The sequence below is a fragment of the Tachypleus tridentatus genome, chromosome 13 (genome assembly GCF_004210375.1).
Source record: "Tachypleus tridentatus isolate NWPU-2018 chromosome 13, ASM421037v1, whole genome shotgun sequence".
NCBI lineage: Eukaryota > Metazoa > Arthropoda > Merostomata > Xiphosura > Limulidae > Tachypleus > Tachypleus tridentatus.
Genome location: NC_134837.1, coordinates 127,992,081 through 128,116,154, shown reverse-complemented (window position 1 = coordinate 128,116,154; position 124,074 = coordinate 127,992,081). Strand labels below are relative to the sequence as shown.

The 124,074-nt window shown below is 33.1% G+C and overlaps 2 protein-coding genes and 1 long non-coding RNA gene across 6 annotated transcripts in view; 2 read left to right on the top strand and 1 right to left on the bottom strand.

The window, feature by feature from the left end:
• The first annotated feature begins 9,226 nt into the window (after nucleotides 1-9,226).
• On the top strand, nucleotides 9,227-17,561 carry LOC143238435 (uncharacterized). The gene is made up of 2 exons (XR_013020577.1): nucleotides 9,227-9,682; nucleotides 15,819-17,561. It is a non-coding gene; the product is annotated as an uncharacterized LOC143238435 (long non-coding RNA).
• On the bottom strand, nucleotides 16,450-66,939 carry LOC143238433 (leucine-rich repeat protein soc-2 homolog). Of its 4 annotated transcripts, none has more exons than XM_076478663.1 (15): nucleotides 66,783-66,938; nucleotides 65,758-65,999; nucleotides 45,523-45,663; nucleotides 43,714-43,782; nucleotides 40,963-41,178; nucleotides 39,992-40,087; nucleotides 38,844-38,964; nucleotides 36,615-36,723; nucleotides 34,761-34,854; nucleotides 34,324-34,428; nucleotides 33,044-33,158; nucleotides 28,999-29,211; nucleotides 26,253-26,390; nucleotides 23,595-23,764; nucleotides 16,450-21,701 (listed from the first exon to the last, which is right to left on the bottom strand). In XM_076478663.1, the coding sequence occupies exons 2-15, from the start codon at nucleotides 65,995-65,997 to the stop codon at nucleotides 21,666-21,668; spliced, it is 1,863 nt and encodes a 620-aa protein (XP_076334778.1). In that variant the 5' UTR covers nucleotides 65,998-65,999; nucleotides 66,783-66,938; the 3' UTR covers nucleotides 16,450-21,665. The 4 variants fall into 4 exon arrangements, with proteins under 4 accessions (XP_076334778.1, XP_076334779.1, XP_076334781.1 ...); XM_076478664.1 differs by lacking the exon at nucleotides 66,783-66,938 and adding an exon at nucleotides 66,309-66,588; XM_076478666.1 differs by lacking the exons at nucleotides 65,758-65,999; nucleotides 66,783-66,938 and adding an exon at nucleotides 52,966-53,695.
• A 25,502-nt stretch (nucleotides 66,940-92,441) lies between these two features.
• The window catches only part of LOC143238498 (one cut domain family member 2-like), a 62,342-nt gene continuing 30,709 nt past the window's right edge, over nucleotides 92,442-124,074 (top strand). Inside the window, exon 1 of the mRNA XM_076478785.1 lies at nucleotides 92,442-94,071. Coding sequence (XP_076334900.1) covers nucleotides 92,949-94,071 — 1,123 coding nt within the window. The 5' untranslated portion in view covers nucleotides 92,442-92,948. The remainder of the gene's footprint in view (nucleotides 94,072-124,074) is intronic.

Below are 124,074 nucleotides of genomic sequence, written 5' to 3'. Positions count from 1 at the left end.
ACCTTGGTGTTAACTGTCTGTGAACCAACAAATCTTTCAGGCTTATCTTTAAAAACTGCGTATAGTACTTTTTAAAATACTCAGGTTTGAATACATTTTTGTTAGAACATAGTGTTACCAAAACACCGTGTTAAAATGAAAAAATGTTGTAGGTCAACCAGTCAAGAAGTTCACTAAAAAATATAGAGAAATTAATATATATACTGTTGCGGATACCAGATTTCAGGCTATATAAAACATCAGTTGTTCTTATGAAAGATAACATTAAATTGTTTTCATTCAACCATAATAGAAACTCGAAGTCTTATATTACTACTGTCAGAAAGTGTATAAACTAACACATATAAGTACCGCAAAACTAGTGAATATTACAGTAAAAAACCTTAATCCTATCTACTACTCTGCTCTGTGACAAAACGCTTTGGGACGACGACCCACTACCGAAGTATTATGAAGTCATCACCAACATTGTCAAGGAACTGATTGATTGATGCTAAGGAACCACCTACGTCTACCAGAAATGTAATATTACCCATTTAACTTTTTTGTTTTTTAATTTCGCGAAAAGCTACAATCGACCTATCTGCGCTAGCTATTCCTAATTTAGCAATATAAGACTAGATGGAAGGCAGCTAGTCATCACCACCCGCCGCCGACAATTGGGCTACTCCTTTACCAACGAATAGTGGGATTGATCGAAACATTATAACGACCCCACGACTGAAAGAACGAGCATGTTTGTTGTGATGGGGATTTGATCCCGCGACCATCTCATTACGAGTCGAACACCCTCTAAAGATCCGGCATGGCCAGGTGGTTAAGGCACTCAACTCGTAATCTGCGGGTCGCGGGTTCGAATCCCTGTCACACCAAACACGTTCGCTTTTCAGCTGTGGGGCGTTATAATGTGACGGTCAACTCCACTATTCGTTGGTAAAAGAGTAGCCCAAGAGTTGACGGTGGGTGGTGATGACTAGCTGCCTTCCCTCTAGTCTTACACTGCTAAATTAGGGACGGCTAGCACAGATAGCCCTCGAGTAGCTTTGTGCGAAATTCAAAACAAACAAAAAAAAAATCTAACCGCCTGGCCACCTATTTCTGACTTGAGTACTTCTGTTTTGTATTTAGTCACTAATATTCATAAACTCAATAACCCTGATTGACCCATTGTATCCACATGTAATGTTCCAATTCAACTTGTATCCAGTTATATAGATTCCGTAATGGCTCCCGTAGTCCATTCGCTTCCAACTTATATTAAGGACACTTATCACGCCCTTAAACTCTTCAGCATTGTTGCTTTTAACCTGAAACCAGACTCAGTCCTTTTAGTTACTTTGGACATCAAATTATTAAACATTGTAATATCGCAGCATGAATGTTTAACAGCCTTAAGATGCTTTTTTGACAAACGCCATGAAATTCACTTACCCCACTAATACCTTGATCTATTCAGCAGAACTAGTTTTAAAATTCAGTGGGTTCCATTTTAACAGTGAATTGTATGAACAGGTTGGTGGCATAGTTGTGAGAACTAAAATGGGCACCGATTTTGCGAACCTTTTTGTGAGAGAACATATGTTTACACAGTATGATGGCCCCTAACCCCTACTTTATGAGGAATACATGGATGACGTCGTTACAATCTTCTTCACGGACACCTTGCCCGAGATGAAACATTTATTCATTATGTAAATAACGTCCACCCTTCATTGTCTCACACGCAGGACATTTCCAATTCATCATTACCATTCTTGGATATTCTTCTTTCTATATCTTCTGATAAAATAACAACCAGTGTTCATTGTAAACCTACAAACACCAACAATTATTTGCACTTGATTTCTAATCACACCATACATATAAAACATAATAATCCCAAAACCCTAGTTCATGATACCACGCAAACTGAGTAGTGAACCCGATAATTTCAAGGTCCTCTCAACATAATTAGAATCATTTTTCGTTTATCATAACTAACCCAAAAATATTCTGAAAAAAAGCTCTCAACTCTAAATCAAGAACACTATTTATCTTCATCTGTTGCGGAAACAAATCCTGAACTCTCCTGTACCAAGCATTCCTTATCCTCATATACCACACTTACAACAAACAAGTTAAAGACATTATTCTGAATCATTTTCACATTTTAAAGGAAGCTAATACCACCAACTCGACTCGTAATCTGAGGGTCGCGGGCTCGAATCCCCGTTACACCAAACATGCTCGCCCTTTCAACCGTGGAGACGTTATAATGTGACGGTCAATCTCACTATTCATTGGTAAAACAGTAGTCCAAGAGTTGGCAGTGGGTGATGATGACTAACTGTCTTCACTCTAGTCTTACACTACTAAATTAGGAACGACTGGTGCAGATAACCCTCGTGTAGCTTTGCGCGAAATTCGAAAACAAGCAAACCAATAAATATAGCTTACTTTTGGTGGTTTGACCTACAACATTTTTACGTCTTTCAACAACTACAACGCGTAATTTCCTACACAGTTTTATTAAAATGTGTTAATCTATTTAGTTTATGTAGTGTATATGTGTGTATAGAAGTCATATTAACGTTAGAAATAAATGACCTTAAAGCTTTTTACTGTAAGTTTTGGTTCGCGTTTTAATGAACGTTTCTGAAGAAACTATGAGGCGAAACGTTGAAAGTCTAATTAAATAAAAACATTTTGGTATCATAAATTCATTTAACTTCTAATATTAAGTTGTTAATATAACTGATTAAAAATTGATTTTTAACAGTAATTATTTATGAATACGCCACGAATATATTTCATGAATGATCTTAATTTTGATTGGCTCACAGAGGAATTTATGGGAGTTTTGTCTGCCTCGAGTACACTTTTCTACCTCTTTGTTGTTCAAGGTTTATTTCGCTAAGTTTGTATATTTCAATTAGCGATAAAATATGGGGTTAGGGTATACTATTTGTAGGGAGGTAGTGTTTAATCTGTCATTTTTGATGGTCTATAACGTTTAGTACCATATATAAAAATAAGTAACCAAATTATAATTATTTCAGCTGTTTGTATTGAGAGTTATCGAGTCTATCCATTACTGTTCAGTTAGATGCATGTTTATCTATCGGATTTGGTTTAAAAAGTTTGGAGAAACTGTCTTTACACACCAGATATATACATGTGTGATTTTATTTTAACCAACGTTTCGCCTTTGCAATTTCCTCAGAGTTAATATACACAACTGTTTATATAGATATAGTACACCCACTTTCATTTTTTATAGCTTTCCAAAGCAAGAGATACTCTAACGTAGTTGTATTTTATATGTCACGTGTAATACATCCAGGGAATTAGAAAGGCAGGATATCTTTTGGGATGAAAGGACAGTTGTTACTTTGTTGGTTGGACTTTATCATCGTAAGAACCTTGAAGAGGTGAGGCCAAGACCCATGCAAGCTAGTCAAGTCCTAACAGTATTAGAAGTAATAGAATTAAATCATTTTGTTTTAAAAATTCAGAATATAATAAAAATTATAATGTATTTTCTATCAAAGTTATAAAATAATAGTGATATGCGTTGTCAACAATGAATTACGTTGCTTAACACCAAAACGATAATGTTGTTAATCTACGAAATGAGGCTATAAAGTGAAATGTCTAGACAGCAAAATTGGAAAAGTATTGTTTTCGTAAGTTAGTATCTTCGCTGATTAAAAAAGTTTATCTGATGTGCGTTTTTACAAATTATGGGTACAGATAGCCTAACTGCTTTGTGCCATAAAACACCAAATCAACCAATCAACAAATTAGGATTGACTGAAAAGTAGATTTGATAAATTATATTTTAGGTAAATATGTTTGTTGTTGTTTAGATTGCAGCTCCTAATGATTTAAGTACTAACAAGCATTGGCCAACTCGTCAGAAACGTTACAATAAAAAAAAACAACTGTAGCTTCCGTCCTTCATCGTTTTTTTGCATTACGCAATAAGGACCAACAGTGAGTTGTAGATTAATATTTTATGTATATTTATTGACAGTATTACATACAGTGAAGTTCAGTCTTAACTAAACGACAGTGAGAAATATACCGAAGTCACAGTGGTAACTTATTTTTGTCGAATATAAACCATGCTTAATAAAGGGTTGACTAACTGTTAAGCGGTAAACAATACACGTAATAATAAATAAGGAAGTGGACAGTGGTTATGAATTAATATCGCATTAATTTTAATTAGAATTACTATGGCTAAAATCAGGGGTTTGATTCCCCTCGCTGGGCTGAGCAGATAGCCCGATGTGGCTTTGCTATAAGAAAAACACACAAACACACAGAATTACTATGAGTTAAACTGTAAATACAAGTACAAAATTATAACTGATGTTAGCATAGTGTATCTTTAGGCATCAGTAGGAAACAGTGACTAATCTTTCATTTAGATCAGTATCGGTGTTAATAACCTGGAGCCAGTTGTTTGTAAAACGTGGAATCAGCCACATTTGGGGAAAGTCAACCAAAATTAGCCTTTTAAAAATAAATTTTGTTATGTGTTTAACTAAATTTAAATAATAAACGTTACGCGGACACGGGTAGTATAACTGCACGTTTCTAAAACATAAGCCTCACGTTCACATCCAGCTTTGAAATGATAATAAATTTTAAAGCGGAGTTTGGAGTGATTTTGGTCATTTACATTTGGGTGATTCCTGGAGCCTAACTATGTGCAACATTAGGGTGGATGAACCTCTGGGTATGGAAACAACGCCAGAACAATTTAAATCCGCAGACTGAGAAGGCTGACAGATCGTTGAATATTAAAAACACCTTGCCACACTGTGTTAATAAGGGTTGAAAACAACTTGTAGGCCCCTCGTTACCAGTTATAAGTACGGCTGACTGTAATAAGGTCCTGGAACATGGAGGCTTCTCGATGGTTGGAGGGTGTCTTTATACACTATTGGCCAGTGTGCTCCCCAATTCTATTAGGCTACTGACCCGCTATCACTCGTCTGCCTTTTAAGACGGACAAGAGTTCTAAACAGCAAGAAGTTAATATATTGCCTGCAAACAATGCTACATTAAAAGATAGCACATACTTGGGTATCTGGATGAATAACAGACCTTGTGCGTTCAAATCCAAATAGCTCACCAAAGGTTGCCCACAGAAATTCAAAGCATCGATGGGTACATAAAAGGAAATACAACACATTTTACTGAATTTTAAGGTTCCTACGTAATTTGTTTGACACCACTCTCGTGCATTTTGCCATGAGACATCAGTGTGAGTCATCCCTCTTCGGTTGCAAGAGAAAATACTAATAGAAAAGGATACTTTCTACACTCTACGGTATAACGTGACCCCACGTCCACAGCTAAACACTAATCTTATCGATAGACTCCTGTAGACTTAAGTTTTTATAATTTCTGTAAACATTTTTTCTTTTATAAATTAATATAGTATTTGTTACAACGATGTTGTAATAATACGCAAGTTTAAGTGTTGTGTAATTTTTGTGAAAATTATTTTCCTTCGTAAGTTAAAGTATTTATGTGTTAAATATGATTTAACAAATATTTTACACAGTTTGTTGTGTTAAACTTCTAATAATATGTATAAACATATATATATATTTACCCGTCCAGACCGTTTTTAAACTGTTTAAAGCCAAATTATCCCAAGTTATCTGATGTTTTTTCACCATCAAGTACAAACAAGTTTACCGAGACGCAGGAAAGTATATAGAGTACAAAACAAAGAATTTACACAATTGGACACAACCAGATCCAGATTTAACACAAAGACTTGAGACCTCACTCTGAGTTGGGGTCTTAAATAAAATATAACGATAATAATAAAGGCTATAACTTTGTGAAATTATGGGTCAGGAAAGAGCACGACTGTTTTACAAACATGTTTTATTAACAAGCAACTGGATAATCGTAATCGACTAATAACACGATGTAATAAAATTTTTACTTTTACTTGTTCCTGGACAGAAAGTGTTATTTCCCAGTTGCTTATGCCTGAAGTAAATAGAAAAGACTTATTATTTTATTCAAACCTTGCTTTTGTGACCTGAGTAATGAAATTTTCAAATTTACCCATTTTCCAGAACATTCCAGATAGATTCAGTGCTGAGTAGCTGATAGACAAGTTTCTCGAACTTACAAGAATGTTTAAGAACTTTCTGGAATGTTGTAGAACTTACTAGAATTTTCTATAACTTTCCATAGTAATATATATATACAGGGACTCACCACTTCAGTTTAGTTCTAGCTGCCTAAGCGAACACATAGACCTGTCTGATTTCATCAGAGATGGCATCAAGAAGCTGCAAGCATTCTCCAGACGGATTCTGCTATGTATAAGGTCAATTTATCAAGACAAGAATGAAAAAGTACCCTGTGACAGCATCTGCTAAAATGTGTAAGGCCTACAAGGCATATTTAGGCATTTCTGTTAGGGACAATTTTTGCCTGCTTAAATAGTAAGATTTTATATTATACAAATTTAAATAAAAGTTAAATATCTTTTTTTTTATTTCCAGTAGTATAGAAAGAATATCACATATATTTTGCATGAACCTCTTACACATTAAGCTTTACTAAGGATGCTTTACCAAGTTTTCCTGTTATCGCTGCCTTTGGGACAGCAGGGACACCGCAGCGCACTACAAAAGGAAGCACTGGTCACAATGGATCGAGTTATCTGTGGGGAAGCACAATGTCAAGTGTGAGCCACTAGTGGACCTCCAGAAGGTGTTGCTCCCACCATTGCACATAAAATTTGGTATTGTGAATCAATTTGTCACAGCTCTTGATAAGGAGTCTGCAGCTTTCAAGTACCTTCAAGATTTCTTTTCTAAACTGTATGAGGCAAAGGCCATAGCTTTTGCTTGTTTGGAATTTCGTGCAAAGCTACTCGAGGGCTATCTGCGCTAGCCGTCCCTAATTTAGTTGTGTAAGACAAGAAGGAAGGCAGCTAGTTATCACCATCCACCACCAACTTTTAGGCTACTCTTTTACAAACGAACAATGGGATTGACCGTAACATTATAACACCCCCACGGCCGAAATGGCGAGCATGTTTGTTGCAACCGGGAAGGTCGTAGCTGATGTTTTCGTTGGACCACAAATAAAGAAGATCTTGGAATGCACAGAATTCCTCAAGTAGCTCAGTAGGAAGAAAAAAATAGCTTAGGGCAGTTTTGTTGCAGTGGCTCGGGGATTCTTGGGCAATCACAAGGCCGAAAATTATGTGGAGCTGGTTGAGGCTCTAGTGGAGAACTACGGAACAATGGGCTGCAGCATGTCCCTGAAAGTTCATATCCTTGACGCTAATCTTGATAAATTCAAGGAGAACATGGGAGCATACTCAGAGGAGCAAGGCGAGCGCTTCCACCAAGATAAACTGAACTTTGAATGCAGCTACCAAGGAACATATAATGAAAACTTGATGGGAGACTTATATATATATAAAAACATTGTTTGCTCCTCTACATAATGCTTTCTATACCCATACCAGCCGTTTTTCTATATATAATTTTCTCTATAAGTGGGTTTTTCACCTCGTCACAGATGATGGGAGACAATATTTGAGGGCTGATACGCAAAAGTGATTTACATTACAGTCGCAAATCTCGAAAAACTACAAACTTCTGAACATTTTTGTATAACTTTATAAATACATGTAATTTTTATTCAAATGTTGTTTCATTCAGAACTTATGTAAATGAAAATGTGCAAATTTGTCCGTTTTTACATAGAAAGTAGGTTAAATTCAAATTTCATTATCCAGGTCACAGAAGCAAAGAGTGAAGGGAATAATGGCCATTTTCTATACTTTTACAACATTAGCAATTAAGAAAAACACATACTCCAGGAACAAAATGTCTGTTACGTAATGTAATCAAGCCACGCAAAGGTTTTGTTTTACATTGTGGAGCCTCCCTTAAGGTCCCTGTCACACCAAACATGCTCGCCCTTTCAGCCGTGGGGGCGTTATAATGTTCGGCCAATTCCACTGTTCGTTGGTAAAAGAGGTTTGTTTGTTTGTTTTGGAATTTCGCACAAAGCAACTCGAGGGCTATCTGTGCTAGCCGTCCCTAATTTAGTAGTGTAAGACTACAGGGAAGGCAGCTAGTCATCACCACCCACCGCCGACTCTTGGGCTACTCTTTTACCAACGAATAGTGGGACTGACCGTCACATTATAACGCCCCCACGGCTGGGAGGGCGAGCATGTTTGGCGCGACTCGGGCGTGAACCCGCGACCCTCAGATTACGAAGCGCACGCCTTAACGCGCTAGGCCATGCCAGGCCCGGTAAAAGAGGTCTTACACTACTAGAGTAGGGATGGCTAGTGTGGATAGCCATCGTGCGGCTTTGTGCAAAATTCAAACCAAACCAAGCCTTAAGTTCTTTGGGATGTTGTTGTTTATTCCTTGTGTTTTGTTTATTGTATTATTATGATGTTACTTACCAACGTATAGGGGTTAAAAATTTACAGTTTCTTACACCGTAATATTGTATATGAAGAAAATTACCTTTTGATGCTTGGAAACTCTGTAAATTACTTTGTCAGTGCCCCCTCCCCTAGTACAGCGGTGTGTCTTCAGATTTACAACGCTAAAATCAGGTGTTCGATTCTCCCGGTGGGCTCAGCAGATAGCCCAATGAGACTTTCCTATAAACACACACATACACACTTTGCCGAAAATAAACTTGTTTTTTTTTTGAATTTCGCACAAAGCTACTCGAGGGCTATTTGTGCTAGCCGTCCCTAATTTAGCAGGGTAAGACTAGAGGGAAGGCAGCTAGTCATCACCACCCACCGCCAACTCTTGGGCTACTCTTTTACCAACGAATAGTGGGATTGACCGTAACATTATACGCCCCCACGGCTGGGAGGGCGAGCATGTTTAGCGCGAACCCGCGACCCTCGGATTACGAGCCGCACGCCTTACGCGCTTGGCCATGCCAGGCTCCCCCGAAAATAAAACGAATAACAGTTGAACTGCTAGATGCATGAAAAAAAATTATATTTGAAAAAAATGTCAATTTTTCCCTTAATGAAAGCATGTTAATTATCCAATAAAATTCCAAACCTTAAGTGATTTTGCAAAGTATTTTTATCAGACTTTTCAAAACTTTTCCCACAACTAATGTAAGACTAATTTAACTTAATGTTTAAGGATTTTCTTTGTCCACCTAGAGTTCTCCATCCACTAAGTTAAATTATTAAAAAAAATAACTCAAAGCCAGACCTTATAATTCAAATATTTATGAAACCTTCCCTTAAATTAACTGCACCCATAACATCTGAAGGTAATCCATTCCAAAGGCTAATCATCCTCTTATCAAAATAAAACTTAATTGAAGATGAGTCCTACTCTGACAAAATTTGTTTGTGTCTGTTAGTCCTATCATTCTCATATTCAGTCAACAGAAGATGATCCATGGACACTACCAATTCCTTTAAAACCTTAAACATTTTGGTGAGATCCCTAAACTCTTCCTTTTGTTTTAAACAACAAAACAAATTTCCCAAGATCTTACCCTGTTTTTAAATGAAAACCTTTCTTCCTGGCATAATTTAAATGGATCAACTTTAAAAGGAAGATTATACCTGTGCATTCTAGCTCAACACCACCACTATGTATTACGACCTCTTCATGTTTGAGATGGCTAACTGGCTTTCATTTGGGTGAGTGCAGATTGAAAATGTTTATAACTGACATGTAGCATATATCCAACTAAATACACTGACATTGAGGAAACTAGACAACCAGTTAAGGAAATTACACAAGTTCCATGTGAACATCAAAACTAGAAACTCTAATGTGTTAATGGAGGTTACTTTTATACTCTCTGTATGACAAGAAACACTATCAGAACAGATAACTATAAACAAAACACTAAGATGGAAGTTTATTCATACATTATATCTCTCATTTACATTAAGTATATATTTAAATAAATATATTTTTCCAATTTTAATTTTTCTTGTTACTGCTATAATTTGAAATCTGAGTCGGAATAATACGTGTTTATGTAATCAAAATCATTTTTAATTGTTTTATTTATTACTATATACATAGCCTTACTAAGCAACATTCTTAACTATGCTTTCTCATCTGTTTATTCCTCACACATTTCATTTAACTACTTCTATTTTAATAGTTCACATGTGCTACTCTACAGTTAGAACCTAAACAAAAGACTCCAAGCCAAAAAATTATACACTGTTTCTTACAAATAAATACATGAAAAGATAGTGTGCTTTTTTATACTTTGAAAGTACAGGTAATTAAATCTCTATTACATGGTGAGCATCACTCTCACAAAACACTACAAAAACCATTTTAACCATTCGTATGGCTACTAATTTTTAGGTTTTGTAATATATTGGATAGAAAATAAATAAAAAAATTGTGATTTTAAAAACCTTCAAACAGGGATCATAAGAATAGTCTACAAACAAGATTGGAGATACTTTATTTACTCAAACTCCAAACCCATACTTTGAATCCATGTAGTTTGAGTGAATAACATCTAGAGTATCTTCAGCCATGTTTACTGTTTTAACAATACCTGTTGAGAGATTTTTTAAATTCTAAGTTTTAGTATTTATCTTATTTAGTGACTTTTTCACAGTCAACTATAAACAAAGGATTACTTCACATGGTAGCTAGCTTTATCCACTGTAACTGTAATAAACATAGCTGGCAGTTTACAGTCATCTAATTTTCACTTACAATTGGTTAGTAATTCCAGTTTCACTGTGTACTTGCAGCCTTTAAAGGAACACCAGATACTTGTAAGAAAGATAACTTCTTCAAAGTGTAATGATAACAGAAAAATATGTTTTTTAGCTTATGTAAAATATATACAAAACAAATTGACTTTCAATATCCATACAACCTTCAGTGTACCTTATTTAATATGCTACAAAAGGTTTGGGTACAATATAACAAGATGAAACTTTGTAGAATGGACAACAACTGCCTGTTGTGGAAACACAAGTGTAGAGAATGATGAAAGAAGAAAGGCAGAAGACATTTGAAAAGTCATTTTCTACACTTGTGTCTCCACAACAGGCAGTTGTTGTCCATTCTACAAAGTTTCATTATGATTACTTATCCCTAAACAATCTATCAAAGAATATATCAAGCTGTTTTTGTTGTAGTTTGGCAAGAGAACAGTAATAATAATAACTACAAACTAGTTATTTTGAGTGAAGTTTCTTTTCCGTGTAAGTTTAACATGCATGTATTTTTATACATGTACAGTCTTATCAGTGAACAATAAAGGTTTTAAAGTTTGTTTGAACTGAATGTGTATTGTTTATGGTATGTTTTATCTGAAAGTTCTATAAGGGTTTTGAGAGCAATTTCTAATGTGAACCATTATCATAATTTATGATCAATTCAAAGACAACTAGTTTTCAGATTTAAATACTTCTGACTATTAGGGTGGCTACTAATTTTGAGACTTGGCTATGTAGTGGGTATTAATTAATTAACAACTAGTCTTCAGATTTAAATACTTCTGACTATTAGGGTGGCTACTAATTTTGCAGTCTTTGCTATTTAGTGGGTATTAATTAATTAACAACTAGTCTTCAGATTTAAATACTTCTGACTATTATGGTGGCTACTCATTTTCAGATGGCTATACAGTGGGTATTTATTATTTAACAACAACTAGTCTCCAGATTTAAATGCTTCTGACTATTAGGGTGGCTACTAATTTTGAGACCTGGCTATGTAGTGGATATTAATTAATTAACAACTGGTCTTCAGATTTAAATACTTCTGACTGTAAGGGTGGCTACTAATTTTCAGACTTTGCTATGCTGTGAGTATCAGTCATCTTCATCAAGATTTAAAAATACAACAGAATGTAGCTCAGTGTTAAATTTTTGGCAAAAGGTTTTTCAGTGGTGATATTTTCAAAATCTGTGTAAATCACACTTATAAGGATTTTTTTTTCAACATTTTCCAGTTGGAAAATTGGCACTTAAATTGCTGTTGATTGTAAGATACTGAAGGAAGGACCAATATACAGTGAATATATATATAGAGAGTATAAAGATTTTGGAGAGATATTTGAGGGATAGTAGATGTATCTATTTACACCATTTTGTCACTAACAGTGAGATATGATTACATATACAATATTTAAGGTATAATTACATTCAAACTGCAAATACAACCAATCATATAACTCAGTTTATGATACTGTCTCTCTCTATTTGTAAATATTTTCGCACTCTTCATATTTTATTAATATTATATTTTAATTCTCTGTGCTTCCAAAATTTCTCTTTTATTTGTTTTTTCTCAATATTCAGTATTTTTAATATTTTTGAAGTTAATTAACATACTGAATATAGAGAAAAATATAAAAGGAACATTCTAGAGTCACTAAAAATCAATTACAAACCTAACCTTAATACATCAGGAGTGCCATCAAGTTAATTACATCTAGAACCAGAGGGAGCAACTATAATAAACTGAATTATATGATTGATTGTATTTGCAATTTGAATGTAATCATGTCTCACTGTTAGTGACAAAATGATGTTAATAGATAAATCTATTGCCCCACATATCACTATCTTGAAACTTCACATTTTTTTCATATGTGAAGCAAATGATGATAATTTAGCTTACTGGAAACAAAAACTTAAAAGTCTTAGCCATTAGGCCAGACATTAGAAAATGACCTTCATTACTGAGAAGTATAAGGCAATACAATTTAGGTTTTCATGCTAAAATCCAGGTTTTGATACCCGTGGTCGGCAGAGCACAGATAACCCATTGTGTAGCTTTGTGCTTAACTTCAAACAAACAAACAATCTCTCTTAGAAATAATTTACTTTTGTGGTATGGGTAGTGATGTTGCCAAAAATAAAAAAAAGGAAGATTTAGACAAAGATATTGATAAAACTTTCAGTTGAGTGTTAAACTGTAGCAAAAAAAATTTTTTTACAAGATCTTGAATTTAAGAGCAAAAAGTTCAATTTAACCCTTGTAAAACATTCTTGAAGCCTTATTTATATATAGTTGTTCAATATGTTCAAAACTAAAACAGTGGGATACTGGGACAGTTCTAATACTAGTTTAAGTACATGTAATATCATAGACGTTTTACATTTCTAGAACACAAGAAGGTTAAGAAATGATTCAGATGTTAAAATATCTCAAAGGTTGTTGTATGAATGGTAAGGTGAAATTATGAACTTAAATGAGTAGCATATATGTTCTGAAACTCCAGAAACAACATCATATTAGTTTTCACTTAGAACCATCAACTCGTAGAATGGAATGGTCTGCCCAATCATCTGGTGTGTGTGATGCATAAATGTAAGGAAATGACAGTTACATATACATTTTTTAAGGTAAAAGGGTAAACTTTGTAGGCCACTTGACTTCCCACAACTTCTCATTTTGTGTATTTTCATGTTGGTTAATGTCAGTTGGGAAGTTTCAAATGGATTAGTTGTACATAACATGAATAAATATTTTAGAAATGAGGATCAATAGCTCTCAATTTTTGTAACATGTTTTTTTACTACAGAAGTTCACCTTCAGGGTAGAATATTTCAACAAAAACTTGTATATTTAGGCTCTCAGCAGGCATAAAAGTATTATACTGATTCAATGAGTGAAAGATAATTCTTCCTTAAAATGTGTTTCATTCTATATTTTCAAAACATGAACTCATTACATAATATTAAGATAAAAATACATATAGTTTGACTCCAAAAATCTAAAACAAATTTCACTATACTTCTTACTCAATCCTTAAACTATATACATAGTAACTGCATCAAGCCATCTGAAGATATCCTAAGAAGGTAGAAACATTGTTCTCTACTTTATTAGTAAAAGTATTAATAACCATACCAGCCATCCTGAGATATATTTTCCACTTCAAGTGGGTTTCTCATCATCTCCAACTACAATTGAGCCTCTCCTCACATACAAAATGTTTTGCACAACCTTGGTTGGGGTGGAACCATTCCAGTTACCCTCATGTATACACTTCTTGTGCAGATGTTGTAGGCTTTAAATAAAAGCACAACCAAAACTGCAAATATCACAAGAAAGATTTTATTACCTGGTTATTTCTAGTTACAGTATCAGTACTAACTGCTTACTGTTTCAGACCAATGCCACGGGCTCTGCTGCCCCATTTATAAATTATGCAAATGGGTGAAAGAGTAATTAAATTATTATTTTGTGAAAAGCGTTTGCACTTTAGAAATTCTTTAAGTGATTCAAAGCCGGCTGTTCAAATGAAAAAGATGTCAACTATGTAACATTTCCAGGTATGAAGTTTTATAAGGCCCAGTTGTAAAAGGTGGCTTTCAAAACATCCCATGAAAACATTGACATAATGTTTTGTTACTCACTGCAGTATCGTTAACCTGAAGCTAATGTTTGTTATTGGGAATTCTTATGAGTTAGAAAGGGCTAAGATGGACGTTAGTTTCTAGTCCTTCTCCTACATCGTATGGAATGTTAGTGTAAAGGTAAGAAACATCTATTTTGAAAAGGGTTTTAAGGTGGTAAATGTCCATTGGTATTGAATCTTCTATGATATCAAGAAAGTGAGTCATCCTTTAGGTAGGAGATGCATTTAACATTTCACAGTAGCCATATTTGTGTAAGAAATTAAGGATCGGTTAGGATTGTTTGGCTTGTGTACGTATGAATAAAATCTACCTAAACAATTTTGTTTGTGTATCAAATATTGGTAGCTTCCTTTATTAATTTCATTGTTTTGGTGGAATTCAATATAATTCTCATTCTAACTTGTGATCTTAAGTGTTTGGTTGTCGTATTTCCCACTAAGTCATCCATTTATGAAGACAAGTAGTCAACATTATCGCCCTCTTTACCAATTAATAGAGGGATTAGAAGTTACATTACATGATCGATGATGGGATTTGAACCCACAACCCACAGATTGCAAGTGATCTAACGACGGAAAAAAGTTACAGAAGAGCTAACGTTATTGCAGTATTCTTTAACCCTAAAATTGAAATTAAAGTGCAATCTTTAAAGTTAACTTAAAGTGTAAAATTTAAGTTTGTTTTAGAGAAAATCCAGTGTTTTCTAAAGATGGCTGGTTTGGGTATTAACACTTTATTTTAATTAAAATACAGAAGACATTTTTATTTCGAGCGAGTTTCTCGTCGTCAAGAATTAATTCACCATGATTGTTAGAGATATGCAAGTGTAGTGTTAAATATTTTAACTCCATTATGCCAGAACTTACCTAGATTATGCCATTGTTAACCGTGTATACACTCGTTTGATCCTAACGAAACTAAGAAACATAAATTCAAAAATTGTCAACAGAAGAAATGCTATTTTTTTAATCCAACAGTGCCGAAACGAAAAACTAATACCTAATTTTGAGAAAATAAATGTATCCAAGAACACACACTACCCATAACCCCCTTTGGTTAACCTGAAGATGACCTAAGGTGGAAATATTGTTCTGTACTTTAAAGTTTTAATACCCATACTAGCCGTTTTTGGAATACATTTTTACTTGAAGTGGGTTCTTTTATCATCTTGAAAGTCTTGTGTCCAACGCATTGAACTGTGCCCCAGATTTAAGAACTGTAAATTCGTAAACTTACCACTAATCCATTGGGAGATTTTAACTTGAGAAAAAGTGTGATATATAGATTTATTTCCATCAGCTTTAGTAACAATAGAATGTTTAAACTTTGTTAGTTCTTTTGTTTCCATACAATACGAAATTCAGAAAGTTACTAATAATGCTTAGTTATAGTTGCTTCATTTGTTTGTTATATGCAGTAGGTGATGTCTCTTTTTCCTGAGAATATTACAACCCTATCAGTGTTAAAAGGACTAGTACTGAATATTCTTGCTGCCGTATTATGACTGACCATCTATAACAGTTAATCAATGCTGTGAAGAAACAAACGTCAGGGGGTGACGATGTTTACTATCCAAAGAAAGCGAGTTTATTTGTTGAATCCTGGTGAACTTTCTTTACCCGCTTAGTTTTAAGTAAAGGAAGCTGTAGAAAGGATTGCTATTTAGTAGTTTGATATGTTTTTATTTATTTGTTTATTTATTCAAATTTTCCAACTCTTTATTTTAAAATTACAAGGATCCAATCCAGTTACCTATTACAGAACACTATTGTTTCTTGATCGAGTAGTATGCTGTTACTTGCATGTTTGCTTATCTGATACCTGTTGAGAAGCCAGTTTTTAGCTGAAAGTTACAGGAGATTCACAAAACGTTCTAAATTAAAAAATGATTAAAATTAGAAAGAAAACTTTCAAACAAGTTTATTTCCAGGACTACTTGTAAAAGATTTTTTCTTCAAGTAAGTAGGCTATGTTTTATTAGTTCTCCCTAAAATATTTAACAAAGTTGATGAAAGTTATTGTGTACAAATGAATATATTACTCTTGGATTTGATAACAATATTTATTATACCACCTACAATATTTAGTTTTCACAGATTTATACTTATTGATCTAATAATAATAATTGGTCTCTGTAGAAATCTAATGTATTCTGAAAATAAAACGGTAGAGGATATTTCAAAAGCCAACTTTAAAACTCTTCTTAATTAGATCAAAAAAGAAATTTCATTTCACATTTAATGATTGACTTTTTTGAACACATGAGTACAGGATATAATCTAGTCCTTAATCTTTCTAGTTTATTTCTCCCATGTTTTTCTGGAATAAAAAATGTGTTAAAATGCTGTCTTGAATGTAGCTTTTGTGCCTTTTGAAAATTCAAAATCCGTTGACAGATTTCTGAATAATAAAAGTCTAAACATCAGATTCACATACAATTAGTGATAAAACCTCTTTCTTTTATAGATATATTTCTCAAACAACTGAAGAGTTAAGTATATTACAGTTCCACTTTTTTTTTACTGGCATGTATTTCACGTTCTGATAGCCTCAATCCTTCATGTAATTATTACAATTCGATTGCAAGCTTTATATGTAGAACTGTCAAAATCTCACATACACAAGAAAAATAACTGCTTAGATAAAAGAGTCGACTACTGACTATTGAAACTCAATCAGATAAATTTGCTACCCCTCCAAAAATACACACACACAATGTATATATACATAAAACGTTTTTCAGGCTGTACTATCACATAATCTGTTTGAAAATACTGGGGTGAAGCTAACAGTGTCATTTTTAAAATAGACTAAATAACTTGGAAGGTTTGCTAGCAGTATATAATTCCAAGCAGCTCCAAGGTGCAGCAATGGATATACCACGTCTATTGCTGGAAAAAGGCCCCACAATCATGAGGTATGAAACCACTACACCCAGCAGTTTACCAGCCATTGTTTTCAGTGTCATGTCATTCCTACTACACAGTTAGTGTATCACTCTAAATCTTTGGGAGAAGTTTAATCTTGAGTCTTTGAAACAATTGTTAAAAATTAAAAGAAAACTAGTCCTAAGTTGAATGTTGTCTTCTTGTGCAGCCTGTACAGTTAGAAACTAAATAAGGTGATTACAAATCCAGAGAGAAATGCTTTTTTATTTTTTTATTTTTAAGCATCAGCATAAGTTCCTATGGTGGCACAGACTAATATCTCCTATTACAAAGAAACAGTAAAAACACACTAATAAAACTTGAAAAAAAAAGGATGAACTTTCTGAGATGTAAATTTGTCTTAAAGTGTAACAGTTCCACTATTCATGTGGCACAATACCACAAACAGTCCAGGAAGGCACAGGAAATGTCTCACTGTGATGTTTCAACCAGTGTAGATTTTGGTGTGTTTAAGGAAATTTAACTAATTTGTTTGAAAACTTATAAGGTAATCTCAAAAAAAGTGAGCAAGCCCAGAACTGATGAAAACCTTAAAAAAATTCTCACTCAAACATCGAGTAACCACAACACTAATAACTTTCACAAATATAAAACACCTATAACACTATTCATACAATAAGGGACCATCAGTACTAACAGCCCATTCATGCACCCTCCCTCGAAAGATAAAAAAGGTAAAATTTAAACCCACTCTTGTATTCTAAAGATGACTGGTATGGGTATTAAAACTTTAAACAAAATACAGTACAGAAGTTTACCTGAAGGTAACCCAAGAAGGTTGAAATGTCCTGTACTTTAAAAGTACAATGATGATTTAATACCCATATCAGCCATCTTTAGAATACATTTTTCCTTAAGTCTGTTTCTCATAATCATAAACCCACTCTTATTTTTCAGGAAATAATTAAATCCATTCCTGTAAGATGCTAATCTTCACTGGTGCTGATGTTTTCCATAAAACTCTTAATAGGAAAATAGCCTGTTTCTTACAAATCTTAAACTTGTGTCCTATTATCTTCAGAATATAGCACAAAGAAATCACTCTTTTATTCTACCAATTACCTAAATAATTTTATAAAATTCTATAGGACACTCTCTAACTCTTTTGCTAACACAGAAATTAACAGATCCAAACCTATATCCATAAGATAATCCTTTCTTAGATAAGGAAAGCAGGTCTGTGCACAGTATTCCAAGTGAAGTCTATTCAGTGATTTGTAAATGTGTAATTTCCTCTTTAGACTTGTAATCAAAATGTTTATAAACACACCCTAAAATGCTATTGGCTTTACCACTAGCTACAGAGCATTGTTTTAATGGCATGAGTAATTTATCCATTGCTGTGCCAAAATCTTTTCATTCAGCCATGCTTTTGAGTGGTTCTACACTAAACGTGTGATTCAACTTAATAAATAATCTAGAAAGTTGTTTAGTAATCCATCAACAACTTACTAAATAATCTAGAAGGTAGTCCCTCTACATTATCAGTACAGATAGAAGTACCCAATAGTTTAAAATTATGAACAAACTTTACTAATTATTACCCTCTCATTATCATTAACACCACTAATAACAAAGGTCCAGTTTGACTGGACTCCATTAGTAACAACCTTTTTCTTTTGTTCTCTCACCCAAGCACTCTATAATCCAATTACCTATTATTTTTCCCCATCCAACTATGATTTCTTTGGATACTCTTCATTGCAGTACTTTTTCTAAACCTTTTTTGAAAATCTAAATACCTCACTTTCTCATGCTATCATCCAGATAACAAGTATCATCTTTGAAATAAAAGACAAATTAGTACAAAAGAATTTCTCTTCAGTGAATCCACACTGGAAAACATTTCACAGCACAAAAATGAAACTAGTAGGTAAGTCATAAGAGCAGAGAGAAAGGGTTATAATATGTTAATGGTTCATATCACCTTGAAATTCATCATGAGAGATCAATCCAAAAAACAAGCTAGGAAATAAATATTTCATATGCTCATGAAAAAGTCCAAACAAACAGTTAATAACCTAAAAACGAAATATGTAAATTGCCCAGAATTAGGAGAAAAAATTGTAAGCGTAAAAGTATAATCAGTGAAAGTTTCTATAAAAGAACATATATAAGCTCTTCTAATAACAAGTATCTGTCATTTCACAACATTTGGTAGATTACTTAATTATACTACTGAAGTGCTCTTTGTTTTTAAAGGTAATTAAGATGCACAAACAATTATTTTTTTCTCCTTTAAGTTTATTGACAGCATAATGTTAAAAATGTAGTCAGCTACAACTGCATTAGTGCAGCTGGTAAGAACAGAGGGTAACAAAAGGTAAGAATGAATGGGGCTTCACAGCAACAGGCAGCAAACAAAAACACACGGGTATATTCCCAAAGAGGTATGGCAACATACGTTACTTTGTCTAACTCGCACAGTACAAACAAAACACCCATTCTAACTCGTGATATTCAATACCGCATTAAACAGACCCACTATTTACTACTGCTAATAAACCTGTCAGTTTCATCAGAACTTCACCAAACTTTAGTTATTGTTTGAGTGCAAAGTTACAGAAACGACTATCTGCATTTTGTCCAATGTGGAGAATTCAACCCCAAATTTTACATTGTAAATTTGTAAAGTTATTGCTTACCAACCAGATGACTATAATTTCCTAAAAGCCTGTGGTTGTCCTACCTCAGGAAAGGGAACTTTTAAGACTTTCATTTACTCAAAAACTCATGCAGTTAGTAAACCTAGTAAATGGTGAAAGTACAATTTCTCTATTTAAAAAGACTGTCCTAAATATTTTGAAAATGATAAGTTAAAAATACCCAACACATCATAACTTATTTTGAAATTCAATAAATTGATCTATTATTTTCTTAATGATTTTGTAAAGGTTATAAAACATGATGAAACACAGTAAGTCAGATTAAAAATAATTATTTTATAAATTCTTTATCATTAAAAAAGAATAACAAGTAGTACTGTGGTATATTATTTTTTTTTTATAATTCAAAGGTTTGTTTCGAGCACAGTATCACATTTCAGCATTTAAACCACATAAAGTTTCAAAACACATTTATAAAATGTAGCATTCAAGTCACATTTTGTAACAATGTTAAAATTACAATTATCTAATGCTTAATGAAACAGTACATAAAACTGAAGATGTACATCCAAACAGACATTATGAGCCAATCAGAAAACACATGAATAGATACAGTCCCAAACGTTTCACCACACATTACGAGTTAACTGGAAAATATATGAACATGAACATAACATCAAAGTTGGAGGAACACAAACACTGGTACAGATTCAAACTTTTTACTTTGTATATCAGATCTACTAATAAAACAAGTAAAAAGTGAAACATTACAATCTGTATAATTTCTGAAGTTAACACAAATTAAGTTACACTTACTAATTAAACCTTTCAAAATAAAAGTTAAAAAGAAAAGCTAAAACCATCTCTCTTTACTTTGTTCGTGAAAAAGTGATATAAAGGTAGAATACAAAACATTAACTGGGGCACATTTTTTGATGAAACAGAACCACAAACATACACTTTAAATAGCTTTGCTATACCCCATTGGCTGAGTGTTCCAGTTTGTGTGCTGTGTGTATTTCTACAAAAATTACTAATCAAAAGTGTATACCCATTTAGTCTACCAACCAGTGAGAAGTTCATGTCCAAGCATCAACCAATCAAATGTAATTAATACACAAATTATACAACTTTAGTCACTGACACATCATCTGTTAGGTGATTTTCATATGTGTTCAGTTTTGGTTGTAACTAATAGTAAGTGTGGACTTAGAGTTGACCTTTAAGTGTATTGTATTTAACAACTAGCAAGCAAAAAGACACTAGATTAGTTAACTATTAACCATACATTATCAAGTGACCATAATACAGTCCACACACACATTTATTATGTACATGGTCATGAAACTATCCACTGTTTAAATGCGTGTGTGTGTGTGTTAGTTGTTTACACAGAAGCACTACACAAACCACAAGTTTAATTCATGCACAGAATTAAGCAGTTGAAAACAATATGGCATGTTTTGATTGTTACTATTCCTGCAAAAGAAACTCTGTATGATTCAGCCAGCTACTAAATATTTATACAACAGCAGTAACTGCCACTCTTCCACTCTGGTCTCATTAAGGTCTGACCAGGACATCATGTAGCAATGTCTCCACCTCCAGAGGGCATCGTACGAAAACTCTACATGTGGAGATACAAGCACATACTATGTATGTGAGCTCCCAGTGAAAGGAATCAACAACAACTTTGCCCTATAGACTCTTTCATATGGTTCTGTAGGGTCCTTTCATCTTCAGATACTACATGATAGAGAACATTGAATATTTAGATCAAAATATCAGAAAACAAGAAGCTGTTTCAACTGACATATTTTAAGTACCTATAAAAATACTACCACTACATTTTAAACTATTTTCAGGGAACTGAAGGAAAGTTACAAATAACATTATGTAAGATACAACATAAAGCACAGGGATCATCAAAAATATGTTACTCTTGTGACTAGTCTAACTAGGTATGCTACACACATAATAATGCTATTTAAACAAATTTAATGAACTATTATATTGAAACTGAATTTACCACTTCATATTTGTAAACAGTTTTGCAAGAAATTGGTATTTCATTTACAATCAAAGGTAAATTAATGTTCATAGAGCTACACGAATAAAAAAAAAGCTTGACTGATATATATATACCTGCTAAGATAAGCAAACACATGCCAGAACAAAACCAACCACAAAATGGTTTGCTATTACAGAAGTACACTTCAAGATTGAACTCAATCAGATTCCTAAAGAATTAACACAGAATATTACTTTTACAAAATTTGAAAGAATATTACCTAAAATAATACAGAAACCAACTGTATATTTAAAAGAATCAACATAACACATTAATAAGTGCAGTTTTATATATTTCTGTGCCTTATACTGTTACAAGAACATACCAAATGTCTTTCATAGAGAAAACTAATACAAATTCACCTAAGAGCCAACACAAGTACACTGAGGTCATTTCTATTCTAATAGATAATTTAATTCTTAAATCCTAATGCTATTACAGTACACAAACTACAAATGTAATCTTTAAGTCTAAGACTTCTGATAGAGTCACTCTCTGAAATAAAAGTATATTTATCGAAAATTGGAGATAATGACTGATTATTCAGCTTCCTATCCTATTTCTTTCTTTCTTTTTCACCCCACTTTGCCACTTAGCACTTCTCTTACTTTCAGTCCATCTAACTCTACATATCCCACTTTTTAAGAGCTCTGATTATCAATAACTGTCAAATGACAGTCTACATTTACAGTCATGCAAAGAAAACAAAATATTTTTAATCTAATGCTAGACACACTCATTGAAATGTTTGCAAAAATTAGAACCACTCTAAAGCATTTTTATTTCATACTGAATTAGAAAACATTTTGTTAGTCACTTGACAGTTATAGGTGCTTTCTATTAGTTTAATGTGTTCAAATTCTTCAGTAATCCCATCTTGCATAATTATAAATTTATTTCATATTATGCACACAATTTTTTGTGGTAAATTGGCCTTTTTGTAAAAAAGAATTTTCCCAGTTTTAAACTTCACCACTTGTGGTTTGCTCTTAACAACAAACATGGTTTCTAGTTCTTTCTTCAACCAGTTATATCTTATTTTGTTTTTAACCAAACTTTTTAACGTTTCAAGCCCTTGTTTCATTCATGCCACTTGATAACCCTTGGCCCTTTTTAAAAATTAATTCCATCTTTAAACTAACAAACAAATTTTAAATGAAACGTTCATGCAAAATCTCCCCATCATAAACAGACCATTTGTTGAAATCAGGAAAACATATTAACAGGGTTCTACTAATGTAAACGTTGTGGTAGTTCTATGCAAAATATCACATTGTCCTACTTTTGAATGTGTTTCTAACATACTTAAATAGGTAACAAAGCATTATCCCTTGAGATATTTTCTTCCAGCTTATTAAAAACTGTTTGACATTAAAAATTCTGAAATTTGTGGAATAGAAAATTTTCATCTCCATGTTTTCTAGTTTAAAATGTCATAAAAGTTCTTGTTATATCTGAAATTAAATCATTGTTAATAAATGTCCAACCATCTTTTTCTTGCTACCTTTATATAATGCCTGTACGAAGTAAAGTTTTAACAGGACAGTGAAAATAACCTACTAACCCACCTGTATGATCAAAGATGATCCACCACTGGCTATCTCAGGTGGGATCTGAGATAGGGGGCAGCCTTCCACATTCATGATTTGAAGGTTATTACAGAGAGCCAACTCAAATGGTAGAATATGCAGATTAGGATTGTCATTCAAGTACAAAGATTCCAGATTTTCCAGAGAACCTGGAACAAGCCAAGTTCAAATCTTTACAGTTATATATATATATATCAGTGAGATAAACTATACACAGAAATACAGGTTTTTTTTTTAAGAAGTAAATATTTACATGCTAATACAGACTCACAACCAACTGGAACCAAGAATGTCATACAGCCAAATGCATGAATCTGTAGTTTTTCACACATTTAGCAAACACAGAAACAAAGCTAAAACTCAGAAGTAATACAAAACCTCACTGATAATTCTCACAGTGATACATAACACAGAAGAATGGTGGTAGATTTATGTGTCATGAGAAACATGTATAAGGCTAATGATAGTAGAAAGAAGAACACTAGGTCTAGTAATAACAGTTTAAACAAATGGAGAAGCAGTAGTTGGAAGTAAAACAATAAAAGGCAATGAAGCAAACACAGATGAAAAGTACAATATACTAGACAAGGGCATAACTATACAGGTCAGATTACAACTAAAGTAGCCAACAGGAAGAGACTCTTTGAGAATACTCCGTTATCTACTTTAAGTGTTACAGAAATACAATAGTTAACTGAGATCAACATGTCAGGCAAATACATTGCTGCATATAGAAATAAAGTAACTGAGTGAGACATGGTGCCTATAAAAGTGTTAAGTGTAAATTAAGAATGCCTAAACATATAATAGTAGTAGTAGTACACTAGGCTAACAGCATATAAAAAGTAATTGAAGTATATAAAATCAAATGCCTGTGAAGTAAAAAGTCTATACAGAGTAATATTGACTATATTAGTACATACAATGATTCTACTGCTTGTACAAAGTAATAAAAAGTAGCATACCTACACTGCAGAGACTCTAGTACACAGAATTAAAAGCAGAGCAAAAAGTTATAGATGACAGTAGTAATCTTTTGTTTCAGTTCCTGGAGAAAACTGTTAAGAAAGGTCATGCGTTGACTTCAGGTTATACAAGTCACAGTCAAGGATGCACAACTATCACACCAAATTAAAAAAAACTGATCTTTGACATGGTAAGTATTTTCTTCTGCAGTTATTGGCAAGTTCAGATTGAAGAGAAAGATAACTGAAAATCTCCTCTCATATTATCTTTAAGGAAGTGTCAGACTAATAAATTATCTACTGGTCTGTATAGTCTCTCTTCCACATTTCACAGATAAACAAATGTTCTGTTCTTAACACATCCTTTTCAGTATTCTAATACATTGTTAATTTTGATAACTAATCATCAGACGTTGATTTTAAAAGTACTATTCACATCTGCAACTGGTGAAACATATTATTAACTGTCAATCAAAAATAATTACAGGATGTGTCCTTCTTCAAACCATCTAATCTGATATGTGAACGTTTCTTCAATCTGCTGACTTTTCACTTGAGTACGCTTCCCCAATGTTCAGTACAAGTGTATTCTTAATGTTTGTTTTTAATTAAGCATAAAGCTACACAATGGGGTATCTGTGCTCACCACAGGTATCAAAACTTGGTTTCTAGTGGTGTGTGTCCACAGGCATACTGTTGAGCTACTGGGGGGGTGTATTCTTAATGAAGAAATCTTGACACGAAACATTTCATGTGTAATAGATAGACTAAAACTATCTATTTGCCAATAGTTAACCTCAATACCTCATCCGCTAATATCTTCTTTACTAATGATATAAGTTACAAGTTACAGTTCACTTTGTTTTTATACCTTAGTTAAAAAAAACGTGTTATTAATGAGGGTTGTCTACACAAGTCAAGATTAATAATGAGCTGACTGTAGAAACTGAGAAGTGGGAGGATATGATCGAGTTAACCAGTAACTGTTTTGAGTTTTGTCAGCTAAGAAGTTTTTGACCCATTAAAACAGAGTATACATGCCATCTAAGTGGCCCATCAGATACAGACAGAAGTACAGCTACATAAAATACTTTAAGATATGAGAGTGCATGTACATATTTAAAGCTAAAGTATTGAGGTCAATTTCATACATTAATGTTTCAGCTATGACATATCAGTGAGTGAAGTTATGGCAGGCTACATTTAATAAACAAGTGTTGTTTTCAGATTGTAGTACAAACAGTTTCACACATCACCTACTGCAGATACATGTGTTTTAACATCAAAATATTTCTTTCTAAATACAACTATATTGCAGTTCTCAACTAGAAAAATGACATTAATGTGTGATTTAAAATCCAAATATTATTTCTTCGTAAGCACAAATCTATTGTAGTTCTGAACCAAGGAAACTGAGATGTGTGTGTGTATGTTAACATCCACACAATTCCTAAACATAAATCTATTAAGTGCTTAACTGCAATATTAAGATTCACATGTATTTTAACATTCAAATACTTCTTTCCAAATACAAATCTGCAGCTGTACAGAATTAGAAAAAACTGAGATACATGCGTGTGTGTTAACATTTAAAAATTTCTTTTTAAATTCAAATCTACAGCAGTACTGAACTTTTTTTTCTCAATTTATTAAAAGTTCTAAAAATACTTACTAATTTCTTCTGGAATAAATGCGATGTTATTTTCAGCCACATTAAGATACGTTAGACTTGTTAAGTGACCAATAGCTCGAGGTAAATTGGTCAGTTGATTACTCTGTAGGACTAGTTTTTGGAGCTCTCGTAAAAAACCTATCAAATGAAGATATATAAGATTCACTTCTTTCAGCTTAAAACACAATAACTTCTCCTTTTATTCTCCAAGTACATTTTTTACCAATTTCTCTCAACAGAAAAATAGCACAGAAGTCAGCGTTCTGTGTTTTAATAATATCAGATAAACACTATTTTAAAATATCCTTATATGCTAACTTGCTAGAAACTTAATATAAATTTCTTTTACTTGATAATATCACCTAAACAGATAACTAACTACACACATGTACATGGCCAAGCACATTTGGTGGGGCAGGAATTTGCACCTGTAACCCACAGATAAGTTATTGGCTCTTTCTCTTAGTATGTTCATCTGTGGATGTAAATACTCAGAGGTTAATTCACATTTCTGTGAATTCAACTTGTTATATTTCCGATTTTCTTGCATCCAACCTTCACCAACCCTAGGACATGATCCTCTAGATGGGCACATGTTTAATTGTTCACACATTTGTGTCTCTTTATCTATACATGATTTTTGCAAAAAAACAAACAAACAAGAAACATGATTGGCTGAATAGTAGCAATAAGAAACTCGAGTGTATACCTTGCCATGAAACTGGAACTTTTGAAGTGGATTTGAAGATAAGAATTAAAGTTTCTGAAGAAGGACCAACAATGAGATAATTTATTTTAGTGAAAGCCAATAGCAATAGCAACAACTTCTGTGTTTGCACAAAAAAACTTTTCAATCACAAGGAAATCAAGGGACACAAAGCTGCAGTAAAATTATTGGCTGAAGCAGAGAAAGAAACCACTGAAAATGCATGTTTGAAAGTGATTACCACAAGCATTTTTTTCACAGCATACAAGGTGGTAAAAGAAAACCAATCATTTCATAATTTTGAATCTGAAACAGAATTACTAGAACTAAATGGAATTGGCATGGGCCATATCCTTCACTTAAAAATATATGTATTAACATTGTGAATTGCATTAGTGATGAGATGAAAAAAATACAAAATATATACAATATAGTTATTAAACCATAGAGTAGAATTTTGTTGATAACTGATGAACCAACTTCTCTGAGTGAAAAATCTATCTTAACAGTTTATGTTCGAATCTGTATCCTGGATAACAGAATGAACTTGCTGGTAAAGTTATTTTTGAGTTTGCTCGAATTTGAAAACACTACTGCAAAAGGAATTTTTAGTTCATTACTTGACTGTTTTCAGTCTTATGAAATTATTGAAGACTGTGTGTAGCATGCAATGTTGGGGAGTGAAAGTGGAAAGTAAGAAACTGATGAAAGACAAATTTTCTTCCGTACCTGTGTGCCACTCACAGATTAGAATTGTCGTGTGATGACACTGTAAAACCAGTCTTTGAGATCAACAGATTTAAAACAGTTACTGATAAATTTTATGGCTGGTATCACATGTTGTCTAAAAACAGCAGACAACTGAAAGTGTGTGAGAACTTGCTGGAGATTCAACTTTAAAAATTAGCAGAATTTTAAGTACACAATGAGTGGTGTCTAGTTTCTGGTTAGTTTCAGCCATTTGGGAAAACTATGAATTGTTAGTGCAACACTTTGAAGAAACAAAGCATGATTCAACAAAAGACAAAAGAAGAAATCAAGGTGGACATGAGGGCTTACAGTGAAATATTACAAGTACAGTGTTTCTGCTAGATCTAGGATTAACATGTAATGTCCTCCAAGAATTATTCAAACTGAGTTTGGTCTTATGAGAGCACAACACAGACTTTTATAATAAGGTTGATTAAAAGATTAAAGCTCTTGTACAAATTTCCGAAAAAAGACGAATGATTCTAGACTGCTGCTGAAAATCATCACTTTTGGGAATCTCACTTTGCAACAAAGATGACAAAAAGGATCCTCCTATTAATCCAGAACCTTGAGAAAAAATTGATCAAAAATATGTTGTTTGACAGTGAAGATGGTGGGTGATACAACACAGTGTACATTCATGCTGGACAAAAAAACAATGGCCTAAAAAAATGTTGATATTTAACATTCAATGAGATAAAGGTCAGACAATTATCAACAAGGCTTTAACTAAATGAAAGATAAACAATTTGTGGATTTCATCAGTATCTGACCATAAAGTTAGTTCTGGAAAAAATGTAGCATTTGAAATACACTCCACATACAATTACCACTTGTTCCAGTCAATACAAATGAGGTTTTCAAAGATGAATTTCACTGTTACCCCAATGAGAATTTTAATGATGACAAGAACCATTTTGACACTTTTGTTCATTAAACTTGTTGGACTGCCCCTTCCATGTTTTGACTTTAAGAAATACATAGTCACAGTTGCTCCTAAAATGTCCATCAGTAATAGACACCAAAAAGCAAGGGATAAAGTGGGGATATTGCATCAGATGAGAACATGATAAAAATTTGGAATTTTCTACAAAAGATAATTCAGTATATTTTCATCTCTTAATTTCTTATGCATATGAATACCTGTACCCTTTTTGTTTGTTTTGTGAAAAAACAAAAGTGCTGATTAATGCTTTTTAAAACAAGCACTAAAATAACTACCTAAGTCCTTAATCAGTAATGCATCTATAACCACTCCACATTATTGTCTCTTCTAGTGACAGGACTAACCTATCTCATTTGGAAGAGCTTCCAAGTTGTTTTCCTCTAGATCAAGCAGCCGTAACTTCCGTAGGTTCCCCATCGTAACAGGAAGTCTCTTGAGGAGATTATTACTGAGAACCAGAACTTCTAATGACTGGAGGAACTGGATATCATCAGGAATTTTGCTCAGCTGGTTAGTGCCCAGGTTTAACTCCACCATGCAAGTCCAAGTACCAATGTCTGAAGAGCATATTAAAATAATATTTGGCTATGAAAGTATGCATATGCAATTCAGCAAAAAATAACATCAAAAGAAAATTCATTTAAAAAGGTATTCAGGTTAATAAAGTTAATACAATTAACTGAGATTAAATAATGCAAAGACCACTAAATGTTTCAAACAAATTAGTTTCATATTTTGTTCAGTTTTACAATGTTAGGCTTAAATCATTAGGAACCAACAAATCATATGAATAAAACATAAAAACCAGAAAAATAAAAACTATTTCACTAAAACATCTACAAGCCTGAAACACAAGTATCAAATGACTATATATATATATATATATATATATATAGGTGGGATCAAAGTGTGCATACTACATGTTCTTGAATATAATTCAACACAGTATTTGATTTCAATTATTCATTTTACCCTACATTCTTGATTTAGTAACAGCTTGTGGTAGAAGAGAGAAAATACCAGATTCAATATTAAAAAAAAACTGTTGATATTAATTCCAGAGGTTTTAGAGGTTACACTGTTGTTGTTTATTGTTAACTACAAAGCTACACAAAGGGCTGTGCCCTGCCCACCATGGGTATCGAAACCTGGTTTTTTTTAGCAGTATAAGCCTGCAGACATATCATTGTGTCACTAGGGAGCAGTGGTTATGCAAATTCTACAGTGGATAAAAGTGTTTCTATTCTTCACACTACAATTTATCACAGTTTTCATCAACCTAACTTCACCAATTCACAAATATCTTAATTACAAGTACTGTTCTAACAATCCAATTTTGTTTATTTTTTTACATAAAGACTTGTACATTTAACTAAAAGCTTGAAAAATTGTGTACCTAAATGTAGTAAATTTGGAATTATGATATACATTTCTTTTTCAGTACATCATCTGCCTACTGGACCACCTTGTAATCATCTAATTAACACTTTTTAGTACACTACAAGGTCCAGACACCATTATTTGTTTAAAATCTGTTTGACTTGAATAGTTATGGCTTCTATGAGATGATGCAGCTTTGTTCATGGTTACAATTCATTAGTTGATTAAAAACTTTGTAATTTCACAATGTAGATTGCAGATACAATTTAAACTTATAGATTAGCAATGCTGGTTTTAAAGTCCTACTATAAGTTGCAATAATAATATCCATGAAGACCTTTTAAACCAAAATATATTAGTGTAAAGACTTAGACATTTTTTTGTTTGTAGTCTGGAATTTTAACTTTCAGTGAATTTGATACTCAGTGTGTCCATTTTTAGGTACCTATATAACACCCTGACACAATCCTAGTGTTTAAATACCAAAAACAGATCATGTGATAATGGAATTTATATTCAAGGAATGTTTGTGCATACCATTAATAAAATTTAAAAAAGGGTTTTTGTTGTCAAAATACCTAAGAATATTAACTGACATAAATTAATTCAGAAACTAATGTACCACGTGCTGGATAAAGTAAACAGGTCAACGAATATAATATATGCTTTATTTCAATGTGGGTATTGTTTGAAATTCCAAAAAGTGATTCCATTTCAAAAATAGTGGTTTTGTGAAAAAAAGAAAGAAAGAAAAATGTTCCCTTTTCAAATGTTAAACTATTTTAAATACATGATCCAACTTAAACATAAGACTTGTATTTAAATATGAATTTTCCATATATTCATTTTCATAAATTGTTTAGGTGAACCTTTCTGCAATGGGTCAGGGTTCAAAAGCCATGTCATCACATTTATTGACTTGCATTCAAAAGTTCATTGAACTCCTGTTTTATAAATGTGTCAGTAAGTTTGGAATCAAATTGTAGATTATAATTCAAACTTATATACGAGTTCTTTTCTTAATTCAAAAGTAATTATTAAAAGAATACACTTAAATATAGATTTTAGTGAGTCGCAGAGTATGTTGAATGCAGAGCTGTTTAAAATTAGATGTTTGTGATGTCAAAATACTACGTCTACAGTTTCGTACAAATTAGGAATTAAAAATACTATCATTGACAAGTCAGATTATAAAATACGAACCTCATATCTTTTTATTTTACTGAGATATGATTTATGTTTTGAATCAATAATGGTGGCCAGTTTGACTCACCATTTCATGCTCTTACTATAGTATATGACGTGAATAACCAATCAACAGCTTAAACTGTTCCAAGAGTAGTTTTCTCAGCTATTTTAATCTTTAAAAAGTCTTCCATGTTCTTCTGATTCAAATTATCAAGGAGATTAGATGTGTTAAATTTGCTCAAAATTTCACATTTTATAAAATTAAAAAAATTAGTTCCTCAGCTTAATAAATTATAGTAGAATTCTATGGTATCAGTGTAATTATTTACAATTATTTTCATTATTCAACTGTAAATGTACAACCTAAAAAATAAATTTTGTTTGATACCTTCCCCATGCAAAAGTTTAAAAGGCTTAACAACCTATGTCTAGCAAAAACCATGAACAAAGGTCGTAGCAAGAAGAGATAATTGCTTGCTTTACTTCTCAATTTATTGTTCTATATTTTAAGAAAAATAAGTTTAATTATTTATTTCTAAATAGTAATATTCTATATACATATACACATGTATAATAATTGAAATGTGACTGTATATTACAAAATACTGGTTCACTAAAACACAAACAATACAGAAACGACTAGAGATCAGTTTTATATTACTGGATATCCTGACCTAAGAGCAGGTGCATTGCATTAGTGCAATTTATGTGATACTATGTAGGCATCACTGGAAGGTCAGTATAATAAAAAATTATACATATATATTCATATATAGAATTATGAGACTTAAGCTACTTAGACTAAATATTTGTATTTTTGTGTTATAATAAGTAATCATTCTAGCAAGAAAAAAGCATAATTTATATTTATTCCCTAATTTTTATGATGGTTGTAAGGTTGATCAATTGACAGACCCTCCACATAGTTATAGTATAGAAAATAATATATAACGTTTTACTGAAAACAAACATTTGAAACATATTTTGGAGGTTTTAGAGGTTATGCAAATAATATTTGAGATTTTTGGGGACAAACAACACTTTCTTAATTATAGCATGAAATCACTTTGCACTCAGACTAGTAATGAAACAGACTATTTTCACAAACAAATCTTCAATAAAAATATTTCATAAAAAAATATGATTTTTTTGTATACAAAATGCTTGTAATTTTTATTAAGTCTCCCAAATTTTGTGAAGATAAACACATGCAGTATCAAAAGTTACAGTGCAAATAGTTAACATATGCAAACATGTAGAAGAACTCATTGCAAAATGGTTAAGCCAGTTCATTATTTCACACCAGAGATAAACATTGACACAAAAATTTGTAATTGTTTGGTTGCATAAAAGAAATAAATCACCGTTATTCTTTTACTTTTTTTCTAAACTTACTCTTTCCATGACTCTTACATTTTGTCTTACATTACACGAAAAGCAAAAAACAACAGAAAAAAAAGTAAACTTTCCTTCAATTCCCAGTTTCCCTGCTTTGATCTTACAGTTGAATAATGTTATAATGACATCCATTTCCCATTCATGCTTTTAATTCATTAGAAATCTTGGATATCTAAATTTAAAGGATTTTAAAACCATTTAGCAAACTACTGGCCCATCTCATTTTTTAAAGTACATTCAAGAACCTATACAAAATGCTTTATTAGTAGAATACATTCTAATAAATTTAGAAAAACAGAATATGATATTCAGAAGTCCAGTTATAATAAAATGTTTAAACTTAAATGTATTGCGTACTTGAGGTTGATCATTTCTGCTCAGCCAGCATTACGAACATTAGTATCATGGAACAAGAAGACTTACCAAGTGGCAGGGATGTGATCTTATTGTCCTTCATATTCAACTTGGTTAAGTTGTTGGCACGAGAAAATATGCCGAAAGGAATTCTGTTTATTTGATTGTGTTCCATGTTAATAGACTATGGATGAAATTTAAATACACAGTTAAAATTAGATCAAATTCATTTAAACAAAAAGATATTACATTTCCCATGTTTAATAAAAATTATCCTTTAAGAACAATCATATAATTTCTCGTAATGTGCAGGAATACCTCTATGTGTGATGCATTTTTCATTAAGTTAAGAAATCAAGTTATTACTAGATCCTTCTGAAACCAGTGATGACTGCAACAAACCTAAGTCATTTCTATATAGCAAGTTTCTTTTCCATACTTAAAAGCTATAAAAAAAATTCTATATATATAAAATAATACAGAACCAAAAACCTTTCTACTGCTATATACAAACCTAAGTTCCTAGTGAGAAAATGATACACCAAGAACTAGAAACTGTGTTGAATGCAATGTTTGTTTTCATGCTTTGTAATACAGAAATGATTTATGTATGTCTGACATTTGTAGCTTCACATCCATAAGTTCACTGATGTATCATTTTTGGAAGTCAAATGGTATATATCATACCTTTATAAATTAACAGACATTTATGAGATATTGGTAGGTCAATTAAAGTACATCTGGAAGGCTTCTTTTTAATTTTTTTGTCCTTCTAAGATGCAATGTTAACCAATAATAAATCTAACTTTGCCATTTTCGTAAACATCATATCTATTAACAATATTTGGATATTTTTACTATTTCAAAAGGAGAGTAGATGAAGGCTTTGACCAAATGTTTTCTTTGCTATTATCCCAAGCTGTTCTTGCAGATAGCTCTGCCCATCATATTTAACTCTAGTGGTTTGTATGAGCTACTTTCAAACTTCCAACATCCCTAGCTATGATTATTCATAATAAGTTCAACTCCATTCACTCACTCACAGAACAACCTGCACGGAGAATGAGTTTTGAAGATGAAAAGTCATTACTCCCAATAAGATAAGGTTGGTTTTTAAAACAGTCATTTAATGGAATTATAAACTGAAAGTTCAGAACTCAAACTTTTGATAATTTGTTATATACAAGTGAAAATGTGCAAATATTAACTTAAATAATTAATGTATAAAGAACAAAAAAACATTACAGACTTATTAATAAGATGAGAAGGTAACAGACACAATAAATTTTAATTATTTATAGAGCAAAAACAAAACAACACTTTGAATGGTACATAGGAAGCTAACTTACGTAAACAAAACAAAACTGTGAGGGTCCTCCAACAGGATATGATGTGAAAGCATTTCGTGAAAGAGTGAGACTCGTTAGGTGAGATAGACTAGACAGCAGTCCTTCCTATACAGGTAAAAAATACCATGATTAAACTTAAAACCAAAGATACAACTTTAAAACACATATTCTGTAACATGGTCAAACACCATAACATTATGAACAAGTAACACCTTACAGAGTTAGTACTGCAACAAATGAGGTTAGGAAGTGTCTTGTCTACTCAGCACTTCTTCCTTCTCAGGTACAAATATTTGGGCTTAACTATCACGTATACCTACCTACTTACTTTCCAACCAACTAAGCAAACCCTCAGTACTAAGAAGATAAATTTTCCTGTGTATCAATAATTCATTTTTAGAATAACAAGTAAGTTCAAGACAGATACTTTTACTTACTGGTAACTGAGACAAGTTGTTGCTCTCGACATTAAACTCTGTTAATTTCACACAGTTGCTGAGTGACTGTGGAACAGAAGTCAGTTGGTTATATCTAGGGAAACAAAAATATCTCAGAAATATATTAAAATAATCAGCTATTTAGGTCTATAAAAAATGTATAAGAAAAATATAATTAATCACCTGGTTGTATCTGGTAAAAGAAAAAATCCAATGAAATTTTTAACCAATTAGCTGTTTACACTTATAACAAAAAGTATCAGAAAAACAATTAACCAACTAATTATAAAAACAGTCTCAAAAATGTTAATAATTCAGCTGTTTATGCCTACAAAAAAGTTTCAAAAATATTGAACTAATCCACTAGTTACATCTAGAAAAAAAGTCTTAAAAAATCTAACAGTTTGGCTGTTTATGTACAGAAAAACATAAATGTCCCAGAAAAATATTTTACAAACAAATCAGTTTGAACCATCATATCTGAAATAACTTTAAATATGCAATTTATTTACATAAAATGTAAATCACATGATCACTGTTCTAAATCTAAATGCACAGTTTACTTGTGTACTTATTTAAACTATTATAATACTCAAATGATCCACCTGAGGATGAACAACACCAAAACATTTAGTGTCTTTTACAACCACTGATCAGTTTTCTAAATAAAATTGTAATTTTATTCTGAAACGTCAATAGTTTGAGTACTTTTATATTCTACATGCAAATGTTTATCTCATTTATGTATACATATTACCTATAAATAAAACAAAGGACTATCATGACAAACATCAATTTGTTTACATGAAACTGAAATGCACTATGTTTTTCTTACAGAGATAATTTATTTATATTAGCATTAGTCTTAAAGAAAGCAACATTACAAGCCTGAGTACAGCTACAAATAGGTAAACTTTATTTCGTGAACTAAAGCTGCCAGCAGCTAAATTTTTTCTTGCATTCGTGGTTCAGTAAAGGTTATAACAATTAAAGTAGAATAATTTCTTTCCTATGTTACCATTGGTAAGAAATGTTGTTTGTTGTTGTTAAGATCTGCCAATGTTAGCGAGATGTGTTTACACATGTTCACACAGCAGATGTGTTCACCAACCACTCTATTTTCATTCTACAAAAAATAAACAACTCAAGCAGTGATGCATTTTGTTTGCTATTTGGTAGTAATTTTCAAAATACTCTACAAAGATAGGCCACAAGTACAGTAAGATTCCTTGCAGATCTAATCTGATTTGCAGAGGAATTCTATAAATGCAGTAGGTTTAGCAATGAATTAAGCTGGTTCACAATAGTATACAGCAGGTGTTGAAGGCCAGTGTGAGAATAAGTCTGACTTCATGTGGCATAAGCATTGTGGAATTTCCTGGAATTAGTTTTATCTAAAAGTACCATAGTATGACTTCAGTATGACAATTTAAACTAGTCTTTATGTTGATATCTCTTAGCAATAAAATGAACATAATTAAAACCTTGCGTGATACAAGGGATGTTATGATCACAAAGTAAGCTCACCACTACTTGTTATAACTACAGGTACACAGGGACGAATTACTTATTAGGTACAACAGACATAGTGCCTAGGACCTTTGAAAACTATAGGTCTATGAAAATTTTTCTTAAAAGTTAATCTCTGGTTTAACTTATACAGCTGGTAGAGCCTATGAACGGAAGGTGTCTAAGTCTTACAATTGTCTTGATCTGGCTTGCTGGTATGTTATTAGTACAGCAAACCACTATGATTAGACACTTTACCTCAAAGCTAGCCAGATAAGTTTGACTGTATCATGCGACTTGTCTTACATTTCGTTGTTAATTAAATTAATGAAACACAAAACATACCTCAGACCAAGTCTAGTCAAAGATTTCAGCTGACCTATGGATTCTGGGATATCTACAAGTTCATTGTGTTGAACATCCAGGGATGACAGCTGAGAACACTGGCCTATTTCTAGAAAGACCAAACAAAAGAAACAAAAACCTGTGTTTATAACTCAAAAAAGAAAAGCAACTGTAAATAAGGTGATTTATTTTTCTTAACCACTGTGCAAGTGTTATACAAAAATTAAGTCAGTTTCTGTCAAATACAAATAAATGAAGACAGCTGTTAACATACGGGCCTATAACATAGAGCTAAATATCAGCTAAAAAAAAACCACTGTGGTAAGACGAAATCAAAAACAACAAAAACAAAATTTTAGTCACCCAAGGAAAGGTATCACAACCTAAAATGTTGTAACTATTAAAACATCTATTTCACATAAGCCATTTTTCATGCTTTCAATTTTTCCACTATTTTTGTTTCCTATAAAATAAGGATACAATATTTTTATTTACCTTACAGTGCAAAAACATTAGCTGAAACAAAACAAAAAGAAAAAAAGATTGCCCTATTTCTCAAAAGCATCTATCCAAGAACATGAACTGTATATACAATAGGCTGTTACATCTTTAGTAAACAATTTGGTTGAACAAATACAAGTTTTATTTCTATAACTATTATTAGATACAAAGCACACTTTATAAAACAATCAGAAAAAATTTCAGTCTTTTTGGGGGGTAACTGAAAAAACAAACAAACCTGTAAACTAAGATCTCATTTAAACATAAAGTTATATAATTATTTCTTTGGAAAAGTTTTCAAGTTGGTAAAATACAGATAGCTTTGCTGAAAAAACAAAATGTCTTACTTTATGATTTCAGTTACCTGATAGAGAGAGGCTTAAGGTAGAAGTTTAGAAAAACACTTGAATTCTCTCACCAAATTTAGGTAAAGTAAAAATATTAGCTTTACATATAATTGTCTGTTTCATTATCTCTCTCAGTACAAGCTCAGTCCCAGGAAACAACCTCGTAAACATTTTGTGCTTGTTATGGATTTCATGTTTTAACTTTTAACACGGTATGTGTACCTTCACAATATTTTTCAGATTATGAGTAAATATTACAAGGTTTTAGTGTATACAATATTGGATTTTTGTATTGAATTTCAAGATCATTTAAGTAATAATTAGGTCACAATTTTTTTTTTCTTTTCGTGTATCAACTATTCAACATGCAGAGTAATTTTGATGTTACGATTAAACACACTTTTATGCATCATGGTACATACACATTTTACCGTCATCAGAACATTACAAGGTACAATGTTAAGCTTTCCTTATGTGATGTCATTTTTAGTGTCCACTGATTGATGGACAGACAACACATTACTGTACAGTAGTGCAACTGGTTAAATATTGTGAACACCCAGGTGGTCATCCACCACCTTTTAGTCAAATGAACTGCACCTTCAGATATTCCTTCATATGTGTGTGTATTCCTATTTTACAGAAATATTTTTATAATGTTGTAATCTATTTAAAATAGCAGTGTAGATCTCAAGCACAGTCACAAAATTATCTATCTTAATAATATTTTTCTGAGCAAATTTATAAAAAAATGATGCAGACTTAGGTGTAAAATGACTATCTTTATTTCTCTTTTTTTTTTCACTGAGATCAATATTTTTTGAAAGAGAAATCCTAACATAATTTAGGAGAAAAATAAAGTGCAAACTGATAAGGTAAACATTAAAAGTTTCCACTATAATACAAGTGCATCTTCCTTACAAATGACAATTCTTAGACCACGAATAAAGTAAAACAACTAAAGAAATTAGTTTTCATCCAAATACAAGACCAAATACATGCAAATTTAAAAACACTCTAGTGAGGGCTAAACAATGAAAGAGCTATAAAAATAAACATATTTTCAATGTTCAAAACAATAACTAAATTTCATTTATCTGTTAGAAAATCTACATTTTTGGTAGCTATAGTAAGTACTTTGAGTTATGTTAAGTTTTATAGATGAGATTAACAAAATGAAGTTTTACTTCAATTTGACTTACAACTAAAGACCTGTAATGTTTGTAAAAGTCCAAGAACTGAAGTTCAGTCATCTCAGTTATAATCATCAGGTTTCATGTAAGACAGGCCTTCATAAGCAAGCACTTAATGAGTGATTTATAAGTAAAGTTACTTATTCATAATAGGTCCACACATAAAAATATATTTACTTCTTGCTCACCAAATGGTAGGTGCTTCAGATGGTTATTGGAAGCATCAAATGTTACAAGAACTGCCAACTTCCCAATCCCAGCAGGAAGTTCTCTTATTTTGTTCTCTCTTAGACTGAGCATTGACAGGTTCTGAAAATAGTATAAAACCACAAGATAAAAAAAACTGCTAATGTTTTTGTGATAACGTCTTTCTATTGATTTTAAATTGAAAACATTACCTATGAAACCAGGAATTTTAATAAAGAAACAAAGGTTTACACATAAACACTGATTCTCAACTTCTTCCCATACTCCTTGCCCACTGTTCACATGTTTTATTTTATTTTTTGTCAAAACAAGTTCCTCAAAGTTATTAAATAACATTTATTTACTCTCATTTCTCAGCCTGAAATAATCACACCATACCTATACACATTTCTTTTACACTGTATTTAAAATAATCTTGTAATTTATTGAATATTTTACTACATAAATAAGAAAAGAATATAACTGAGAATTTTAAAGTTAACTTTTAACTTGTTTTTTGCTTTTGTTTAGTTTTTTCAAGTATTATATGCATACTCTACTAAAGTATTATTTCATTTAAAATGATTCTTTAAATGTAAAGCTTTATTATACATTTACAAAAAAGTTATGACATATATCAAGTGTGGTTTTTTGCTACTGTTAAAAAGAAAATTCTTGCTATAGCACAGAAAACTGATTCAGAAAGTTTCCTGCTATCATTCCATGTAACAGAGAAAAAAGAATGGAAAAAAAGTTTAGGAAATAATTACTTTTACAAGATAAAAATTTTGAACATAACATGAAAGTAAGAGCAAACCTATTTAAGTCAGATTTATTTTGTTTTCAATTTTGTGCAAAGCTACATGAGAACTACCTGCAATAGCCATTCCTAATCTAACAGTGAAAGACTAAAAGGAGGGCAGCTAGTCATCACCACCCACTACCTACTCTTTTACCAACAAATAGTGAGATTGATCATTACATTATAATGCCCCCATAGCTGTCAGGGTGAATATGTTTGGTTGGTTTAAACTCACAACTCTCAGAATGCAAGTCAAGCACACTAACTGCCTGGCCAAATAGAATTATATTAGGTGACAAACTCTTAAAAAACCACTATCAACAATATGTTTAAATTAAAATCACTTACAACTAGGTTAGCTATATCTTCTCCTACTTCACGTATTCTGTTGAACCTCAAGTGTAATATTGTGAGAGAAGTCAGTGTGTATACAACATCAGGAATCTGTATAAAAACATGAAGATAATGAACAAATATTAAAAGTAAATTGATATTTACACCTAATAACCAAAAATATTTTAAATATATCATCTAATACAAATATGACTTCACTTATTTACAATGTACGATAAATAACGTAGGTAAAAACATGGACTGGTCAGTTTCTCAACACAGCTGGATAGGGTATTCATCATTTACATAAACATGTAATATTAGTTTCTAGTAAAGATATTTTGAGATATTGTAGGTCCATAAACAGTACAAATAAAACTAGATTCTTGAAAATAGAATGTTTTAAATGTTGTGCTGTGTGTAAAGTACAGTTATGAGCAGTGCTAAAACTGTGATAATTCAACAAAGGGAGCTCGTACACTGGACTGGTATGTAAAGATACTAATTATTATTTCACTAATCAATCATCAGTTAAATGAAACTTTATCCCTAACTTTACATAAAGAAACTTTGCCAATGGTCAATGAAGATACTGGATAAAATTCATATATGTATTGTTAATGGAAATTATGATATCCTGTGATGCCTTTCAGTTCAGGCACTGCTCCTAAGACTAAATAAGTTACTTACACTATACAAGTCAAAATATTTTACAATTAGGTAAAACAGTAAGTAAGAATAATCACAATAACAGACTAAAATGATTTAAAAAATTCAGTAAATTTATAACAGACAAGTTAAAAATAAAACATTTGCAGGAATTTTACAATTACTGACATGTACACAAAGTTTGTAAAATATTAAGTCTAAGCTGAAACACAGAAACGGACAGTTATGAAACATGTCTCAATGCATTATGATTTATCTATTTCCACTGTTTAAATTTTTCTGTCGTGATACATTTATGAAGTTTTCCAATAACTTACCTCATTTAATTTATTATGTCGAAGATCTAGAACCTTAAGCTGCTTAAGGTTAGACAATGTGTCTGGTAAACTAGTTAGAGAATTTTCATTAAGGGCTAAAGTTTCAAGATTGACTAAGCACCCAATCTCTAGTGGCAGTGTTTGAAGTTTATTACTGTAGAGATAAAACTCTCTTAAATGGGTCAGCTCCTTTACTGAAGACGGTAGAACGACAATCTATATAGAAAAAAAATTTGATTGCGATATGCTAGTTATCTCATTTAGGTTTCAAATAAGGATATAGTATCTCTACATGTTTCAACCTCTGTCATATATAGCTTTGCATAAACAACTATCGATGAAATTTTACAAAAGTTACAGATTATATCAAATTGGCTAAGATAATGTGCTAAAATTCAATCTATATGCAGTTCTATATAAACAAATGCCAATAAAGTAAAATAAATTAAGACCGATTTAACAATTAAGTTTTAAGAACAAACACATATGATGAAATATCAAAAGAAACTGTGACCAAAACTCTTCAAAGCAAAATACAAAAAAACTGTATTTGTATAAGAAGTTTCTCATACTTATTAAATTTAATTTAAAGATTTAGTTTAAAACAGGTAATATTATCACAACACTGTTGTAATAACATAAGAAACATTGTGTTTTCCTTCTAATGCCAAGATAGTAAGAAAATATATGTAGATTGTCCACAATCTCTTGTACATTTATAAGAATGAAAGTCTAATTCACATTGCCTTCTACCACTATCTGCTGTGTAATTTCCACTACAGGAAACCTCTGCAGAATTAACAAAAGTCCGTGTTGTCCCTTTTCTACAGTTTTGTACAAATTAGGAACTCAAATTACCAATATTGGCAAGCTAATACATAAAATAAGAACCTTGTAGATTTTATTCTGCTGAAATATGGCTTACATACTAAGTCGAACACAGTGACCCATTCACCTCTTTCCACTATTAGAAACAGTCCTTTATATACACTTACTTCAATATATGTTGTAACCAACTGACAGCTTAAAATATCCCCCTATTGATCTTATCAATGATTTTAATCTCTCAGGCTTCCTCATTCTTTTGAAGAAAGTAGTTTGTGTCTTTATTCTGCTGAATTTTTTTTTAGACCTAAATAAAGTTTTGTTACTAAGCTCAAGAAATTACAATGGAATTCTTTGGTATTAATATATCAATTTATGATTTTTTTGGTTATTCAACTGTATTTATAAAACAAAAAAAAAATTTGTTTCATACCTTGTGCATGTGAAATTTTAAAAGGCTTAGCAACATACATCAAGCAACAACTTAGTTTGACTGATATTAAAGCAAGACTACTGCTTCATTAACTTGAGTAATGTGAAATCTTGTTTGGAACAAAAAGATCATACAAACACCAAATACATATTGTAGCATTTCCTTTAAATATTCTGAAAATTCCCAAATTTCATTTGCATAATGTATCACCTCTTGAAGAAGTTTCAAGTTTTTCAGTAAAGCTATATTTGTCTGTTATTTTCTCCACTCTAGCTCTATATGAGGTTGAGTCAATTAGAGCAACCACAAAATAAGAATTCATTTTTTTTTCTTTATAGAATGACTAAGTTGTAATATGAAGCAACATTAATTTAACCCGAATAGCTTTAAACTCATATCTGTAATACATCTATCTCTAATTAAATTTAATATTTTTATTGGCCTTTTAAACATGTATAATTAATATTCTTACTACAAAAGTTGTAAATTACTTGTGGATAATTATTATTCTTTATTTTACCTAACCTCATCAAACAAAAAGTTTCCAAGTTTAGCATTTTACTTATTTTTACAATAAAAAATACAGAACAGACCTAAAAAACAAGAAATATGGTATTTATCTGTTTTTTGCTGTTGACATACTTTAATCCTATTTGGTTCATACTAATGGTACTACTGCTATTAATTATTCCTTATTTAATTAAATAATGTGCCAAATAACACAGAATAATAATATGCAAAAAGAAGACAATGCACAATAACTACCACAAATTTTCTAGCTTTCTAGTCAAGCAACAAGAGCTGTTAAAAATTCAGCTAAGCTTGTCAATGTGTTTCCCACTAGAATAAAGTTGGAACTGAAATTGAAACAGACAATCATCTGAACTGAAAATAATGAAATTTAATATGCTTCACAGATTTGCACTAGTTTAAGATATCTTTAAATGATACACACACTGTTTTTCCCATTTCTTTTACAATTCAAATCAGCCTAGAACAGATTTTAAGAGTTAACATTTTTATACCCTCAAGATTGGTTAAGTTCTGTTTAAAATATTCAACAATTAACATTGCTTTTCATATTTTCTTGGCTTCAGCTATTATTGTTGTTTATTTGTAACATAGCAACCACATTTAAACATTTCTCTAGGTAACTTTAAAATACTGAGCTTTATACGTTTCCTAATTCAACTGTTTGTTTACTCACGAGAAAAGCTGGTAAAGAAGCTTTATGGATTGTTTTTTAGGGTTTAAAAATAAAAACATTATTATATATTTTCATATAAATATGACTTTTCTAAATTTTCTCTTTAGGTTTAGATGCAGTGAATGTTCTTTTTTCAAATAACCCTCAAACTACAACAGTGTCATTTGAAGTAGGTTTTAAATAGTTGTATGTATTATAAAGGTTATAATAGCTGAAAATCTTAAAATGCATCATAAAATTTAATGAATAACTTATCAGTACTAAATCACTGGCTTATAATACTTACACTACATTTTGTGAGGTCTAATCTTGTGGCTCCTTCTTCCTTACAGCGAATGAATTCTTTTGATACATCCTATAATATTTAAATTTAGAGTTCATAAATAAAAAACAATATATATCTTTATAAAAATCTTGGTAATAAACCTATTAATGCTGCTTTACTCCAATAAAATAACATTGTGAGAATTATACAGCACAATATACAAGCTTAATTAACTGACAACAACCAAGTAAAAAAAAACAAAACAGAATGGTAGAAATTTAAGAAACCAGGAAAATGGTTTCATAATTTGAAGCCAAACAGGTAACCCAACACCAAGCAGAGTATGCTAATGCTGCCAATGGCTTCAAATTTAGAAATATGACAAAAAAAAAAACAGCAAAGCATTAGTTTAGCGTGTGTAAAAACATAAAACACTAGAAACAAAGAAAATTTTAGTAATTACAACTGTTGATGTTTGATTTATATTAGAGTCCTATCAAGATGTGTTCTAGTCAGTGAACTAATATTCTAACTCAGTGTGTTCCTATTGTATTAACCTTTAAGCAACAAAGAATTGGTCTTTTAACAATGAGCAATGTGAAACAGAAAATTCCCCAATATCAAAATCAGTTTTCAATTTTAAAAAGATATAAAAAAAAGAATCCATACTGTTTATCACGTAAATACATCAGTATTTGCTGCAGAAATAAACATTATGGTATCAGTTATAACTAAACAAACAAATTCAGTTGTATAACTTTAAACCTAGCAGTTTTAAAAACACTACTTTTTTTCTTCTTAAAACCAAAATGCTAGCAATGTTCCAGTTTACCAACAATGGCATTTTGGATGAAAAATGTTTGCCCAAACATTATACAGGAAATAATCTGTAAATTATTATTTTTGGTCCTTTTGTCAGATATTATAATAATCTTAATGAGATGCATTAGATTTTTTTGCTATGAGTCAAATTAAAATCCTGGTTCCAACAACAACAACAAAATCATATCTTGTTCAGTCTCAGTTTTTCAAAAGTATGGGAGAGACAAAGTATTATTCCACAACAGTCAACAAAAATTTGACTACAAATGGCTTTGTGTAATTAAATTTAAGGCAAGTTTAATGAAAATTAAGAGTTCTACTTTGAAGACATTTTGTCAAAATATAAAAGGAAGAGAAGCAATAATGAGAAAAAATTAATGATAGCCTACTTTCATGTGCTTTATGATTAATGTCACTTATTGGTACAAGAGTGAGATTAAATACACTTTTATCAGTTCTTACACAAGCTTGTACTATTAATAACATTTACGATCTCTTTTGTGATATGGAATCATTTTATAAACACTGGGTTCTTGCACTATAATGAAATTCAATAACCTCAGCATCTTGGTGAAATATATATTATTTTCAAGGAAATAAATACATATTTATTAATCAGTAAAAATAATAAAACATACAATTACCATAAAAGTACGATCCTTATGTTGTTTTATTGAAATTCCTGAATCATTTGTATATTGGAAATGTTTAAGTTAAACTGGCCAATAAGCTTAATTCATCACAAGTTTGACTGAATAAAATATTATTACAGTAATTTCCTTTTTTTTTTTGTGTCATATTATAATTCCACTTTCTTCACAAGACTGATCAGTATTATTCACCAACTAGTATCCAGTTGCCAAAGTGATTCATACTCATACAACAAAATGCTTAACTTGAATACTGTTATTATTTCAACTTACAAAAATAAATGTTCTTATTCTGACTGAATAATGCAGTAATGAAAATACAAAGAAATGCCTATGTTTCTGAAATAAAAGAGCTCACAAGATCTGCCTGAGTTGAAACCCTCTTCCTAGTAGTGCCTGTAGGCTTGGGTTTGGTTGTGCCTGGATGTGTTACCGTAACTTGCTTGGCAGGTCGAGCTACGTCACTACTTCCCAATGACCCTGGACTAATCTTCTTCTCCTGAAAAAAAAAAAATTTTTTTTATAATTTTACACTTAATTTAAAACTAATTATTTAAATTATTAAGTCTAATAAAGTTCTAGAAAAAGAAAGGTTTTTAAGACATCAAAAATGTTTCACAAATTCAATATTTGGTTTTCCATAAAACTTGAGCTACCAGTTAATAGACGATTTCTTTCCAAGAACCTTTCTAATTGTTTAGGAACTTTTTATTAGAACAACTAGTTCTCTGAAATTACATTTTAACAATTCCTTATGGAGATTTTCTTAAGTTGTGAGATGTTTCAAAAAAATGCACTTGTTTTGGCTAGAAGTGAACAAAAAAACTAAAACACAAGAAAAGTGTTTAATTAATAGCTGCCTTTGAATTTACTTACCGATTAAGTGTTATTTTATTACAGGTTATAGCTTTTACAATAAGAAAGATCATTTTATTAGAACACATAAGATGTTTTGATCGCTAGTGTGATTACAAGATTCTTTGTACTGTTAACACCATCCAAAATTGCAAACTGGACAAACTCGTGTTGGTCAGCAGAAGAGGAAAACAACAGAAAAAACCTGTTCTGGAAATAAAATTTGTTTTAATTTCTTTTTTTTTGGGCACCATGATTGGCCAAAAAAGAAAATATTAACTAGGTAAACTCATGTTGTGTAGAAAAAGAAAAGCAAAACCCATAGTGCAGTGGTGCACAAAGTCCGTCCCGTGGGCCAAATCCAGCCCATGATGAGTCGCTAAGTGGCCCGCAATGTCCAACAGGAAAGTCAAACATAGAGAGTTTGCACCTGTGCAAATATTAAGCGCTATAGAAGAATATGCATTAGATTAGATACTGGATGGTTCCATATTTGTGTCAAGCAATAAAGAAAATTTAATAAGCAAATCTTGTTAATGCATAGGCATTTAACCATTGGTGCAATGACGTAATATTTCCGTAATTATGAAATCTGACGTGTTCCAATTGTTCTTCAAGATTTACTTACAAGCCCTATTTTGATATTATTTCGTAACAAAAATGGCAGCTAATCATAAAAAAAATGTTGACGACGAAAACCGGCAGTTTCATGATGATTGGACTGCACAATACTGTTTTGTTCAACAACAGAAGAACGCGATTTGTCTGCTCTGTCATTCGACAGTAGCAGTGGCGTAGGTATCCAATATAAAGCGTCATTATGAGTCAAAGCATAAAGATTTCCACAACGTTGTCGGTGATGAACAAACAGCTCAAATTGAATCTCTGTGGCAGTTGCTGAATCACCAGCAGAATGTTTCCTCAAAGCAATCAGCAGATTTAGATGCAGCATGTTAGGTCAATTACGATATTTCGTTGATGATAGCGAAATCTGGCCAACCGTTCACTGATGGTGATTTTGTCAAGCAATGTATGATTACTGCATCACAAAAGTTGTGTCCGGAAGCAGTTTGCAAGCTACAGATGGTGGCTTTGAATTGTATGACAGTTCAACAAAGAATTTCACACCTCTCAGCAGACGTGACAAGGCAGCTTACAAATAAAGCAGCCAACTTTGTCTACTTCTCTTTGGCAGCAGACGAGTTGACTGACAATCAGTTCAACAGCACAGCTACTAGTTTTTGTTCATGGTGTGTCGTCATCGTTTGATATCACAAAGAAACTAATCAGCATGGGTTCCATGAAGGGTCAGACAACTGGGTCTGCTCTATTCGAGGAGACAGTATGACTGTGTAGCAGTGTTTCATTGGATTTCACGAAACTGGTAAGTGTGACAACTGATGGAGCACCAGCCATGACCAGAGAAAGTAGCAGGCTGGTAGCGCTGTTGATGAAGCATTGAGGAAAGCAAAACAGACAGTTGGTGAAGTTGCACTGTATTATTCACCAACAGAACCTGTGCAGTAAAAAACTTGGTTTTCAGGCACTGATGGCATTAGTGACAAAAACCATTAATTTCATCATATCACAAGGGCTCAATCACCGTCAATTTCAAAGTCTTCTTGAAGAAATTGATTCAGACTATGGTGACCTTGTGTATCGCTGTGAAGTACTCTGGCTGAGTCAAGGGAAGACAGAAGATTCTGGGAGTTGATTGATGAGGTGATAGAATTCCTCAGAAGCAAGAACAAAGACATAGAAGTGATTTCCATGACTGATCCAGCATGGCAAGTTGATTTGACCTTTCTGGTTGACATGACACAACACTTGAATGATCTAAATTTGAAGTTGCAAGGCAAAAATCAGCTTGTCTGTCAGCTTGCAAATCACGTCTCAGCTTTCAAGACAAAGTTGCAGTTGTTCTGGCAGCAAGCAGCATCAGGCAACTTTGTGCACTTTCCCACTTTTCAGTCACAGCTATAGAAGAATCAGGACATTGACACACAAGTTTATGTTGGAAAGCTAGATACCTTGATTCAATCCCTCAACTCGCGGTTTCATGACTTTGACCAGTGCAGACTGTTGATGAAGCTTTTTGCTGATCAGTTCAGTGTCAGTGGATGAATTTGTCAGCAGAATATCAGCTCAAACTTACTGATCTCCAGGCATCTGATGAACTATGTGCTATTTACCGAGAAAACAGTTTGCTTGACTTCTACAAAACGTTGCCTGATACATTTGCTAATCTGAAAGAGAACGCATTTGTCCACACCAGCATGTTTGGCAGCACGTACTGCTGCGAACAGACTTTCTCACATACAAAACTGAACGAAAACAACACTCGCAATCAACTGACTGATGATCATCTGGAAGCAGTCTTGCATCTTTCAACATTAAACATCAAGCCGGACATTTCTAAGCTCGTAGATGACATGCAGCACCATCCATCGCACTGACTTTGTGACAGTTGACATATCACAACATTTCTTAGAATAATGTGCAAACTCTTTGATGTAATTGTTATTTGTGTGTTCTTAAATGTGATGTCCATCTTGTGTGAAACAACTGTAGGACATTTTAATCTTCACTTTCTTGTGGCCCCCAATGGTTACGAGAATTCTGTTTGTGGCCCCTGAGTCAAAAAGTTTGTGCATCACTGCCATAGTGGAAATCAACTTTTTTGGTTTCCTTTTTTGAGCAATATGATTGGCCAAAACAAAAATATTTAGCCCATTTTTTTAGCTTCATTGGACCACTGGCTGCTCCAATTTGATGGATATAAGTTGCTGATATCTGATTCAATTACTGTAAAAAAACAAACAAACTGCAATTCCAGTTCAAAATGGAACCTTTATATGATGCTTTCCAACTGTAAAAGGCTTAAATGCTCAATATGCTTAGCATGCTTTCATTCTGGTTGAAAAATATGGATACTGATGTTTGCTAAGCTGAGATGGAGAATGTAGGGGGAATAAAAACAGCCAAAAATTGTATTGACAAGTATTACTAATACAACAAATTATAGAAGGAAACAACCACCACCAAATTACAATTAGGACATTATGAAAAAGAGGATAAAGATAACATGGATTTTATTGATGACAAAAGAAATGAATACATCAAGAAAGAATGTAGAAATGTATATGACACCAGAGATGTTTTCAGAATTGATACTTCTTTGACAAAAAATTTACTAAGTTAAACATCATGTGAAAGTAAATACTTTAATTCTATTGATAAAACAAGTCAAATAATTACCTTCAATATTACAGTACTAAAGAACATATGCTCTATTATCTTAACTTATCAAATTACTGCTTAATACAGGAAAACAAACTGTAACACAGCAGAGAAACCAAAGAAATTATATCCAGTAACAATTTAATGAAAAAAATATAACTGAAGTGCAATAAAAAACTTCCACTGTATTCTTTAGTGTACTTCACTACAAAATGAAGTTCTCCATTTGTGTAATATCAAAACCATACAGACAACCTGATGCTTCAGTTTGACAGAATATTTTGTACACATTCAGAATGAGGCTGCTTACACCTGCAGTTGTTGTTATTAAACATTCCTAATATGTAGCTAACTGCCACTGACACAGCAAACTTTCTGTTACAATATGTTTATCTATCAACTTGTAACTCTATTAAACAGCATAAAATAATACTTTCAAGCAAAAAATGGAAACTCTATCTCAAGTAATTACAATAACTTTATGACTGAAAGTTAAGGTAATAAAATATCAACTACAATGTAACTACTGATATTCTTCCAGTATTGAGGTTTTTCATCTCTGAATATAAGTAGTTACATTGTAGTTGATTAACTTAAATAACTTAAGTTGATTAACTGTAATTTGTACAATTTCAAATCAGAATTAGGTATATGCTTTATGGCTGTGGAGTAAAATCTAATGATCTTTTTAAACATGCATGCCCAGATAAAGGAAAATTACTCTGAACAATTTGAAAATATATCCAACTATATTTAGTCTTTGGCAATAAACTTCCAGACTTAACTACTGAAACTGGATATACTTAGAAATTCTCCAAGTTAGAACGGTAAAAAACATGTTATCACTTAATAAAATTTTATTTGATCTTATGAAATGAGCTGTGACTTAACACATAGCTCTCTATGTATACATATCTAATAGTAACTAATAATAATAATACCTAATTAAGACTATAATTAATGTTTGTACAATAAAAATAACCCTGTCAATAAACATTGAAAGCAAGGGATCAATTAGAACCCAGAAGCAAAGATAATAGTCTAACCAAATCAGTTTTTATGTACAGTAGATATATCTATACAGGAATATACGATCATTGCCATGAGTAGCACATGCTTGCATATTATTCTAATGCCCTAGTCACACATTATCAGTAAATATTTGGAATAAAAACTCAAAAACTGTATTAATACTGGAAATATTTAGTGTAGCAATCTATGGACTACGTCTCACATGTACGTTAACAATTACCCAAAATTATGAGGAAAATAAACCAAACAGGTTCAGTTTTGACATGAAAGCATGCACAGCCTTCACCTTAGTGATTGTAATTTTTGTGATAGTTTGGTTTATCTCTGATGATTTGATCCATGAAACACTGTCATCTTTTTAGCTATACATCAAGTTGTATGGATCAAGAACTATTTGAAATTAATTTTATATTATTTATTCTCTAATTTATGACTTTGGGTCAGGATAGACTATTTTTTCCACCAGATTCCATACAAAAGAAATTGTTATATGATATTGCTTTTATGATCATATCCTAAGCAATTATCAGCAAAATTTTGATGATGAACTTTTTTTTCTTCAAGTTTCCTGATGATTTTTAGAATATAGCAAGTTATTCTTCATCATTACACTTGCAGAAAATTACAAAAGTGTTAGAGGTGGACAGTAATGTCTACTGCCCTCTGTTGTACAAGTTTTCTTCAAGGCCCAAACTTGGTTACTGCCAACAGTTGTTGGAATCACTACATATTTACTCTTCCATAATGTCTTGCATATCTACATAATTCTTATTTTCCAAATTTGGTCAGGACCATGTGCAATATTTCAGTCAGAGACAATACTTTTTTGGAGTTTTACAAGCCTAGGAGCTTATCTACTGTTTCATGGAATAGTTGCATTGTGTCAGGCTTGACTGTATATGGGGGAGGAAGCTAAGTGTCCTCCCCAAATACTTTCTGGAATGATGCTGCATAAGCCCACAGGTGCTTGAATGCACAATTAATATTTGTTCAGAAGTTCTTTATTGATTTAATACATTCTATACACTTTTGATACTGCTCTCATTGGAATCTTGGTGAAAAATGAACCCAAGGAAAACATCTCTTTGGATGAGCCTGATGCATGACTTACATACTTGCATAAATTACATAAAATAATAATGCCTCATCCTCCTGTTGTATGTTCAAATAAGATATGTATCCTTGCATAATGGGCCAGCAAAAGGAATGTTTATTACAACAGTAAAAAGAATCAGACAGCATTCAGACTAGTGCAGTCTAATATGTTTGCTTGGAAGCTAAAGGTTGAAAAGGCATATCAGCTTTGATAGAATTTTACTCAATAATTCTCTGTTATTATGAAGATTTCTCTTCTCTCCAATTTCCTATAATATATTAAACATACACTATCTTCTGTATTACAAAACTACTATTTGTCTTAAAGTTGTAACATAATAAACAAAAATAAATATTTTATGTTATTTGAAGAGCTAAACACAAAAAAGCTTTAGCAGTAATAAGTTAATATGAAATTTCTATCTCCTGATTTAGCCCGAGCTACTACTCGTACATTATACATAAATACAAATAAATTAAACAATAACTTGTTCAGGTAATGCTCATGCTATAAGACCAAGTTTAACCATATTTATACATATTTTGTAACCAGTTGAACCCTGCTGAAACATGACCTGATGGTGAAAACCTTGATTAACGTACTGGTCAGTTCATTCAACTTAACATTATTTATCACTCAAACCCTAACTATCCAATGTATCAATTTTGATGGTCTATAAAAAGGTCAGCTGACAATAATTTATCATAAAATATGTGTGATTTATAATGTCTAAGTGGTGGACCGTCTATTGTTATTTACTGACAATTTACTAAAATGTCTAAACTGCAACTGTAGATTGTCCACTGCTATGCACTGACATTATGTCTAGAACGTAATGGTAGGCCATCCACTATCTAGAACGCAATAAATATACTTAAGTTTTAGAACTAAGAATCTTCGTCATCCAACCCATCATCTGACGTGTTTGCTATTTAAAACCTCACTCGTTACCCATGCAGCATGTCAGTCAACAAAAAGTTGTGTGTTGTTCCTTGCTAAAAATTGCGGCAGTAGATGTCAGTATGCAGCAATGCAATTAGTTAAACACTAGAAATAATCGAATCTCGTTCAACTGTTTATAAATCTGTAAAAAAATTTCATGAAATAATAACGCTTTCCAACCGTCTGCTGCGTGCCTAAATGTTCAAATAAAATACAGTACGTATCATTGTGTGACGGGCCAGCAAATGAAACATTTATTGCAACAGTGAAAACTATCAGAACTTACTTTACTAGGGCCTGGCATGGCCAAGCGCGTAAGACGTGCGACTCGTAATCCGAGGGTCGCGGGTTCGCGCTAAACATGCTCGCCCTCCCAGCCGTGGGGGTGTATAATGTGACGGTCAATCCCACTATTCGCTGGTAAAAGAGTAGCCCAAGAGTTGGCGGTGGGTGGTGATGACTAGCTGCCTTCCCTCTAGTCTTACACTGCTAAATTAGGGACAGCTAGCACAGATAGCCCTCGAGTAGCTTTGTGCGAAATTCCAAAAAAAAACAAAACAAACTTACTTTACAATATCTAAGTAACTGATATTTAAACCGAACACTAATATTTTGTTAGGTAAAAAAAATACCTACCAAAATTCGTTTTATGGAGCCAACTGAGACCATGGTGGCTGACCGTTTCTTCGTAATCCTGTTACGTTATTTACATACGCTTTTAACAAAGTTATTCAAATGCAGATATCCCTCGTGTAGCTTTGCGCGAAATTAAAAACAAACAACCCTCTCAAACTTATCCGTCTTCTACGATCACACAGAGCTTATATGTGATATAGCTTACGTCTCACAGCAGGAACGTGAGTAACAAATTATATCTTTTGACACCTGCTCATTCCAAATAGTGCTTGTTATTGCCATCTTCACAAACAGAATTCCTGGAGAGATGTGTGTCTGAAAGTTGTTGAAGGTCTATCAGTCACCAAAATTGCACTTATTTTAAAAATACGTTGACAATAAAATATCTGCAGCTAATGGCAAAAACTAATTTCACGGGCTTTTAGTATTCGCGCGCTTGAAATTATCGCTTTCAACAATTTCCACGTCTCTTTTACTGTTTGTATTGAGATAAAAAAAAATCTCCTAAACTAATAAAGCGAGTTGTCGTTACGCAATTCTCACCTTTGGTTAGTAACTCCTCGCACACGCAGCAAATATACACAAACAACACAAAGTCCCACTAACTCGGTTCCACTTCCGTAAAGGTCTTCTCTCTACTGGTGTGTTAAAATAGCCTTATGTTATTCGAGACGCATTAATCGAAAGGGACAAATGTCTTTGTAACATAACCGGTTTAAGACAGCATGATTTGAAGATAATGTTTTATCTTCTTCGTCCCAGAAATTCACCAAAACAAACCCCACATCCGTAATTCTTTGGAAATCCCTGGGCTTTCCGGTGTCCTGTATGGAGCCATGTGACAATAACTCCGGGAAGATCTCCATATTTTTAACAATAACCAACAGAAATGAAGCACTTGCTTAATTTCGCCTTCATAACATTCAGATGCAAAATATGGTTTTTAAAACTTTATATTATATAGTCTTCAATAATATTTCAATGCATAACGGTTTAGAGAAGAAACAGACTATTATGATAACATTAAAACAGAAAGTCACTTTGAAACTTACATCTGAAATTACGTTTTGAACACGAAATTTATTGAAGCCGGAAACACGGTTAATACAAAAATCACTCCCTAATCTTAATGATAAATAGATGTTACCAGTATACAAGATCCAGGCCAATTTTTCTCGTTAGAACTGTCTATTAACTGATACGGAAATAGAGGAAACCATGTTTTAGAAATACGGCGAATAAAGACACATTGATTTCACAATATATTTCGGCTTAAGTTATCTTCACGTAGTTTAAATTCCACACTGAACGAACTTCGTAACCCCTGCGCAATAAAGGATTTTTCTTTCTTGAAGTGTCTAATTTATGGTATATTTCCTGCAAATACTCCAAGACTCAGTGATCAACTTGGCAGCTGTAATAACTGAAAACAAAAACTGTGAAACTTCATTTTGACAATAAACTACAAGTCCAGTTTTGATACCTTGATAAAATATTAATGCTGAATTCTGCAAAAACTGAAACTTGTGTCTACAAGACACAAAATAATAATAATAATAATAACATCTGGATAAAATCGCTTTTATAGGCCAACTCTGAGGCAATACTGTTGTACTAAAAACTTGGATACTTACATTCAATATTTACACGTTTTCTAAAAAGCGTCGTGTAAAGTATTTTGATCTTGTTTCGGGGGAAAGTCTCATATAACACACCCTAACACAAATCGTGTTGCCTTGTGTTAAGTATTTGTCGTCTCTTCCCTACACATTAACATTATTGTAGTAACTTTGGATAATACATCAACATATAATACAATTAACTTAACAACTAAATTGTCATTATTGATTAAACAAAAAAACAAACAAAAACTAGTTAAATAAAATGTGTCTAAATGGTCTCAGTTTATTTTGTATGTGTGTTGTGTGTTACTGTTTCTTATTAGGTTTTATAATAGATTAGATCCATACAATGTTGAACTTTCCATTTCCGTACCTTGGGTACTGTTTAATAGTTCAGCTTTTCGTAGAGCGTCATCAGGGAATAGAACATATTCAAAAACAAGTATTCAGTCTTCAACAACAAAATACGTATCAGAATAAAAGTTAATTAATTTCTGATAATCCCTTTTTTGATTTACTTATATAGCCAAGATAAGTACACGTGTGAAAAGAATATACAAGTATATACCTTTAACCACACATTTTTCAAAAAATCTTTCTGCACAATTGTATTTCGAACAGTAAGGTGGGGAACTCCTGTACAGAAGTGTTGCTATGTTCAACTTTTAATAAACCTGGTAAACCATTTATATTTATTACAGTGATTAAGTTATATTTTTAGAGTTATAATCTAATTGCTTGTTAGAGGGAGCTGCTAATCGTGATGATGGCGCTTCGGATACCCGTAAAGTTAAGGATGATGTAACAATCGCAAAGCTCCATCTAATATCTATACAAGAATAGATTAGACTAACATAAGAGTGGGCAGTGTAATTCACTATACTTGAAAAAGAGAGTGATAAGTCAGAAATATGAATATATCAGTGAACAGAAACAATGGCTAACATTCAAACTTCCACGGTTTCTTCATACTGAAGCATTCCACCAATTCACAATCTTCGCTTTACACTTAAGTGTTCTTGTTTTTTTTAATTTCGCGCAAAGCTACTCAAGGGGTATTTGCGCTAGCCGTCCCTAATTTAACAGTGTGAGACTAGAGGGAAGGTAATCAAACAAATTAGTTTCTCTCAATTACAAAGGTGAAGATTGTCACAGGGAGAGATACTCAAAACATTACAAACATGACATATTAGCTGTAAAAAGAGTGCAGGAGGACGACGAACGGCCATCTGAAGTTTGCATGTAGCTGTCTAAGTAAAAGAAGATGCTGGAAAAATGTAAGTTCTCGCAAGTCAACCATTGTTCTCCCACAATCTGAACCTCGGAATTAACAGGAAAAGAACATCAGACTACATGTCAGACTCTACCACTCTGTCGAAGGTGCCCTTCTGATGGCATTAGATTAATGAGGTAATAAAAGAGGAGCATCAGCCAACTTTGTGTTTGAAACACAAATGTGAGTATTAATATTTATAAAATATTCCCAATTTCTTTAGTAAAATCAAGAAAATAAACAACAAAGAAGTTCCACCTAAAATATCTACTTTAGCAAAGAAATTTAGCAACTGACTAATTTCAAGATTTGGAATGAATATGGAATTTCATCAGATCAGGCACAGAAATCTGAATTAGCCTTGTTTGCAGAAATATGTCAAACCCTTGGAACTATGAAGATCGAGATATCAGCCTTTCATCTATCTTATGATAGCATGATGGAGAGAGAGAGAGAACTATACACTGTGAAACTAATTAGTCATTTATGTGAATGAACATCATGAAATATAAGATTAAAATCTTCCACCACTACTTTTAAATTATTAAACATCAATTCAAGAAGCCAACACACAAAACCATCACAGGTATTTCCAAGAGAACTTAAAAAGTGCCATTTGACCTTTCGTATTTACTTCCAGAGAACACTCACCTGAGTCTTAGAGAGAAAATTTAACTAGGAAATACTAAATCAGCTAGTGATTTAGGAGAAACTTAAAAGTTAAGCAGGTGTTGGGAAGGGTCACAGGTCATTCACAATGATCATCTTTGGGTTTGGGTTTGTTTTGAATTTTGTGCAAGGCTACACGAAGGCTATCTGTGCTAGCCATCCCTTATTTAGCAGTGTAAGACTAGAGGGAAGGCAGCAAGTCATCACCACCCATGCCAACCCTTTGGCTACTCATTTACCAATGAATAATGGAATTGCCTACCACATTATAATGCCCCCATGGCTGAAAAGGCAAGCATGTTTGGTGTAATGGGGATTCAAACCAACAACCCTCAGATTACGAGTCAAGTGCCTTAACCACCTGGCCATGCTGGGCCTATCATCTTTGGAAGTAGAGCAGTAAGACAACAGCTATGTGTGTAAATTTAGAAAATAACTTAAGAGAGCATGCTTTATTCACATGTTGTCTTATAAGGGTTTGTTCTAAATGTCTTAAAAGAATCATAATGTGTTAACTATCATTCATGAAGGAATTACTGAAAATTTGATAACTTTTAAATAAAGTAATTTTATCCACTAAAGTTAATATTTTTTTCTTTCAAATGTTTCTTCAAAGTGATATATGAACATGAGCAGCTTTAGAACTGGAAACTTGATGGGTGTTTCAAACTTTATCTACTGTAACGTCACATGAACATGAAAAAATTATTTGAATATTAAATACTGGAATGTTTTAAACAATTCTGAATGAAGAAAAGATAAAAGAAATATTTCAAGAGGGTTTTCTTGTATCTAACTGCTAACTGGTTATCTTCAACAAAATATGCATATTTCAGAATTAACAAACAAACCACAAGAACTAGATTCAACAAAAGATATCTGGTGTGCCAGTTAGAATCAATAAAATATTAGAATATGTTATACACAGCACTCTTTGCAAGAATTTAAATACAAGGTTGTGAGTTTCAAGTATGTGTACAAACACAACACCATTATCTCAATACAAATTTATCTAAAAAATGCTTTGATGGGACTTCATATCATTCCTATGAAATACATACCACACTAACATTTATCACTGAGTAAATTATTGTTCAGAACAGTATCTAAGCATTCAGATAATTTTCTAAGATATTTTCTTCTTGTAAAGTAACTTGAGGTTTATGTGTGATCAATTAGAAAACAAAAACTATGATTGAAGATTCATAACACCCTTTCCATTCAAAACCCAAACATGTTCTAATGTTAAATGTAGAACTTCCTTCCAAAATAAGTGTCAAATTATTGAGTTTTTTTAATTGTGATTTATTTACTACAACAGTATCTACAGTATGTTGAGAAAAATATCTTGAATATTTCTAACACAATCTTATGTACTAAGAAGCAAGAGGTTTTCTTAACCAATTTCTAACAATTATAAAACAGTGAAGATAAATACAAAAAGTTTGATACATTATATTTTACATAATATATAAACAAAAATAAATTTATTGATATCTTGCAACCAAATATTAATTAAATTTTTATTGTGTGATTTTAATCACATATTATTTAGTAAACTTACTTCTAGATGAATATTACATCTGTTTAGAAATTGGCATACTAGTGTTCTGTCTTAAATATTACATACAATACCAAAATATACTTTCCAGATATGCCAGATCATTGGTGTTAATCAGTAGTAGCTTCTCAATTAAGCAAAGTATCCATTTAACAATGAACCTTGTAAGAAGTATAACTAATTGAATATACTTTTCTTACAGTTCTACTTATAAATATTAGAATGCACTGAGTATTCTCACTGTGAACAACATTTTCATCCATAATCCCAACATCTCACAAGGTTAGCACATTTGGGAAGTTCAGGTTAGCCCTAAATCTGTATAAGATGTCAACTTAAATCAATCCTTATAACAAGATATGTACTTGTAACAAAACAAAATTAAATCGGCCATCATACAGCTAAATAAATATACTTTTCTTAGATATCTGCTTGTAAAGACCAGAATGCACTGTTACATAAGTTGTACACCCCTCACCGTTTTCAACGTTTTGAGCCTCAAGTTAGTTGAGAAATTTTATATTATGAAATGACAAAACTTTTAAACATTTGCTGAATTGTTATACTTGATAGGCTAAGGCTAAGTTCTGATCCTTGAAAGAACACTATTGATATTTTGACAAGGACAAAGTGTTTAGATTTCTTAATAAGATACTTGGGAAACAGATGTTCTGGAAAATTCTTAGTAGGATTATAAAGAATTATACTCCTTAAAATATATAACTTATGACATTTTTGTATATAAAGTCAAGTAGTAGCAGTTTCGTTTTCACACCCTTGAGGATGACGTGAGTTGACGTCAAAACTTGTAGTCTTTTATAACCATTAATTGGTTTTTAATTAATTATTTTAATTGTGTATTATACAAAACTGATTGTATGAGTATTTTAATGTATTTTATTGTAATGTTTGTAAAAACATAAAAATAACCCCAGCAATAAACAATAAAATCAGCAGGTCATTTAAAATCCAGAAGCAAAAATAATTGTATGATTGAAACAGATTTTAAGGTAATAATTGCCATGAGTAACTCATGGCTGCATATTATTCTAATGTCCCAGTCACACATCATCAGTGAATATTCTGAATAAAAACTCTAAAGAATTGTGTTAATGTGGAAAATGTTTATAATACAATAATCCATGCATGAAGTCTTGTAACGATTTTGTGAAATGATAATAAAAAACCAAAAGCTAACAGCCTCAAGTTAGGCTTAATAGAATCCATGACCTGCATGTGCTTAATACAACAGTGACTGTAGCTATCTCTCTCTCTCTCTATTGATTCGATCTGTGAAACACAGTCACTGTTTGGGCTATGTAACAAGTTGCATGGATCAAGAACTGTTAGAAATGAATTACTTTTGCCAACTGACTAAACAGGTTGAAGCCCGTAATTTGTTGTGCTGCAAATAATTTTTCCAAACTTCTGACTGGCCTATCAGTGTGTCTATTCAATATTCCCAAGCTCCCTCATCACTAGGCATGTTTAATTCAAACCATTTTTAAAGAATATATTTTAAATCTCATCTCCCCAAACAATCTACTACTTAAAATACTTAAGTGAGGCCCATCTTTGGCACTTGTCCAAACAGCTAACATGTTGCTTTATGTATGTCCCTGATAATCTTTTATTTCAGCCTTGGATTCTGCAAAGTAATTTGTTCCTGCAGTTAGTCCAATAGAGCAATGGTGAAAGGGTCATATGTTTATTTCTATCTCTAAACCTCTTACAGAATTTGTTATATTCCTGAAGCAGCTTTTCATTGTCAACATTTCCACCATTATTTACTCCTACATGCACAAAACAATAAAACAGTCAGCAACTAAGCAATTAATACACTATAATACTATATACTTTAGCACTTGGCAGGCAACTTACAGTCCTACAATATTTCCCGTTACAAATAATTTTATCCCTATATCTAACAAGACAGCCCCCAACAGCATAAACCTGCTGCTCATTTTTCTTCTAACTGCATGCAGCCAAAGGTTTAAACATATTAGAAAATGAATTGAATCTCTGTAGCTTTAACATTTTACTAATGTGAACCCTTGTACATCCAGTACTCATTATCATCCTATTCTAAATCAACCTTTACCTTAACTACCAGTTCCTGTTTTACTCGATTTCTGTTTTCAACCTGTGAATTTCATCCTCTAATACTGCAGTTTTCCATAAAGCAGACTCCAACTTGACACCAGTGTTTGAGCTCCTGAAAGTCATATTCAAGCCCATAATAAACATTGAAGGTTTTTATCACAAAAGACACCCTTCCCACTTCACCACAGCTCATTACATGTGAATATAACTGATGTATTATAACTACCAGAAATGGATTGGACATATAATGGATGCCAATGGCAAAGTTATTCTTGAAGACTATGAAATTGCTGAGCTATTAAATGTTTGCTGATCTTTTGGTTCTTACAACTTGGAACTTGAGAAAATCCTAAAATTAATCTGAAACACATGAGTATAATGCTTTGTTAGTAAAAACAGCCCAGAAGATTAGAAACAGATAAAGTGTCAGGAAGAGTGAAAGTCTTTCTATAATCTTTTAAAGGAGGCCATTTTATTATGTTTATAGACAATGGGCAGATGCTTAAGGATTTAAAAGGTTTTTAATTTACTCCTGCTTAAATGCTTATAGAGAGGAGATAATGGCTGCTCTGGAAACTATAGGCTAGTTAATCTTACTTCTGTAGGGGAAAATGCTAGAGCATAATACAAGTTTTGCAAAATCATTAAGAGAAAACAATCTTAATACAGTCCACAGGAATATACCTGACATGCTTTGATCAGGCCTCAACAAATATTTTCAGATCAAAAAGCCAAGTGTATCTAACCCGACTTCACTGTTGTTTGTAGCAGGAAATGAGGGATATGTATGTTTATTTACTTTTACAGCAATGAATCCGTGCTTACCATCACTATCAACAACCACTTGAAAGTATTTCCTGAACTAGCTTCCTTTGATCTCACCCAAGTCTAAACACGTGTACCGATTGGTTGAATTCAGAAAAAGAAGAAAAACGAAATGGCACAAAATTAGCAACGTTGTGCAACCATATGCTGATTATATGGTTTGACACCATATACTGTCAAATTTACTCATTAGCACTTCGATCCTAAGAAAACATGAAACAAAATTCTGTTTAGAAGTCAAAAAATGTAAGAATAGTTTTGGACTTCCAAGAGTCCAGAACTACTCTAAATTCAAATTATATATTTTGCACAACTCAACAAGTGGATAAAATGGGAGAAAACACTATGTTCCATGATGGCATTTTCCATTGCCATGGAAACCTGACAATTAGGATTTCTCAAGGCCTGACTTAGATATTCAATTCAAAAAGCTTTTCATGAGGCACCACACAAAGATTAGTTATGAAGATCATTTCAGTAAATATTAGGAAAGATATAGCTAAAACTCATTTTAGGTTATACTTAAGAGGCATTACTTATAAGCCTAAATGAAACCACTCTTTCTCTTGACACATTACTATTAGACCTTACAATACTGAGTACAGTTTGTTTCATTTAGCTAAGAAAAGATAAATAATTCTTGGAGAGAGTTCAGAACAAGGCTTCTAGGATGATTTCAGGAATAGAAGGGTTGCATTATATAGGTAGGTTAAGGAAAGAAAAGTTAAGAACTAATATTAAATCTTTTAAAGCCCACACACATTGAGTCAATACATCTGTGGCATGGTTTACTTCATCACACTGCAAAAGATAAAAAAAAAAAAAAATTAGATGAAATGGTTTGAAACTTGAAATGAACTTTCTAAAGATTATCTGGCTTTGGCAAAATTCCGTACATTTTTATTACAGCCGAGTTATTAGTGGTATGTCTTCACTGATTAATTGATAAGGACAGTAACAGCTTCAGTAGATTTTCTATAACAAAGGCAGAGCAAGCATGTTTGGTGGCAGTGGGAGCCAAACCTGACAGTCTTGAATAACAAGCACCTCCTTTTCTCACACAAATCACCAAAGCTAAAAAAAAATTAAGTAAAAAAATAAACAATCTATGAAATTAAAATTGGGTAGAGCAGATGTAGCCTATTAATAATTTTGTGCTTAACAAACAAACACAGCAGCAATATTTTCTATAGATCAGATAACACTATGTAACAAAATTTTTACTTTTTCTTCTTCCTAGGCAGAAAGCGTTATTTCCCAATTTCTATGCCTAAAGTAAATGGAAAAGACCTATTTTTCTCTTCAAACTTTGCTTTTATGACCTGGATAATGAAATTTTCAAATTTACCCATTTTCCAAAACATTCCAGGTAGACTCAGTGCTGAGTAGCTGACAGAGAATTTTCTCAAACTTACAAGAATTTTCTAAAATGTTGTAGAACTTACAAGGATTTTCAAGAACCTTTTAGAATTTTCTAAAACTTTCCATAGTAATATATATATACAGGGGCTCACTCTGATTTTATCAGAGATGGCATCAAGAAGCTGCAAGCATTCTCCAGATGCATTCTATGTATGTGGCCAATTTATCAAGACAAGAGAGAAAAAGTACTCTGTGACAGTATCTGTTAAAATGTGTGAAGCTTACAAGGCATATTTCAGCATACCTGTCAGGGATCGAGACAAACCCTGGGCACCTCATTTTACCTGTGAGCACAGCAAAAAAACTCTAGAAGGTAAGATGGACAATTTTTGTTTGCTTGAATAGTAAGATTTTATATTATACAAATTTTACACCTTCTAAAATTTAAATACCTTTTATTTTTTTAATTTCCAATAGTATAGAAAAATTTCACATATAAAATATTTTGCATGAATCTCTTTCACATTAGTTGTAGATAAAATAAATTTATTCTTCATAATAATAATTTTATTTTGCTCTTTTGCAGGATGGTACAGAAGGAAAAAGAGAGCCATAAAGTTGGCTATTCCAAGAATTTAGCATGAACCCACTGACCACTCAAGAAATTGCTACTTCTGCATGGTGGACCCTTCCAAATGTTGGGTTGACAAGAATGCATCTGTTATCATGTATCAGAGCCTTCCATCATCCATCGCCTTAGTACCACACTGCCCTGAGCTCCCTGTACCCACTCTGCCAGAGAGAAAGCAGCCATCCTCAGAAGAGGAAGTAGATGTTGAAGATCCAGATTACAACTTCAGAGGTGCAGCTGGTGAGAGAAACCGATACTACTGCAACCAAAGAGACCTCAATGACTTCATCAGAGAACTTGGTCTAACAAAATCGAATGCCGAGACCATATTTGTAGGCTGATACATGAAAGTGATTTACTTTTGCAAATTTACAAATCGCAAATCTCAAAAAACTACTCATTTCTAAAGATTTTTGTATAACTTTAGTATAAATACATGTAAATCTTGATTCATATGTTGTTTTATTCAGACCTTATGTAAATGAAAATGTGCAAATTTGCCCATTTTTACAGAGAAAATAGGTTAATTTTAAATTTCACTATCCAGGTCACAAAAGCAAAGTTTGAAGGGAATAATGGCCATTTTCTGTACTTTTACACATAAGCAATTAAGAAGTAACACATACTATCCAGGAACAAAATTTGTGTTACACAGTGTAATTGTAATAATGAAAAATGGTAGTAACTGGTAACCCTAATTTCAGTTAGTTGATTATTTTCACCATTAAATTACCAAGCTTTACTTCTCATGTGTAATGTTTATAAAATTGCAGCTTCAAAAAAAACCTAATAATTTCACTACATTTTATTTGAGAAATAATTGAAAATGCTTCTATTTCTGTTGTAAATTTGTTACTAATTTTTATACCTTCCTATGTTTTTCTAATTTTTCCAATAGATTTTTATTCTGTTAAAAAAATTCAATCCTTGCTTTCATTCAAAAACACAACATGCAGTTTCAGTATGTTTATAAACTGGAATACAACAAAAATTACTTTGTGACCATTCCAGAACTATAAGCAAACTGACCTGACTTTTTAAAACTGTTAATCAGAAGGTTTCATTTAATATACATCACCAAGGAAGTTCACTTTCACTGGTACTAATAGTAAAGATATTAAAATTTTAGATTTATTTTTAATAGACATATTGATTGCAGGTCAAAACAGGGTAATTATTTCTCCATACAAACCTCTACTTGGAACATTGTGTAGAGCTGTGGTATCCTTAACTAAAAAATATATTGATTAATGGAAAGGGTTGAAAGACTACAAGATGATTATGGAAAGTGTGAGAAATTAACAATATTTCTTCTTTCAGATGCAGGCATCTGTTGCACATAATCATTATGTACATTATCCTATCATTACATATATAACTTATTTTAATAATAACTTACAGCTTCCATACCTATGTTTTATTGCAGTACTCTTGTAGAAGCTTAAACTAGTGTACAGTTTAACCCAAGACTTCTCAACGTGTTTTTGCTGAGTTAGTTGAGACTAATATATGCAATCTGATTGCTATATTACAGCATGAGATTATCAGAAAGAGATATCCTATAGAGGTAGGTTAAAATACTTTTGATAAAAAATGAGTAAAAGATGATCTTACTTAAGTTTAAAAGATTATTTAGAGGAATGATGGTATCAAAGCCTCTGATTTCTTTGTTGTATCCTGAAAACACTATAGTTAAAAAACACAAGTTTGAGATCTGGAAGTAACAGGTAAGACAGTACTATAGACTAGTATATATTTTATGTGAATTTAAAAAGATAATAAATATTTTCCAAAAAATTGAAGGCAGATTTACTTTTCAGTGTATAGATGTAGCCTTTAAAAACCTAACTGTAACTTTCCTATATTATTACATGTAACAATACAGACAACAATGGCTAATATCATCATTCCCTTTGAGTCTATTTGCAGTTAAAACAAGCAACAAAACCAAATCATACCAGATTGTCGAAAGAATTTTTCAATTTGTTGTGTCTCAACTTTAGTAATGGAGCTGATTGATAAGTAGAATATGGTAAAAGATTCATCATTGGGTTTATCAATTGATTATTCACTCAAAAGAATTATAGAGCTGAAATAATCAAAACTTAATTTTCAACTAGTTGATTATTTTTGTTAGTCATAGGAGATAATGAGAAATTGGAACAGCAATATTTTAATTACTAATCAAAAACAATAATACACTAAAACACTAATTTTAATAGTTATTGTAATGAGTTAATCATAATTATGACTGATTACCTTGTGAGAAACTGATTACATTGATTAAACACTCAGCTCTATTAAGTAATGAGTTTCTGGACTTATTCCAGCATTCTCATTATGTTGACAAACTTCATATTGTCATCAGTAGTAAATTATAATATTCTTTATATCTATTAATAATTGTATTTTAATTATTCTATTCCTACATCTAGAAAAGGGATTTTTTTTTTAAATTAGAATACAAAATGTGAAACTGAAAGTAATATTTCTTTTAGCTAATTTTGCTCACCTTCTAAAAACTTCTTAGTTTTACACTTAAATTTCTTCAATTATAGCCCAAAGTCTTGTATAGTAAATACTTTTACTGTTCTAGAATGTAAAAAAAAAAGTTTTAATTTAAAAATTAAACTGAAATCCAAAGCTGCCTATCCAATACAGCTGTTTACATTTTAAAAAATATTATTTTTAACAAGTACTGATTAAAACTAAAATTTAACAATAAATGTATTGAACTTTAAACTACCTTTGAAGTTTCTTTACTAGTTGTAGGTTGATCATGATGACTTGAAGTTGAACTAGGTGACGGATCAGCTTCTTGGCCTCCAGTAATGCATCCAGACATACTACCAATGACTATTCCGTCAGTGTCTGGAGGTGAATTAGGACTAGTATCAGTGTCACCACGATAATCGGCGAGCCTCTCCGCTGCGACGGAACTAAACACTGTAATACTTTCCACTCTCGACTTTGAAGATTTACGCATTACTGAAAAGAATAAATATTTCACGAATGTGTATGATATTTAAATATAATATTCTAAAAGTAGGATTCAACTTAACTCAGCCCAGTTAAATTTACACTCAATAGAAACCTTAACGATTTCCAAAGGCGTAGGCCTATCACACATTGCATCCTTAGAGCGAGAATAAGAGACAGAAAATATTCTTAACTGACCTCTGTCGACAGCTCGCAAAATAACAACAATAAAAGAAAATGAAATTAGCCACTGTGAACAGTGTCCACATTTCTAACATAAAATACTTTATACATGATGAAGCTTTTAGGATTATTTACCTGTAACTAAGTGAATATAAGTAGATATTTCGGAGAATGCAAATCAGATATGTGTCAGTTTTGATATGCGCCCTAGTAATGTGTACGTGTGTATAATATCAATATATGTATTGCTGATCACACATAACGTATCACTGACTAAAGTTTACAAAAATTTTTAATAATATTGATGATCAAAAATGAATTTGCGTATATGCAGATGCGCTAAATACATTAAAAAAGCATTTGGATCCAATTGATCTATTTCAAAGATTTAAAATAGTTCAAATGAGAAACAACAACTAAAATATACAAACACCGATTTCAAACCAATAAATGTTAGGTCAGAGGCTGCGTTAGAGAGTGAAAAACGAAAGTGAGGCATTTGACATATATTTAATATTTACCGGAACTCATTCGTGCAAGATAATGAATTCCAAATTCAAAACTTTTCTATGCATCTTCATTAACAAATGCTTTAGCGCAACTGCATACCTTTTCCTTTTCCTTGATGAATATTTTTAACTTTGCAAGTTCCTTGTGTTTGTTCGGCGCCAAAATGTTGACAAGAAGTTATCTCGCCACTTGCTTTGCAGTAGCCGGCAACAGATATTACTTAGTGCGCACGATCTTTGCAGCGAGCTCAAAGCCCGGGAACGTTACGTCACATTCACACTATCACACATGTTTCGTACTTTTTGAGCAACCATGACGATGAATAATAACGCTTATATATAACTAGTTTACGTTAAGATAAGTGGTTCTGTGGTTGAATCTATAAACAGTTTGCTATAACACTGTTAAATGCACTTTTTTAGTTATAAGTGATTATTTAGCATTAAGTTTCAATTTTTCACTTTAGAGTATTTCACATACTGCTATCTTTGAAGTTGGGTTGAGCTTGGGTAATTGGTCAGATTGCTGAATTATGGGTCTCCGATATATGTTTGTGTTTCTTTAAAACAGTGATTCCCAACCGTTTTTATGCCCCGCACTCCTAAAAAATTTTAATACGTTCTCGCACCCCTCACTTTAATTATTTATTTAAGAATAAAGGTTAAGGTAGCCAAAACAAATGTTATCTCGCAACCCCAAGGGGTGCGAGTACCCCTGGTTGGAAACCACTGCTTTAAAACAAATAAAAATCAAGTTCCGCCTTTTGAGATCGCAGATATGTTTGTAAGGGTAACAGTGAAATTTCGTTATTTTTTTAACCAGAGAAGTCTGAGAATTGGCGGTGTGTGCTATTAACTACTTGTCTTCCCTCCAGTCTGTTAGCTTAAAATTACGGAAGGTTAACGCTGCTAGCACATATCCGAACGAGCAAACTATTCGACTTATATGTTTGGTAAACGGCCCGGTATGGCCAGGTGGGTTAAGACGTGCGATGCATGATCTGAAGGTCGCGGCTTCGCATCCCCGTCGCATCAAACATGCTTGCCTTTTCAACCGTGGGGGTGTTATAATGTAACGGTCAATTCCACTATTAGTTGGTAGAAGAGTAGTCCAAGAACTGGTAGTGGGTAATGACGACTAGCTCGCTGCCTTCCCTCTAGTCTTACACTACTAAATTAGGGACGACTTGTGAAGATAGCAGTTGTGTAGCTTTGCGTGAAATTCAAAACAAACAAACAAACATACTTCAGATTGTGATATTAATGTGCACTTCACTGGGTTATCCCAAATGCCTATGACACAACTTATGATGGTTACATCCCATGGTCTAGAGCACAGGGTGGTTGAGAAGGATTAGGTGACAAATAAACTTCTCCAGAATTGCTGCAGTGGTCTTTAAGAGACACAGAGGTACTTGTCAGCAAACCCAGTTGTTGCAATGCTATGGTGTGAGGCATTCATGGTCAAGTAGATCAGGGACGTAGCCAAGGGGGGTTGGGGTTAATACACCCCACATGGACCCAAACATTTTAGACAAGTTCAGTTGCCACCTGTGAAGTTTCATAAAGATCCGTGATTGCATGGCAGATAATTTCACACACAACAAATGGTCAAATTGAACACTTTTAATACAGCAAGTTTTGTCAGAACAAGAGAAATACAATCGAATATCTATGAAAGTCTCAAACACCTGTTCGTTCTTGCCAGGACATCTACAACACAGTTTGGTTCAACTTTAATATCACGGTGAATGTATAATGAGGCTAGGCCATTCAATCAATCTTCAGTGGTGGTATTTCTCAAATATGTTTTGAGTCTTCTGAGAGTTGAAAACGAACGCTCCACTGATCTCGTTGACACAGGCAGCGTGTCAAATACTTTCAACAGTCTAGAAATGATTGGGAACATTTCTGAATTGCACATTGCATATACATCTATGACATTTTTGGTCTGTTGTTCGCAAGTGATTTGTACCAAACCTTAAGTTCACCTACTGCAGCTCGTGAAGTATTGTCAATGTCAGCCTTGTATATAATGACCAACTCTTTAATTTGGTCACATTTTTGTGCTGCAGGTTCTGACCATTCTGTGGTAGATTCTGAAGGTAGTAGACACATGAAGTTTGTAAGGAGAGTTTTGTGACTGGACAGACGGTCACATATTTGTGAAAGAAAGTGATCAACAAGTGGTACAAATACAACAGTATGAAAGTACTCCTCAGAGCTAGTGGTTTGTGGGTTAGCACGGTACATCTGTCTTTTAACCTGCCTTGGCATTATGATGTCAATTTGAAGCTCACTATACAGAGTTTGAGCCTCACAGAAAATGTTGTTAAGTTTATTCACAGTATTATTTCTGAGTGAACGGATTAAATCCTCCACTTTTTCTGCGTGATGCATCGCAGCACCTAAATCAATGTTCTGTTGCTGCAGTAAGTTGCACAAAGGTAAACTAAAGGAAAACAATTTAGCAATGGTAAGTAGAGTGATGAATTCTGGCTGTGTTATAGAACACAACAATTGATTGGCTTGCGTGGCAGAATCTGTCTTGCCAACCTGATATGGTCTCAAGGGCATCTGCAACTGCATGGATTAATTCTAGAAAGACAATGACTGAGTCATGCCTCTCAACTCACCGGGTGGGGCAGAGACCTTTCAATTTTTTTTTTCTATCCATGTGCTTTATTCTCCACCGAAAGAGCCAAAACGTGCTTTCGTTTGGGTGTATTGAGAAAGTATTCAATGCTAGAAATTACTCCCATGCAATTTTGCACAGGAACTTCTTTACAAGCATCAGAAATTTCCAAGTTTAGGGATTGGGCACTGTAGTGTACATAAGGTGCAAGTGGAAATTTATCAGTTATGTGTCTCTGGGCACCATTGAATTTCCCACTCATAAAGGTAACACCGTCGTACCCTTGTTCTCGAAGGTAAGCCATGTCAATACCATATTTTGTCAGATTGGTTATGATAACATCAGCCAATTTTCTGCCTGTTACATGATAAACAGGTATAAGTTGCAAAAAATCTTCTCTCATTGCAACAGAGTTGTCATTGGCATGTAAATATTTAACACGCACCGAAAACAGTTCAATGCCTGAAATATCTGTTGTTTCATTAGTCGATATTGAGAAACACTTTGCAGCGAAGTGACCAAAGCATCAAGAACATGAGTATTACAGGCATTGATGATTTCATTTTGAATTTGAGGACTCAGACATGTAGCATTCCTCTTCGTACTCTTAAGGCTTGCTGAAAGCTTGACATCACCGTTTGCCCTGTAGCGCAAAATTGCCCCCAAATTCCCATCATTATTGATGGGCTCCTCATCAGTTTCATCAACAAACATTTGACCAGAATCATATTTTCCCCTCAAAGCTAAACCCTGTCTCCCATACAGCAATACAGTATCAGTAATAGGCATTAAATATTGCCGGTTCTGTTCAATTTCTTGCTTGTAAATTGCATCAAGCTGCAAGTGCACAGATGAACTTGTGTTTGTGACCTGTAGAAAATTTTTTAGCTTTTTCTTTGCTGTCTTGGTTGTACTGTTTCAATTCATGTGCCTTGAAGTCTTCAACAGCCTTTTTCCACTTTCTTTATGGAAATTTTACTAGTTGTCCCAATTTCTGGCTTCCAACATCAGTACTATCAGGAGCAAAAAGACAGCAGTACTTGCAGAAAACACCCTTTGCATGTTGACTGTAGAGTAGCCATCTCCACTGTGAAAGCCAATCATGCAGAGTGTTTGCATGATTTTTAATACAAAATTAATATAATGAGGAGTCGACTTACCTGTTTACCAATGCTGATATCATCAGAAATGTAATTTCCAATGTCCCAGACTGGACCTGAGGTGGTAGTGGCAGCACTGGTAGAAAGCCACGGTGATGACTCTGACAATTCAGATTCAACCTGATTGGCTGCAGCAGATTGATCAGGTTCAGCCTCATGAATGGGTTTAAAGAACTCATGCAGTGTCTTTTGCTTTTTTCAGGCTTGACATAGTGAATGATTGTTTATCGCAACTTCTGTTTGTCAACGTCACATTCTTTTTTGTCAATTCACATTACAATTGGCACCATTTATAGTTAATAATTCACTATAGATGGCGCCAATGGTACTAGGTTAGTGCCATGGTGCTGCCAGCCTGCCACGGTGCTATCCACTGTTTATTTGTGAAGTTAATTCTTGAAATCCAGGGAATCTGAACATACACTGTCCATGATATTTGAATACAAATTATAGACGCTATACATATATTTTGCACTCTCCTGAGTGACTCTATATTTTATATGTTGATGACAGGACTGTAGGCCTACTTTGCTGAGCTTGATAACTTTAAGTTATATATTATATATATAGGCCTATATATTTATTTATGATTAAAAAAATAAGACAAACACCTCAGTGTGCCATTCTGAAATTTGCCAAAAAGGTGGTCTCAGAATGCATAATTCAAGCTTTTCTTTTATGTTTTTATTTTAAAATTTTCAGGGGGAGCATGCCCCCGGACCCCCCTACCATGGCTTCGCGTCTGCGGCGCTTGCATCAAGCACTTAAACTAAAAAAAACACCTAATGGCCATTTCTGGCTACGCCTCTGAAGTAGATTAGCAAGAAGTGCATTCTAGACAAAATTTTGCACATCTTATTACGGCATCGTTATGTACAATGAGAGGCATTTTATATTATTTTTTACAGGTTGGTAAGATATACTGACAATGCTTCAAAAACTACGTTTAGTAGCTAGAACATCGTGGAATATAATCATGAAGAGCTGTACAGTACATGTACATTAAATCATCACACTGTTATTTCAGTCTGAGATCATTACAGTCTTGATGGCAGACAAATTTTTGGTCCCTTGAAAGAATATTAAGCCTTCTATCAATGCGCATAACATGTCAGATGCGTAACAGATCCATGTTAGCAGCAGCATTTAGTTATGTAAATCAAGTAATCCTGTCAGTACTCAAGGGTATAGCAAAAAGAGGATTTGGCTGGCTAGTTCCCTTAAAATCTGAATAAAATTGCTGCTTGGAATGGATAATCATAGCAGTTGATGTCCACAAAATACTTCAGAACAGTTGTATGAGCATCAGCTTGACAACTGAAACACAAATGTCAATGAGATGTGCATAAGGTTTTACTTTGTAGATAACAATTTAATCTTAAAGGCTGAGTTTAAAGGCATAACTTCCACAAAATTTTGATTGTTTACATAGGCAATCAAAAGATATTGCACAGGATTAGCATAATTTAGGGGCATGTACAGGATGGTGTGGGCTGCATGTCACATGTATGAGTTGTATACTTAGTGCTCCTGAGCACCAATATTGTAGTACAAAGAAAAACTACCTGTAGTCAAAGTATCAAAGCATTTGTCAAACATTACTACCCTTATTTCAATGGTAAGTCGTTCACTGATTGCGTGTACCACGCATTATTGAAATGTTTAATGAAATTAGTGTTCTGAAAGATATGGCTGAACATCATGTATGTTCATTGAATGTTCAAATATTGTTTATCATGCAGTAATTAAAACCGTTACTGCAGTAAAGACAATTAAATAAATAACAAATGGTAACACTGCATCTGGATGTCGACTATGGATTAACAAAGAGCAAACTGAAGTACCAGACATGGCGTAGGTGCTGCTTCCCATAAAACAAGTAGCACATGCACGTCACGTTGTGAGTACATGATGGCATATTAAGTAATTTTCACAAACCATCAAGTGAGAAAGTGTTGTAGACAATTTTAGCAGCCCTCAGAGAGTTAAAAAGTGGGATATACTCCAGGCTTTGCAAAATGCAAGATTTGGAGGAAACCAGAAAAGGTCATGCACTTTTGTAAATCTTTGAAAGTAGGTTTTCTTGCTGCATTAATTTAAACACTTTAATAAACAACAATGTAGACACTGCACCCGCACAGTGAGAATAACCATCTGCGTTAGGGTAAACACAGATAGGTAAGCTTCCCTCTGAACTGAATTGTCCCAAGCATAGCTGACCATCTGCTCACAACGGTAAAGTACTTTTGGTAAGATCTTTTTTATTATTGGTTAATTTACTGACTTGGCTTGGCTGAAACTTGCATTCGTGAATTCATAACAGCTGTGTTGGTTGAATAATGGACGTCACACTTTTGTACACCTGAAAAAATCCATACAAACTGAGAAGATAAATTCGACAACCAGCTTTCTTAAACAGGTGTTTAATAACTTGTGACAGCACGTACATGCATTTGACAGCACAGTCGTATCTTCTGTTATGTATTTTAACCTGTTTTACGTATGTACGTAATTATGTACATGAGTACAATATAATATAATACAGCAAAGCTTTTCAGATTAATAAAGAATTTCGTATTGAATTATTCATATGTAATGCATTTATTGGAAACCACAGTGATAAAATATGGCATTGACTTTCTTCTAAATGCAGTAAAGGGATAATGGGGATTTGGATTTAAATTTAATTTTTTTTTAAATTAAAAAAAGAGTCACCAGAGAACTTACAGTTATCACTTCAGAAACATTTGGACCAATTGTTTTAATTGATTTTAGTGAAAGAATATCTCCAAGTTTGGGCAACTGAGATATCTGAAGATTATTGGATGTAGTCTTGAGATGTAAAATCTTGGGTTGATCATTTATTCGTTTAAAATGGAAATGTATATATATATATATAGTGTAATCGGCACCTTTGAATAGTTTTGATTCAAATTGTTGTTGTTTTGATATAGATTGAATTATTTTTGAACTTTGTGGATATTAATGATTGTTTTTTATCACGATATAATTTCTGAAAATATCAAATATACTGTTAGTGTGAACGTGCTTATCACTATGATATAGATTCAGTTTATCTATCTTTGGTTTACTTGTGTTCAGGGTTACTAGTGGCCCGGCATGGCCAAGCGTGTTGAGGCGTGCGACTCGTAATCTGAGGGTCGCGAGTTCGCATCCCCGTCGCGCTAAACATGCTCGCCCTTTCAGCCGTGGGGACGTTATAATGTGACGGTCAATCCCACTATTCGTTGGTAAAAGAGTAGCCCAAGAGTTGGTGGTGGGTGGTGATGACTAGCTGCTTTCCCTCTAGTCTTACACTACTAAATTAGGGAGGGATAGCACAGATAGCCCTAGAGTAGCTTTGTGCGAAATTCAAAAAGCAAAACAATCAGGGTTACTGATGAAGAGTGGAATTCTTTGAAATTAGTATAACACAAATAACACACGTTGACCTAATTGTAGTTTGAACTGGACATCCCATAAACTTAGGCTTCGAGAATAACAATTTTCGGAATACAAAGTTTATTTATCACTTTTAAAATAAGTCGTACTAATGTAGAGAAGTTGAAGCTTTATAGAGGGCTACTCAAATATCATTGTGAGATTATTTATGATTGTTTGTCTACATTATTTTGCTTATTTATTCAGATCATATTTAACTTGTATCAAGATGGCAGCTTGGATTTAGAAATGGACAGGTTGTAAAACCTTCAAGATCATAAGCTTTTAAGGTGGTTGGTTTAATTTCAGTTGCATTTTTAATCTATCTTACTTTAATATTGCCCCGTCACACCTTACTGGACTTGGACTATATTTATCTGACAACCACACAACAGTAGAAAAACTCATATTCATCTCAGTTAACGGAACTTGTTGAGCGGTAACTGTTACTGTAGGCTCGCAAGGTTAGAGTTCTGACTAAGATAACCGCGTGAATGTTTTATCCCTTGAAAAACTCTACGGATTGCATACATCTTTATTTGACAAGAATGACGTAAGGTACAACACATGAGGTATTTTCAAACCTAGATAACGTCTTCTTTCTAGGTCAGACTTGTTAAAGAGTCATAAGCCTTATCATCTTCCTGACAACGGATTGCACTTATGAAAGAACTATGATGTTTTGTTTGTTTTTGGAATTTCGCACAAAGCTACTCGACTATCTGTGCTAGCCGTCCCTAATTTTGCAGTGTAAGACTAGAGGGAAGGCAGCTAGTCATCACCACCCACCGCCAACACTTGGGCTACTCTTTTACCAACGAATAGTTGGATTGACCGTCACATTATACATCCCCACGGCTGGGAGGGCATGTTTAGCGCAACGCGGGCGCGAACCCGCGACCCTCGAATTACGAGTCGCACGCCTTACGCGCTTGGCCATGCCAGGCCCAAAGAACTATGATCGTGTGAAGTAAAGTGGTCGGTGACTTTCGATGCCTTGTCATCTACTCAAGAGAAGTATTGCAATCACCATGCATGAAAGATGTTCTGGTGAGCCGGAATCAGATGTTGATGAAAAGGATTCTGGAAGTGAGACCACCAAATCGTTCAGTACAGACATCAAGTCGAACATCTCACATTCACTCCAAAATTAACATATTGTAAGTATTATATATTCTTCAATTTTATGCAAACTCTGTTTGTATCATACAATAATAGAACTCTTGCTTATATGATACTGGAAAATCTTTTTTAGTATTCCATGTGAAATCCCCAACTTCACGAAATGTCTACCCTGTGTGCATGTAGATTTTCAATAGGGGCCACAATTTTCTCGTTTTACCTCCGTTTTCCGTTACAGAGAACTTTATTTTTTTCATTCTCAGGATGCAGATATGACGCCATGAATACGTCACGCACGGATATAATGTACTGCCCACACGGGTAACGAGCTAGTTATTATAATAGTTGTTTTCTGGAATTATCTATACTTTCTTTTACCTTCTAATTTTATTTGAGTTTTATTTTATAGTATGATTTATATTTAAATTTTGTTTGTTTGTTTTTGAATTTTGCGCAAAGCTACTCGAGGGCTAGCTGCGCTAGCCATCCTTAATTTAGCAGTGTAAGACTAGAGGGAAGGCAGCTAGTCATCACCACCCACCGCCAACTCTTGGGTTACTCTTTTACCAACGAATAGTGGGATTGACCGTCACATTATAACGTCCCCACGGCTGAGCATGTTTGGTGCGACCGGGATTCGAACCCGCGACCCTCGGATTACGAGTTGAACGCCTTAACACGCTTGGCCAAGTATGTTTGGTGTGACAGGGATTCGAGTCCACGATCTTCGAGTTACAAGTCGAGTGCCTTTACCACCGGTCATGTCGACAACCGCATAGGAGGTATTGCATTTTTATTCAACCCGCGCCCTTGAGGCTGTCAGTCGAGCGCCCTAACCATCAGGCTCGTTAATAATAAAACATTGCACTTTGAAATACTTTAAAAAATAATAATCAAAGATCAAAGAATGAATTTATATAAAAACACAATTCGGATTTCAGTAAGTTATAACAATAAAAGCATTTTAGTTCAACTACGGGTTACTACTAATGTGAAGGTCAGGGGTTCGATTCTCCTATATGGACTCAGCAGAACACCCGGTGTTGCTTTGCTATAAGAGAAACGCAAAAACATACACATTAGTGTGAAGAATAGCGTTTGTGCTATCAAAGTACAACCTGTTTTGTAATAGTACGGTCCCGTATTTAGTATGTCCAATAGGACTGAATGACAGGGTCATGTATCTATTTTCAATTGGAACGTTTCATACTCGTGTCTGTCATGACACAGTTATCAGCGCTCTCGTCAAATGTGGACGAATAATAGGATTTTAATTAAGGTTTACGAAGTAATATTTGATTTCAGCATTTTCACCGAGTGAGGGCGCTACTCGCACCGGAATATATTTCCGTATTTTGAATTAAAGGTTGTCGAAACTTTGTTTTGACTCAGAACATAACAATTATTATTGTCGAATTTGGTGAAATGAAGAAGTAAGCGTGGTCCGTGAAATCTCAAATGTTAAAGTGTTTCCACGTCACTAACAGCGCACCATTTTTTTATTTATTGAACATCAAATACAAGCGTTAGTAGTTTTATCACGTAACAAAGGAAATCTTCAAGAAGTAAACGACATAGAGAGAGTAGGAATGTTGAGTACCATATAATAAAATAGTTTAGAAAACCACCGCGTCACTTAACGACCACAGTGTGTGTAATATCGCGATGGTATTGGAACTACACTTTTATCGTTTGTTGTTTCGTAGATAGTGTAATAACCAAATAAAATTGATCGCTTTTGTGAAAAACATGCAACAGCCTTTCTGCAGCAGAAAATTCACATACTAATATCATAAAGATGTATTCAAATCGAGGAGTTACGTAAAACTATATGACGTACTAAATTTAAAAATATTTTCAGGTATTTAGAAACGTTTGTATAATTCGTCTTCTGTTGCCTGTTTGTTTATTTTTGAATTTTGTGCATAGCTACTCGAGGGCTTTCTGCGCTAGCCGTCCCTAATTTAGCAGTGTAAGACTAGAGGGAAGGCAACTAGTCATCACCACCCACCGCCAACTCTTGGGCTACTCTTTTACCAATGAATAGTGGGATTGATAGTACCATTATAACGCCCCCACAGCTGAAAGGACTGGTATGTTTGGTGCGACGGGGATTCAAACCCGCGACCCTCGGATTATGAATCGAGTGCCTTAACCACCTGGCCATGCCGGGCTTTCTACAAATATTCAAGAAGTTTGTGTACAATTGCTCTAAGTTCTTCTTTGCATGAATCGTCATATTTTGTTTTGTGTTCAGAAAAATTGTTGTTTTTTTTTTCGTATAAGTATGTCCTTTTCATTTTCTAACCATTTTTTTAATTTTTTTAGTCTTTTGTGTTTGACAATTGTTTATTGAAATAGAACCATTTCTTTCTAATGAGACGCAAATTTTGTGCAACAACGTGCTGCATTGTTTTTGCAAAAAATGTGTAATTTCTCATCTTGAAATATACAAGCTATAATTACAAAATTCCCTACCTAATTAGAATCTCACGTTGAAACATACGGCCCGGCATGGGTTAGGGTGCTTGACTCATAATCTTAATGTCGCGGATCGAATCCTCGTCACACCAAACATGCTCGCCCTTTCAGCCGTGGGGACACTATAAAGTGACAGTCAATCCCATTATTCGCTAATAAAAGAGCAGCTAAAGAGTTTGTGATGGGTGATGATGACTAGCTGCCATCCTTCTAGTCTTACACTATTGAATTATGGATGGCGAACGCAATTTGTCCTCGCGTTGCTTTGTGATAAACTAAAAAAAAATTGTTGAAACAAACAGACAGAAAGTTGCAAAAAAACAACAACTTTTAAGATGTCATAAAAAGAATTTAAAAATAACTGAAATGGTACACTATATAAAAAATATTTGACCAAGGAAAAAATAAGCACGTGCGCCCCAAACAATGTGGCCACTACCGAGAGTATGTTGTTTGTTTTTTTAACATGACGTGACTGTTTACAAAACTATCCCTCCCATGGAACTCGCCCATCGTAACAGTTACACCTTAGATATTCGAGACCGGAAACCACAAGCCTTGTTATCTAACGACACATCTAGTCTCATATCACGGACCAAATTGATTATGTTTCAGGTAGATATGTGGTTGCGGCGCATTGCTTGTGAAGTTGTTGAAGGGCCGAACTCAAAGATGTGTGATTTCACTCAAAAATGATTACACGAGGGCTTCTGATCCTGCTGAATGTAGCTACTTGTTTCCTTTGATTCAGTTTTGTGGTTCTGATGTGAATTTTCTTCAGTGGATAAAACTTTGTTAATCTGGTATTTCTATTATTATTAAATACAGTGTTTATACTATTGACACTATCAACATTTCCCGAGAGCTTTGCTAGAGGTGTCCTCTATCGGCAACATTATACATCCTTTGTGCAGAACCTCTACATTACATGATTGTTCGGCATAACATGTCATGTGTTACATTATTTTCTCGTACTAGTCTTATGTTTCAACATGTTAATGAAATGACTTTGACACTTAGTGATGTATCTTCTGTAACTTCTGTTACAAGAATTTTTCAACTTTAGGATGGTGGTCTGGTTAATTATAGTAAGAACAGGTGTTTGCGGCTAGGAAGTGGGTTTCTGGGAAAGTAGGAGTGTTTAAAGGTGTTACTGTTTCTTCACAAGGTTTAACGGTTCTTGGTACACAGTTTTGCTCTGATAGTGTTCACATGATAACTTCCGATGAGTAACTCGTATTTTAACATCTTGAAGACAGAGAGATTTATCCATCAATAGTCAGATGTTAATTATTAATTGCCCTAGTACTATGGCATCCTCTTCAGGTTTTACATATGGAAGAGTCTACTGTAGTTTTATTACAGAACTTTCTATGGGATGGAGGAATACACAAAGTTAGTTATGAGATATTGGTTAAACCAGTTCGCGAAGTAGGATTACATTTTATAGGTATTTGTCTCTGTAAATATACTTGTAGATCGAAATTCCTTTAGAACTGCTCATCTAGACAGTGTCGTGAAGTTTCAGGTTTATTATTATATTTTTATCTTGGTCTTAATGGTGATTTGCAACTCGGTGGTGAAGTATATTCCCGTCAAATGCTTCCTCGTTTTATCCATCCTTTACTTCCGCATGTTTCTGAGATCTTTAGAGGGTAGATGATATTATGTTGTATGTGGTTTTACTCAGCGACCAGCGAATGATGTTCTGGAAATTTTTTGGTAGCCTGTGTTTTTAGCCCTAATCTGATGTATTTTGTTTGATTTTTCTGAATTTGCAGCTTCAGGTACTACGCTACGTCGTTATTTACATTAAGAAGTTATCCCTCGTTTTTTCAGAGAAACGGTGGTTACTGAGTTGGTGTCGTCTACTAATAGCTAACTCACTAAAGAGTTTGATAGTAAACATTCCCATCTACTTTCTTCGGATTTGCCCAAGGTTGGTTGTCTTTACTTACTACTTTATTACCTTCAGGTGGATGCTCCCCCACAAGTGTTTTATAGTTTTCAAGTAATAATGGTTTACATTTTAATTTATTTGAGGGTCTTTACTTGTTTGTTTTGAATTTTGCGCAAAGCTACACGAGGGTTAACTGCGCTAGTTGTCCCTAATTTGGCAGTGTAAGACTAAAGAGGAGGCAGCTAGTCATCACCACCCACCGTCAACTCTTGAGCTACACTTTTACCAACGAATAGTGGGATTGGACGTAACATTACAACGCCCCCACGGCTGAAAGAGTGAGTATGTTTGGTGTGACGGAGATTCGAGTCCACGACCCTCGAATTACTTTGACATCATTCACAACCATGTAATCTTGGTCAGGTAGTCTTGCAAATCATTTGTATTCTTAATATTCGTTTTCATGAGCTTTTTGGTTGACGAGAAGGCAAAAAGCATTAGATAACCCATTAATAAACTTCTAGAAATGTAGTTAAATGACAGAAAACGACAAATATTGTCATTCATCGATTAGTCCAAATGATGAATTCTGGTATTAAAGGAAGACCTTTTAAGCAGTGAGTGAGTTGTTAGAGACAAGTATTATTTATGCAAACACGCCTCAGATTTTGAATTGGAAACGGACCGCTTAATAATAATATGGATTTTATTTTTCATCACAGATATTAGGCCTATTAGTTTCTAATAATTCGTCATATTTGGGAGTTTAAAGTTTGAAACGTAACATTTAAGGAATATAATTATACTTGATAGGAAATGGATTAAACTTACTCTAGTTACAAATCCATACACCAGACTAACATTATACAAAAATATTTAGAACTATCTTAAACATCATAACGAGTAATTTTCATCAACTAATATTAAACAAAACTGAGTATGTTTTTGCTTCAAAACACCTAAAAATCAGGTGATTTTTCCTTCTGAAGAACACATAACTTACTAATGAAATCCAGTTTTAAAAAAGTTCCATGAACAATTGAGAGTGAGAAAAAGTGGCACCGTTTATCCAAAAGGAAAGTAAGGCATATTTAAGAATTTTAAGTTTTTCAAAAAAATCTTTTCATTATTTCCAGTACCACATTTACTGATGCTACTGTTAACCAACACTGTTTATGATATATATGTATATTATACCCCATGATTTATAATAATGTATATATATATATATGTCTGGGATTCTCTTAACCAGTTATCCGACATAAAATATGAATACTCTGGTTTATCTTGCATTTTCAGTTGATAGAAGGAAAAGTTTCTGTAAGAATTGTGTAGCTCAGGAATAAAACATTTAATTGTAATTCTAGATTAAATTTTTGCATAAAAATAAATTAATAAACCTTCTAAATTAATATTAAATTAAACTGCACATATAAGCGTTATATTAAACACGATATTTAATTGTAATTCTAGATTAAATTTTTGCATAAAAATAAATTAATAAACCTTCTAAATTAATATTAAATTAAACTGCACATATAAGCGTTATATTAAACACGATATTATACAATATTGAGAAAAACATTTATATATACTACGTAGTATTAAGTCATAAATAGTCGGCAGGCCACTCGCTGCAGATCGGCTGAATATTCATGAATAAAAGCGAGCCTAATTAAGTCCGAAACTATATATATACAAAACTGTATACAGTTACATACAATATAAGAAGGATTATAATTTACTTTTAAAATGTAACGAGTAGCGCTTTATATAGACGAAAAATTGCGCGACTCTACCCGTAATTATCCATGTGAATTTTCAAATGTAGCTCCTGGGAACATATCGGCGCTTCACACAGCTCTGCGGCTAATGCATCAGATAATTGAGGATTTGGGTTTGGTTTGTTTTGAATTTCGCGCAAAGCTACACTAGGGCTATCTGCACTAGCCGTCCGTAATTTTGCAGTGTAAGACTAGAGGGAAGGCAGCTAGTCATCACCACCCACCGCCAACTCTTGGGCTGCTTGTCATCATTACTGATACCAAGTATTTTCCATTGCCAACATTTCATTCATACTCTATAAAAAAAGCGGCTGAAGTTCGTTGAATTGTTTGTTTTTTGGAATTTTGCGAAAGTTGCTCCAGGACTAGCTGTACTAGCCGTCCCTAATTTAGCAGTGTAAAACTAGAGGGAAGGCAGCTAGTCATCACCACCCACCGCCAACTCTTGGGCTACTCTTTTACCAACGAATAGTGGGATTGACCGAAACATTATAACGTCCCACAGCTGAAAGGGCGAGAATGTTTGGTGCGACCGGGATTCGAACCCGCGACCCTCGGATTACGAATCGGACGCCTTAACACACTTGGCCATGCTGGGCCAAGTTCGTTAAAGGAACCAAAATAGATTCCTGAAGCTTTTCCTAGAAACTTTGATGTCCAGAAGTCTTCCTAAGTCATACAGCCCTTTGTATCATAATATAAATGTTTGATGTGATTTACTATGCTCCTGTGGCACAAATGCAAATAAAACCTCTACGACAGTTCCAAATGAGGCACAGAACAGTTAGATATGTATGCCTTCCACGTATTTCTTTCACAAATTCCATGAATGAACTGGTGCCATTTTTACTAACAGGAGCATGAAACAATGAAAACAGGAGGAACTTTAGTGGTCCAATAGTAACTGATAATTCACGGTTTTGATTTGGATTCTTTTATCATCTAAAGCTTTTGATACAAGGATATTTGTCGTATAAGTGTTATAAATAAGTATCATTCTACGATACTTGTGTACTGGACTTGTCAAGTGTAAGTTTTTAAAAGTAATAACGATTTATGCAGTCATTGTACCAAACTAAATACGGGTCTTTAAAGAAAGGTTTCTCAAACAATTTCACAGACAGGATTTTGTGAAATCTCTTCCTGTAAAGCACCGGCTGACCCTCTTACCATCTGTTAGACTTTAACAGTAAAGCCACTAAAGTTTCCATTCTGGCCATCAGATGTTACCACTGGTTTAATTTCAGGGGCACACGGCAACAACGGCTGCTATTTAAAGTGACATAGAAAAAAAACACACCATGAAAAATGTGTTTGGAATAACTATATGCACGAGACTGAAGTATAGCCATATAAAGATTAATGAGCATGCTCTGCAGGCAACAGCTGTGGTAAGTGATTGCATATAAATGTAGGAGAATAATGTCATTCTTCTAGCTGTAATAAATGATATTAGCGACTCATTTTCTGATGTAAAATGACATTGAAGTTGAAAGATTTTGGTCTCCAGTTGCGAGGCTACATTTTTAACTATAAACTTCAACAGTTAACCAAATGGAGAGCAGTTTGATTATAAAATACAAGTTATCTAAACTACTCACAAGTCACAAAACTTCGCATTTCTTGTTGGGTTTTTTTAATGAAAATCACTTCGTGAGTGATCGTAAAAACTGCTCTGTAGACCTTCCAGAGGAGCGGTCGCTTTCAAAATGGCTTAGAGAGTTCATGGGTATAAATAAAGTGAGCCATTCTTTTTAAAGTAGAACGTAGCCCCTTTATTATGGAATTTTAACTAAAGAAAGGCTCAGTAAAGAGCCCAAATTTATGTTAGATGTACAAGACAAAGCAGGAAAAGTTCATCGAAATACAGTTCACAGAATAATTTTATGTATTGTGTTTTGTTTTTTACAGTTTTTGTCTGCAGATTTCATAACATAAAAATGTTGTATAAATTCATCAAAATCTAACAAGTAATTGAGCTAAACTATGGATTTGTTTTGTTTGTTTTGAATTTCGCGCAAAGCTATTCAAGGGCTATCTGCGCTATCCTTCCTTAATTTAAGTATAAGACTAGAGGGAAGGCAACTGGTCATCACCACCTGCCCCCAGTGGCTCAACGGTATGTCTGCGGACTTACTATGCTAAAAACCGGGTTTCAATCGCTGTGGTGGGCCTATCCCATGTAGCCCATTGTGCAGCTTTGTGTTTAATTCAAAACAACAACAACATATTCACCACCTACCAGTAACTCTTGGACTACTCTTTTACCAAAGAATAGTAGGATTGATTGTCACATTATAACTCCCTCACGTCTGAAAGGGCGAACATGTTTGGTGTGACGGGAATCGAACCCGCGATCCTTGGATTACGAGTCGAGCGTCTTAACCACCTGGCCAGACCGGGGCCTTTTACTTGGGCAAGAAATGTATTGTTTTACAGCATAATGTTCATCCCCATCCCTCTCATCAGTGTTTGGAGAAGTGTTGTACCCGCTACTGACCGGCCTTCTACTTAGAAGATTGTTTTGAATGTTTTGATAGTTGTCAGTATTGCAATTTATGTTATCTTATTTGGCATCGTGCGGTAATTACCAATGTTAAGTTGGTTCATATGTTTCATCACCTGACGTGCTTATATTATTCCTTCTGTGGTATCGCTAGAGAAATTATTGTCCATAGGGTTGTTGTTGTTTTTTTCAATATTCTAGAGTACAGGATACATGTACATTAGTTTTTAGTGTGTTGGAGACGGATTCACTTACGTTAATGTATCTCGAAAAAGAACAGGTGGCTTTGATTGGTTTTCACCTTGGTTGACTTCGCATCACCTCAGGTTGTTACGTATGTGTTCGAGTATACATAAGTTGGTGGTTTATTCTGCTCGTAGTAAGGTTCTATTGCACAGAGTTAGTGTTAATTTTGTGAATATATTTAAAGCTTAACGTAAAGCTAAATTTCTTTCTATTTCTTACAATTACGAGACAAACCATCAGATTTGTATAGCATCTATCGCGAATTTGGGCATTTGGTAAGTGAGGGTGGATGTGGTTCTCTTCTATGTAGGGGTTAAAAACAACAATTTTTCTAAAAACTGATTTTCAGGCTGGATCATGTTAAATCCTTAGTTTTCTACTATTACTTGTTTTAATTTATTATGCTTTATATTGTTTCTTATTTATGGTTCGTTATTACTAATTTTCTATGTGTACAATAACTATTTGTTCTTTTCCCTTTCTCTTTTTTTCTCACAATACATGCATGTACAGTCATATGTATCGTATCTCCGCATTTTTGTTTATACCCTCTCTTTGAGGGTATAATGTAACGTGTTCGTTTCTATAACACTCACAGATTAAAATACAAATTATATTTCCGTGTCTTTCAGGTTTCTTATAATAAAAGACAAGAAATATACATATTTTCTTTCACATGTTATAAATCCAAAATTATCACAACTATAATAAGCTGTTATTTTCTCTATAATTTAACTGTGATAATTAAGAAGAGACTTTGTATGTCACTGAACTTATCACTCAGTAAAAGGCCCGGCATGGCCAGGTGGTTAGGGCGCCCGACTCGTAATCCAAGGGTCGAAACATGCTCGCCCTTTTCAGCCGTGGGGGTGTTATAATGTACGGTCAATCCTACTATTCGTTGGTAAAAGAGTATCACAAGTGTTGGCGGTGAGTGGTGATAACTAGCTGCCTTCTCTCTAGTCTTATGCTGCAAAATTATGGACGGCTAGCGCAGATAGACTTCGTGTAGCTTTTCGTGAAATTCAAATAAACTAAACCACACCAAATTATATCGTGTAATTAAAACAAAAAAACTAGCATGTAACATCTGATATGTAAGAACACAGAACGCTGATTATAGCACGATGTAAAGGACAACAAATCTGTTGAATACCTTGTTTAATAAATTTATCATTGAAACAATAAGTTTCATGAATATGACGTTTCTGGATACTGTGGTGTACTTGTACGTTTTGCGATATCATGATAAATTGTTTGGTTACAAGAAAAGACATATCTATCCTTCACACGAAATCACTTTATAAATTCACGTAAAGCTATTCACCAACGTAATTATATTTATCTTCAAAGTTTTGCACTTTACGTAATTTAAAAGAAAAAAGCTAAATATACGTTTACGAAGTTATTAATATTTGATAATACGCTATGAAATTATTTTATAAGTTGGTACATTCTGTTTCGATCTAGAACTCGTATAGTCTTCGTTTGTTTCCTTTTTTGAATTTTGCGCAAAGCTACACGAAGGCTATCTGCGCTAGCCTTCCCTAATTTTGCAGTGTAAGACTAGAGGGAAGGCAGCTAATCATCAACTCCCACCGGCAATTCTTATGCTGCTTTTTTACCAGCGAATAGTGGGATTGACCGTCACATTATAACGTCCCCACGGCTGAAAGAGAGAGCATGTTTGGTGTGACAGGGATTCGAACCCCCGACTCTCAGATTACGAGTCTAGTACCTTAATCACCTCGCCATGTCGGGCCTATACTTCGTTTAAATCTACCATTGTTTTCAAATATAATTCACCAAAGTCTAACTTCTTCAAAGTGGCGTTATTTAAATATAATAGAGTTTTAGTTTTTGCTTGTAAAGATCAACGTGGTTATAATATTTACGAAGATTTAGTAATGTTCACTGTGGTAACAAAAATAAGTTCAAGTCATAACATATGGCTCTCTTTAAGTTATAATTACTTATATTCTTATATTTAAAGAATAAATAGTGTTTAACGAAGCCTGGTAGAATATTGTCCTTTTTTGTGATCATTGATAAAAACAACATTTTGATGGCAAATAGGCATACAATGCTGAATGTATTGTCATTACAGTGTTATTTCTGTCAGTGGAAAGAAAGAAACTTTAGGGACCCAGTATCCGACGACAGTCTTGAAGTCTCATGCAGAGACCGCCCACATAAAGTTGCAGACGTAGACTGAGATAATTAGAGTTCTCACTTGTAAAGACCTAAAAACTTATTTTTAGTCTCTTCTAGATGTGCGACACTTTCTTAAGCTGCATCTGAAAACGTGTCTGTCGCAGATACTGGACGTAACGTTACGTGTGAAATTTCCAGTGGACAGTATGAGCTTGGGTATTGGGAAAGGTTTTACTTGTAACACAGTTACATCAAGACGATGATGACGTAATCACATGTGGAAGTGTAGTATTACTGCCTGTCTTTGTAAAAGTATAAAGTAATATGTTCAAAATGAAATATTTTGTCAAGTTATATGGATAACATAAAGTAAAAGCATTGAAACAGTAATATTGTTGTAAGTATGCATACTAAATAGCGTCCTTTTCAGGCTTAAAATTATTTACATATAAAAGGTCAGGAAATGTAAAAGTACGGTTAAATATAGAACAAATGAGTTACTGTTTCATACTGATAGTGTTAAATCTAGCCATTGATTACATGTTGAGATACGTTAATCCACTTCGTGGACTTCACTGTCTCTGACGTCAAGTCCATTAGTCATGGCAGCCATATCTCTTTTTTTTTTTTTTCTGTAGCTTTGACACTTTTTCCGTAATAAGTCACTTTTCAGTTTGACAATCTTTGGTGTCGTGATTTTCGATTTTTTGATCATTTTACACTCATACCGAAGTAAAAAAAAATACTTGTTTAACTAACAAATATATAGCTACTACAAAGGATTTGGGATTCTTTCAGTCATGGAACAAGGCAATTCATATCGTATGCCTGGAATATTGAGCAGTAAAAGTCACTTTTCATCTAAAATATCACAGTGATTATCCACTATGAGGACTCGCTTTGAAATTATGTATTAAACTCAATTTCTCGCAATTTTAAAGTTTCATTAAAATAATTTCATTGGCAGTTATGAGATTACAAAATTAACTTACATTTACAAGCGATTTAGGAATAATTGTTATAAAATAAGTTCCTATTATTTCTTTAATTTTAGTAAGGGCGTGTTTTGTAATATTTTTCATTTTAGTGCAACATAAAGTTGTTGACTTAGTGTTACACTACTAAATTAGAGATGGCTAGCGCAGATAGCCCTCGAGTAGCTTTGCGTGAAATTTAAAACAAACCAAACCAAATCAGAACCAAGCTTAATAATTTACGTAGTCTGTGGTATTCTGATATAAAAACGTTAGTAGGCCACAATAACAGGTCGTTCAGTTGGATATGCTGACAATGTGATTCAACTTCAGTAAGACTCAACCATTATAATATACAAAATTTTTGGGCTCATTGTACTTATAACTTAGAAAATGAATATAACTTGTGTCCTGGAAATTGTTAAAACTTTCGGCATTGAGTGCCTGTATTAATAGATGTGGACTATACTAAATTCTGCCTTTATGATCAAGGTTGCTACAGCTGTGACTGTAGCTGTATATAACCATATACTAGGGAGGTATTTAATTAATTTGTCAATATATTTAACGTACTGGACATATATAAAGTTAGAAATGCTGGAAACCTTGGTTTCCTAATTCAAATAATAAGACTTGTTTCCTGCAAAGTATGCTGGAAATTCTAGACAGCCTTGAATATAGTTTTAAGAAACAATAGTTTCTTGTGAGATTTTTCTCGATATTCATAGCACGGAGTGGTCATGGTTCATCTCGTACCATAAAGTAAAGTTTTGTTTTCTTTGCTTTTAAAAAATATTTACCACCGGCAGAAATACATACGCCTTATCTCCATTCTTGTTTAGATTGAAATAAAACGTTTCAAACGAAATGGCTACATCAGGGTATTGATCAGTGTGATGTATTCATGTTCTGGTATTTTATTGTGGTTTTAATTCAGTATTATTTTGGCCATATGTACATCAAATATCATAAACAATACGTCATAGTTTAATTCAGTTTATTTATCACAAATTAGAACACTAAGCAATAAACAATAACATCTCTCTTTCCCTTATGACATTGAACAATACCAGATTTTACTTTTTTATAACTTCACTATGTATTTATAGCACTGTACTCAATTTTGAAAAACATCATGTAGATATTTTGCACCCTTATGAACAGAATATAGGTTACCGTAAAGTTGCTTTAATCGTTGTCATGAGCCAAGTTTACATAGTTTATTGGTCATTCAAGGAAAGTTACGTCTGGTTGGCCACGTTTTTTTATATCGCTCTTGTTTTGAATTGTCAGTTATACACAAAATAAGTGGTAGTGCAGATATTTGTACAAGTTGGAATGAGCTAAAAGTTGTGTAATAAGATATATAACTAATGTAATTTATTTAGGATTAAGAACAGTAGAACTGGTGTTGTACAATAATCACAGTCCACTTCCTTTTATGTTGACAGTCATCATCTGTCAATATCAATAACCATAGAACAGTTGTGTTTCTAAGATATTGAACAAATTGTAGGAGGAAAAACAACTAGTGTAACTAATTACATGTTTGTATCAGTTTCATTGTTCTTTTTGTACATTCAGTTTCCTTATTTTATACAGAATTTTTATTTGAACCACGAGTATTTCGAGGTTTGCCTCCCAGTGGTTCAGCGGTATGTCTGCGGACTTACAACGCTAAAATACGGGTTTCGATACCTGTGGTGGGCAGAGCACAGATAGCCCGTTGTGTAGCTTAGTGCTTAATACAAAACAACAACAATTTCGAGGCCTAATACTTAAATATATGGTATTACATTTGTACACGTGACAGTATATCACCACTATATGATATTTATGGCTAAACTCAAAATCACGCAGTCTATATCTATCTAGCCAACGAACTAAATTTTCAATGTGTATTTATACTACTACCGATCCCTTGAACGTTTCACGCACTGTGAGATATTACGATGCAGTAATACTCAATTAAGACAACAAGAACAACATACAGGATTCAGGTAATGTGACGCAATAATACAAAAATCACTAATGAAGTACATAATGTATGATCTGTAAGCGAGTACTTAACGAACTTGCAATAAACTATCGCTTTTTAAAATAACTAAATTTAATACTCGCGTTATATAAACTGTCTAAATCATAACACTCGCATTAAACTCAAATTGGAACAGTCATGTGCATCTAGCAAATATGACTTTGGAGTGATAACACACCAAAGCATGGGTGAAATGATATCATAATGATATAATACCGCGGATGTACATTCAGAATAATTGATTCGAAATCAAAGTGACAGCAAACCAAAGGTGTTAGTTTAGAATGTCTGACACATCATCATAGATGCTCATTTACCACGACCAATACAACACTGGAGCTGTATTTCTACCAAAGATGTTCGTTTAACATGACCGATACGGCTTTAGAATGGTATCCCACCAAAGACGTTCATTTAGCACGACTGACGCGACAACAGAGTGACAGCACATTACAAATGTCCTTCCAGCATGACAGCCATGAGTTTTGTAAAAGAAATCACGAACATTTGAGATTTTTTCTGTAACGGTTTCTGCACCTGAACGATTTGTGCAGAAGGCTCGAATCCAATTATCTGCTTTTAAGCACGCTTAATCATCTGCAAGCGATTTTTCTTATATAAACAAGAAGTTTTGGTCCTATAGTTTCAGATTTTCACCGCCGTTGGCGCTGCTTACCCGTTACCCGTCACGATACCGCCCAGAGGAGGGTGCATTTCTATCTGTTGTCATGGTTACACTCACATACACTGACATTTCCGAGGCTGCAGTAGGCAGTTCCCAATAGAACGTTTAATTACGCCGGTGATACGATCTTCTCTGCATGGTACGGTGTGTTGCTCTTGCAGCTTCTCGTGTCCTTTCCGGTCTCATGAGCTGGGCTTTGTTACTTGTAGAAAGAAGCATTGTACTGGCTTGCTCTCGGTACTGAGCCAAACAGTTTGAAACTCTTATGGGCGAAATAAAAACAACAACAAACACAACTTTATCTTGTTTTAAAAGCTATTGAAACTTGACATTGTAAAACTATTTTTTAAACGCGACTGAGTACATTATGCGTCGAAAACAGACAAGATAAAAAATACAACCTTTGTAAACAAGTTACACCTTTGTTTCATAGATACTACAGTTAAAAACAATTTAAGTGGCCTCTAATACAGTAATAACGTTGTATGAAGATAAGAAATATTGTATAACAAAATGTAAATTACTAACATATGACGTGCTGTTGCTAAAATTCGTGGCTTTGCATGGACTGACTGCTAGGGCACTCGCTCGTAACTTTAGGGTCGCAGGTTGAAATCCCGTTCCCAAACATATATGCTCTTTCAGCCGCGGAAACGTGACGACCAGTCCCACTATTCCTTGGCAAAGGGTAGCTCAAAAGTTGGCGGTGGATAACGATGATTAGCAGTTTTCCCTCTAGTCTGTCGCTTCATCATTAGGGACGACTATCGTAAAAGGCCCTCTGGTAGCTTTACGCGAAATTCAAAATAAATAAACAAGGTGAATTTTGTAGCAGATGCTTTCAGCGTTAAAAGTCGGTACGGTTATGCTAAGGCGAAATATTAATTATTCACTATTTTTAAATTTATTAGTAGTGACTAATTGCTTTATTCTCTACATTCTGGCTGCTATGTGCTAATATAACACATTCATTGAAGTATTAGTGTTATTCAGTGAAGTGTTAGTGGCCAGAATTCAATCTTCTGCCTTCTTGTTTGGAAGACAGTTCAGTAATTTCTGTATGATAATAATAAAATAACCAATCAACAGTTAGACTCAAGCGACAATGTATGTCACTAACCATGAGAACGAAGTGATATATTGCAATCTACACAATGTTTGAACTACATTGAAGTTTGTAGAATAAATACTACAGTACAATATCTTTTTAGAAAAAAATTCGACTCATAATGAATCGTATTTATAACAAAAATACTTAAAAATATCGTTTTAATAGGAAGGTTTTCTTCGACGGTTTTTTGTCGCAAAATAGTTGATGAGTGTAACAATCAGGGATATGATGTATGAGTTGTTTAATGGTTAAGATATGTGTATGTTTGTGATGTTACTTAACTGTTTAACTGCTGTTCTCTGATTCAGGGAAAACAAATACAGATGTGGATGTTTGTGATACAGTGTACATCAAGGTTACATCACACTACTGACCAAGTGTATGGATGTCATACAGTATTATTTCAAAGTTACGTCACACTACTGACCAAGTGTATGGATGTCATACAGTATTATTTCAATATTACATCACGCTACTGACTAAGTGGAGAGATGTGATACAGTATTATTTCAAAGTTACGTCACACTACTGACCAAGTGTATGGATGTCATACAGTATTATTTCAATATTACATCACGCTACTGACTAAGTGGAGAGATGTGATACAGTATTATTTCAAAGTTACGTCACACTACTGACCAAGTGTATGGATGTCATACAGTATTATTTCAATATTACATCACGCTACTGACTAAGTGGAGAGATGTGATACAGTATTATTTCAAAGTTACATCACACTACTGACCAAGTGTATGGATGTGACATAGTATTATTTCAAAGTTACGTCACACTACTGACCAAGTGTATGGATATCATACAGTATTATTTCAAGGTCACATAACACTACTGACCAAGTGTATGGATGTCATACAGTATTATTTCAAGATTACATCACGCTACTGACTAAGTGGAGAGATGTGATACAGTATTATTTCAAAGTTACGTCACACTACTGACCAAGTGTATGGATGTCATACAGTATTATTTCAAGATTACATCACGCTACTGACTAAGTGGAGAGATGTGATACAGTATTATTTCAAAGTTACGTCACACTACTGACCAAGTGTATGGATGTCATACAGTATTATTTCAATATTACATCACGCTACTGACTAAGTGGAGAGATGTGATACAGTATTATTTCAAAATTACGTCACACTACTGACCAAGTGTATGGATGTCATACAGTATTATTTCAAGATTACATCACGCTACTGACTAAGTGGAGATGTGATACAGTATTATTTCAAAGTTACGTCACACTACTGACCAAGTGTATGGATGTCATACAGTATTATTTCAAGATTACATCACGCTACTGACTAAGTGTAGAGATGTGATACAGTATTATTTCAAGGTTAGCTCACATTACTGACCAAGTGTAGAGATGTGATACAGTATTATTTCAAGGTTAGCTCATACTACTGACCAAGTGTAGAGATTATGACTCACACTTATATAAGTTGAAGATGAAACGTTTTTGTCGTTGTTCGAGTCGTTATACTCCACACTGTAAATATTATATCCATGTTAACGTGCATGCTTTCTACTCTTGTGCACTCGAACCGCATTAATGAATGGTTTCTTCTTCTCGTAGCGCCGCCTGGCATGTGGATTGATGTGTTGTTACGCAGCTCCGGTAAGAAACTGTGATGGACGTCTGTGCGTGAATTTTTATTGAACAACAACAAAAAAACAAGTTCATTTAGCTTTTTACTCAAAAACTGGAAAATTTTAGGAACCCCCTTTATGAAATATACCCAACGACCGGCTTAAACACTTTCATTTTCACGCGAAAGCAGACGAATAAAAACATTTCCCGAGGCGTCTGCGCCTGAGTAAGTGCGTGGAACAGGATGCGCTGTAATTACTGTAGAAATATGGCGACCGTGCATTGAGGTGATGTGTCTTTGTCCATTCCCAACCTTCGATTCCGCTAAAAAAATCCAATCAACGACAGCTAGGAGACCACCCTAGCAGGTAAAACCGGTCGATGAACTGATCCCTGCATTAGGCCGGCTACACAATGGAGAACTTGGCCGAGCTGGACGGCAGCGAATCGACAGAACCCGTAGAGGCAGAGCCTGTGATCGAACCAACTGATCTGTTAGCTTCCCATTCTTCAGACGGTGAGGATGAAGCCGTAAGTTCCAACATGCTCGACGCGGCCCTCAGTGTGTATCCCGATCATTCCCTGACGGGACGAATGTCCCCTGGTTTCTCAGCAGGTAGCAGCTATGCTACTTTGACCCCACTTCAGCCATTACCTCCAATCTCTACCATGACCGACAAGTTTAATCATTATAGTCATGCAAGCGGAGGCTTTGCTTTAATGCAGGGACTGACTATGAGCAATTTTCAGTACGACAAGTTAGGCAGCATGACCGTGATGAACGTCAGCCCCACGCTAGGAGCAGCGCACCCTTTACCTGTCACTATAGGGAACACCAACGGGTTTGGCCCGCTAGCCACTCATGTAGGCATTCCCTCCCCAACATACCAGCAGAGTGGCCGCGAATCGCCAGAAAAGGGAATGTCTAATAATGGATACGATACGTACAGCTTGCGAGACCATACACGGAACTTAGAATCCCCTCAGAGTCCCTCTGTGAGTTTGCATTCCTCTACGGCCCTTATGCCGACGTTGAACGGCTTGAATGCTCCAGAAACTCCCCCATCAGGCCAGATGACCGACCCCGTAACCCCACCTGAAGAGGAAGACACGAAGCCAGTGACTGTAGCGTCTTTCACCTCAACTTCTGGTGGGGGGGTTACTTTTTCGCAACCTCTCGTGGCTATTGCTACTGTGAACGTGACTCATTGTGGGGAAATCCTAACAACGTCTCCCCCCATCAAAACTGCAGAGCTTCCTTCTGCCTCAAATTCCAAGACCACCACTGTAGAAGATATGGAGGAAATTAATACCCGGGAAGTGGCTCACAGAATAAGTGGCGAACTGAAACGTTATAGTATCCCTCAAGCCATCTTCGCTCAACGCGTACTGTGTCGGTCACAAGGAACTCTCTCTGACCTTTTGCGTAATCCTAAGCCTTGGAGTAAATTGAAATCTGGCAGGGAGACCTTCCGAAGGATGCACAGTTGGCTGAAAGAACCTGAATTCCAGAGAATGTCGGCTCTCAGACTGGCAGGTTTGTCTAGCTTTCCATGTTTTATTTATATGTACGTATATTATCTTATTATCTCAGGCGAGATATAGATGCCCATATTTTCTTTATCCACTGTTTCTCCGACTGATATTCTCGTATCTTCTAGCTCTCCACGTGTTTTTTTTTTTTAATCTTCATCTAGACTAACAAAAATATTTAGGTTTCCATAATTTCTTAATCCACAGCCCCTGATGGCACAGATGTATGTCTGCGGGCTCACAACGCTAGAAATCGAGTTGCGATATCTGTGATGTACAGATAGCTTACAGAGTAACTTTGTGCTTACTTCCAAAATAATCAACCTATTTACTCCACAGTGTCTACAAATAATATTTTCGTATACTCCAGCTTCCCATGTTTGGTTAATATACATTAGCTCAGACTAACAGTTATATCTATATCCATGTTTGATAAATATACATTAGCTCAGACTAACAGTTATATCTATATCCATGTTTGATTTATATACATTAGCTCAGACTAACAGTTATATCTATATCTATGTTTGATAAATATACATTAGCTCAGACTACCAGTTATATCTATATACATGTTTGATAAATATACATTAGCTCAGACTAACAGTTATATCTATATCCATGTTTGATTAATATACATTAGCTCAGACTAACAGTTATATCTATATCTATGTTTGATAAATATACATTAGCTCAGACTAACAGTTATATCTATATCTATGTTTGATTAATATACATTAGCTCAGACTAACAGTTATATCTATGTTTCTGTATTTTCTTAATTCACAATGTTTCAAAATAATATATATTTTTATATATTATAGCATTCCATATTTTCTCAATGCTTATTTTCCGAAACTAGCAATTGTTTTTAGATTTTCATAGTTTGGCGATCCACATAATCCCAAACTAATGATTTTGTAAATTTTAGTTTTCTCTGTTCCTTAAAGCATAATATCTCAGACCAATATTTACATATATTCTAGCTTTTTACGTTTCTTAATCCATATCATCCCAGACAAGCCGGTTCGTCGGCTTTCCATATTTTCTTAACTCACGTTAATTCAAACTAACATCTCTAAATAGTTTTATTAATCCACAGTTTGTTAGTTTAGATAATATTGTGTGTGAAATAGCTAAGATAAATACATTTTCAATGATTTTTAAAAAAAATAAACGATTTGTCTAGAAAACGTGATAGCTGAAGTAAATATTTTCGTCTTTGAAACATATAATATGCAGTAGCGTGATGAACAGCTTCGAACGTTAGCACAAACACTAAAACATTATGAAATTGAATACACACATGTTTATGTTAGTTATATTCACATATATATATATATATATATATCACATTTATTTAAATTAACGTAAAATGTATAAAAAATCATCAGTGTTGGCCCCTGTTAAAGATATTTTGTTGCTGAACACTGATGTAGCACACAAAAGACATATTTAAAAATCTTGTCGGTATTTTTATTGTGGATTTAATATATATAGGTCATCCTTGATAACTAAAAATATAAAACTAAAACCCAGTATTTCTGTCATTCAAGAATGAAGCACCACCTCCAGAAAAAATTACTCGAATTCGTTTTAAACCACGCGCTTTTCTTCAATAACACGATGTAAAAACGTTTATTATTAGAAAATTTAAATTGGAGATATACAAATAAATTTAACGCTGTATTACCACAACACAAAGTGCAGTAACACACACGGTTAATCCATGAAATGTTTTGGAAGAACCTGATACAACTATACAGTTATTTTCACAGTTAAATCTTCTTTAGAAAATAATACACCTGTATGAAAATATAGAACTACAAATTACAACAGTACAATATTTTAGCCATACTGTGCTGTTATATAGAATTCAAGACTTCTTTACACCAATCTGCTAGTTGTAACTTGCCAACAGTTTTTATTACTGGTTTGTTTTTTTTAGCACGCAGTCCCAATCTTTAAAGTAAAACAATTATGGTGCTTGTAAGAATTCTATAATATATTCGGAGCAATTAGCTGTTGCTACATAAGTGCTCTCATACGGAATTTTCAAGATTTAATAAAGAATATTATAGGATGAGTAAAACCAACTCGTTGGAAAATCAGAACAAAATCTAGTCAACATGTTTTATTTAATGCAATGTCTCCAACTGTTAATTTGAAGAAAGCGTAATGTTTTGGGCCCACAAAACTTTCTATCTGGTTCCAGATGAATGACAGTTCACATTACACACAGACAATGAAAATACAAAAAACAGTATATGTTTTTCTTTACAATACAAATAAAATCATAAGATATCGGAATACAATTAAACGAGTTATATTTACAAATAGACAACTTATAATTGAAGACCACAACCCCGCTAAGTACTGGAAACTTAAAAGGCCTAAAAATGAGTTAACTATGGATATTTCCCCATTCCTTTTTAATTTGTCCATTGTGGCTTGAAATCAGAGGTGTGTGAAAAGCAGAATTTCAGATATAACTTTTGCCTCCAATATTTTTGTTTGTTTGATAACTCTGATAACTCTACGCGGTAGATAGTTCAAAAACAGCCCATTGTATAGCTTTACGCTAACACAAATAATCAGTTAACCCAAATAGATTGATTATACTGTGTTTATGCGTACAAAATTCTATAAGTTTTCCCAGGAAATATTTTAATGTAACACTAGTGTACGAATTTGTTTTTTTATTATTTAGTGTCCCTAGTTAAACATTGATATGCATGCTTAGATTTCTAGTGTCTTGAGAAAGAAACTGGTGCACGTTTATTTTTAGTGTCCCTTGTAAACCATTGATGTACATGCTTTATAGTGTCTTGAGTAAGAAACTTGTGCACATGTTAATTTTTAGTGTCCCTAGTAGAACAGCAGTGTACATGTTTATGTATTTAGTGTTTCGAGTAACACATTGATGTACATGTTTGTTTTAATGTCCCCGGTAAAACATTGATGTGCACGTTTCTTTCTTCGTATTGCCAGTAAAACACTGGTCTATACATTTATATTTTTAATGTCCGAATAGAACATTGGTGGATGATTGTTTTAGTGTCTCTCTGTCAAATCATTGACTTACATATTTCTATTTTAATATCAGTGTAAAACATTGATGTACATGTTTGTTTTTAAGGTATCTATTACAACACTAATGCATACGTTTACATTTTAGTGCCCTCGGTAGAACATTGAGGTACATGCTTGTTTTAGTGTCCGTAGTACAACACTTTTGTACATGTTTCTTTTTAGTGTCCCATTGAGAAAACTGACGTACATTTTATGATTTTAGAATGTTTAAAAACACTTCCAGTTTTCGCCTATTTCTTTTTTTTGTTAGTAATTTTCACGCAGAAACTACATCAACGTTACTGATTTTAAACAGCTTGTACCTAAATGTTTATGTAAATATTCATATTTCCTCGGTTTCGTTTCCGGTCACACGTTCCACCTCGTGCACGACAGTTACGTTTAAATCTTCATCGTAATATTACTTCTTTTATTCAACAATATGTAACGCTGACAGTTTTATTTTGTCAGAAGAGATACTTTATTACCATGTTGACAGGAACGATGCTTATAGGGTAATGTCCCAAGAAATTAAGTTTGTGTTTAGAATGAATATATGTTAACAGTAAATTTGGTCATAAAACAAACTGAGTTTAACATTTGCTGATATAGAAATCCTCTAGAGTAACTTACCTACAGACTATTATATAACTTACACTGTGATTGGTTGTGGTCTAATCAATTAGAAAGTACCGTACCAATATAAAGGTTATAAACGTACGGAAAGTCATACTATGCTCAGTAGTGGTAATACTAGTAATTTTCCAGTCATGGCTTCCAGAACTGAAATACCACTTCATAGACATATGCGAAAATTTGCTGCAAAACTCCACGTGTCAGTAGGAGCTGTATGCAAGACGTTGAAGAGGGTAGGTGAAACTGGTACTGTTAATAACACAAGCCTACGAATTTCAATTAAATAAAAGTTGGTTTCGTTTTAATAAAGAATTTTACATAATTAATTTATGAAGACCTCGAAAATGATATTCATTTTTTCTATCATGTAAGGATTTTTGTTATTTTATTTTTACCAGTCTGGAAGGACATAAAACTCTTACTCAGATCAATATATTATTTCGTTTACCACAATGATCATTTTCTTAATTATCGTATTTAGGTACTAGAACGGTCAACAAGACTCTCACGTCGCGATTGGTCTAGAAACTATTAAAGCAGCGAGCCGGCATGGCCAGGTGGCTAGGGCGCTCAACTCGCAACCTGAGAGTCGCGAGTTCGAATCCTCGTCCTATCAAACGTGCTCGCCCTTTAAGCTGTGGGGGGCGTTATGACGTGACGGTCAATCTCAGGGTTCGTTGTTAAAATAATAGCCCAAGAGTTGGCGGTGGGTGGTGATGACCAGCTGCCTTTCCTCGATTTTTAGACTACTAAATTAGGGACGGCTGTCGCAGATAGTCTTCGTGTAGCTTCGCATGAAACTCAAGGGCAAACCAAATTTAAAACAACGTTACGCATCTGTGGATATGTCGTTTAAATTGTGGTAAATTACAGATTTTCTAACTACCTTGCTGCAAGAGAAGAGTAAGGTACACATTAAGATGTAATCTCAATGAACGGCTACTGAAAGAGGAAAATAGACTAGAAGGTTGAAAATGACATTGAAACAGAAACACTGTGTTTGTTTTAGAACAAAGCCATGCTGGTTGGTATGGATATTATAACTTTAATTAAGATAAAGTACAGAACAACGTTTCGATCATCTTAGGTCATCTTTAGGTTAACAAAGATAGTTTGCAAAAGTTTTATATACGTAGATATATATATATATATATAGAGAGAGAGAGAGAGAAAGAACGAAAGTTCATTTGTTTGAAATTAAGCAAAAAGCTACACAGTGAATTATTTGTACTCTGCCCGCCACGGGTATTGAAACCCGGATTCTAGTGATGTTAGTCCGTAGATATACCGCTGTGCCACTGGAGGATGGGGGCATAACAAAACGATAGCCAAAATAAAGTGAAAGCAGACGGCGAAACAAAAGTGTTATAGTCTTATGTGCTTACATACTTTGCTTTTTCAGCATCAAAGATGAAAGCCTGTTGTATGTCTTCGTAATTACAATTATCAAATAGTTTACTTTATCCTTAATAGATACGCGAAGTTTTAATCACCTGCTTTGTCTGCTTTTTATTCTAGAGTCACGTGAAATATTAAAAAAAAATTGGAATCACTATTATTTCATGTTTTGTTTTTCTTTACGATTCGAGTGTCTGGTATGCACACTTTGAAAAATATGTTTCTCATAAATGTAAGATCTGCTTTAAAATAGATTTCAAAATAACCTTTATTTTGCCATCATTTGCCGTTTAGTGAAGTAACTTTAAAAGTTAAGAACGCAAAGTACAGTTGCAAACTCCGGACTGAGTGTTTGCAACGCGAGCGCCTAGCGACCACGGCCAGCGGAACAAATCGTCACTTTCGCTTTCGAAATTATTCTTTTTAGTTACAAATAAATATGCATTATTGTAAATATGGTACATCAACTGTGAACGATAAAGAACATTCTTTAATAAAGAAGAAAAATACCGTCATTTCTTCCCTCCAATCAATCTCGTTCCCAGAGTTCGGTTAGCACAGCTAAGATCGAAACGAAAGTGTCGTACGGTGCCAATGCTGCTCCCTAACCTTTCTTATACATTTTTATTCTCAAGGTAACGCACTTTCTAAGTCTTATGCAATCTTAATAAGATGTGTAATATTGAAACAACCTGGTGTTTCCATTACTTCCCCGTTTAAGTTACTTATCTTTAAAGATGTAGTTAAAAATAGTGATTACAGTTTAAGTGTCTCAAGTTAATATAATAAAAATAAGTGTAAAACCATCCAATAACTACACGGGGGCTATCTGCGCTGACCGTTTCTCATTTAGCAGTGTAAGACTAGAGAAAAGGCAATTACTCATTACCACCCACCGCCAAGTCTTGGGCTACTCTTTTACCAACGAATAATGATATTGACCGTCACATTATAACGCCTTCATGGCTAAAGAGGCAAGCACGTTTGGTGTGACGGAGTTCGAACCCGCGACTCTCATATTACGAGTCAAGCGCCCTAACCACCTGGTCATGCCAGGTCCGTTTGAGAGGAAACAATAAGACAAAATGTTGGTTTAGCTTGAAAACAGAGCATAGCATAATAATCTGTCAAGTTGTTATGTTATGTCGCATTTATGAGATGTCCCTTACTGCTTGAATCAAACCAGGATTTTGATGCTTTTCATTATCTTTGTTTTTTTCCAAGCGATTTTATGGATACGTATATACTACACAGTAGGACAGATTCAAGTAGAGTCTTCAATAAAGTATGAATAATTTGAAAGCATATAAATCAGACCTTGTAAATCCCATTATTACTATTTACATGCACCAAGTTCACCTTTCGATATATTAGTAGAGCACATGGTCGTAGTCGGCATATTCCAAATACACCTTTCAGTAATAAGTTTATATTTAAATAACCATAACAGTGATACACGTTTTTTTGCTGAAACGTTCCAAATACACCTTTCAGTAGTACGTTTATATTTAAATAACACAGTACATGTTTTTAACTGAAACGTTCCAATTATACCATTTTATAATATGTTTTTAATCAGCCTTAGCAGAAAAACTAAAATACATCTTCCTTTTGAAATACCCCAAATATGGCGTTTACTAATAAATACATAATTTAAAAGAAACATACACCAGATCATGTCATATTTTACTGTTTAATAAAAGTCTTATCTTATATTTTCATTTTTTCATCCATTATATTTGTTTGTACGTTTTAAAAATAGCGCCCTCTTTTTTTGAGTTAAACTTTACGTTTCCCGAGAAAACCAGCACGATTTATTTTCATACACTATTTCTTCTCAAGTAGAATACTGATCAATAAGTTTACACTTTCCATTCTTCTTACATGTTGTTTATATTTTCACATCCAGGATTATTTACTTTCGTGTAGTAGAAACTATGTTTCTATACCCTCGTGTAACAGCACCATCTGGTGTTCCTTTACTACTGTTAGTTCTTCAAATCTATAGAAAAGAACCTTTGTTTTCCGTATATTTATTGAAGTCCGCGTATCTCATTTTTCATTGCTTGAAAGATCTTCAATCTAGCTTTGTTTTGTTTTTCCTTTTGGCCAATAGAAGTAGAAAACTTTTCTATCATAAATCTTCCGCGTATTGTGAAAGAAGTGCATTTTTAATGCAAAACCAGGGTTGTTTTTCTTTCAGTTCGTTCCTTCATTCACTTTAGTCGATTTTTATTTTGATAATCGCATGTTGTTATTGTCAATTTCTGCGTGATTCAATATAACCGGGTAATTAATACTTTTGGAATTCGAACTGCTCGTCTGAGCCTCTGCCACAGTAATAATTAATAAGAATAAACTGAGATTCCTGTTCCAGCCGTTAAACAATAATGTAATTACTAAAATTTCCATTTAAATCCATTACTTTACTGATAACTTATTACTTGGGACTTAAGTTTAATGTCTAAACGCTTAACCATTAGCAAAACTTTAATTGTCGAAATGATTAATTTTTTACGCATAGTAATCGTGACAAAAAGAACAAATAAATCGATCTCGTAATGCTCTTACATATACACACGCGTACACATATGCACATATGAAAACCTGAGCAAAATACAGCCGCAGGAAAAGTTGCAAGAAATGCAATCAGCTGCGCTGATAGCACATTTAAACATAGCGCTAAAATAAGACGTTTCTCAGCATCTATTAAACATTTAGAGTAACCTCCTCCCCTCAGAATGTCTCGAGCACAACTACCATTTGCTCTCTGTAGCGGGTTTATACCGCTAAAAAACTGGGTTTCGAGACCCGTGGATGGCAAAGCACAGATAGCCCTTTGTGGCTACTAATAAACAACTCTATCCAGTCACTTTTGGGTCTGGTGCTAACCGATCTGCAGTACCTAATAATATCCCTGTATAGAACTTAATTAAATAACTCTCCATAGTGGCTTATAAAAGTACTAAGATTTATCGATGGTAATATTAATTACACTGTTATCACAATATCTGATAATCTTAATATCACATAAAAAAAACCGACAGTATTTTTCAGTACGCGTGTGTGCGTGTTTTCTTATAGCAAAATCACATCGGACTATCTGCTGAGTCCGCCGAAAGAAATCGAACGCCTGATTTTAGTGTTGTAAATCCGTAGACTTACAGCTGTACCAACGGGGGACTACTTTTCAGTAAGAAAACAACAACAACATTCATCCTAATCAATTTAAATCTGACAACAAACAAACCAATCGACATAACAGCACAAAATAAACAAAATAACGAGGTATAAACCAGAATATCATGCCTACCTTATATATAACATGGCTACCTTATATATATTCTCGAGTGATTATATAATTAAATTCTGGATTCGATCCTCGCGACGGCCACAGTACAGAAAGCCTATTTATGCTTGACAACAAACATATTGCATTTAGTGGTTTTCTGATCCTATACTTTTGTTTGTCTGCTATTAATTAAGCAGATACGTTTTATTTTATATTGGTGTGTAGCTGCCAATTCTTTGTTTAACTTTAACTTGCGATTAAGACCAGTTGAATTTCCGATAAGTGATTTGAATAAGAAAGAAAATTATTTTGAAGTTGCTAGAAAGTTAATTGTACTTAAATAAAAATAGATAATTGGTAAGGTTAAAAAATAAATAGGCCGTATATGTTATAGTTTCTCGTACAGAACTAAAATGCATCACACACGAAAAATGTATGGAATTAGAGGATTTATTTTGTGATTATTGTTGCAATTGGTGCACGTGTAACATCGTTGCTTACTCCTATTTGATAGGATTTATGACAAGAGGTTTGTATGTATACATTTTTTCCATATCACCTTTTATTGTGTTAATCTAATGGTTTTGAGACAATTTAAAGCTTAGAAACTCGCTTTTCTTAAGGGAAAATTGTTTCGGTAGTTTGTTTTTAAATTTCGCACAAAGCTTCATGAGGGCTATCTGTGCTAGCCATCCCTAATTTGGCAGTGTAAAACGAAAGAGGAAGCAGCTAGTCATCACCACCCCCCTATGTCAACTTTTGGGCTACTCTTTTACCAACGAATAGTGGAATTGACCGTCACATTATAATGCTCCCCACTGTTGAAAGGAGGAGCATGTTTGGTGCGACGGGAATTCGAACCCACTAGTCGAGAACCTTAACCACCTGGCCATGCCGGGCCTTTCAGGCAAAATAAAAACAAGGTTTTTGTTGAAAAAGAAAAGAAGGTACATTTCTCACAAACTGTTCACAACAAAGAATAAGGAATCGTAGTTAGTACGCGAAGAATCAGAGATGATTAAACACCACCAAAAGTAGGAGAGTGTGAGGGGAGAGGTTATTATGTAACCAGAAGCAGGAGTTGCTATGGTAACATAGGACCAGCAGGCAGCTAGTCAAAACAAAATTTGTTGAGCTTTATTACGTAACACATGTTCTGAACGGACACCGATACAACGAAAAACACCCTTGCGTCCTATAGATTTAATGTTGGCCTGATTCGCAGGATCACTAGAAATTAAAAAAAAAAGTATCATTAATGCTGGTCGCACTTAGAGTTACGGAAATATACATTAAAATAGTTTAGAGTGATATTTTTGTTAAACATTATTTTACTTGTTTTCTTTTCTTTTTCTCTAAAATAAACACACCCATATCCACCTCCAGTGGCACAGCTGTACGACTGTGGGCCCAAACCGCTAGAAACCTGGTTCCGATGTACGATAGGAGCAGAGCACAGAAAGCAATATGTGCGTAACTATAAATAATATTGTAAAAATAAACGATGAAAACGAGAACTAATTAATAATTTAATACGCAACGTAAAAGGTGAAAATGATATTATCATCTTTAGTAAAACTACCTTGTGGAGTGTATCTATTATTAGCTTCTGTAAAACCATCTTTTGTGTGTATCTATTATTAGCTTCTGTAAAACCATCTTTTGTGTATATCTATTATTAGCTTCTGTAAAACCATCTTTTGTGTGTATCTATTATCGGCTGCTGTAAAACCAGGTTATTGAGTGTATCTATTATCAGCTGCTGAAAAACCATGTTCTTGAGTATATCTATCACCAGCTGCTGTAAAACCATGTTCTTGAGTGAATCTATTATCAGCTGCTGTAAAACCATTTTGTTGAGTGTATCTATTTTTAGCTTCTGTAAAACCATCTTGTGGAGTGTATCTATTATCAACTTCTGTAAAACCATCTTGTGGAGTGTATCTATTATCAACTTCTGTAAAACCATCTTGTAGAGTGTATCTATTATTAGCATCAGTTAAACCATTGTGTGGAGTGTACCTATTATCATCTTCTGTAAATCCATCTTCTTGAGTGTATCTATTATTAGCTTCTGTAAAACCATCTTTTGTGTGTATCTATTATCGGCTGCTGTAAAACCAGGTTATTGAGTGTATCTATTATCAGCTGCTGAAAAACCATGTTATTGAGTGTATCTATTATCAGCTGCTGTAAAACCATGTTCTTGAGTGTATCTATTATCAGCTGCTGTAAAACCATCTTGTTGAGTGTATCTATTATCAGCTGCTGTAAAGCCATGTTGTTGAGTGTATCTATTATCAGCTGCTGTAAAACCATCTTTTTGAGTGTATATATTATAAGCTGCTATAAAACCATCTTGTTGAGTGTATCTATTATCAGCTGCTGTAAAACCATCTTGTGGAGTGTATCTATTATCAACTTCTGTAAAACCATCTTGTAGAGTGTATCTATTATTAGCATCTGTTAAACCATTGTGTGGAGTGTACCTATTATCATCTTCTGTAAATCCATCTTCTTGAGTGTATCTATTATTAGCTTCTGTAAAACTATCTTGTGGAGTGTATCTTTTATTAACTTCTGTAAAACCATCTTGTGGAGTGTATATATTAACAGCTTGTGTAAAACCATCCTGTGGAGTGTATCTATAGTTAGCTTCTATAAAACCATCTTGTGAAGTGTATCTATTATTAGATTCTCTAAAACCATCTTGTTGAGTGTATCTATTATTAGCTTCTGTAAAACCATCTTGTTCAGTGCATCGATAATCAGCTTCTGTAAAACCATATTGTTGAGTGTATCTATTATTAGCGTCTGTAAAACCATCTTGTTGAGTGTATCTATTATCAGCTTCTGTAAAACTATCTTGTGGAGTGTATCTATTAATAGCTTGCGTAAAACCATCTTGTGGAGTGTATCTATGGTCAGCTTCTGTAAAACCATCTTATTGAGTGTATCTATTATCAGTTTCTGTAAAACCATCTTGTTGAGTGTATCTATTATGAGCTTGTGTAAAACCATCTTGTTGAGTTTATCTATCATCGGCTGCTGTAAGACCATGTTGTTGAGTGTATCTATTATCAGCTGGTGTAAAACCATCTTTTTGAGTGTATCTATTATCAGCTTCTATAAAAGTATCTTGTTGAGTTTATTGTCAGCTTCTGTAAAACCATCTTGTTCAGTGCATCGATAATCAGCTTCTGTAAAACCATCTTGTAGAGTGTACCTATTATCAGCTTCTGTAAATCCATCTTCTTGAGTGTATGTATTATTAGCTTCTGTAAAACTATCTTGTGGAATGTATCTTTTATTAGCTTCTCTAAAACCATCTTGTGGTGTGTATCTATTATCAGCTTCTGTAAAACCATCTTGTGGAGTGTATCTATTATCAGCTTGTGTAAAACCATATGGTTGAGTTTATCTAATATTAGCTTTTGCAAAACCACCTTCTTCAGTGTATCTATTATTAACTTCTGTAAAACCATCTTGTTGTGTCTATCTATTATTGCTTCTGTAAAACCATCTTGTTTAGTGTACTTATTATTAGCTTCTGTAAAACAGTCCTCTTGAGTGTACCTATTATTAGCTTCTGTAAAACCATTTTGTTGAGTGTATCTATTATCAGCTTCTATAAAAGTATCTTGTTGAGTTTATTGTCAGCTTCTGTAAAACCATATTGTTGAGTGTATCTATTATCAGCTACTGTAATACCATCTTGTTGAGAGTATCTATTATGTGCTTTTGTAAAACCATCGTCTTTTGTGTATATGTTACTAGCTTCTGTAAAACCATCTTGTTTAGTCTGTCTATTATTATTTTCTGAAGACTGTCCTCTTTAGTGTACTTATTGTCAGCTTTTGTAAAACAATCTTGTTCAGTGTATCTATAATCAGCTTCTGTAAAACCATATGGTTGAGTGTATTTATTATTAGCTTCTGTAAAACCATATTCTTGAATGTATCTATTATCAGTTTCTCTAAAACCATCTTGTTGAGTGTATCTATCATTAGCTTGTGTAAATCATCTTGTTAAGTGAATCTATTATTGCTTCTGTAAAACAATCTTTTGAAGTGTATCTATTATTAGCTTCTGTAAAACCATCTTCTTTAGTGTACTTATTATTAGCTTTTGTAAAACCATCATGTCAAATGTATATGTCATCAGCTTCTGTAAAACTATCTAGTTGAGTGTATTATCAGTTTCTGTAAAACCATCTTGTTGAGTGTATCTATTATTAGCTTTTGTAAAACCATCTTGTTGAGCGTATCTATTATTAGCTTTTGTAAAGCCATCTTCTTGAGTCTATGTATCATCACCTTCTGTAAAACCATCTTGTTGAGTGTATCTGTCATCAGTTTCCGTAAAACCATCTTGTTGAGTGTATCTATTATTTGCTTTTGTAAATCCATTTTGTTGCGGGTGTCTATTATTAGCTTCTGTAAAACCATTTTCTTGAGAGCATCCATTATTAGCTTCTCTAAAACCATCTTATTGAGAGTATCTATAATTAGTTTCTGTAAAACCATCTTGTGAAGTGTACGAATTATTAGCGTCTGTATCAGCTTTTATAAAACAATCTTGTAGGGTGTATTTTTTATAACCTTTTTAAAACCATCTTGTTGAGTGTATCTATCTTCAGCTTCTGTAAAACCATGTGTTCAGTATATGTATTATCAGTTTCCGTAAAACCACCTTGTTGAGTGTATCCATTATTAGCTTTTCTAAAACCATCTTGTTGAGTGTATCTATTATTAGCTACTGTAAAATAATCTTGCGGAGTATATCTATTATTAGCTTCTGTAAAACCATCTTCTGGAATGTATTTATTGTTAGCTTCTGTAAATCCATCTTGTGGAGTGTATCTATTATTAGCTTTTCTAAAACCATTTTGTGGACTGTATCTATAATTAGCTTCTGTAAAACCATCTTCTTCAATGAATTTATTATTAGCTTCTCTAAATCCATCTTGTTAAATATATCTATCATCAGCTTCTGTAAAACCATGTTTTTGAGTATATCTATTATCAGTTTCCGTAAAACCATCTTGTTGAGTGTATCTATTATCAGCTACTGTAAAACTATATTGTGGAGTGTATCTATTATTAGCTTTTCTACAACCATCTTGTTGAGTGTATCTACTAGTAGCTTCTGTAAAACCATCTTCTGGAGTGTATCAATTATTAGCTTCTCTAAAACCATATTTTTGAATGTATCCATTATTAGCTTCTGTAAACCCAACTTGTTTAGTGTATCTATTATTAGCTTTTGTAAAATCATCTTGTTGAGTGTATATATTATTAGCTCTGTAAATCCATCTTGTTCAGTGTGTTTATTATCAGCTTTTGTAAAACTCTCTTGTTCAGTGTACTATCAGCTTCTGTAAATCTATCTTATTGAGTGTATCTATTATCAGCTACTATAAAACTACCTTCTTGAATGTATTTATTATTAGCTTCTGTAAAACCATCTTTTTAGTGAATCTATTATCAGGTTCTGTAAATCCATCGTGTTGAGTGTATCTATTATTAGATTCTGGAAAACAATTTTTTTGAGAGTATTTATTATTAGCTTCTCTAATACCATCTTTTTTAGTGTATCTATTATCAGTTTCTGTAAAACCATCATTTTGAGTATATCTATTATCAGTTTCCGTAAAACCATGTTGTTGAGTTTATCTATTATCAGCTACTGTAAAACTATCTTGTGGAGTGTATCTATTATTAGCTTTTCTGACACCATGTTTTGGAGTGTATCTATAGTTAGCTTCTGTAAAAGCATCTTGTTGAGCTTACCTATAATTAGCTTTCGTATAACCATTTTCTTGAGTGTATCTATTATCAGCTTCTGTAAACATTTCTTGATGTGTGTATCTATTATTGCTTCTGTAAAACCATCTTGTTGAGTGTATCTATTATTAGCTTCTGTACAACCATCTTGTTGAGTGTATCTATTATTAGCTTTGTAAAACCATCTTGCTGAATGTATTATCAGCTTCTGTAAAATCATCCTCTTGAGTGTATATATTATTAGCTTCTGTAAAACAATTTTGTGAAGTGTATCTATTATTAGTTTCTGTAAAACCATCTTCTTGAATGTATTTATTATTAGCTTGTGTAAAACCATCTTTTTATTGTATCTATTATTTGCTTCTGTAAATCCATTTTGTTGAGGGTGTCTATTATTAGCTCCTGTAAAACCATTTTCTTGAGAGTATCCATTATTAGCTTCTCTAAAACCATCTTCTTGAATGTATCCATTATTAGCTTCTGTAAACCCAACTTGTTTAGTGTATATCTTTTTAGCTTCTGTAAAATCATCTTATTGAGTGTATCTATTATCAGCTACTGTAAAATGATCTTCTTGAATGTATTTATTATTAGCTTCTGTAAAACCATCTTTTTAGTGAATCTATTATAGGTTCTGTAAATCCATATTGTTGAGTGTATCTATTTTTAGCTTCTGTAAAACCATCTTGTTGGGTGTATCTATTAACAGCTTTTATAAAACAATCTTGTTGAGTGTACCGTTTATAACCTTTTTAAAACCATCTTGCTGAATGTATTATTACGTTCTGTAAAACCATCATGTTGAGTGTATCCATTATTAGCTTTTTTTAAAACCATCTTGTTGATTGTATTTCTTATCACCTCCTGTAAAACCATCTTGTTGAGTCTATGTATTATCAGTTTCCGTAAAACTATCTTGTTGAGTGTATCTATTATCAGCTACTGTAAAACAATCTTGTGGAGTGTGTCTATTATTAGCTTTTCTGACACCATGTTGTGGAGTGTGTCTATTATTAGCTTTTCTCAAACCATGTTGTAGAGTGTATCTATAATTAGCTTCTCTAAAAGCAACTTGTTGAGGTTACCTATAATTAGCTTTCGTAAAACCATTTTCTTGAGTGTATCTATTATCAGCTTCTATAAAAATATTTGTTGTATGTATCTATTATTGCTTCTGTGAAATCATCTTGTTGACTTTATTTATTATTAGCTTCTGTAAAACCATGTTCTTGAATGTATTTATTATTAGCTTCTGTAAATCAATCATTTTGAGTCTATCTATTATCAGCTTCTGTAAAACCATCTTGTTGGGTGTATCTGTTATCAGCTTTTATAAAACAATCTTGTAGAGTATATTTTTTATAACCTTTTTAAAACCATCTTGTTGAGTGTATCTATCTTCAGCTTCTGTAAAACCATGTGTTCAGTATATGTATTATCAGTTTCCGTAAAACCACCTTGTTGAGTGTATCCTTTATTAGCTTTTCTAAAACCATCTTACGGAGTATATCTATTATTAGCTTCTGTAAAACCATCTTCTGGAATGTATTTATTGTTAGCTTCTGTAAATCCATCTTGTGGAGTGTATCTATTATTAGCTTTTCTAAAACCATTTTGTGGACTGTATCTATAATTAGCTTCTGTAAAACCATCTTCTTGAATGAATTTATTATTAGCTTCTGTAAATCCATATCTTTGAGTATATCTATTATCAGTTTCCGTAAAACCATCTTGTTGAGTGTATCTATTATCAGCTACTGTAAAACTATATTGTGGAGTGTATCTATAATTAGCTTCTGTAAAAGAATCTTTTCAGTGTACCTATTATTAGCTTTCGAAAAACCATTTTGTTGAGTTTATCTGTTATTAGCTTTTGTAAAATATCTTGTTTTGTGTATCTATTATCAGCTTCTGTAAAACTATCTTGTTCAGTGTATTATCAGCTTTTGAAAAACCATCGTCTTGAATTTATTTGTTATTAGCTTCTGCAAAACCATCTTGTTCAGTGTATCTATTATTATCTTCGGTAAACCCATCTTATGGAATGCATCTATTGTTAGCTTCTGGAAAACCATCTTGTGAAGTGTATTTATCTTTAGCTTTTGTAAAACCATCTGGTGGAGTGTATCTATTATTAGCTTCTGCAAAACCATCTTTTTGAATTATCCATTATAAGCTTCTGTAAAGCCACCTGTTTAGTGTATCTATTATTAGCTTCTGTAAAACCACCTTGTTAAGTGTATCAATTATAAGCTCTATAAATCCATCTTGTTGAGTGTGTTTATTATCAGCTTCTGTAAAACTATCTTGTTCAGTGTATTATCAGATTCTACAAAACAATCTTGTTGAGTGTATCTATTATCCGCTACTGTAAAACTATCTTCTTTAGTGTATCTATTATTAGCTTTTCTAAAACCATTTAGTGGAGTGTATCTATAATTAGCTTTTGAAAAACCATCTTTTTCAATGTATTTATTATTAGATTCTCTAAATCAATCTTGTTGAGTGTGTTTATTATCAGCTTTTGTAAAACTCTCTTGTTCAGTGTACTATCAGCTTCTGCAAATCTATCTTATTGAGTGTATCTACTATCAGCTTCTGTAAATCTATCTTATTGAGTGTATCTATTATCAGCTACTATAAAACTATCTTCTTGAATGTATTTATTATTAGGTTCTGTAAATCCATCTTGTTGGGTGTATCTATTATCAGCTTTTATAAAACAATCTTGTTGAGTGTAGCTTTTATAACCTTTTTAAAACCATCTTGCTGAATGTATTATTTGGTTCTGTAGAACCATCATGTTGAGTGTATCCATTATTAGCTTCTATAAAACCATCTTTTTAGTGAATCTATTATCAGGTTCTGTAAATCCATCGTGTTGAGTGTATCTATTATTAGATTCTGGAAAACCATTTTTTTGAGAGTATCTATTATTAGCTTCTCTAATACCATCTTTTTTAGTGTATCTATTATCAGTTTCTGTAAAACCATCATTTTGAGTATATTTATTATCAGTTTCCGTAAAACCATGTTGTTGAGTTTATCTATTATCAGCTACTGTAAAACTATCTTGTGGAGTGTATCTATTATTAGCTTTTCTGACACCATGTTGTGGAGTGTATCTATAGTTAGCTTCTGTAAAAGCATCTTGTTGAGTTTACCTATGATTAGCTTTCGTAAAACCATTTTCTTGAGTGTATCTATTATCAGCTTCTGTTAAAATATCTTGTTGTGTGTATCTATTATTGCTTCTTTAAAACCATCTTCTTGACTAAATCTATTATTAGCTTCTGTAAAACCATCTTGTTGAGTGTATCTATTATCAGTTTCCGTAAAACCATCTTGTTCTGTGTACCTATTAACAGCTTTTATAGAACCATCTTGTTGAGTGTATGTATTATCAGCTTTTCTAAAACCATATTGTGGAGTGTATCTATAATTAACTTCTGTAAAACCATCTTCTGGAATGTATTTATTATTAGCTTCTGTAAATCCATCTTGTGGAGTGTATCTATTATTAGTTTTTCTAAAATCATTTTGTGGAGTGTATCTATAATTAGCTTCTGTAAAACATCTTCTTGAATGAATTTATTATTAGCTTCTGTAAATCCAGCTTCTTTAGTGTATTTATTATTAGGTTCTGTAAATCCATCTTTTTGAGTGTATCTATTATTAGCTTCTGTAAAACCATTTTCTTGATAGTATCTGTAATTAGCTTCTCTAAAACCATCTTCTTGAGTGTACCTATTATTAGCTTCTCTAAAACCACGTTGTTGAGTGTATGTATTATCAGCTTTTGTATAACCATATTGTTGAGTGTATGTATTATCAGCTTTTGTATAACCATATTGTTGAGTGTATGTATCATCAGCTTCTGTAAAACCATGTTGTTGAGTATATCTATCATCAGATTCTATAAAACCATCTTGTTGAATGTATCTATTATTATCTTCTCTAAAACCATCTTCTTGAGTGTATCTATTATTAGATACTCTAAAACCATCTTGTTGAGTGTATCTATTATTATCTTTTCTAAAACAATTTTGTGGAGTATATCGATTATTACCTTCTGTGAAACTATCTTCTTGAATGTATTTATTATTAGCTTTTGTAAAACCATCTTGTTGAGTGTATCTATTATTAGCTTCTGTAAAACCATCTTGTTTAGTGTATTTATTATTAGCTTCTGTAAAACCATCTTGTTGAGTGTATCTATTATTAGCTTCTGTAAAACCATCTTGTTTAGTGTATGTATTATTAGCTTCTGTAAATCCATCTTGTTGAGAGTATCTATTATTTAATATGTAAATCCATCTTGTTGAGTGTGTTTATTATGAGCTTCTGTAAAACCATCTTGTACAGTGTGTCTATTGATAACTTCTTTAAAACCATCTTGTTAAGTGTATCTATAATTCGTTCTTCAAAACCATCTTGTGGAGTGTATCTATTTATAGCTTTTGTAAAACCATCTTGTGCAGTATATCTATAATTATCTACTGCAAAACTATCTTGTGGAATGTCTCTGTTGTTAGCTTTTGTAAAACATCTTGTTGAGTGTATCTATAATTAGCTTCTGTAAAACCATATTGTGGAGTGTATTTATTATTAGCTTCTGTAAAACCATCTTGTGGAGTGTATCTATTATTAACTTCTGTAAAACTATCTTCAAGATTGTATTTATTATTAGCTTCTGTAAAACCATCTTGTGGAGTGTATCTATCATTTGGTTCTCTATGACCACCATGTTAAGTGTATCTATTATTAGCTTCTGTAAATCCATCTTGTTGAATGTGTCTATTATTAACTTCTGTAAAACCATTTTGTTGAGAGTATCCGTTATTAGCTTCTCTAAAACCATCTTCTTGAGTGTATATATTATTAGCTTCTCTAAAACCATCTTGTTGAGTGTATCTATTATCAGCTTCTTTAAAACCATCTTGATGAGTGTATGTATTATCAGCTTCTTTAAAACCATCTTGTTGAGTGTATGTATTATCAGCTTTTGTGAAACCATCTTGTTGAGTGTATCTATTATCAGCTTCTGTAAAATCATCTTCTGAGGTGTATCTATAATTATCTTCTGTAAAACCATCTTGTGCAGTGTATTTATTATTAGCTTCAGTAAAACCATCTGATGGTGTGTATCTATTATTAGCTTCCGTAAAACCATTTTGTGGAGTGTATCTATTATTAGCTTCTGTAAAACCATCTTTTTGAATGTATCCATTATTAGCTTCTTTAAAACCATCTTGTTTAGTATATCTATTATTAGCTTCTGTAAAACCATCTTGTTGAGTGTATCTATTATTAGCTTCTGTAAAACTATCTTGCTGAATGTATTATCAGCTTCTGTAAAACCATCCTGTTGAAAGTATATATTATTAGCTGCTGTAAAACCATTTTGTTCAGTGTATCTATTATCAGCTACTGTAAAACTATCTTGTCGAGTGTATCTATTATTAGCTTTTGTAAAACATCTTGTTGAGTGAATCCATAATTCGCTTCTGTAAAACCATATTGTGGAGTGTACCTATTATTAGCTTCTGTAAAACCATATTGTGGAGTGTATCTATTATTAGCTTTTGTAAAACCATCTTGTGGAGTGTATCTATTATTAACTTCTGTAAAACTATCTTCAAGATTGTATTTATTATTAGCTTCTGTAAAACCATCTTTTTAGTGTATTTATTATTTGGTTCTGTATGTCCATCATGTTAAGTGTATCTATTATTAGCTTCTGTAAATCCATCTTGTTGAATGTGTCTATTATTAACTTCTGTAAAACCATTTTGTTGAGAGTATCCGTTATTAGCTTCTCTAAAATCATCTTCTTGAGTGTATGTATTATTAGCTTCTCTAAAACCATCTTGTCGAGTGTATCTATTATCAGCTTCTTTAAAACCATCTTGTTGAGTGTATATTTTATTAGCTTCTGTAAAACTAATTTCTTGAATGTATCTATTATTAGATGCTGTAAATCCATTTTGTGGAGTGTATCTAATATAAGCTTCTGTAAAACCATCTTGTTGAGAATATCCATTATTATCTTCTGTAAAACCATTTTGTTGAGTGTATCTCTTATTTACTTTTGTAAAGCCATTGTGTTTTGTATATATATTATCAGCTTCTGTAAAGCAATCTTCTTCAGTCTATCTATTATTATTTTCTGTAAAACCATCTTCTGTAGTGTAACTTTTATTAGCTTTTCTAAAACTATCATGTTGTTTGTCTCTATTATCAGCTTCTGTAAAACTATCTTGTTAAGAGTATTATTAGCTTCTGTAAAACTATCTTCAAGATTGTATTTATTATTAGCTTCTGTAAAACTATCTTCAAGATTATATTTATTATTAGCTTCTGTAAGACCATCTTGTTTAGTGTATCTACCAGTAGCTTCTATAAAACCATCTTATGGAGTGTATCAATTATTAGCTTCTCTAAAACCATCTTGTGTAGTGTCTGTTATTAGCTTCTGTAAAATTATATTTCGGAGTATATCTATTATTAGCTTTTGTAAAACCATCGTGCGCAGTGTATCTATAATTATCTTCTATATAACCATTTTGTGGAGTGTATCTATTATTAGCTTCTGTAAAACAATCTTCTTGAATGTATCCATTATTAGCTTTTGTAAAACCATCTTGTTGAGTGTATCTATCATAAGCTTCTGTAAAACCATGTTGTTGAGTATATCTATTATCAGTTTCCGTAAAACCACCTTGTTGAGTGTATCTATTTTCACCTACTGTAAAACTATCATGTGGAGTGTATTTATTATTAGCTTCTCTAAAACCATTTTGTGGAGTGTATCTATCATTAGCTTTTGTAAAACCATTATGTTGAATGTATATCTTATCAGCTTCTGTAAAACTATCTTGTTGAGTGTATCTATTATCAGCTTTTGTAAAATCATCTTCTGAGGTGTATCTATAATTATCTTATGTAAAACCATCTTGTGCAGTGTATTTATTATTAGCTTCAGTAAAACCATCTTCTTGAATGTATCCATTATTAGCTTCTTTAAAACCATCTTGTTTAGTATATCTATTATTAGCTTCTGTAAAACCATCTTGTTGAGTGTATCTATTATTAGCTCTGTAAATCCCTCTTCTTGAGTGTGTCTATTATTAGCTTCTGTAAAACCATCCTGTTGAAAGTATATATTATTAGGTTCTGTAAAACCATCTTGTGGAGTGTATCTATTATTAGCTTCTGTAAAACTATCTTCATGAATGTATCTATTATCAGCTTCTGTAAAATTATCTTGTTGAGTGTATGTATTATCAGCTTTCGTAAAACCGTGTTCTTGAGTGTATCTATTATAAGCTTCTGTAAAACTATCTTGTTGAGTGTATCTATTATTAGCTTCTTTAAAACCATCTTGTGGAGTGTATTTATTATTATCTTTTTTAAAATGATATTGTAGAGTATATCTATAATTTGCTTCTGTAAAAGCATTTTGTGGAGTGTATCTAATATTAGCTTTTGTAGAACATGTGTGGAGTGTACCTATTATTTACTTTTGTAAAACCATCGTGTTTTGTGTATATATTATTATTTTCTGTAAAACCATCTTCTTTAGCGAACTTGTTATTAGCTTTTCCAAAAACCATCATGTTGAGTGTATATCTTATCAGCTGCTGTAAAACCATCTTGTGGAGTATATCTATTATTAGTTTTTAAAAAAAGCATTTTGTGGAGTGTTTCTACTAGTAGCTTCTCTAAAACCATTTTGTTGAGAGTATTTATTATTGGCTTCTGTAAAACCATCTTTTGAGTGTATCTATTATCAGTTTCTGTGAAACCATCTTGTTGAGTGTATGTATTATCAATTTCTGTAAAACCAATTTGTTGAGTATATCTATTATCAGTTTCTGTAAAACCATCTTGTTGAGTGTATCTATTATTAGCTTCTGTAAAACCATCTTGTTGAGTGTATCTATTATTAGCTTCTGTAAAACCATCTTGCTGAATGTATTATCAGCTTTTATAAAACCATATTGTTGAAAGTATATATTATTAGCTGCTGTAAAACCATTTTGTTCAGTGTATCTATGATCAGCTACTGTAAAACTATCTTGTCGAGTGTATCTTTTATTATCTTTTGTAAAACATCTTGTTGAGTGTATCTATAATTAGCTTCTGTAAAACCATCTTCTGGAGTGTATCTATAATTAGATTCTGTAAAACTATCTTCAAGATTGTATTTATTATAATCTTCTGTAAAACCATCTTTTTAGTGTATCTATTATTAGGTTCTATAAATCCATCTTCTTAAGTGTATCTATTATTAGCTTCTGCAAATCCATCTTGTTGAGTGTTTATTATTAATTTCTGTAAAACAATCTTCTTGAGAGTATCTATTATCAGCTTCTTTAAAAGCATCTTGTTGAGTGTACCTATTATCAGGTTCTGTGAATCCATCTTGATGAGTATATCTATAATTAGCTTCTATAAAACCATCTTGTGGAGTGTATCTATTATTAGCTTCTGTAAAACTATCTTCATGAATGTATCCATTATTAGCTTCTCTAAAACTATCTTCTTGAGTGTATCTATTATTAGCTTCTGTAAAACTATCTTGTTGAGTGTATCTATTATTAGATGTGTAAACCCATCTTGTTGAGTGTATCTTTTTTTAGCTTCTTTAAAACCATCTTGTGGAGTGTATTTATTATTATCTTTTTTTAAAACGATATTGTAGAGTGTATCTATAATTTGCTTCTGTAAAAGCATTTTGTGGAGTGTATCTAATATTAGCTTTTGTAGAACATGTGTGGAGTGTACCTATTATTTGCTTTTGTAAAACCATCATGTTGAGTGTATATCTTATCAGCTTCTGTAAAACCATCTTGTTGTATGTATATATTATTAGCGTCTCTAAAACCATCTTGTTGAGTGTATGTATTATCAGCTTTTGTAAAACCATCTAGTTGAGTGTATCTATTATTAGATGCTGTAAAACCATTTTTGGTGTGTATCTTATATTAGGTTATGTAAAACCATCATGTAGAGTGTATGTATAATTAGCTTCTGTAAAACCATCTTGTTGAGTGTATCTATTATCAGCTTTTCTAAAACCATCTTGTTGAGTGTATCTATTATTATCTTTTTTAAAACGATATTGTAGAGTGTATCTATAATTTGCTTCTGTAAAAGCATTTTGTGGAGTGTATCTAATATTAGCTTTTGTAGAACATGTTGTGGTGTGTACCTATTATTTGCTTTTGTAAAACCATCGTGTTTTGTGTATATATTATTATTTTCTGTAAAACCATCTTCTTTAGCGTACTTATTATCAGCTTCTGTAAAACCATCTTTTGAGTGTATCTGTTATCAGTTTCTGTTAAACCATCTTGTTGTATGTATATATTATTAGCTGCTGTAAAACCATCTTGTGGAGTATATCAATTATTAGTTTTTGCAAAATGCATCTTGTGGAGTGTTTCTACTAGTAGCTTCTGTAAAACCATTTTGTGGAGTGTATCCTTTATTAGCTTCTGTAAAACCATTTTGTTTATTGTATCTCTTATTCGCTTCTGCAAAATCCACCTTTTTGAGTGTATCTATTATCAGCTTTTATAAAACCATCTTCTTCAGTGTACCTTTTATAATCTTTTTTAAAACGATCTTGCTCAAAGTATTATCAGCTTCTGTCAAACATTTTGTATAGTGTATCTATTATCAGTTTCTGTCAAACCATGTTGTGTATTCTATCTACTATCATGTTTTGTAAAACCATCCTGTTTAGTGTATCTATTATTAGCTTCTATAATACCATTTTGTTGAGTGTATCTATTATTAGCTTCTGTAAAACCATTTTATTGAGTGTATCCATTGTTAGCTTCTGTAAAACCATCTTGTTGTGTGTATCTATCATCAGCTTCTGTAAAACCATGTTGTTGAGTGTATCTATTATATATTAACCTCTCTAAAATCATCTTGTGGAGTGTATCTATTGTTAGCTTCTGTATAATTATCTTGTTGAGTGTATCTATTATTTGCTTTTGTAAAACCATGGTGTTATCTATATATATTAATAGCTTCTGTAAAACAATCTTCTTCAGTCTATCCATTATTATTTTCTGTAAAACTATCATCTTTAGTGAACCTATTATTAGCTTTTGGAAAACCATCGTGTTTTGTGTATATATTATTACTTTCTGTAAAACCATCTAGTTGAGTGTATCTATTATCAGCTTCTGTAAAACCATGTTGTTGAGTATATCTATCATCAGATTCTATAAAACCATCTTGTTGAGTGTATCTATTATTAACTTCTCTAAAACCATCTTCTTGAGTGTATCTATTATTAGCTACTCTAAAACCATTTTATTGAGTGTATCTATTATTATCTTTTCTAAAACCATTTTGTAGAGTGTATCTATTATATTCTTTGTGAAACTATTTTCATGAATGTATTTATTATTAGCTTCTGTAAAATCATCTTTATAATGTATCTATTATTAGGTTCTGTAAATCCATCTTGTTGAGTGTATCTATTATTAGCCTCTGTAAATCCCTCTTGTTGAGTGTGTCTATTATAAGCTTCTGAAAAACCATGTTATTGAGAGTGTCTATTGTCAGATTCTGTCAATCCGTCTTGTGGAGTGTATATATTATCATTTTTTGTAAAACCATCTTGGAGAGTACATCTGTTATCAGCTTTTATAAAACCATATTGTTGAGTGTATCTATTATTAGCTTCTCTAACACCATCTTGTGGTGTGTATCTATTATCAGCTTTTGTGAAACCATCTTCTGTAGTGTATCTATTATCATCTTTTGTAAAACCATCTTTTTGAGTGTATCTATTATCAGTTTCTCTAGAACCTCATTTTGAGTCTATCTATTATCAGCGTCTGTAAAACCATCTTGTTGATTGTATCTCTTATTAGCTTCTGTAAAACCATCTTGTTGCGTGTACCTTTTATAAGCTTTTTAAAACCATCTTGTTGAGTATATCCATTATGATCTTCTGTATCACCATCTTGTTGAGTATATCTATTATTTGCTTTTGGAAAACCATTGTCTTGCGTATATGTATTATTAGCTTCTGTAAAACTATCTTCAAGAATGTATCCATTATTAGCTTCTGAAAAAACAATTTAATGTGAGTATCTATTTTCAGCTTCTGTAAAATTATCTTGTTGAGTGTATGTATTATCAGCTTTTGTAAAACCGTGTTCTTGAGTGTATCTATTATTAGCTTCTGTAAAACTATCTTGTTGAGTGTATCTATTATTAGATGTGTAAACCCATCTTGTTGAGTGTATCTATTATTAGCTTCTGTAAAACCGTCTTGTTGAGTGTGTCTATTAGCAGCTACTGTAAAACTATCCTGTGGAGTGTATCTGTTACTAGCTTTTCTAAAACCATCTTATGGAGTGTATCTATAATTAGCTTCTGTAAAACTATCTTGTGGAGTGTATCTATTATTAGCTTTTCTAAAACCATCTTGTGGAGTGTATCTATAATTAGATTCTGTAAAACTATCTTCAAGATTGTATTTATTATTATCTTCTGTAAAACCATCTTTTTAGTGTATCTATTATTAGGTTCTGTAAATCCATCTTGTTAAGTGTATCTATTATTAGCTTCTGCAAATCCATCTTGTTGAGTGTCTATTATTAATTTCTGTAAAACTATCTTCATGAATGTATCTATTATTAGCTTCTGTAAAACTATCTTGTTGAGTGTATCTATTATTAGCTTCTGTAAAACTATCTTCTTGAGTGTATCTATTATTAGATGTGTAAACCCATCTTGTTGAGTGTATCTATTATTAGCTTCTTTAAAACGATCTTGTGGAGTGTATTTATTATTATCTTTTTTAAAACGATATTGTACAGTGTATCTATAATTTGCTTCTGTAAAAGCATTTTGTGGAGTGTATCTAATATTAGCTTTTGTAGAACATGTGTGGAGTGTACCTATTATTTGCTTTTGTAAAACCATCGTGTTTTGTGTATATATAATTATTTTCTGTAAAACCATCTTCTTTAGCGAACTTATTATTAGCTTTTCCAAAAACCATCATATTGAGTGTATATCTTATCAGCTTCTGTAAAACCATCTTGTTGTATGTATATATTATTAGCTGCTGTAAAACCATCTTGTGGAGCATATCTATTATTAGTTTTTTGCAAAAAGCATCTTGTGGAGTGTTTCTACTAGTAGCGTCTGTAAAACCATTTTGTTGAGAGTATTTATTATTGGCTTCTGTAAAACCATCTTTTGAGTGTATCTATTATCAGTTTCTGTGAAACCATCTTGTTGTATGTATATATTATTAGCTGCTGTAAAACCATCTTGTGGAGTATATCTATTATTAGTTTTTCCAAAAAGCATCTTGTGGAGTGTTTCTACTAGTAGCTTCTGTAAAACCATTTTGTTGAGAGTATTTATTATTGGCTTCGGTAAAATCATCTTGTTGAGTGTATCTATTATCAGCTTCTATAAAACCATCTTGTTGAGTGTATGTATTATCAATTTCTGTAAAACCAATTTGTTGAGTATATCTATTATCAGTTTCTGTAAAATCATCTTGTTGAGTGTTTGGATTGATAGCTTCTATAAAACCATCTTGTTGAGTGTATCTATTATTAGCGTCTCTAAAACCATCTTGTTGAGTGTATCTATTATCAGCTTCTGTTAAACCATCTTGTTGAGTGTATGTATTATCAGCTTTTGTAAAACCATCTAGTTGAGTGTATCTATTATTAGATGCTGTAAAACCATTTTGTGGTGTGTATCTTATATTAGGTTATGTAAAACCATCATGTGGAGTGTATGTATAATTAGCTTCTGTAAAACCATCTTGTTGAGTGTATCTATTATCAGCTTTTCTAAAACCATCTTGTTGAGTGTATCTATTATTATCTTTTTAAAACGATATTGTAGAGTGTATCTATAATTTGCTTCTGTAAAAGCATTTTGTGGAGTGTATCTAATATTAGCTTTTGTAGAACATGTTGTGGGGTGTACCTATTATTTGCTTTTGTAAAACCATCGTGTTTTGTGTATATATTATTATTTTCTGTAAAACCATCTTTTGAGTGTATCTGTTATCAGTTTCTGTAAAACCATCTTGTTGTATGTATATATTATTAGCTGCTGTAAAACCATCTTGTGGAGTATATCAATTATTAGTTTTTGCAAAATGCATCTTGTGGAGTGTTTCTACTAGTAGCTTCTGTAAAACCATTTTGTGGAGTGTATCCTTTATTAGCTTCTGTAAAACCATTTTGTTGAGAGTATCTATTATTAGCTTCTGTAAAACCATCTTGTTGAGTGTATCTATTATCAGCTACTGTCAATCCATCTCTTGGAGTGTATCTATTATCATCTTGTGTAAAATCATCTTGTGAAGTGCATCTATTATCAGCTTTTGAAAACCATATTGTTGACCGTATCTATTATTAGCTTTTGTAGAACCATCTTGTGGAGTGTATCTATTATTAGCTTCTGTAAAACCATCTTGTGTAGTGTATCTATTATCAGCTTCTGTCAAACCATCTTGTGTATTGTATCTATTATCATCTTTTGTAAAACCATCTTTTTGAGTGTATCTATTATCAGTTTCTGTAAAACCATCATTTTGAGTCTATCTGTTATCAGCTTCTGTAAAACCATCTTGTTCATTGTACCTTTTATAATCTTTTTAAAACGATCTTGCTCAAAGTATTATCAGCTTCTGTCGACCATTTTGTATAGTGTATCTATTATCAGTTTCTGTCAAACCATGTTGTGTATTCTATCTACTATCATCTTTTGTAAAACCATCCTGTTTAGTGTATCTATTATTAACTTCTATAATACCATTTTGTTGAGTGTATCTATTATTAGTTTCTGTAAAACCATTTTATTGAGTGTATCCATTGTTAGCTTCTGTAAAACCATTTTCTTGAGTGTATCTATTATCAGCTTCTGTAAAACCATCTTGTTGTGTGTATCTATCATCATCTTCTGTAAAACCATGTTGTTGAGTGTATCTATTATATATTAGCCTCTCTAAAACCATCTTGTGGAGTGTATCTATTGTTAGCTTCTGTATAATTATCTTGTTGAGTGTATCTATTATTTGCTTTTGTAAAACCATGGTGTTATGTATATATATTATTAGCTTCTGTAAAACAATCTTCTTCAGTCTATCCATTATTATTTTCTGTAAAACTATCATCTTTAGTGTACCTATTATTAGCTTTTGGAAAACCATCGTGTTTTGTGTATATATTATTAGTTTCTGTAAAACCATCTTGTTGAGTGTATCTATTATCAGCTTCTGTAAAACCATCTAGTTGAGTGTATCTATTATCAGCTTCTGTAAAACCATCTTGTTGAGTGTATCTATTATTATCTTTATACCATTTATACAGCGGAGGTTCACAAGTTCTACAATCTAACCAATCTAGTATTTATACATCATTAGTTTACAAGTTCTACAATCTAAACAGTCTAGTATTTATGTGTCGGAAGATCACAAGTTCTACAGACTAACTGGTCTAGTATTTAAATGTCGGAAGTTCATAAGTTCTACAGTCTACTCAGTCTAGCATTTATACAGCGGAAGTTCACAAGTTCTACAACCTAACTAGTCTGGTATTTATATGTCGGCAGTTCACAAATTCTACAATCCAACCAGTTTAGTATTTATATTTCGTGAGTTCATAAGTTCTCCAGTCTAACTGGTCTAGTATTTATATGTCGGAAGTTCACAAGTTCTAAAGTCTAACCAGTCTAGTATTTATACAGCGAAGATTCACAACTTATTCAATCTAACCACTCTTGTATTTATACATCGGAAGTTTACAAGTTCTACATTCTAACCAGTCTACTATTTATATGTCGGATGTTCATAAATTCTATAGTCTAACCAGTCTAGTATTTATATGTCGGAAGTTCACAAGTTCTAAAGTCTAACCAGTCTACCATTTATATGTCGGAAGTTTACACGTTCACAAGTTCTACAATCTAACCAGACTAGTATTTATATGTCGAAAGGTCACATATCTACATAAGTTATTTTATGTTTTCTGCTGTATAAATGGTAGACTGATCGACTGGTTAGACTGTAGAACTTGTGAACTTCCGAGATATAAATACTAGACCAGTTTCACTGTAGAACTTATGAGCTTTCGACATATAAATACTAGTCTTGTTAAATTGTAGAACTTGTGAACTTCCTACACATAAATACTACACAGGACAGATTTTATAACATCTCAACTTCCGATGCAGAAATACTAGACTGGTTAGACTTTAGAACTTGTGAACTTCCGCTGTATAAATAAATGCTAGACTGGTTAGACTGTAGAACTTATGAACTTCGGACATATAAATGCTGGACCAGTTAGACTGTAGAACTTATGATCTTCCGACACATAATTGCTCGACTGGTTAGACTGTAGAACTTGTGAACTTCCGGTGTATAAATGGTAGACTGGTTAGACTTTAGAACTTGTGAACTTCCAACATATAAATACTAAACCAGTTAGACTGTAGAACTTATGAACTTCCGACATATAAATACTAAACTGGTTAGATTGTGAACTTCCGATACATAAATACTAGACTGGTTAGACTATAGAATTTATGAACTTCCGACACATAAATACTAGACTGGTTAGATTGTAGAACTTGTGAACTTCCGCTGAATAAATGGTAGGCTGGTTAGACCTGAGAATTTGTCAACTTCCGACATATGAACATTTTGTATAAATTCTTAGAACTTAGACTGTAAACTAGACACTTTGTTAGACTGTTATACTCATATATACTCGTATTTGTCCGAATTCGTTTTTATGTTACATGTTTAATC

Excerpts from the sequence above, each read along its gene's own strand:
- LOC143238433 (XM_076478663.1), bottom strand. The coding sequence starts at position 65,997 with ATGCGTAAATCTTCAAAGTCGAGAGTGGAAAGTATTACAGTGTTTAGT. Across the intron at positions 36,724-38,843 it reads TCTGAAGCACCTACCATTTG|AAATAGGCCAGTGTTCTCAG; the intron begins GTGAGCAAGAAG and ends TGGTCTTTCTAG. Across the intron at positions 34,429-34,760 it reads ACAACTTGTCTCAGTTACCA|GAAGGACTGCTGTCTAGTCT; the intron begins GTAAGTAAAAGT and ends TTACCTGTATAG.